Genomic DNA, 144,179 nt, shown 5'->3' with positions numbered 1-144,179 from the left:
TCGTTGTTTTGTGCTTCTTTCAGATTTGCAATCTGTCTAGGATGAGCAAAAAAACAAAGGGGAAACCAGAGATACTATTTAGATCAGTGGACTCCAACATAGGTGCCCGTGGGTACCAGGTTGCCCGCACAGAGTCTGTGAGTGGCCCACCAAAGCACATTCTATCAAAAGCTTAAATTTTTATATTTATTTTATTTTTTATATCATTTCTCAGATTCTTTTATGTTTGTTTGTATGTAAATTTTAAACAATGATAAAACATGTGGGGTGGTTTCCTGGACAGGGATTAGCTTAAGGCAGGACTAGGCCTTAATTTAATTAAAGGTCTGTTCTTTCTGTGTTTTTGAAGCTTTGTTGTGTTTACAGTGCGCAATATAACACGTGTTCATGTTTCATGTGTAAAAAACACTGTATTTTTCATACAATTTACTTATTTGTATAGCGCTGTTTTCACTGCCCTCAAAACGGGCTGATGTTTTTCTTGTTCTATGAAGTCCCTCCTTCAGAAATACGTATCGAGTTCTGATTGTTTAGTTTGTTTAGTGTGTTATGATTCGACAGCAGCTTAGCTTGCCGTTAGCTTACCTGGCGACTGACGTATTCCTGTGGGCGAAGTTTAGTCAAAAACTGTTTTATTGACGTCATTAAAGCAGGAAATAGAGGGCTGTAGTCCAAACCAGCCGTTCGCTGTAGGCTTTGAAAGACAGATTCTGTTAAAGAAAATGTATAGCCTGGCAGTGAACTTTCAGCTTTATCATTTTACAAGTATTATTTATGATATTATAGCAACATTACACTCTAACTAGGGTTTAAAAAATGGGATCAGAAAGAACGTGACCTTTAAGAAATATCACTAGTTTTAACAAACATGCCTTACTATAAACATTGCTTGTGTGCATTTTGAGGCAAAACAAAGGGCACTGATCTATTTTAAGATATGTCAGTGCAAGTTATTTTCAGTTTGGACAGCTCTTACATTTATTTTAATCTTGTCTGATCCCTGTCCAGGAAACCGCCCCTAAATATAATTAACAATTTTTGCTATATATTTAAAAGAGGCCCTTCAGACTATTTTATCCATTTTGGTTGCCCTCGCTCACAAATAGTTTGGAGACCCCTGATTTAGATGATGCTGTAGTGTAGCTATCCAAGATTGCTGGGTTGCTCACATTACAGGGCTCCAAACTAATTTTTCACTAGGAGCACAGTGGCCCCAACTGAACATTTTAGGGGCGCAACCAGAAAATTTTGGGGCACACACACTAAAAAAAATGATTCATTGTATTTAATCAATTTTTTTAAGGTAAGTGGTTGCAATCAATTTATTTAAGCTACATTTAAACAAAAGTTTTATATTTTATTTTACTTTACTAATCTTTTTTGTTTAAATGTAGCTTAAATAAATTGATTGCAACCACTTACCTTAAAAAATTGATTAAATTCAATGAATCATTTTTTCAGTGCACTGTAAATCAACATGCTATCCAAATATTTACATTTCTACTAATTTTCACTGTATTACCAATAAATACTTTAATGATAGATGCAGAAAGTACAATGTGCCGTTTTCACATCACAAAAAAAGGGTCAAATTTACTGGTCGCACATATGGGCAACTGGATGTAAAATTAAGTGGCACACTCTCAAATTTTGGTGGCAAAATGCCCCCCTTTGGTGGCAGTCTGGAGCCCTGCATTACATGCTTTTATTATTATTATTATTTTAAAGATGCTGAAAGGCTTTATATAAATATCTGTGATGATGTTGCTAAATGAACACGATTTTTATTCTACATTTAACACCAAGTTGGGAATAAGTGTGTTTATAACCGTTTTAAAAGTCGGGTAATGTGATCCAGACTTATAACCCATAATCCACCACATGTTCCTTAAGAGGAAAAAATCCTCATTTTATAGTGTAATATACTTTCCCAAGCGGTCTTGTAAAATGTGTTAATCGTTTTTACAGCTAACACTTAATAGCTGTTGATGAGTTGGAAAGGTCTGTTTAGCATAATGAATCAACAGTCTTTGTTGAAGAAAGAGCATCTTGCTCACATCTCTCTTTCTCTCTCTCTCTTTTTCTCTCTCTCTCTTTCTCACACACACACACTTATTTGGTCACTCTCTCTTTTAAATCCAGCTGGATGTGAGTGTTAGAGCGGTTCATCTCCGTTGGCTGTCAGACCAGTTTCTCACCAAGCAACATCTGGAAACCAGCCACAGCGCGTACATGTATGTGCTCAGGCACTAACACACAAATTCAGATACAATCCAGAATATTTGTGTACTATTACATGTACATACATTCATAACTTGCGTTTATGACGAACCTTTAATCAAAGTCTTCTGTGGCTAGTCTGGTTAGTTTGTGCAAAGTGAAATAAAGTGTAATTAGTCCATTAGTCTCCTGTGGGAACAAGCAATCCAGGTGCTGCTCACTCATATGAACGTGTGTGATTTGTGCATGTGTGGATACTTGTCATTTATTTGTTTGCTTGCCTTTGAATGTTCAAAGAGGTGTATGTATATGCGAGCGTGTTTGATCAGCTCATTGTGCAAACGATTGAGTTTATTTAGATTAACCGAGCAACTGTTAATCATAGGCATCATCAAGGCTAATGAACAGGGCTGGGAGGGTTACTGTAAAAGTGTACTTCATAAAAAATGAATCGAGTATTACAATAATAAAGTAATGTAGTCTGATTACTTTTGGACTCATTCAAGGTCTCATATGAAAAGTAAATTTGCATTTGTTCATTTGCATATATTTATTTAGCAGACGCTTTTATCCAAAGCGATTTACAAATGAGGAAGAATTCAAATAAAGTCAAAAGCAGCAATATGATCTTAAATACACTTCTTGTACTCTCTTTACTGTCTAGAATACAATAAAAATGTTTTTGCATGCCATATCCTTATAGTCTACACAAACAAATCAGTCTATGCATAATTTTATTGCTCTTTATGCATTGGTACATCAAGACATTTATTCTCTTTAGTAGTTTAGAAGTCATTGCATGTGTTACTGAGCACCATGCACGTGAAATAATCTGGCTGGTTCAATGGATGTGTAAATAATGATTGTGCATCATGTTTTGTTGAAACTACCAACATTAGGATAACTAGTGTTCTCTCTGGTTTTATTGAACGGTCGCCATCTATGAAATATAGCAGAATTGCAATGTAAGTTACAGTCATGTTTCCATGACTGTCTGTGTGTGTATGAGCAGAGAGCGATTACAGTACATGTATGTTAAGTGTGTATGGGCTTTGAGCCAGTGTAGTCTGTGGCTATAATGTCCTCACCATTGATTAATAGTGGTATGTGTGTCCCCAAGGCAGAGCTGCACCATGGGGCTCACCTGAGTGAACTGTGTGGGCTGGACACTGCTGAGGAAGGGAATGGTGAAGGCCTCAGGACAGAGCTCTGCGTCAGGGTTCATTAAGAGAGCTGGTAGACGGCCAAGTACTGTATAAGAAAAAAACGAGGCTGCAGACAACAGCCAATAAACGCAGTTCTTGGATAGAATAAGGCACAGTGGACCATCCACTTAGACAGAAAGAGACAGTCTGAGAGACCAGGGACAGATATACATATTTGTGACCCTGGATCATAATACCTGTCATAAGTCGTGCGGGTATGTTTGTAGCAATAGCCAACAACACTCTGTACAGGTCAAAATTATAATATTTTTTATGTCAAAAATAGGATATTAAGTTGAGATCATGTTCCATGAAGATTTTTTGTAAATATTCTAAAAATAATCAAAAATGTATTTATCATTAGTAGGGATGCACCGAATCCAGATTTTTGGGTTTGGCTGAATACCGAATCCACTGTTAAAGATTCAGCCGAATACCGAATCCTACTCGCATCCTTATTCCATGAACACAGTAAAACGCATTAATGAAGTACACAACGACCACAGCAGTGTATTTTTCATTTTATTGTAAAAAAAGGCAACATTATGCCAGGATGACAAGTGGGAAAAACTATTTTGGCAATTACCATAAGCCTATGCATAATGAAAGCGATGCGGTGTGATGCGCTAGTTTTTTCCAGGTGCGTCCACGAAATGTGAACCGCCCCTAAGGTTCACCGAAAAAAATGTTTTTTATCTCCGTCAGCACCCGATGTGTGTAATCAACGGCTGCGTGACGTCGACCAGCATAGCGCAAACCTAGGATTCGGTTCGGGGGGAAAAAAATCTAAGATTCGGCCAAACCCGAACCCCGTCAAAAAGCCCAGTATTCGGACGAATCCAAATCCTGGATTCGGTGCATCCCTAAATGTGTTGCTAAGGACTTCATTTGGACAACTTTAAAGGCGATATTCTTAATATTTAAATTTTTTGCACCCTCAGATTTCAGATTTTCAAATAGTTGTATCCTGGCGAATCTTATACCATCCTATCAAACCATACATAACTGAAAAGCTTATATATTTAGCTTTCAGGTGATGTATAAATCTCAATAAAAAATTACCCTTGTGACATGAAATTTCTAAAAAAAAATCTAAATAGATTAAAGGACTAGTCAATTTTCTTAAAAAAAAATCCAGATAATTTACTCACCGCCATGTCATCCAAAGTGTTGATGTCTTTGTTCAGTCGAGAGGAAGTTGTGTTTTTTGAGGAGGACATTCTAGGATTTTTCTCATTTTGATGGACTTTAGTGGGCCCCAGCACGTAACAGTTTTAATGCAGGTAAAAATTGCAGTTTCCATGGAGCTTCAAAGGACTATAAACGATCTCAAACGAGGCATAAGGGTCTTATCTAATGAAACGATTGTCATTTTTTGGCAAAAAAATCACTTTTAAACCCCAACTGCTCTTTTTCCTCGGCTGTGTGATGAGCCTAGCGCGACCTCACGTAATTGCGTAATGACGTTGAAAGGTCACGTGTTACATGTATGAAACACACATTTGCGGACCATTTTAAGAAATAAACTGACACAAACAACAACATCCGGTCCTCTTTCTCCACACTTGTAAACATTGGGGCGTAGTTTCGATACGTCATCCGTGACTTCTTGACGTGATGACGTATTACGTGAGGTCGCGCTGGAGGAAGGCGAGAAGCTGTGGTTTAAAAGTGCATATTTTTATTTTATTGCCAAAAATGACAATCGTTTCGCTAGATAAGACCCTTATGTCTCGTTTGAGATCATTTAGAGACCTTTGAAACTGCAATTTTAAACTGCATTAAAACTGTTAAGTTTTGAGGTCCATTAAAGTCCATTAAAATGAAAAAAAATCCTGGAATGTTTTCTTCAAAAAACATAGTTTCTTCTTGACTGAACAAAGAAAGACACCAACATTTTGGATGTCATGGTGGTAAGTAAATTATCTGGATTTTCTATAAAAAAATGGACTAATTCTTTAATGAAAAGTGAAATAAACAGTTTTGTTCCTAAAAATCCTGCTGCTTTGTGCTTGAAAGAAAAGTCTGAATATCTGTTAAAGATTTGAGGCCAGTAGCCTAAACAGCTTTGTCAAATTCAGTGATTAGGTCAAAATTCCTCATTGTGTCAACTCTGTAATTTCTAAAAATGACTTTTTAGACTGATAAGAAGTTGTACGAAGCCAGCCAATCATATCAGAGCTTGCCAAAACATGTTTCCTGTTTCCTGTTTTGTGTGCATTATGCACTAGACGTTCAGTGAACAGACCGTCTGGGCAGTCTGTGGTCATGTTATAAGCTAAAACTTAGTTTAAAGCTTTTCCTAAAACTTTCTAAAAATGCGAATATGAAAATTGATAAGGTTCGCTTATGTTATGCATTCAACACTGTGTAGATTATTCAGTGTTTTTACCATTTGAAATGTGTCAGACATGGCGATTGAGTGCTTTTTAGAGCATAGCCGTGAATGTTATAATGTCTGTACATTATAACCGGATAATGTCAAAGTGCAGTGAAGGAGAGAAGATGGCGTATGTGTGTATATATGTATGAGTAAGAGTTCAGACAGAGTTTAGCTGTCATTGAGATCCAGGCAGTGCACTCTGGGAGACGAAAGTAAATCTGAGCGTTCAACTGGAACCTCCCTAAGACCATATGAGCCCGTCCCAGAGTGACATTAACCTGGTTTCCCTCTGCTGCAGTGAAACCCAGACGCAGCAGGCCGGTGGCTAAAAACATCACAAGTGTATAAATAGATGCTCTGTTTTATGCGATGTAGGGACTATAAGAACAGTTATTTCTGTCTTTCTTCCATTCGTTCTGTAAATTTTTAATGCACTGATTATCACAATCTAAATTGGATTTCACGGTTAGCTCATCGAGAGAAAGGATGAATGTGTGGGTTGAAGAATTGCAATTCCTCACATCTCCAGCAGGGTTATTTCAGGCTGTTGAAAAAGGAAGAGAGTCTCAGAAAAAGTCATTAAGAGAGCGAACAGCATCAAGGCAACATTAAAAGAGACAGTGAAAACAGATTTCGGAAACATACGAGAAGAGATTCAAGCATAACAACCATTCTTATTTTTAAAAATAGTTGATTAGGTAGTAATTTCCATAAAACAGATTCCACCATATAATAAAGTTCATTAGCCTCTAACTGTAGGCTGCCGCTATGTGTGCATTACTATAAATATAATTAATTTTTTCTGTGTTTTATAGATAGATTCACATTTGTTGTGTCTACTGAAGCAATTTAAGTGCCAATATGTACAGTAAATGCATCTGGCTGTTCAAGCAACCTATACATTTCTCCCAAATGAAAGAACATACAGATTTTTGGGTGCCCTACAATTACCATATGAGGTGAAAAGAGCATTTATCAAAACTGCTTTTCTCCTCTACATATAGCAGAAAAATTTGTTGGTCAGATTTCTATCCATTTCTGTGAGGCACATTAAAAGATTAGTCCATTTTCTTAAAAAAAAAATCCAGATAATTTACCCACCACCATGTCATCCAAAATGCCGATGTCCCTCTCCGTTCAGTCGAGAAGAAACCACGCTTTTTCTGAGGAAAACACTCCAGGATTTTTCTCATTTTAATGGACTTCAATGGACCCCAACACTTAACAGTTTTAATGCAGTTCAAAATGGCAGCTCCAAAGGACTCCAAACGATCCCAAACAAGGCACAAGGGTCCCATCCAGCCAAAACGATTGACATTTTTGGCAAGAAAAACACAAAATGCACCTTTAAACCACAACTTTCCGTCTTTCGCCTGTTCTGTGACGCACCAGCTTGACCCCACGTAATATGCCATCACGTCAAGAGGTCAAGTGTGGAGAAAGAGTACCGTTTCGACATTGTTGTATGTCGAATGATACTAATTAATGTCTTCGTGTCCGTTTATTGTTTAAAATGGTCCGCAAATGTGCGTTTCAATATGTAACACGTGACCTTTCGACGTCTTTATGCAATTACGTTAGGTCGCACTGGCTAGTCACACAGCCGGAGGAAAAAGAGAAGTTGTGGTTAAAAAGTGCATTTTTTTTTCTTGCCAAAAATGACAATCGCTTCGCTAGATAAGACCTGAATGCCTTGTTTGGGATCATTTAGAGTCCTTTGAAACTGCAATTTTAAACTGTTAAGTGTTGGGGTCCATTAAAGTTCATTAAAATGAGAAAAATCCTGGAATGTTTTCCTCAAAAAACATAATTTCTTCTCGACTGAACAATGACAGACATCAACATTTTGGAAGACATGGTGGTGAGTAAATTATCTGGATTTTTTTTTTAAAACAGACTAATCCTTTAATGTGGGCAAGTGTGATGAATGTGCATGCCATATCTGATAGTTATTCAATCAGAAAAAAGTGACCAAATGTCTGCCCATATATTGATGAGATAAAATAAGAGTGAAGCAAAGGGCCAAAGACTGGTGACCTTTGCAGTCGCTTTTTTAGGTGCGAAGGTAACCCTAAATCTCTGATTACTTTCAACAGCGGGCTAGTTTTGAAATGGTTGTGCTAAAAACGTTGTGCATCTGGAGTGTTGTGAGTCAAATTTCAAGAGTAGTCTTTCTATAGAACATCACACCATAAGAATCGTGTGTTGGGTGTATGTGTCATTGTGCAAGGTCACAGGGTGATGGTGTGCCCCGGCTATGAACCTTTAGTGATGGACAGGTAATGATGTCTATACATTTGAGAGTGGAGGTGTGGATATGTATATTTATATACGGCTTCAGTTATTTTTCTATTCTTCAGATCGCTGCTATCTCATATACGCGTACACTCCTACAAGGAAAATGTCAGGGTGTCTGTAAATAAGAAGTTAACCCCTCCACCCACACACACACACACGCGCGCGCACACAAAACCTTTGTCATTAGTCTCTGGTTTGGCTTAAATGTTCCAGCTGTCCACACTGTCTTCACCATCTCATCTGGACCTCTGATCTCTAAAAACACACATGCACTTAGAAATTCTCTGCTGTCTTTTCACCTCCTGAAACTCCCTGCTCTGGTTTCTGACAGCTCGAAAGAGCCACACATATCTGAAATGAAAGAAAGGCCTCAGCACTGAGTTATGAAATCAAGGCTCACACGCCATCTCAACACACACAGTTTCGGTTGCTAGATATTTGTTAAGCCCTGAAATGATGGACACGATCAATAACTTTGAATGGCACAATTCTATTAGCAAGACCTTGATACCTAGATGTGGAGTGCCAGTGAGATTGTTTGGGGGAGGCTCTTCACTTTGTCTTCTGTAAAAGGACATTTTTCCAGCCTCTTCAACGAGACTAAGCCTTTGTAAATCTTTACACTGTAGCTAAAGAGACACATATTTATGACCAGGACCAATTCATTACCAAGCCTCATAATATCACGATGCACATTTGATCTTAAAGCTGCTTCATGACTGCTAAAGGGCAGCTTGCCGTGATGACAACTAGAGGGAGAGGGGGAAAAGAGTGACTATGAGGTGTGTGTGTTATTCTTGGAGAGAAACAGAAGAGAGAAAAGAGCAGAAGATTAGGATCCTGGATACCAACTTAACACACACTGTAGTTGAAAATGTGGTATTCAGTCAGTGTATGTGGGCACTGTATTTGGATTCCCCCTTCATCGTTTTCCAGAAGAAGTTTGGATCGGGGTAAAGTTCTCAGTGGAATTCCCCGACTTTATGCGTAACATCACGCGTGACTTAGTGTAGTCTTTCACCCACACACATACCCAACATGTATGCATTGCTTCATGAGCAAAAATGCACACATTTTAATACAAATGTCTATTAAATGTGTACATATTTTTAAAGCATGCAGGTTTTTAGAAATAACTACCAATTTGTTTAAATTGCCAGTACTTATTTATTAAATATGTTTTGCGTACTCATTTTAAATATGGTTGCATGCTTGCATTCATTCAAGGTTGAAATCAATGTAAACTTCAGTTTTTGTAACTTTATAAAATTATAAAGTTTTTCCTTTAAACGAAAATCACACTACTAAAGATTTAATTGAAATGCATTCTATAGGAACATTTCTATGACAGAGTGTTTTTCTCTGCTTTCATTCAGAAAGAGAGAGAATGTATATTTGTGCAACAAAAGTGTCTGTGAGAGTGATGCTCCCCGTTTCTAATCTTCATTTGAGATATAAAGGCCTTGTGACAACATGCTGTGTTTGTGTGAGGTCAACAAGTCTATTGTACAAGTCTCATTCGACACTCTATGTGTGTATGTAAAAAGAGACAGAGCACATGTAGGGATACTCTTTCAGTTTAGCTGGAATCAGATACCAAAAGAAAGAGAGGTAGGAAAATTGGAAATAGGAATCCTGAAAAATATCATCTCAGTTATTCACTTTAAAAATGCTGGTTTTCAACCCATGATTGAACCCACAGCAGCTTTATATCGATTGTTTGTTAGAATCTGAATGTAATATTAGAAGTAATAAATATGTTATAAAATTATAGTGCCATTGTTGTTGAGGTGGTAGTTTAGCATTGTATATCATATGATAAATTAAAAGATACCTCTAATTTTGTCTGGTGGCCTGCTGGCATTTTCTCTGGCCTTCTTCAAGCACGAGGGAGGAATTTTTTTCTCAGATAACCTCTTGCTCTGAATTCACCCAAGAATGTGAGAAGAAGCAGAATAGTTTTTCCCCTTCTTGTTCTCACCAGTTTTAAAATGAGCAAAACATGTATACATGAATTATACAATTTAAAATTATATATATTTGCAATTTATTGATAAACATCAGCTAGAAAATAATTTAAAACCACATCTTTAAAAAATAATAATTATTAATAATATCAACACATAGAAAATATGAGTATGAATTAATATTTTATATAATGGGCTGACTGTGGCCTTGCATGCTATTTATTGACATTTTAAACACACATATATTTAGCAATTTTTAATGTTTAATAATTATTCAGCCTTACTGGATATTTCGAATTAATCAATCATGTGCAGGTATGCTGCTAAATGACAAAATATCCCGTTTTCTTCGCGTTTTAGTCAGCGCAGGGTCACGTTAAGTTCACCGGCGTTTTTGTGTGAACCCTGAAGGCCTGCTGAGTGGGTTGCGCTCCTATCCACTTTTGATGGATTGTAAAGAAAATGGCTTTTTAAAGTTGGGCTTGTATCATTTTTAACTTAAGGACATTCTTTCAGGAAACTTTGTAGGTGAGTTTGATGTTATGTTATGAAGCAGTCCTATTTCCAGCATAATAATAATAATGATAATAATAATAATAATATAATAGCCATAAATAATATTTATTAATATTATAATTGTATATTATTATTATTATTATTAATGTGTTTTTATATATATATATATTATTATTCGTTATTGTTGTAAATAATTCAAAGGATAGTGATCTGTAACTTTTTGAAATGTCATTGTATTTTGACAATAACAAACACAATTACAGTGAAATATTTGGAATTCTTAAATTACAACATTGGATGTAACTTTACTGTTATATTTATTTCATATTGTTTAGAATATTATCACTAACAATTAATCTATATTATTTTCCAAATTTAATTTAAAAAATCAAGTCGAAATACAAACGACTAAAATGCACTTATTTAAAATACAATTTTATTATAAAATATAATTCAATCGTTTTTCATCAACACAAGAAACGCCTGTTTAAAAAACATAAATTAACATTTTTTTCAATGTAAATTAAAAGAAAATCTTGGGTTATCTCATGATTATAGTTTAAGTCATAAGTTGTGGACAGGTAAATTTGATCACATTATCATTAGCTCAGCTAACAAAATTCAAGAAAAAGTCGTAATGATAAGAGTACCAGCATGTGACTCTGTGTAGTTGGAATGGAGAAATAATTTTTTGCTACATTTAACCTGAACATTTTCAAAGGGTTTACCAAACTTGCAAAACGAATTACTTTTTATATACAGCGATGAACTTTGACCTGAAGGACATGGACGATACAAAAGCAAAACCCGGTAGGCCTTTCTAAGTGGAACTCGCTTTCTGCTGTATTTAATTTTTAAAGACGTGTATTTACAGTACAAACGAAATGAACTGTGAATAGAAGCAGCTTTCCAAGGAAGAGGACGATAAGGGTCAATCTCTTAAAAATTCTAGAGGGACAAAGTGAAACCCCTGAATGGTGCTTGCGGCGCAGGCAGAAGGGAAAGACCTGCGCGTGACCCCGGTGAGATGGAAGCCCGTTCGCAGATACTGACAGTCTGACCTGCGCATTTCAAGTATTAATTTGGCCTGAACTCTACATGAACCGAGGCCAGGGGAGAGGCAGGCCGGGATGTTTCAGGCAGGGCCCAGGGCAAACCTGTTCGCCTGAGCAAATATTGAGGCAGTCCGTCAGAGTTTCGGGGATGAAATGGACCTGTCAAGCCCGCGTAAACTTTAGAGAAGAGGTGAGGCCACAAGAGAGTGGACAAAGGGGAAAAAGTTTGGCAAACTCGTTTCCTTAAATGTTTGAAAAACGCCCCCCAAACCTTTTCCGACCCCCCTTCACTAGTTCTCGTCACCACTTGTCAGCACCCTCCAGATCAGAGTTCATTCCTTAGTTTTTTCACCGGAGTTTGCCCTCTCCCGCTCACCTGCATTGCGCCCCATGTGTTTTTGGGGTGGCATCAATTAATACGGAGACTTTAACATATGATGTCTAATTTAAACGAATCTGTCAACAAAAAGCAGATATATACGCCAGTGTGCAAGCTTGTTGTGTAGTGTTTGCACGTGCCAAATGTCATTATCTCGAAGTTGATTGAAATGACCTTATTTCACTTATTATTTATATAATTATTATTTATAAAACCTTGTGTTTGATCCATTTTTCAGGTTCGATTGCATGCAAGTCGTTCGTTTAACTTTACAGTTATGATACATTTTTAATAAGTTATAAAAAGCATTTTTTTTTCTTTTAAGTGAAGTTTTAAGAGTTTAAATTTTTGACAAAAAAGTAGGTTGCAATTCTACTACATACATTTATTTTAATGATTGCTTCCTGAAACATTGATTGCAAGTTAGAGACCAGTTTATTTTCAGCTTATTTAGTTTTTCAGAGTTCAACAAAAGTTAAGGGTGACCTCTATTTAAACCCCCCTACTGTAAGCATTACTTTACGTTTTAATGTTGACCAGGGAGGTTGACCACAGGGAATAGCAGTTGGATCAAAGGCCCGTTCAGGGGGTGCAGGACAAACGCTCAGGACAGCATGATCAAAATCTGCACCAACTGCACCAGCAGATGGTCAAGGGATACTCATAGAACTATTCGCCTTTTCTCCACACAATTTCGTTGTACCGTTTTGCAGATGTTTAAAGTTTTTTCTCAATATATATTTTGTAGGTAATCATTTTATAATTGATTATTGAATATATGGCAGTTTAATTCAGAACAATAGCAGTTTAATATTAGGTGGGCTAAAGTGAATCTAAGTGAATCAGTAGGCTATAGCGAGTCATAAATAAATTATATTAACAGTTCTATAATGTATAATGTTGAAGAAACTCCTCACTGGGTAGTACTATTCGCTAAACCTTCTGTCTTTAATCTTGCCGCAGAAACACTGGCATGGTGAGAGGCATATGTATCAGTAACAAAGCCACCCAGGGAGCTGGTGCGCGTGAATACCCAACCCCACTGCAGCAGCGCATTGTACCCCTATGTGTACTTAACGCTTAATGTGTACTAATATTTTTTTTCAACATTATTAATCATGGCACGTATTCTACAGATTTTTATGATTTTTTTTTGTTTGTTTTTCAATATGTAATATTTATGTTAAATCTATTCCAAACTAATATAGGCCTAGTTATAAAATATCCAATGCTATCCCCGTAGCAATTCGTACTTTACAAGATGGCTAATTCGTATTAATTTGTATATTTTGTACGTTTTCCTTTTGCTTTTGACTTTGGTGCCAGGCGTGTTTTATGATAATCGCCGTTTATCATAAATGTTTTATACGATTCACTTCGTACGAATTCATACGAATTAGCCAACTCGTTAAATAAACGAAATCTCCTGACATCCGGCTGAAATATCGTATATCGATTTGTGATTTTAAATAGGGTACATATTTGGTAAGTATTTTTTTTGCATCCTCCTCATCACCCAGTAGATTGATTCAGATCTACTCCAGTAACCTAGTTTGTAGTCAGCATGGTAGTTACATATTGCATAATGGCAGTTGCACTTGCGCACTGGTTTCCCCAACAAAGGAAGTGGCGAAGGCTCTTATTATAATCCACATCACGGCCACTCCTTTTAATTGTTTCCAACCAACGTAAAACCATGTCTTTCCCAAGCCAACATTATTTACTGAATTAAAATGTAATATTTAGTACTTTTACTTTTTTCACATTTGGCACTTTTTATTGCACCGTGGTGTTGTGTATGCAAAACACATCGGTTTTGACTTTAGTGAAGCACCTTTGCATCTGACAGCTCTTGTAACGACACTATGATGCTTTCCTCTATTATAAATTAATGTTTGACGCCACTTAAGATGATCCTGTGCCTGTGATAATGTTATCTGAAAACCAAGGTAATTACAAGTCATTATGTAAAGTGTCACTGTCTATTTTTCACCCGTTTTGGGTGCGTTATTTGAGTTGAGCACTCAAGAATCTTCATTTACGGCCTGTACTTCTCTAAAGATTTATGGGTTAAAAATGTTGGAAGTGTTTAACAAGTCAATAAGAAGTCCATTCATAACAACACTTAACCCAAATGCACCGCCCACATAACTAAGGGAAAGGATTTTTTTTCTTGAAAGCATATATTGCCTTGAATTTGCTCAGGGTTAGTGGTGTGTGTGCCATCCTTAAACGAATCGTCGAGAGAGTTTGTTTGTATGTTTAGATAGCTATCCCAGCGCACTGAGGTAAAAAGGTCATCGCGAGCCACCCTGACTGCTCAACAACATTCCGTTCTGTGCTTCGCATCCTATACAACTATCGACTGGTGTTCGCTTTCTCACCCTCGCCCAGTGAAGCCAGGACTATTATAATCCATGTGATTATTGACTTTTAACCGAGAAACATTTATACAGAAAACAAACCTATCCAACAATATAGTAGGCCAGTGTTTAGAGATTTTTAACGTATTTGAGAAAATCATCAATATTTAAAATTCTTTAAAGCTACTAAAACAATATTTTAAAAGTGACAGACATCGTTTCAGTAAAATATCGTTTATTTGAGGTAGATCAGAGGTGACAAAAATTTGATTGAGACATTTAGCCCATGGAATCAAATACAGACAGCAACTAATAAAACTCAGTTCGTCTGTGTATACAAAATACTAGGCTAAAAGTCAAACTATGTATATGTTTTAATAAGAAAGTACAATTTGCATTTTTTTTTCTACAAAAGAAATGAAACATCCCAAAGGCGCATGTGGTTTCTGAGTCAACATTGAAAAAATATGGGGTATAAAATTGGGTTAAATTAACAATACATTTTTAATTACTTACTTCTTGTTGCAATGTAAAGATGAAATGCAGTTGTGTTAGCCTTTAATAAAGGCCTACCCTGTATCCGCATAGTGCAAAGAAACCAAAAACCTTTATAGCTACAATCTGCAAACCTCAAACATAAATGAAATGTATACATCCAAATATCACGTTTTCAAAAAACACAAGACATAACACTAATCCACATTTTGACAAATATATAGGCTCCCTGTAAATTCATTTAGGTTCGATTTGTAAACATGGCGAAAGTGCATTACAATTATCGTCATTGTAGAAATATGCTACCCTGTTTAACACGTACAAATATCGTTGCTCGAGCTGGTGGTGCTAAAAAATGTCTTTCTTTTCGTTTATTTCCCTGAAGTGATTTTGGAGTTCATTACTTTTCCAAATACAATGATTTTGTAACAAAAGTATAATACGAGAGATTTCTTTCGAACACATTGTGGAATGTTTAAATTATTTTTTATATATTTTAGATATATTTCGAATTTGTTGTTAAATGGCCCGACTAGGTCTCCGGGCTTGGTGAAGCTTCTGGAGATGTAGAAGTTGAGTGGTCGGACTGATCTTCGAGGTCCTTTGACAAGGTGGACGAGGCAGGCGCGAGTCCCTCCTTCTCTCGCTTCTTCTGTTTCATTCGGCGGTTCTGAAACCAAATCTTAACCTGGGTCTCGTTTAGCTCGAGTGTGGCAGCAATTTCCACTCTGCGCGCTCGCGTGAGGTACTTGCTGAAGTGAAATTCTTTCTCGAGTTCTGTCAGCTGTTTGGTAGTGAAATTCGTCCGAATTGTGTTTTGTGGGCCCAGTCCGAATTCTGCCACTTTAGCTGCGGAAAAAAGTTATAAAATAGTTAAAAGGCTGTTTGTCAAATGATTAAACACTGCGTATACAAATTAATCATAGTTTATTAGCTATTTTTATGCAGCAACAGCATATCAGTGATGGTTGCCTCTCTAGGTTATTTATTAAATACACAATATTTAAAATTAATGTATAGCATGAAAGTGAATCAGACATGTCGTTCGGCACTGCAGTCCTTTGTTAACCTTACCACAATTCAAATGTTTGTAAATGCTCTCATTTGTATAAGAACGCATGGGAGGTATGTGCCTGTGCGCGATGCATGCAATTCAATATTCCCCAAAGATAGCTGCTGACCACACAGTTTGTACAGTAAGTTAAAAATGTTTGCCCTTATGCTTCTATATATGTGCATTAAATCGTTGTAAGACCAACACGGCAGGGACACGTTTAAAAACAATGAAGGCCCAAAAAAGAATGTTGCATGCCGAGAACAAGCTAAAGATAAGTGTTACCAGTGTTGCCAGTGTTGGGGTTATTTCCTAGTGCGAACGAAAGCATGTCTGTTCAATGCGTTAGCACAGGGGGAGACGAGTTGAAACTAAGGTAAAAGCTCACAGGCCAGTGCTTTCACTAATCCCTTGTGGATATCTACCCTTTAAAATGGGTTTTGGATATAATGTGCCTATAAAGAGTTGTAATTTGGTGATTAAAATAATTACATAGTGTTCAAAAGAAATGAACGAATTTGTAACCTATCTATGCACATTTTGCAAGAATTTTTACATGGGCAATTTAATCCACCTGTTTTAGGGGGATTCCTTTTGACTTTCATCCAATCGAATGTCTTTCCAGGTGACGACTGATCCGAGTCCCTCTCCCTTCCGTGGGAGGCCGATATGTCGCCGTAGGTGCCTTGAGAGTACCCTCTCTGGTGGTCCTGACCTTCGCAGCCATGATGTTGATAAGGTGCGGCTGGAACGGCTGCCTGTGCCCCGCAATATGCCCCAGCCATTGAGCCATAATGAGGGCCTACACTTGAAGTTGAAAAACCCGACGAGTGATAATACATTCCATCCTGCTCGGGATTGACGAAGTACTGGTGTTGAGCATAGTCCGTATTGGCACAGGCCTGGGTACCATAATTCGCATTCCCTGTCGCACAGTAATTGACCCCACTTTGATGCGTTTGGTGCTGGTGATGCGCGTAGACGCCGCTCTGGTGCTGATGTTGTGCTGCAACTGGCTGGTTGCTCCCCCCTACGTAAAGTCGTCCATCAGCGTTATAGCTGTCACTCGTGTGTCCGGTGTGGAAAGGGCCCGAGAACGCCTGGTCCAAGTTGTGATATCCAGCTTTGGGCGAGTAGGCGTTCGTCCCACGGTTACAAATTGTGTACTCCAAAAAAGAGTTCATTTTGGAATTGTCCATACGCAGTTGATGGCGAAGGGTCAACCTAAGAGTTAGGGAGAGCCTCCTGTCCTGCAAGCTTGCCACAGTATTTCATGCGAAAGTGGGAAATGCTTACCTCCTGAGTATTTGCTCGTGCTTCCCTATAACACATCTTTACCTCAGCTGCTGATCACGTGAGACGTCACGGCGCCAATGGTGAGGGGACCTCCAGAAGTTTGTCAGCGCACTGCGACCATCCATCACGCGCTTGACATTTGCATGACAAAGCCACTTCAATCAAACTAGCCCATCAATCTGATAACAGCTAGAATATGTCAAACCCTGCGTGAAAGGCTCTACGAAGGAGAGAAAGAGAAATAAAGAAAACGCGTTTCAGACATTGCATTGAGATTTAGCCCTTCATCTCCTATCATCTTTTACTCAACATATAGTTTCTAGTTTCTGATATATCTCGTTTAGAGAAAAAAAAATGTTTTTATTCTTACTGTAATGGACAGAGGTTAATGGTCTCCACTGTATTCTTTATAAACAGTAAGCTTCCAGTGTTGCCCTTAAGCATGGCCAAACGTAGAGTTCATTACATGTGTTTAAAACGGAAATCTGTTTAACACTCGAATTGGAAGTGACGCCATGGTTCACATATCGGTCCGGGTTGGCTTTGGACCCGTCTAATTGAATCATTGAACTGATCTGTTACCAAAACGAAATTAGACAGACAGCGAGCCTTCTGTTGAGTCCAAGAAAAGAAGGCCAACAAGTTCCTTTCTCTCACTGTAGATACGTTGCTGCCGGAAACGTGCACGTTTTCCCCACATAGAGGCTTTATTGAAGCGATTAACCCAGCTGCTGGTCAAAGTTGAAAAGCTGGTGTGCCTGTAAGTTAAAGACTTTCGTTTTTACTCTTTCCATCTTTCATAATCGCAAGACTATAAAACACTCATTTTAAACCTCAAGAATTTTTCAACCTCAGGGTTATACATCAAACTAACGAGTTCGTCTGCACTGCGACGGCTTGACAGGCGTTGGTGGACAGCAAGAGAAGGGAAAAGCTAATAATTAATTAAGATGACAATGCTGAGCAAGTCTTCCTCTTCATATAAAGCCCACGCTCAAAATAGGGGGGGCTGAAGAATTTCAAACATATTTCCTCATTAGTACACGGTAGTACAAGAGAAGGTAACAATGTAACACCCACAGTAATTTGTTATCTGTCGACTCACGTGCCAAGTGATTGTCTAGTGCAGCTAAAGATTCGAACTACTCTGAGCAGTTTTGTTACAGCTCTTGTGCAGGCCTGTCTTACATTCAATAGTCCTTGAGATTTCAAGTCACTTGTTTTTAAGTGTATCCATCAGCTGATGGAATGCAGTGCCTTTTATAGGCCAATATCAATTTCATGAATGCTCAGGGCACACAAACCACAAACACGGCTAGTCAGAGCTCAGTAAATGTCTCTAATTTTCATAAACGAATGATTAACGTCGTGTTAGATTCAGTTTTTCTTTTTAGTTTGGTTAAAGAAAAGCTTGCTTATTCACTTGCATTAAAAAAGGTGCATTACAGAGGAAAATTTTAGAAAATAATATACTATACAAAATAAGTGATATAGCCTACAGGTTTATTAACATTTAAAGAACATTGAATAAGAATATAACTATTTTGTTGTTGTTCATGCTGATTTTATTTTTATATTTTTCACTTGTTTTTAAATGTTTGATTAAGTTTTTCAAACGAGCGCGGGCAAAAAAACTTCACCGCTGCGCACCCACGTGGTTTGCTTTATATTGGAACGAAAACAGCGTTGGGAAAAACTCTGGTTGTTATGACTTTAGAAATGTAGTACTTCTTGCTTATTACACTCTAAAAGTTCGGGGTTGTTTTAATCTATGGTTGGGTCAATAATTCAAATTTTTTTATTAATTTTAAACCAGCGGTTGGGTTTGCCCAAAGCATGTGGTATGACGGCATTCTGCGCACGGCCGAATTTGCACGAAAAATATCAGATCCGGGATGGCCTAAAACACTGTTTTCAACACACATATATTTATTACACACACACGCACACAAAAAATACTGAACAAATAGGCTAGACAAACCCAGTGTTTTAGGTAAATTTATCCCAACGGTTGTGTTTGTCCATATTCGACCAAAACCGGGTTGAATTTTTAAAAGCGCATTAATGTGGGGTTTAATTTTAAAGATTATTAACAGCTTGAAATAAATTGTTGTATTACAGAAATATCTCTTGAATATGTTTTATAGCATTTATTTATCTTTGTTAATTTATATAACTATTCATTGTTTGTTTGTTAGCTATTTTAATAGATACAACGTTTGATTTTATTTTTAGTTTGAAAAATATATTTATATTAAAACTAAGATTAACAAGAATAATTAATGATGTAGAAATACTGTTCACTGTTAATTTTAAATAATATAGTAACTAATGTTAACAAATTATACCTTATTGTACTAGTTACTTAATCTTCAATTTACCATACATTTTAGATAGATAGATAGATAGATAGATAGATAGATAGATAGATAGATAGATAGATAGATAGATAGATAGATAGATAGATAGATGATAAGTAAGTTAGTGCTAATTTTATTGTTCATTTATATAAAACCTTAAAAATTAAAACAAATCTTTTAACACTTGACTTTTAAGAACTTGTTCTACTTTGTTAGGCAAACCAAACTTCAGTTGAATATAATGAGTTTTCCATCATCTACCATTGATTCTTTGCATAACCAAGTCATTAACTTGCATAATGAATGGCCCTTGAAGCCATTCAAATGTAGTTTTCTTTTTTTATTCTGCACCTTGTTCTCAACATTTAGCCCTCATACACTGGATTGCATACAGTATGTTCACCTAAATGCAATTTAACAGATAACATCTTGTTAGTATTTATTCCCTCCTACAGTTCATCAGTTGTACAGTTCCTCTATTCTCAGATATACAGCTAATTTCCTCGATCCATCAGCTTTGCTCTCTGTAGACATTGAGTAGCTGATGTGTGGTTAGCTGACTGTCAGACACAGGTTTATCAACAAGGTAAATCACACAGAGGTTGGGATTGAGGTCAGTTTATTTTACATGTAAAGCGCTTGGGGTATCAAGAATATCGCTACACAAATTAAACGATTTCCTCATGCACCCATCCTTTATGAAAGGTGATGTTTGTCAAACACACCTATACCCAAAGTCTGTCACCCTCATTTTCATATGCTGCTCAGAGGTTAAATGAACCTTCTACTTCGTCTTTTAAATTATCCAAATCATTATATAATAAGCAAACGCAGATGTAGATTCTCTGCATTTCACTTTCAAAGCGATCCAGATAATTTGTCTCAATCCAATAGTGCTAGCAAACAAACGGGTGACGGAGAAGTTGAAAACATAGCATCTGTTTGGCTGTCAGTGTTTTGTTTGCTCCTGTAGCGCATTTGGTAAAGCATGTTGCAAGCAATGCCAAAAACATGGATTCCACATAAAGCAAATGTAAAGGTTTTAAAAGACGCTTTGGCTCAAGTGTTTGCCAAATGCATACATGTAATGTAAATGCGCTCAAATGACTTCACTAGAATTCAACTTCCCTGAGTAAACAGTCTGGTTTTTGTCTTGACTGCTTTTCTTATGCACTTTTTTATGTAGCCTAAATGTGCGTGCCCTCCTAATTTTGCACTCAATCCATTCATTAAATCTACATTTTTAGCAAGTGCTGCTGTAGATTTTATCTTTAGGTAACAAACTAGGAAAATGTACCCAAATACCCAAATTAGTTTGGCCTAATCTCAGCACCTTCAGCATTATATTACAACAGTAAGCACTGCCAGATTTGTATAGAGCGCAAGCTGTAGGTTATTTTTGTGTTGTTGTTGTTTAGGTTGCTTAGTGTTTGTTCAGTTTATTTCAGGTTGGTGTCAAACGAGCGCCCCAGCCAAGTCACATTATGCCAAGTCTATCTGAATCTGTTGTTCCTTCACTCAGACTCTCTCTCTCTCTCTCTCTCTCTCTCTCTCTCTCTCTCTCTCTCTCTCTCTCTCTCTCTCTCTCTCTCTTTATTACCAACCAGTGCCAAGTGATCCAATGCCAACACCTCTCACCCATTTAAGATTTAGCCTACTAACAGACATTTTCACGTGCATTTGAAGTAGATTGCAACACAAACAAACACAATGTTTCCTTGCTAACTATTTTATCCATTATCTTTTGGCATAGATCACTACACGCAACGAGCCCAACCTAAAATTAACCCACCACTGTCAAATCTCTCCCACTGTACTCTCTCCTATTCAACTATTTGCAAATCAGATGTAAACATTATGGGCGGCAGGGCTGGCATTCCAGGTGGTTGAAGAGCAAAGTGGAGGTTACTCACGCGTAACTAAGGCTTAGGTACTTATGCTGGATATGAACACGCATTTTCATAAGGCAAAACCTTCCTCACCTAGCCAACATCATTAAGACGGTATACACGTTGTTTTGTTCGTACACTGTTTAACTGCTTTAAGCCCTTTCAAGGTGTCACAGTATATGAAATGTTTTTTATTGCTTGTGTGAAAATGAAATAACTGCATTAACATATATGAAGATTTTACATTTATAACATTGGAAAGATACTGGGAAAGACAAAAAAGTACCAATATTTATTTGCACAATTGCATATCATACGTACATACTGCAAGTATTATGGTAAGATTTCAAAACACTTTTGTCCAAAGCGATCAACAGTGCATTACAAGGTATACATTTTATCAGTATGTATGTGCATGCGTGATTTAAAAACTTTGACTGTTTTAACGCAGTGCTCTACTGAGTCTTGTAGGCCTATTAGGTTTAAGGAGTCAAGTATGAGGAATCAGTTTGGTTTTGTATCTTACAGTGACTAAAGCACTGCTTTGCCTTTTCGAATTATTAATACAGTCATACATTAGTTGGATTTATGAGACGGCTGTATTTTTGTGTAGCACCCTTAGCTCGTTGTTGTTTTTGTTGCAATGTTTTTGTCTAGGTTTACCAGAAAGATGGCACATAATTTGCTATTAATTTTTATTTTTATTATGTGGTAATAAAAGCAATACAGGACTCAAGGCTATATTGTGAGTATAGTATTGTCTGAAAGAGATTGCAACACACTGAAGCAAAACCAAAGGCATACGGTTTACATGTTGTAGGCAGCTAAATATGATAACTGAGAATACTATGAACTCACTGTGGGTTAAAGCACTCTGCTACCCTCCCAAGCTTTCAGGAGGTCACATGATATTCTGTATGTTGTTCATTACCTCTTTACCGTATATGTGGGCTGTCTGAGCGGAAAGCCATGGAATATGATAGGCTCTCTGAGGTGATATTCCATCTCCCACTTTTTACAAGAGACTGGCGATTGCATTAATGCCGTGCACTTTTTCGATCCCATCAAAAATTGAAGAAAGTTGCATTTCAAAAATCTAATTAGGTTGTTTTGAGTCAGAAACTTCAATTGAATAACTGCGTGTTTTCTAACAGTGGTTTTATTTGTTGGTTTCAAATACCTGGTCTCAATATTTGGGTCACTTCTAACATAGTTTTCAAGTAAATGGAATTCTTTTTTGTTGCTCTTGGGTAAACAAGAGAACACAATAAAAGCACAGTGGAAAACTATAAAATACTTTATATAAGCATAGTCTTTTTTTGTAGCAAACATTAAAGTCGCCATGAAACGGAAAAAATATTGGGTTGTTTTTAACCCAGGGCTGGGTAATTAGCCTATTGGACAGAACACATTTCTGGGTTAAAATGACCCAAATAATGGGTTGTCAACCCAACTGCTGGGTTGTTTTAACATGGTTGATTAATAATAACCCAGCAGTTGGGTAAAAACAACCCATTCATTGGGTCATTTTAACCCAGAAATGTGTTCTGTCCAATAGTTACCCAGCCCTGGGTTAAAAACAACCCAATATTTTTTTTAGAGTTTAGCGATTGCCTTATTTTCCCCGTGGCAACATATATCCGAGTGAAACCAGCTTCTGAAATGAAATAAGGCAGGACTGGATTTGAGTTTGTCCATTGAGATCTGATTGGATTGTTTGAAGTTGGGTCCTGTTGCTAATTGCTAATCGCAGTGATCTTCTCCCAGACCACGCCCACCTGCCATACCATATGACCAGAAATAAAGAGAGATCATTTTGAGGAGGGGAGGAGATATGCGTTTTTGATTAAAGATTATGAGTGCGCATGATTTTTTTTTAAATAAAGAAGCTCACAGATAAGTCATTTGTAAAGAAAACATTAAAAAATCCATAGAAATTTGCAACTGGGTTGCCGGTAAATTACCGTAGATTTAAATTTGTTATTTACTGGCAAGAGTTTGTTCAAAGTTGAATAAATTTTAAATATTAACAAGTCTTTATCTTTACAGAATAAAACTATACAATAACAGCCTCATGCAAAGCATTCTGGGAACCAGAAATCATCATCAAACTTTTTTCTGTTTTTGCTTCAGATTTTGTTTCCCAGAATGTTTTGCTTGATGCTGTTCTAGATTTTTTCTATAAAGACAAAGACTTGTAAATGTTTAATGTTCATTTAACTTTGAACAAAATGTTGCCAGTAATAACATAAATTTAAATCTACGGTAAGTTACCGGCAACCCAGCTGCAAATTTCTACAGAATTTTTTTTACAGTGCACGATATTCCAAAACAAATTACAGTTTTTCAATTTAATTCATGGCGACTTTAAATACATATAATATGTGCAGATTTTTTGGTCACTGTTAAAGGAATAGTTCACTTTTAAATGAAAATTCTGTCATCATTTACTCATCCTCATGTTGTTCTAAACCTGTATGAATTTCTTTTTTCTGATGAACACAAAAGATGATATTTTGAGAAATGATGGTTAACACACAGCAGATAGTGACCATAGACTTCCATAGTATTAAAAAAATATTTTGTAAGTATTGTGATAAATGATGAAGAAAATATTTTGATTAATGATGGTAAGCACATTGGTACCCATTAAATTCCATCATATTTTTATTCCTACTATGGAAGTCTATGGTCACTATCTGCTGTATGTTTACCATAATTTCTCAAAATATCTTTTGTGTTCATCAGAAAAAAGAAATTCATACAGGTTTAGAACAACATGAGGAAGAGTAAATCCCTTTAAAGGGATAGTTCCCCCAAAATTTTAAATTCTGTCATAATATACTCACCCTCCTTCTTGTTCCAAACCTGTATGAGTTTCTTTCTTTTCCTGAACACAAAAGAAGATATGTTGATATATGATGATAAAGCACACAGTTGATGGTACCCATTGACTTCCATAGTGAGAAAAACAATTAAGTCAGTAGGTACCGTCAACTGTCTGCTAACCATAATTTATTAAAATATCTTCTTTTGTGTTCAACAGAGTAAAGTAAATTCAATTTTGGGTGAACTATAAGAGGCAGAAATTCTTACACATGATGTCACCTCCCAAATGTTGCATAGTTCTATACATTTAATGTTAGGTTGACTTGACGCGGTCATCTTGTCTACTACGGCAAAATGACAGAAAATGATTGCTCCCAGGTATTGTCAGCACATTCCCTTGTTGGTAGGGTTAAAGGTAACAATTTGCTGCTGTACAAGTATAAGTCAATGCCTCCTCACCCTATGAGCTAATAAGGACAGCTGTAAAGGGTCCACGTCATTGTACAAGATCTACTTTGTGGATCAGTTTGCCATAGCCAGTTTGCCAATGTTTGCCATATTCTCCAAATGCTTTTGTATAATTTTTTTAGCCTGATCTCACAAAATACCTGAAATTGTCACGCATTATTTGCTCGGTTTTGCGTGGCATTGTCGCGTATTTCCGCCGTGTTGCGTGCCCCTGGCGCGACTTTCTTTTCCGTGGCGGTTTCGCGTGTTGGTTACTCAACAGTTTTTTCCTATTTTCTTACAATTGTCGTTTCGGTTTGGGGTTAGAACAACTTTCTGTTACATAAAATGACATCCTTACCCCCCAAACCCAACTCTAACCCTAACATTAGGTTAAAAAGCATACAAAAATAGGCTAGTATAAACCAATACTTTAAGTGACATCGTAACGCAAACAACAGATCTAACCCCAAACCGAAGCGACAATTTTTAAAAATATAGGAAAAACAATTGAGTAACCAATATGTGAAACTATCACAGAAAAGAAAGTCGTGGCAGGGGCACATAAAATGGTGGAAATACGTGACAATGTCACGCAAAACTGAGCAAAATAATGCGTGACTATTTCACGGAAATTTGTGAGATCAGGTTGCATTTTTTTTAATACAAATACAAAGTTTCTCCACTCCAATCATTTCACTACTACAAAACTTAACTGTAATTTTTATCTGGTTAATCATGTGAAATGTTTAAAGAAACAAATATTGACGGTTGGGCCTCTGGACTGCTGGAAAATCAGTTGGGTTTTAGAAATATTGTTGGAGGAGGTAAAGCTGGTTGAACTGTGTCAACCTTGAATAGCTTTTTCTTTGTTTGATTGTTAGAATAGAATAGCTAGTTTTAGGACATTAACGACTTTGAATTAACATACAAGACCCCATATTATGACCCAGCAAACATGCCAACTGGACAAATATTTATATCATACATACATGCATATATCTGTAACATAAGGTCATATCTTTGTTTCAGCTTTTAAAATGCAGTTTAAGGTATATCCACAAAGCTTGCAATGAACCATTAGGCTATGTAGACATTGAATAATGTGTAGGCAATGGTTTGTCTTTAGCAAACACAAATTTGCTTTTCATCTTTTCTGTAGATAAAGGCTGTTTCTTTTGCCATTTGTCTGCATTAACGTTTTACATAAGAGTCCAATAGTTATGTAAAATTCTGGCAACCATAATGGATAGCATACCGCTTTAAGGCATTATCTAAAATTAAATAATGCTTAACACCATTGCATATAGCTTGTACACTGACAATATGTATATATGTGAAAGTTTCTGTATTGCATGTTAAAGTTTCATACAAATCTGTTGCGTAAAATACTGTAATCTAATGGAGGTGTTATTGATATAGTGTTGTCAAACAGAATGCACTGTATAGGTATTGTTGTCTTGCGTATAGTAAATGTGGGCTGGTAGTCTAAACATAAGAGTGAAAATGATGCCGCTTGTTGGATATTACATTTCCTTACTACATTTAGGGGTTACTTTCGTTTTTAAATCAATTGGAGTTCTTCTACTGTGCCTTCATGTGAGCTGATGCCAACAGCAGTTGGATTTTTTTTTTAAATCTATATGCAACTGATCTGTCTTGTTTTTCACTGAAATGGACTAAGGCTGCATACTACAAATTTGGCAGCTCATGTTAAAACACCCTTTTTCGACACTATCAAATGTCACACGAGAGGTTAAGATTGACGGTTAGATTGGGTATGTCTATAGATTTTAAAGTGGTGCATCTGGGTGGTATTGTTATGTTTAAAAAAAGACTTTCTTTTCCACTCAACAGTGAATAGAGACTGAAGGTGCTTTTGCATTCTTTTTAAAGCTTCAAAGTATCATGAAAGTAGTCTTTACAACCTGTGTGTTGTATTCCAAGTCTTCTGGAACCATACAACAGCATTGACAGTTTTGTGAATAGATCTGACCAAGACGAGTCATTAATTTATACATTAGACATCACTGTTTAGTGAGACATCATTGTTTCCATTGACAAATTACTTTTATGTCTGCTGTTTCTCACAATTAAATAATGTTTGGCTTCAGAAGGCTTGGAATGTTATGCACATATAAACCCCTTTTATAATACTTTGTCTTTTTTAAGATTGAAAGCCGAACCCTATATGTACAATGTAATTGGATAAAAGGTTTTGAAAAACTTTCTTAGATTTTTTGAAATATTATGGATTTCATTCAACGTGAGGGTGAGTTATTGATGTCAGCATATTTATTTTGGGGCACATTATTTCTTTAACATCCGTTTCTTGTACATTACTATTCTGGTCCATCTTCATACTGTGGTGCATCATTTGATAAGCTTTTGACCTTACTAGTCCAGTAGCTGGATATTAATCAGCATTTGGTGAACAAAGTTTGCTAAACAAACGAATGCAAGAATTATTACAAAGACAGCTCTTTGCAAAGCTCATAAATCTAATACATTGTGTTTATACTGACAACCCTACATTCTAAAATAAGCCAAGATAATGTTTTGCCGTTACCATTGTTATTGTTGTTGTTCCATGACAAAGTACTTTGGTTTTCAAACCACTTCAGTGATTAAACAGAGCTTTCATGGTGGTTTGACTGAAATAGGGCAGGAGACTTTTCCACTTTAATCTTGGCCAGTCTCGCCACTGCTTTAGGCATTAGCATTACCCAGGATGCACCACTGTAAACACTGGCCCATTTTCTCATGCGAGAGAATCCCTGCACCACCACACCTCCTCTTATTTTAGATTGTACTGACCCAAGGAGGAAGCCTTGCCAGTGCTGTTACTCTGCAAAAAACATAAACAGTTCCCTAATTATAGTGGAGGAAGACAGAGAACGAGCCGCACTGATAAACGTGTAAGAGCTGGCAGACCACCAAGCAAAGCTTTAAAACAGAGATAAAACTCAACCCGGCAGCCACACCTCATATTATCGGGCAAATGGAAAAAATCACCACCGGAGGGTTTTGTTTTTAAATATTTACCAAACTTGTCTGGCCTCAGGGCAGAGTGGAAGTTGTTTGCCCTGTGCAGAGGTATGTCGATATGCAAAGTGCCTGTCTCACCTGTCTCACGTGAATTAAAAGTAGGGCAGACGCATTGAATGTAAGAGCGAACAAGCCATGTGCAAAAATGGCAATCTAGAACCTAAACAATAAAAACTGAGTACTTGGAATCAAAGTTAATGACTTGAAATAGACACCAAAATATTCTAAATTAATGCCAGTCACCAGATGGCCAAAACCAAGCTCCTTGTTTGATTGGCATAAGCATTCGTTTTTGGGCTCATTCATCCATCTGTGTGTCCATCTCTTTATTTCTGTGTCACCCATGACAGCAAATTGAAGTTTCTACATGTAATTGGATAGCATTTAATTATGTATATTTTCTCATGTTCAACAGATTCAGTTCCTATGTTTTCCCATAGTAGTCTATGGGTCATGATGCCTGTGAGTTGTGTATTGACTAATTGTTTGGCTTTTGCACATATAGAGTTAAACTCTCAGCTGACATAGTAGCATTTGCTCCTGCTGGGGTGAGATACTAGATCCCCCCACCAGTAATATGATCAGAGCACCTGTTCAAAACGCACACACCTCAGAAACTGCATTAGTTCTATACCTCTGTGTATCTATACATTTCATATGTTCAGTGGTTTTCATATCCACCCCCAAAAACTCCCGGTTATAGCACTATATTACCAGACAAGATAACTGAATAAAACGGGATTAAAAAATCTGAAAACTATTTGTGCAATTAATAGCGTCTTAATGTCTTCAGAATTTACTAATGTTAGTAGAAATAATAATCATCATAATAATAGTTTTAATTTTACTGTACTATAATGATGTAACCACCACATAGTTGTAGTCATCTCATGCTTAGAGGCTTATGATAGATTTAGCTGTTACATAATGTCTCTACTATTACATGTTATTCAAAAATAAATAAAATAACCCTTTATTTTAAGTCACATGAGACTGCCTGTGAATTAATGTTAATTTCTCTTTGTTAAATACATGATTTCAAGCTCGATACACCCTGGTCTCAGCTGCAGTCCAAACTATCCATAATGGCTGCCGCTTTATTGTTCATATCCTGCATTGTGTTTCGAGCGCCATTTTGCATCAGGGTGAATGCAGTCATAGGAGCCTACGGCCCAGTCAACCGCTTGACCCTCCCGCAGCTCCTCGCTTGTTCATAATCCACCTCTCCTTAGACAGTAAAATTAAATAAATAATGAATAGTCTTGCTATTGCTTTTAACGTCTGTCTGGCAAGCCTTGTGCCAGATCCCATTTTGCAAGGGATACATTTTTGTTTAGCATTTTTAAATTCCATTGCAGTAAATGTTCGTTCTGCATGTCGTTTTAAAAGGTTAGTCGGATTAATGTTATTATTTTTAGCGTAGGCTTTCCCAGTTTTAAATTTAGCGACTTTTTTCTTGAGGCTATGTAATTTGTCCGCATATACGAATACTTATTATACAAATACATATTTATTGTAGGTAAGTTTGGATGACCTGACCTGCAAATGAGAATTGTAATAAACAAAGAACTGAAATTAAACATTAAACCTATCATTTATATTGTCACACCCTCATCAGAATGTCAAAAACAATATAAATGCTAGTACTATTATTATCAGTTATAATACTAATAATTATAATATTTATTAAACATCAACAACAGTACATTTTGCATATTAATATTTACTAAATATTTTTCAAATGAATTTAAAATATAAAAATAGACTGATTTATAGTTTTCATCAGTGTGTTCCAATAAAGGCAAGGAGAAAGGACAAATTTGTAAAACCAAGTGCTTTATATAAAAATATTTAAAAATCTTAATAAAAGAATGAATTAAACCTTAGTGAATTACTCACACTCGCTCCAGCATATTATGTTTTGTTTTTTATTATTTCAACTATGAAAATAACGTACAATAAATAAATTTGAAATTTACTATTAAAGAATCTCAATAAATAAACTAGTTCTAAAATTATCCAACAGGGACAACGCCCGTTTCGGAAGAATTCCTAAAAGCAGTTCAACTACCCTTATGTCTGACACAATTCCTGAGATTCCAATGATTGAGTTTCACTGAAAAAAGTCCGCAGCCATTCATCTGTTAATCGACATAAACCAAAATCCGAGAATCAGAAGGCAATAAAATACCTGAAACTTCGACAGAAGCCATCCCGATCTGTATTCAAACGATTACATCATCGTGTTTTCAAAATAATGGGCAATTTGTCTCCGTTTAGGCTTTGTGTCACACCTATTTGTTAAGAAACCTTTAAAGTAGACGTTTCATTTTTGTTTTTATTTCTGTCTTATTTTAGGAATGTTGCGGTCGAAAAGGATTCATAACACTGGTGTAATGGAGATTGTTCTTGTATGCTTTTTGATATCAATACTTTTGTTCAGAACTGTAAATGTTGCAAGTCTATTGTACAAAGGGTGCTCGTAAACAAGTCAAAATCTTCCTCAGAAAAGTCAACAGGGCTGTCGAGTGAACTCTGCAAACTCGGTGATAAAGCGTCCGAAATCTGTAGGCAGGAGTCCGTGGAAAAGAAATTCAAATCTGGTAGTGATGTGGCGTCCTGCGATTCTGGGAACGAATGCTCCGGCCCAGCTGCGCGGCCCTCAGCCATTGTGGTGGGGTTATCTGCAGTAGGCGTTGGGTATTGGGGGGAGTGAACCGCTGTGTCAGGAGCAGATGCGGGCTCCGGCTCTTCAGGCGTAGGCTGGCTTTTGTCAGCACTGTTCGTGTAGGAGGCATTTGTCTCGCTCTCGGAAGCTGCTGCCGAGCCAGAACCAGAGCCTGATATTTCCAAAGATTGGCTCGAGTAAGGCGAAGCAGCATCGGGTCCGTCCAGGGTCTCGAAGCCGCTCAGCTCGCCTTCCTGTCCGTCCCGGTGATGCGTAGTTTGCCGTTTGTGCTTCATGCGTCGGTTTTGAAACCATACTTTGACCTGGCGCTCTGTAAGATCCAAAAGTGCTGCTATTTCAACGCGTCGGGGCCGACAGAGGTATTTGTTAAAGTGGAACTCCTTTTCCAGTTCAAGTAGCTGCGTGTTGGTGTATGCGGTCCTCAGCCTTCGTGAACCGCTACCATTATCCAGTCCACCTTGTGCCTCTGCAGGGAAAAAGCAAAAATAAGTCCCTTATAAATGACGAAGTCATCGAACTCCGTGTAAGAACTTGTCCAGTCTCTAAAATTCCTTTGTATAACAGCCCTGTGGTTTGGATCTGTCATGTAGCAATGACTGCAATGGTTAGGCATGTCTTGTGGCAATAGACCAGCCTAGTGTGCATGCGTTATTTCAGCAAGCCTGATAAATTTTTGCAGTATACTATGAAATTCAAAATGGCTACCACAAGCCATGAGATATGGTTATGAATAAATATCGAGTCATGACATGAATTGCGATTAAATCGTTATTGCAGTTCAAAATCTGAAGGACAGGAACTTATTCTCTCAGAATGTATACAGTTTTGTATGTATGCCAAGAAATGGGGGAGGGGTGCATGTTATCTTTTAAGACACTAAAGCAACGAGATTTAAAAATAATAATAATAATATGTATTATGCACAACAATCATGCATGCCTAATGGTGCTTGAAATGTAGACATCAAATGAAAGTACATTTTTTTAAATGTACAAAGAAATACTAGTCATGCAAAACAGACTATGCTTGCAGTATATCATTTACAAATACGACAAAAGAACATAATCGCGAAAGGGTAATTCCTAGTTTCGCAAAAAAAGAAGAAAGAAAGAAATTCAACTTAATATCATAATTGTTTGCATAATTGAAGCCAATGAAATAAAAGATTTCAGTGCAGTTAAAATGTAACAGAATCGATTTAAGGCATGAGTCATTTAGGGAAAAATGACCAAAATGATAAAATGTAGACCATAAATATGCTTTTTAAAAGGTACCTGTCGGGGACTCGAGTCCTGCGGTTGTGTAGCCGGAGGATGCCTGAGAGGGTGAGGCTGTCGCTGCAGAGGCTGCGGGCTTGGGGCACTTCTTCGCGGATTTCTTTTCTTTCATCCATGGAAACTCATGGGCCAGTGGCGCGCCACCCGACAGTGGGACCGGGCCTTGCTGGTGCTGCGTCGGCGGTGCCGTTTGTGTCCGAAGCTGGAGGCCATTAGAGGCTGTTCGCTTTTGGTTCCTCGGTCGCGCCTGGTTGCCTGTGCAGGGACTCAGACTAGGGATGGTGTGCTCGAAAGGAGGTGGAATTGCTGTCGAGTCCTTGATTGATGAAGTTTGAAATGACTCCAGGACAGCGGGGAAAGACGTCAGGCACTCTGCAAGGGAAGGCTGGCTGTTGATGAACCCAATCTCCCTCTCAAATTCAAAATTCATCGCTTCGCCTGGGCAAGAAGGGCGTCCAGCGACACCAACGTACGCAAAAAATAACATCCAAAAAGCTAGAGTTTTTGCGTTTCTGCTATGACTGCATTTGCGGGCTTTAATAATTGTGTATATTGGTGATATTACTAGCGTATGGGGACCAGGGTCTGCTAAACTGAAGACTATGGGCGAAATTGCAGCCAATTCCTGGTCATGTGACTAATCTCAGCCAATCGAAATTCGGGGCCTGATGGCAAAAGAAAGCAATATTTCTATGAATTGATAAAAACAACAGGATATTATAATTTAGAACTCAGCGAATAAAAAAGCTCCCGAATGCCATGTGCTCGAAAACAAGTGATTGTCTTGACAGGCTTAATGTCTTAATGTGAAGCTCTCTGATGATTGTCACTAACCATCCAAATGCAGAGCTACGGGTGATGTAATCCACAGGCCTTGTCTGATAAGCACATCCACAATATGGCTTCTTGCGTATTTAGAATCAATGGTCATTAATCTTAAAAGTTTTGACAAGAATAACAGACAAAACATGCAGCTATAGAATTTTTTTTTACATGAAGTACATAAATAAGGATGTACAAGAGTGATGTTGAGATTAACCGCCATACTTGTCGAATAGGAGATTCCCAACTATTACAGGACCAAATGTTTCTTTATTTACTTATTTTTTGTAGATGGGTTAATTCAATTAATTTTACTTAGTATCTGGAGGATTACTGAAACCACGGGACCTTAAATCGAGAACGTTTGCTGTAAAATCCAGGTTAGATTAAATCCAATTAAATTTGGTTTGGACAAATATGTATTTATTTTTCAGGCTTAAAAAATGAAGAGGGGAAGCATGCTATGGTGCACATAAGACTTTTTAGTGGTGTGTGTTTGTGTCTGTGTGCAAAAGGATTTAGTTTGTTGACAGTGTTGAACAACCAAAAGTTCATTCTGAGGTCGCGTTTACGAATGGCTATCCTCGCCAGTTGCGATTGTGCTAACGTGATAATGCACTTCTATTGCAGATTGGACGAAATAAAATATATAGTGTTAGTTTATGAAATAGCTAACAAAACTGGTTGCGTCAAAGTTGAAAACGAATAAGAAAAGGGGGTAGATATTTTTAGAGCACGAGTGGAGAGGCAGCAAGGGTGATCAATCTTTTGCCGGCAAAGCGCTTGACAGCAGCCACCCTCAAGAATTCGCCTTTTTCCTTCAAGATCACAACAAAGAAACCCCCCATTATTCCCCCGTAGATTTGTGGATTTTTTGCTCTCAGAATAAAGTATTTTTTTCTACATTGGATATTTTCTATCGACGCGTCGCATTAACAGGATTATACAAGACAGATGTTAATAGGCTACTAAATTCTGCTGCGGCTTTCTCTAACACACTCCACAGCGTTAGATTGGATTTGTAACACCAGCGTCGTTTCGTCTTTTCTCTCGCTGAAAGAACAGTGGAAACATATACAAGCTAACTGTGTGTGGGTGTATGGGTATTATAAGGCAAATACAAGGCAAGCTGTAGGCCGTGGGCATCCCGAAAAGAGCTCAGTCTAACAGGCCCTCGACTACAGAACGGAGCCGGTTGCGCGGGACTAGGACACATACGGTTTCGTTTCTATTTATTCAGCTGTTATTTTGGATTGTGCTAGCATTACAATTTTCCGGTTGTTTTAATTTTTTTCATGCTGGACGTTTTCACTGGAAAATTATAAAACAATTTTTGGACTAAATGCGTTACAACGCATAACAAAGGGATTTGTAATATTTGAGTACAGCGGTTCTTATTTTATCTGTCTGTCTATCTATCTATCTATCTATCTATCTATCTATCTATCTATCTATCTATCTATCTAAAAGATGTTACATTTGACTATCAAATCCTGTGATTGTATACGCCGGATGTGATTAAAATGTGTGTAGTTATTAATGCAAATCAATTTAGTGAGTTATTTGCTTGGTGTGTTTTTTTAACAGTTTTTTCATATTATTTATTTAAGCAAAACGTGGAAGTTAATCGTTAGTATAAACAAAACGACCGTGATTACATTGCCCTTTATATGTATAAGGTGTGTAGCCTATTATATTCGTGTGGTAGAATGCATTAAAATTGTTATGTTAACACATTTTTTTGTATTATGTTATTTTATCTGTTTGCAATTTTTACAATGTTTTTTAAATTGTTGTTCTACATTTTTTTCAACCCTATTACTAATAGTCAAGTCTGTTTTTAAATAAATACGCATAGAAAGCAATTGTTCAAACATTTTGAAAACACAAATATGTTTTTCATCTGCTGCATATATCTCGCAGCTCAAGAGTTGTAATTATTTGTAATAGTCTGTTTTAATTTCATAACCAGTATAGTAGGACAATTCTATTGGACTGACTTCACGTGACCATTGCAGGCACTGCCTCCAGGGCTTTTTCACAGACCTCGAGGAGCACCCCGCCCCCACCCCTCCTTGCATATGTGTTAGTAAGTCTGTTTGGTAAACTCATGAACTTCTAGAGTGGAAATGAATAACATAACATTTTATTAAAGAATTGTTCAACAACCAACTCTTAACAAGGAAATAAAAGTAGTTACAAAGGACAAATGAAGTTTTGAAAATGTTTTGCTATCTTCCGTCTAATTCTCGACTACGCAGGAACGTTTTGATTTCGTTCTTGCGCCCCCTGTACAAGTCAAGACATTATTTATACAAGGGTAACATAAACCTACATATCTCTAAAATACAAGAACTAAAAAATAACTTGTTACAATGACAAGAACACAACGTCTTTTATAACAGGTAGATACTAAAAAAGTACATTTTTGTCGATATAAATACATGGGGATAAATAATACAAAAAAGAAAGTATTTAAACTGGCTATAACAAATAAATATATATTTATGAATGTTCACTTGAACACACTTAGCGAAAGACGCTGATTGAAGGCCTTTCGATTCAAAATAAGATTTACTTTTCTTCCTCACCCATTAAATGTAAACTCTAAGTGCAACAATGATGCCCAGACGAGAGCGTATTAGGCGTAAACAGAGACGTCTGCGCCATAGCTTGGTATCCCGGACATGCATTTTTGTTCAAATATACCCTGTTTCCTAGTTTTCTAAGTCAAGACTTGAGAAAATGTGGGCCTTTCGTATTAGTGTAGACTAATGTAGGCAAACCCAATATTGGGAAAGAAAGAGAATTGGGAAAGGGAGGGAAAGAGGGAGGGGACAGTGAGTTGAGAACAAGGGGATGAGCTTTAATTTACTACAATTCTCAACTCTCCTTTTTACCCTGTGTCAAAGTCATAACAAATTTCTATTTTACTTCTCATTATTAGGGATAGGTAGCATAGTTTAAAATGGATTTCAACCCTTTAAAATAGATAAAGAGATGAAAATCTTGATCACCACGTCTTGCTAAAAACAATGTGCAGTTTGCTGTTGTTTTGGGAACAAGTTAATAAAAAACTGACTGTTCGTGAGAAATTTAAAAAAGAAGAGGTATGTAAAATAAGGGTAGTGGACAAAAAAACAATCCAGTGGTTTTCTTGCGCCAGTAAGTTTAAATGTAGGATTTGCCGTACCACCCTCCAAGTGTAAGGAATGCAGCGATAATGCTGGAGTACACAAACGTTTACGATGATGTAATGAGGTCATACAGCTAGGCAATCTATTCCGTGGCATAAACTAGCCATTTTTACACACTGTTCATGAAGTTTTCCACTTTAAAGGGGTTTTTAGACTTGTGAATATGAAATTCATGTAAAATTGGAGTGTTCACACACATGAATGGTAAGACAACATTGACACAAACCGGGTGTTCTACTCATGGCAAGAAACCACTGGATCATATTTTTCAACCCCATTGCATCGTCCCATGGGTTAGTCTGTTTCATTTGTCTTCCTTTCATTTCTTTCTGTTATCTCTTTTGTCCAAACCTGCTACAGATGAGTCAACTTGGGTGCTTCTTGGATTCTACCCTGAGAAGGATGGTGCGCAGACAGATCCGTGTATGTCGGATGTGGGTCACACGGTCCATGGTGCTGGTTCGCCGACATCTGTGTGGCACCATTGTAGTCCATGCTAGCCGTCTGGTGGTGCGGTAGGTGATTGAGGCCGTACATAGAAGGCCCAGTGGCAGGCATGGCATCGACATAGCTGCCTCCCACGTACACGGGGCTACCCTGCATGTTTGGTGTCCCGTAGGTGCCACTATTACCCTGTAGCCCGTGTGGGTCATAATCCGGAGCAGTGTTTCCATACTTCTGTTGTGGCGGGCAACCTTTCATTGGGTTCTGATAGGCTGTTGACATGGCATATGCGTTTTGATGGGGTTTGTTGAAAGATGGAGGGGAGGGAGCGTCATAACTTCCCATTGAGTGCATGGAGTTCATGAAACCGGCTGAAGACTGCATTGGGAGGGGTGGACTTCCTGTGGGTGATGGTCCTCCTGAGGATGACCCCATGCCTTTTGACTTTTGATCTTTCTTGTACTTCATCCGCCTGTTCTGAAACCAAATCTTGATCTGCCTCTCGCTGAGATTGAGCAGATTGGCCATCTCCACGCGCCGTGGCCGGCACAGGTATCTGTTGAAGTGAAACTCCTTCTCCAGCTCCACCAGCTGTGCGCTGGTGTAAGCGGTGCGTGCTCTCTTGGAAGCTGCAGAACCCGGAGGGCTTTTCTCACCACCGCTGCTCTCCGCTGGGGTGCGAATGAAATAAAACATAATTACTCCACACGGAAATTGAATGCATCATTCCCACTAATAAAGCCGGCCACGAAAAACTTATCCCCTGATATTGGTTGTCAACACTTCATAACTTTGGCATTTATTAAGAGACACATGCCCTAACATTGACCTTGTGTATGTAAATTACATTATGACTAAAGCCCAGGGCCAGATTCATACTGTGCACTAGGCAACGGTGTGTTTGTTACATGAGTTCTCTTTTAATGGTTTATAGGGTGGATAAAGAAGGTTTAAGACCGTATGTGCAAATTCAGAAGGCTGTTACATTATGTGGACACAGTAAACATTGGTAAACAGGTCATGGTGCGTTGCTCTCAGCTAAAATTTAATTATGATCTATGTATATATAATTTTTATTCATATATAATTTTCATCTTCTACCAATTTAATAGTTAGACATGATAATAGTGTGAAATTTCATGTAGTTATTACTATTCTAAGCTTTGAAATTTGTCACCTGCTAAACAAGCAAAGACTAAAACACTTCAAATGTGATAGATCTTATAAGTTTTAGCTAACAAATATCAAGAAGGGCAGGAAGAGAAGAAAAGGGGTTTGCCAAACACACCGTTAGCTGAGCTTGCACTGGGCGAGCTGTTTTTTTGCTTGGTGTTCTGACGTGATTCCTTCATCCAGGGAAAGATTTGTTTGGTGAGCGTTGGGTTTGAGGCCAGAGAGGATGACTTGGACGTTGATTTGGCCGTGCCTCCGGTGCCGGTCCCACCACCAGCACCACTGCTACCACCTGGCTGTTGGGTGGCATTAGAGGCAGCAACGTTTACAGGGTTCTGAGGAGGGGAAACCTGGGGGGGTGGGTGGTGTTCAGGTGGCAGGCTGGGCCGCATGCAGCTGCCATTAAGCTCTTTCGTCTTGGCATGCTGAGGCTGCGGGGGCGCGCTAGTGCCGAGCGACTGTAGGGAGCACGCAGACCTTTGGTAGTCGCCCTCAAGATGCGCTGAGTTCTGGAAGGCTGCAGCCGGGGCATCATAGCCAAAACCGTTTGCCCCCTGGTACGAGTAACCTCCAAAAAGTGTCGAGTTGTCGTAGTAGGTCGTTTTCTGCATTTCCAAATGTCGAGTTACCGGCTACCAGGGTCCTGACGACCTTCTGGAAGAACATTGGCACTAGATGTCACGTGACGGTCTCTTTCCAATGGCCTCTTGGAAGCTGACCTGAAAGGTTATAAGAGGCACATAATAAGAGGGGCTCGAGGTAAATCCATCTTACTGCACTGAAAGACGCCATGACATGAATAGCATGTTCCCACAACACAGCCTGCAGATGCTCTCTAGCTCTCTCTCTCTTTATCCCCCTTACTTTCTCTCCTTTGCACATCATAACACACCACACTATCAGCTCAGAACTTACAAGCTTTATTTGTCAACAAATATGTGTCTTTTATTATAATAATAAATACAATGATATAAATACTAGGTATAGTATTTATATTATACCTACTATAAGTGTTGTGGTTTTTATTTCAGACTCATTTTCATTAATGATTTACCCCATAGCAGTTAAGAAACAAGTAAAAATATATTAAATATTAAAGATGTTACAAATCATTGGCCAAGATGTGTTTTAAGTAATTGTTGACACCAGGACTCATGCTTAGTTTCTAACATTGTGAAGAATCATTTTATGTTTATTACATTAATAAAAAACAAACAGTTATTTGCTTAATGTGCAAAAATACAACAGAAATGAACAAAGGCTCTGGTGAAGTATGTATAGCTTGGACAAAGCGTTATTAATAAGAAATAGAGACATGGACACTAGCTCTGCGAACATATCTGTGCATTTGTCTTCGACACAAAAGCCTCCTCTAAATGGTTTTCTCCAGTTACAAACAAACGTATTTGGGCAACATTAAAAACCTGCAAAACCGGCAATGTGTTCTTTGAACTTTGTTGATGGCCTCTATGAACGCGGAGAGTAAAGGGGGTCCCCGGAAGCTTAGGTAGGTGTTATTCATAATGGTCGTTAGACCGAAATAGACAAATCCAGCCCTGGAAAAAGCTCGACCTCGCAGCTAGGCGCTGGGGTTGCTGAGAGAACCGGGCGAAAACGATCACTCAAACACTTACGGGCACCTGGCATTTATTCCCACTCACTCTGGGTAGTAAATGTTATTAAAAAGAAGAGGGAAGCCAAGAGATTGCGTAAGATGTTTTAGGAGGGCTACTGTGGCTTTTGTCATAGATATCACTTGACTTGCAGGTTCAATTATTAAATATATTTTGAACAATATCGTGTCCGTCTTTACTCGCTACAATTATATTTCTGGTTTGGGAATTATAAATAAACACTTGCCTATAATTATACTAAAATTTTCAAACGGATCCATATTAATATTTCATGCAGTCTCGGATCTCATGCAGGCAAAAAAACCAATGTTTTAACAAAGGCCTATTTTCATATTTCTATTTTTATTGTATTATTGACATCGATGAAAACATCATAAACAAAATGTTTTATTCGTTTTGATAGAGAAAGATAATGGCTAATATTATTTTAATAAAGCTCTCCATAAAACAGCATACATTATTTTGAACTAAATAAATATTATATTGTTGTATAAGAACAAAAGAAAAAATGAGAGCTCACGTAAAGAGGCCTAAATTTAAAAATGTATAAATAATGGGATAAAATCTCAGTTTAAAGGGTCAGAAATCAGCTAACTCGTATATATATTTTTCTTTGTTAAAACAGAATGTAACCAGTAAATTTATCTTTCTCGGACAGATTGAGATTGCTAATGATTCTAACATATTTTCTGGCATAAAATGGGAAATATTCCAATATTCTTTATTTTATAAATATATAAAATTTTAACGATAGAGAGATGGTTTTTGTTTGTTACATAAAGCGTGAATTGAATGCTACAGCTTTTGGACATCAACTCTCAACACGTCACAAATGTCGGTCATTTATCTTCGAAGAGGACGGCCGGAATCCTAATCATTTACTCCAAGGAATTGTTCAGGGGAGAGAATGGGGAGAGGAAGAGGGGGATATAAAAACGGGTATAATAGATATGAAATCATATCGCAGTTCCATTAAATGGAACACGTAATGTCTTGGCCCTCTTGTTACGGTAACACAATAACCAACTTTTCTTTAGATCAAACCCTAACACAATTACGAAGTCGAGAGCGGACGTAGCAGGAGTGGTACCAACCCAAACGTCAACAAAAACAACAGACACAACATTGCTTGGGCGCCCCTTAGCTATTAAAAATAAGTTAATTTAAATTTCTTTAAATACATACTTTAAACAACAACAACTAACGAATAAAAGCAGTAAACATATCGATTAGATATAACAACACGGGTAATTGCATAATAAAAGAATAGGCCTTGAACGTGCAAATTCAATATCATATGGAAAAACACCTTGGTGGAAATCGAAATGATTTGCTAAAATCGTTAAAATCATTTGAATATTTTATATTGACGTTTAACCACCCAATTTATTTGCTCGCGTAAAACAACCACTTTAGTCAGAAAAATAATCGCATACTTTCATATCATAGATGATGTGGAAAAACACTACAATTTTATTTCCTTTGTTACGTATGAAAGCAAAAATTGGAATAGATAACAAAATATTTGGTGCATGTATTCAAATGTAAAGAAAGAAAGCTCCAGCTTCGATGGACGCTTAAAGCGTTGTGAACTCTTCTTGAACCGCGTTCGGAGTCATACGGTCATAAATCACTAGGACACACATACCGCCATTCACAAACTGATAGCCTATTTCAAACCAGCTTACCTTAGCTTTTGACGAAAGACGCGCAGGCAGGCATCACATTTTCCACATTCGGCCACGGTGCAATCAACACAACACAAAACCAAAGCGCATACCGGTTTCGATATTCCAGCCAGACAGCGCGCATCAAACGCCGGGTATCTCGAGCACGGCTGCCCCGCGCCACAGTGCGGGCGCTGCTGGACGATTCCCCTCGGCTCGCGAAAGGGGGAGACGGTCTAGCATGAAAGATCTGAGGTATGCGAGGGGGGCTGCAAATGGACAGGCAGCGCTGCTCCTGGCAGCCCTGTCGACTGGTACGCCCTGCTCGCAGATAACAATGGCCTCAGATTTCGCCTTCAATCTCCCCTCGCCTCTTCCTCACGGCGCAAAATTGAACATCATAATCCGAGGTGGGCTCCCGACTCTCCGTAACACATCCTCGTCTCATGTCGGGGCCCGGGGTTTGTTTGTATTATTTGCTCTTGTTGGCTGGGTTAATAGTCAACACCAGGCCTTTCCAGCTATTGGAAATAACGGAGCTGGCTGGATATGAGAGGCGCAAGCGTTAATCCCCATCAAACAGCGTCACCAGTGAAAACTTATGCTAATTGCAGGCGCTCGGGACAAGGGTCTATAACGGAAGATGTTTTTTACCCTATTCACTTCTTGTATGGTTTAAGTATTATGCTCTGGCAACATTTAGTAGGCAACTGTAAGAGAGTAGACCCATTTCTTCCTGCCCTCTCTTACTCTACTAGTGTAGCCTATATTAAATTACCAGGAAGTACGTTCTCATTGCCGGCTTGCTTCTGCTCGAGGCAGAAACAACATTCTATCTGTATTGTTAATATTTCATCACATCCCTGCCAACACACCCAACTAGTATAATAACTTATGCGAAAAAATATATAAACCAATAAGGTGGGGGGGTGTAGGAACAAGAGAACAGACAACAGGCGGACTTGGAATCCTGAGGGAGGGGTGAGAAAACAAATCACCAAAAAGAAAAAAGAAAGATATTTTTTATATTTAGCAGCTCAGTCGAGTCCTGGTCACACAAATCCTGTGAGTATCATGGATGGCGAGTGCAAGTTAAAATGCACGAGTGTTTACTGGGTTTTACTGTAGGGTATATGGGATTTTTTTCACGCAGGAGAAAATATGGAAAATTGTTCAACATATCATTTAAGAATGATGGGGAGAATAAAATACAAGAAAGAAAAACGCGAAAAGGAAACGAGGAAGAAAGCCGGCGTGGGACCAAAATGCTGGGAATAACGAAAATGGTCGCTTTCTCTCTCTATAAGCCTAACACCACGTCTCCCTCTCTCTCCTTCTCTATTTTTATTATTCAGGACACTACCCCCGTCGTTTATGGCTACGTAAGATTTATGACTTCCACCATACCACAGGCAGCTGTAAACAGGCAACTTTAAAAAGATGCATTTCTTCTAGGTGCTTGAATAGAGAGCATCATCAACGGTGTGGGAGGAAGGCACAAGACAAAAATGTAGGTGTCTGCAACTTTTTACTAAACGGTATTGTTCTTTATTTTGCAACCTTTGCTAAAAGGATCCAATGGGGAGCCACTTAAAAGGGTACTAATTAACTAACACGTGGGTTGAAGCAATGAAATGCAGAAAACACAATTTCTACTCTTCTATTTTGCCATCTTTCAGCAGTGATGCAAACATCAACAAACTACTATTTTTAGCTGGTCACGGTGGGCTGGATTTTTTTATTTGGATTTTACATGCTAATTTTCATGAAATGGGAATCATATTGTTTATTTTCAAAAATGGAGGGCATGCCCGATGATGGATGCTGAATTTTTTCTATTTATTTCCCTGTGGACTACGGAAAAGATAACCACAGTCTCGATGCATTTCTTCCACGGATATACATCTTGAGAAATAAGAGGACTTTCTGGAATTCTGGACTTTCTGTCTTGCTTCAAGTGGACTATTGGATACTCGTTTAGAAACAAAATAAAAATTTGTATTAAATTGTTTAAAAGGAATTTAGGACTTTGAAGAATAATGTCTTTTAAATGTTAGGAAAATTAAGAAAAAAAATGTAAATTATACAAACCACTTAAGAGTATATGTTCAAAAATAAAAAATAGACCAAAAAAATTGCTTGGTCTTATTGTTAATCAATGGTGTAGAAAAAGCCATGACATGGGTATATAATAATGGGATATTTGCAGAAAATTTTGTTTTTAATTAATTACTATGCTCAGTATGACAACATATTTTGACAACAACAAATAGCTCCAGTAGCCTTTTGGATAAACAATTAATGAGCTGCTGTTAATGTTGTTGTTGTTGTTGTTGTTTGGATGTTTATGTACATGGAAGAAAACATGTAAATAAACATCCAAACAACTTAAGTGTTATTCTAACGTTGGACTGCCTTTGAATTGCAAGTCACCATTTGCTAAGTGATTATTTAAGGTGTCAAACAATTTCTCAAAGAAATGTTTCGCATCATCTATACTAAAGTAAATATTATTGTCAAACCATTTCAATCCGATTACTGTATCATTGCAATTTAGATTTCAAATACTGTCAGAATCAAATATGAACAGATGTTTTAAATATCAACATATTTTTTCACATTGAAATCTAACATGGATGCAGTATGCAAGCGATTTCGTTTAATAGTCGTCATAGGACAGGGGCCTGTAAAATGTCTTGAGAATATTTTCCCAATACGCAAACATTTCCCAGTATGCGGCATAATTGCCATTAAAACGGGGTTCATTAAATGCAATCAAACATGCATCTGAACGACATGCTATGTTAGCTACAATAATGCTGTTTTGTATAAAAAGCTGAGTATTTTTTTGTAATCCTACATTTCTACAAAGCATGCAAATTTTCTTTATGAATTAGTAAAATATTAACAGATTTCGTAATATATAAAATCGAAACAATAAAAATGGTCTCTTTCTTAAACGCATCACCAGAGTGTATAAATCACAGTCACACGCTACAGTTTAAAATATAGATTGGATCACTTACCGAGAGTTCCTTTATCACTTCTTGATTTTATGCAAGGATACAGCTTCTTGAGAGCGAGAAGGAACTGTAAATAGAGGAACAGGAAAAGGGAAAGATACAATCAAAATGCGGTAGCCAAAAATCCAATAGAGAGCATCACACCTCACGTAGAGAAATTGACATCGAAGACAATTTGATGGTTGGCCACTGTTGACCGACATGTTAACCTTAAGTTATGCTCGAAAATACAGAGTGAAATTTGAGGCCAACGAAAATATTTAGGTTGTATCCCAAAGTCCTTCACTTCTATTGATTTTTAACATGTATTGAATTAAGCATGATATTTCTAATCATTTAGAAGAGAACCTTTGGCCTTTGAATTAACAGACAGCAGAAAGAATATTTTGACAATTCAGTAATGTATATTTAAATTTCATAAGCGCAATTGATTTGAATTCTGAAAACATGGGAAAAAAATACAATTAAAAATAAATAAATTAAAACCTCCCCTTTTGTCAGTAATTTGTTTGTGGTTGTGGCCTTGTGTTAAAGAATGGTCTACATTACATGTCTGCAATAATAATAATGTCACCAGTGGAAAAAAATCTATAATAATAATAATGACATTCAAAACATTATAGGCTATAAAAAATGAAACATTAAAAATAACATAATATACCATGCAACAAAGAGCGACGACTACTAAGAAAGCCATGGTTCAAAAGCCCCACCATTCTAGTTTAAAATCCGCTTGAATAAAACTTGATAAACACAGCCCTTAATCCAAACAGGAGCCCTGGAGGACCGAAAATGGATATATACAGTAGGCGATGGCCTGAACAGAAATGAAATGAAACGGCCTTGCTGGTCTGCATAGCAGCGCTTATTAAAAGTGGAATAAAAACGTTGGACGGTTTCGTTCGCCGGCTCGTGACAGCTACCCCAAACACATAAATCAAAACGAGGATTCCCCCGACCTCCCCGACTCTGCGGCCTACAGCGCTATAAAGTTATTTATTGCATCTCCGCACTTACGCAAGCCGTTGGCTCGATTCCATTCCCAGCACCCGGGCCCGTTTCAACCGCTGTCCGGGTAGTTTTGGGTTGATTTTAATCCCCGGTAACACGCCAGCGACCCGCAGCCTTGCTGGACTAACCTAAAGTTACCTATAAAGTGAAGGGTGCTCGTGCCCCAGCAAGCAGGAACGCTGCTGCTCTCAGAACAAAGGGAGGAGGCAGCTCCCAGCCAGAAGAGCTGATGAGCCAATTTTAGTGAGGAAAATGGGAGAGAAAGCAACCAGAGAGCAACGACTTAGCCGAACCAGAACCAGCTTATATTTTAATGCGCGAAAAACGTATGCTAGATTTATTGTTCGGGCTATCTGGTAGGTAAACAACAACCGGATTCACATGCTTTCATTAATGCGGGCTTTGCAACAAAGGACTTCTGCATCATTTATATAAATTAATATTAAGTGGATGCAATGGCATTGAGCAAGTGTTCGCTTTGTTAGTCCGATAATTTAAATAGTTACTCTAACTGCATAGTTCACACCGCGGACACATTTATACTCAAGTCTATGTGTATTATCAAGTTTTTCCTGCGCCCTCCCTCTCACCCTTCAATATTGCATCAACCCTCAGCTGTATGGTCTTACGGCATCTGTAAAACAATTGTTCAACTGCAAAAAACGCTCACCGTCACAAAACTTTAACGCAACACGTAAATACGAACATAAATCCGCGAAACTAAAACGCGCACGGCGTGGCTTTGACAGATTGGCACAGGGTTTGCAGTTTGACCTTTCGGTGGAGGTGCGATAACTCACCAGATTAATGATTAATGAGAAGTAGTTTGGAATCCCCTTGTAATGTCTTACATTTATGTATTAATCTCTCGTCCTCTACGTTCACAGGCTCTCAAAAAGCCACTTTGGCACCTTCTGGAAGTTCGCGCAAAGCTGACCACATCCCATTTGTTGTGCAATTACCAGGCGGTTGTGAACAGTAGAGTTAGTGACTGGGCGATACCAGAGACCCTCTCTTCAAATCCAAAATAAAGCGCCCTTGAATCCTTCACTTAGCCTACTTGACACGCATACGTCAGACGAAACAATTCTTCTCATTGTCTAATAAATCCACTTTTATATAAGGTTTTATAATCCACAATTGATCGTAATTAATGTCTTCTGCCCCATTTTATCGTGTGTCAACCAGAAGAAAGATTTATATCGCCTCCCCATCACAGAAATGGCGTGCTTTCATCAAGTCCGTTCGTTGGATTCCAAAGCTTTCAAATGAAATGAGCTCGAACGCTTAGAATACCCAAATGCCGAGAGAGGAGGCTGTTTTAAACTGGGAGCGGCTAGATATGTCTTCTTTTCTCTTGCATTCTGGCGGATGACACGCAACTTTCAACACCACAAACTTCAGTGTGAGGCCGCTGGATATACGCTAGGCCTTCTGTGGCCAATCTTTTCTACTCTCACAGGCAAAATGAATGGGTAGGGGGCTTGGTTTTTGACACCCACGCACATAGCCTTAACTAAAGATTTCTGCATTACAAATGTCTCGTTCTGACCTGTGCATGATGCTCACAGCGATCCGCGAATATCATCTCTAACACGCTAATTAATTCATCAGTTATTGAGATATTTTGACGTGGCGTCATAAGGTTTTTTTAAATGAGCACTCCCACATGTTTTCATTAGCACTACAACCATTTAATACCCGTTCTGAATTATTTTGCCTTATAAAGTTTATCTGACGAATCTCTTTGAATAGTTTACAAAACTACAACGTGCGCAATGCCCAAAGCTTAAATAGTACACATGCAAATTATCTTTTCTTAAAAGTGGCACCTTCAGCCATTCGAACACAAAGTTAATTTTTAAGGACCATCTGTGCATGGGATGGATAATATTTAACTTTTTTCTGAATAAAGACACTGACTGAGGAAGAGTCAGGGTCTTTGGGTCAACCAAGGCCTATGCCCCTAGGGTCCTCAAAACTGCCAACCTCACCAATCTGACAAATGAGCAGAAAACATTCAACTCCATCCTGTTAGAGGCATTTGAAACTGATTTTAACTTAGAGTAATAGCAACCAGGTCTGCCCCTGTTTGTGTGGCATGTGGAAAGTTAAGCTTTGTAAAATTATGTAGCATATTACTTTTGTAGCATATTGACAGATTTAGGCAATAATTATAACAACATTAAATTATACTGCTCTACTACTAGGAAATAAATAATAAAATAAAAATAAATTTTATACATATACGTATTTGTAGCTTTATGACCTAGTTGACAGACTGCATTGTACTTTAAATTGCTCTTTCCTTCTGGTCTTCTCTCTGGACTGTCAGTGATTTATGATAAAATCAATTAAATTATAGCCACTTGGAGTTTTGTGGGTTTATTCCGACCTGCACGCCTGTTCGAAGAAACCGCTGGTTTACAGATTGTCTTTTTTCTGCATAAAGACAACTACAAAAGCAATACTTTGGATCGACTGAGAGGGTTGTTTTACTGTGCTTGGAAAACATTTAACATTTGGTGATTGTGCGCAATGTGTCTGCAAGACAACTTAGTTTTTACCTGTTTGATCTCACAACATTTGTTCCAGAGCATTTGCTTAGTGATTATAGACAGAAAGTTCCCTCATCCCAAGTAAACTAATGAGAAATGCCACCGGTAATTTCCATAAACTAAAGTTTTTTAAAACGTGGAAGAAAATTTATAAATAATTATTTGTCTCTAATAATTCATTCATGATTTTACACACAAATGCACACAAAAGTATTCCTGACAACAGACAAATTTCGACATGTTGCGTGGTAAATCTCCATATTAAATCTTGTCGATTCCAGAATTTCAACCTGATGTGTTAGATAAGGCAAAACGTCTATTGTTTATTTGATATGGTTTTCTATAAAGAGTCCACAATTAAACGCTCATGGATTATTGAATCTCAGAAGAGACATAATGTTTTTAAATAATCCACCTTCAGGCAACATTAAAATTATTAGCCGCTGATATGTTACCTTAGACAGCTTGGGCCTTCCACTTAAAAAAAGTTTGTCAGGTAAACTAAAATGTGTTTAATGTGGTGACATTTTATTAAAATATATTTTATTCACAATTAAATCAGCTTGACGACAATACCTCACACAAACTAGCAAGAGATATTTTTACATGACCCCAAAATTACCTAAGGTAACAACTGCATGTTTCCACCTCCTACACTGCAGTGCACGCTACAGGAACACTGTTCGTTTCACACACAGCAAAATTAAAAAATAACAACAAGCCGTAGTGGTCGTATGGTGTAAATTTTGGATACCTGTGGCGCAGATAGAGTGAAAACAAAATACAAGGGTCGAAATTAAGAGCAGATAGAGCAAGCATTCCCCTCTTTAGGACATAAATCTCCTGCGCCTTACTATTTTCATCTAACTTTTAAGATTAATTAATAGGCCTTTACGCTTTGTCTCGGAAGATTTGTATATATAGGCACATTTTTTTAGTTATAACGTCGGTTTAAAATTTAGCAGAGATTCTGAGCAAGGGACAATTTTAATGAATCGGCAAAATTTTGACAATTTGAAGGAAAGTGTCTCCGATTGTTTGGACACAAAAAAGTTTTGGAACTCGGGCACACCCAGAGATGACTCTAGGTCACACAACGGATAATTAATGACTTGTATTCAGAAGAGCACAAGGAAGAGTCCAGGCATGCGGCATCAGTTGAAGCTTGCAAACCTTACCTGACATCCAGCATTCCTCCCCGTCTCTTCGCCGAAGATAAGTTCTTGTTTTTGGAAATAACAAAAACCTCGGAAAATATTGACTGCCTCGAAAGGATTGTTTTATGTATGTAAATATACATATATAGCGATTCAATGCGAGAAGACACCGTGTATAGCTTCCTTTTCGTTTTGCAAGTCTACCTACAACAATGAAATCTGGCAACTTTGTGGATCAGAATGTTTACAGGCGCGTTCGGAAGTGCAAATGCTCCACTCAGGCGTCCAAAACCATACTCCGGAGCTCAACGTTTTTCTTCAGCCGAAACCCGGGTATTAAATCTTGTCGTATAAAGAAGCCGCAGACACCATCAGGCAAAAGATTCCCCCTTTACTCTCAGGCTTCCTTTCCGTCTTTCGCTGCTTGCGCGGAGCAGGGTGGATTGACACGGTGAACTGGTGAACCAGTGGACTGACAGGACACACTGGGTGGAGAAGCCAACGGGGTTCGTTTGTCCAATAGGGAACTGCACGGTTACGGGGCCAACACACGGGCCATATGGTTATTGCAACCTGCAGGCTTCTGCAAGGGCGAACACGGTCAACCTCATTCCGATAATTGTTGTTCTTCCTGTCTATATCCAACACGTTTATTATGTCCTTTTTTATTTTATGTAAAAAGTAAATCTGTGGACATTGCGTTAATAATAAGCTAGCTCAATCTTTCCAAAGGCAGGTTTGGATACATTCGGTAGCGGTTTTGTTTCGCTAGCTTTACACTAAATCCTGTTGCCTGCATAGCCTTATATTGCAAACCTGCAAGTTAAGCCACTGCACTTGGCTTTGGTTCTTAAAGGCTTTTGTGAGCTGGGTTGTACACTGCCCACGCAGAGATAGCAGAAAACAACACACGCGCACGTGGAAGTTCAATTATAACCATTTAAAAGTGTGATGATCTTATCCATGCTATTCTTAGCCACTGCATAAAAAGGCAGACGTTGGCTTGAACATTTCCGGCTGAATTCTCTTATCGCGCTTCCCCATGCACCTCAAATGGATGAAAATCCGCCGCGTCGCCTCTGGATAGCGTTTCACCGGTCATTTTTCATGTGCTTTCAATCGTTGCTCAGTGTGGACCGTTATGAATTAGCGAGAGGTTTGATATTGATTTATTTCCAAATGGGTAATTATTCCCGCATTACGAGACAGGGGAAACACCTCACCTAAGCTAACATAAAATAAATCGTTCGAACAATTGCTGCTACTGTCCTAATAAAATGGCGAAACCAATAGCTAAAACATAAAACTACATTTTGGGACCAAAACATTTGATCTAGTCAACGCAGAGAAACGATGGAGAATTAAACCGTTTTATAAACACCTTACCTGATTTACTGGTGGTTGATTATTTTCTAGCATGGCATTGCTATATGAAAATGTTTACGGTATATGGACTATGGAACGTCCATTATTTTTATATACTATTTTGCTGCATATGCTCCTACATGCTCCACCGAAGACGGTAGGGTTTACACGAATCTTATATAAAACAAACGCAAATTCTCTCATTTTACATTACTATTTCACTGTTTTTTAATTACTGAAGACTATGCATTTTCTCATTGCGCCTTTGTTTATCGTGTCTAGTACGGTTTGCTTTAAACGAGCCAAATTTCCAGAAGGTTTGGGACTTCAATAGCGAAAAAGTGACCTAGCGCATGCATTGCTCCATCTTGGTGTACATTTGGAAGCAATAAAAGAACAATATGGCCGACATCTAACCCAAGGGCTGGGGGCTAGTGTTGAACTATTGGAATATTGTCTGAAAATCCAGGAAAAAGTCCACCAAGCATAAACACCCCCGCACTATACAAAGGGCAATCATATAAGTACAATTATATAAACACATAATTAGTTGATGGGCCTCTGCATTTATTAGGATGAGTTTGTTTTGTCGTGGGATTTATGTTTTATTCCCTTATTTGCAGTGGTGAAAGGCGCTTATATTTTTTTTACCCTAGTTTTACTCCATGGATTCCTCAAGGGTGTTTTAAACCTAAGGACACTTGCTTGCATTAATTGTAATTTAAATGGTTGGGTGGTTTAAATGTATTAGTGTAATACGTCTATTAACAGGATACATATTTGATTACATAAATATTATTTATTCGTTATCCATGAGAACTTTGTGGTAGTCCTAGCTATTAATGAGCATAACCAAAATGTTTTCTTCTTTTGGCTGGAAGGAGACTTTTAATGTCTATTCAAACTGACTGGCATTTGAATCATTTATTCAACCTCAACTGTCACTGAACACATGAAATCAGATATGAGATACGCGCCTGGCAAGTCCCTGCACGAAAAATGTCCCATTTCTTCGCCCCCTGCGCATCCTCCAAAATGAGCTCGGATATTGTTTTTGACACGGCGCCCGGCAACAAGGAGCGCTGCTGGAATTATACATTTTGAAAGTGTTCGCCCATGCGGGTGTGCCCATTAATATTTGATAGGAGGCAATGAGTTATTCTAATTTTCCTACACAAAGGTTTATTCTACCCAGGTGGAGAAAAGACGAATAAAAAACAGTGGCAATTCTGAGACTGAAACCACCTCTTAACTATCCAGTGTATTGTTGTTGTTATTATTATTATTAATATTTTATTATTATTATTTTATACAAAATTATATAATTGCAATAAAAAAATCAGATATAACTTTTCTTTTACTATAAGAATAAACAATGCAGTGATTTATTTATTCTATTTTATTTCTAGGTATTTGTGTGAATAAAATAATAAAGAACAAAATTCTTTGTTTGTGGTTTTCTTCAGCGGCGCATGTGCACTGGTCAGTTATTATCATCTCTAAGAAACAACATTAACACGTCATAAACAAGATTTACTACAGGTAAAGCCGTTCACTTGACAAGCCTCCCCCTCGTGCGCAAACGGGTGGGGGGAATCCAGTTCAAATATCATACCAGCCAATGAGGCAGATTCCTCTGCTATTTTTTGCACACTTTTGAAATCACTTATAATTTATAGAGGAATTGAAACAATGAAAAGTGGCCATTGAAAGTCGCATTTAGTCAACCAAACCGGAAAGTCTAGTTTTAACCATAAACTTTTATTGTCTGTTTTATGTATTTTGCACATTACAAAGAATGTTTGAATAAAGAAACAATCATCTTTGTCTGAGAGGCTAGTCTTTGGCCCTAGTTCTGCTTAAGGACAATCAAACCTTATCGATGGTATATTTAAGAATAGGAATAAATGATGTAGCTGCCCTTTCATGCTCAGTATAAGTACTTAAATTAAGTTTTTATACCATGAAGAAAAACAGCTGCAGTCCAGGTATATGACCCCTAGCTATGATTTTCCTGGCGGGTGCGGACACTTATGAGTCTACGAGGCGTTCCCGTTTTGCCAAATTTAAACAAATCTCCCCTTAATTGGTAATTGCATATTCAGTACCTCAAGACCTGCAGCTACTTAGCCTTCATATTAGTCGCTGAACCATTGTCGTAAATCGTTCGAGATAATCAACTTGGGGGGCTTAAGGATGAGGGGAGAGGGCAAAAGCGAGGGGTTCACCGGCCGTTTTAGAATAAAAAAAGCCGGCGAGTTAAACGTTAATCCAGTGAGTTTGTTCCTCATTCCCGCGTATCGTCGCTCGCCCATCATTTTCTAAGAGAAATGATTTATCGCACAGACGGTCATAAACAACACAACTCCCTCACAAATACACAAAGGCAGCCCCGTTGCCACTGACACACATATCACTATAAATCAAGCGAAGTAGCTAGCTGAAAAGACGGTAGAGAGAGTGAGAGAGAGAGAAGGACATGCAAAGGAAGGGAGAAAGATGGGTTATGATGGACGAAGAGGAAGGAAGAGTAGCACGCTGCTTTTCAAAATATATATAAGTATGCATTCATATGAATGGAGTATAGTGTAGAGAAATTGCATGGCGCATCACTCCTGATGGCAGCTGAATTCAAACGATGGAATGGGCTTGTGAGACACACATACATGATGACAAGGGATGGCGAGAATGAGTATTTCTGGACGATATTTACCACAACACCACAAAACAGCAAATAAATGCAAGGACTCGGGCAAGCCAGGAACGGTGGCGGCGATAAAAGTGGCGTTCCCGTTTCCTCTATACTCACAAGATTCACACGGTGAGATGCTCCCTGGTCCAAATTTGTTTTATTGCAGCCTCCGCGAGGGTCTCTGCCTGCGCTTTTTTTCGCTCCGCTATAGGACTTGTTTTTAAAAGGACAGTTGAATTTCACGTCAGACACTAGGAGACCATGTCTGCGATATTCCTGACGAATACATATCTATTCTGCAACCACTGCATTAATTATTTAATGAATCACGTGACCAGGAGGGGGATGGGGGCACCACGGCTTGCACGCTCCCGGGATTACTATGACCCAACACTCCACAGCTACACACATGCAGTTCTGTCTTTTATGTTAAAATTTCTATATAGTAAGATAAAATACATACATTTATAAAACTTTCTTATGGTACACGCATGGGATATACATGGTAAACGGTGAGATGTGATACACAACATAATCATAATGTGCAGACCAGAAAGTAATAGAAATTGTTCTCTGTCTTTAAAACATTAAGTGTTTTTATTGTGTGATCTGTGTTTTGGAATTGTTTTAATTGTGCTATTAAAAACGATGTATTGAAACTTGTGAAATCTTGTAAGTTCATATTGAATATATTTTCTAACTGCATTCGAAATTGAATAGTTTTTTCACTGTGGAAGAAATTTTAAGTCAAACTTTTGTCTTGCATGTTAAATCCTGATGTCTTAGTTCAATGTCATCCGATTTCATTGTAACAATATTTTGAATATGCATTAGAATAATGATAAATAAGAGAGACTCGTTATCCTCTCTCTCTCTCTCTCTCTGAAGAAATACTTGCGATAACAAGCACTCTGATGAATGACTGCTGGCATTACAACTGATATCATATAACCAATTTTCATCACTGATTTTTTGCGAACATATTACAACTACAACCACGCGCTTGTCATAATTGTATATAAATTAAGTCGGTTTATACATTTTCGATGCAGTGAGCATCTCCGCAAGTTTGTAGATTTCTAAATGGTTGGTCAGATGTTTTACATTTATTTATTAGGCTATTATTATTTATATTTTTTTGGTTGATGCGGTTAGTGTGCAGTGCAAATTAAAGGCAGGTAGCAAGCGAATTTAAAAGGGAACATCTCGTGTGGAGATCCTGCCATGAGCCCTAACCAACAATGGTAAAGATAGCATTCTGTATGGCGCTGAAGCAAAACGGAAACAATAGACCTGGGACCGAGTCAAAAGAAAAAAGCAGTACTGAGACTTTGAAGGTCAAACAATAGCCCGACTTGCTGTGTGCCCAGAAGATGTCTAGCAAAGAGTCTGTACCACCTTTTTCTAGTTAACAGCAGTCAAAATAGCTCGAAGGAACGAATAAAATGCACATTTTTAGTTTAGCCAGCAACCCTGTATAAAATGTAGTTTTTAGCCAATTCGGTTAGATTATTCGTCAAAGCAAGCAAATGCAATAACAATTAGCGTTATGTGCATAGATTAGCTTTCAATTATGCGTTTTCTTGCAAAGCATGCGATTTAAATTATGCAATTTTCTTGCATGCAATATAACCGCGCTAGTATAAACGTATATAATATTCCACAAACGGCAACAAAACTACTACTCTCCATCAAGATTGAAGTGTGCATGTGGCTCTGTGATAGTTGCTTTGTTTACTACTAAAAGAATATTGTCCTAATTTCTGACTGGATAACTATTGCATTTGCAATTATTTTTAAATGCTATAAATATGAAATATGTATTATTATTATTTTCTGTATATAAGGCAACATTAAAAGCATATTAAGAGCAATAATTGTGTTTTTTTATTGTTATTATTAGGATAGAAAAGTGGAAAAACAAAACGGACTAGAAAAACATTACACATTAAATAATAAACATTACACATTAAATAAATACATTAAAATAATAAATAATAATATTACTAATAACGTCCCACACAAATTTTGTGAGATAATAGTTAGATTTTTTATTTAGCAAATAAAAAAACTGTTTAAAATATTTAAGTTCATGTAGAAATAACACTTTTTAAAATGTATATATGTGTGTGTATATATATATATATATATATATATATATATAACATACACACATTTATTGTATATTTTAAATGCTGTACTATTAATAATAATAGCAATATTATAATTATTGGTATTATTTGTAGTATTAAATTATTATTGTTTTATTATTTAATTTTTATTGTTAGTATTAGTAATAATAAAAAAAAAACATTTTCGAAACAGTCAATGAATATAACAGATCTTGAAAGGCGCCTAAGTAAACAGCACGTTTGGCTAAAGGCTAGGTTTATACAGAGCGGCGGAGATTGATTTACGGCGCGCAGTATACCCTCCTTTATTGGGGACTGTAAATCTGTCAAAAGCTGAAGAACGCACAGTGCCTTTTGGAGAATAAAAAATATTTCTTAAAAGCAAAACATCACTGGAGAGCTGCTTGTAAATATGAACATGTGCATTTTCCATGCGTTAAATTCGTTTTTAAAAAGACGACTAATTAAGATTAGGACAATTATGTACCGTATAACTGTAAATAAAATTATATTTCATAAACAATTGCATTATTAGTAAATGTATTATGTTATATAATATATTATGCTCGTATCATATTTATTTTTTGTTATCAGCAAACGTCATTAATAGGATAGTATAAAATGTGACAGTAATCGCTGCAGCCTGCATGTGCGATCTCCTAGTTTTCTATTGAAATGAGAAGTCACGTTTTCAGAAGACAAGAGTACAAAATAAAGAACCAGAATATTCCTCTTTAGTGAGCTCACTCATTACTCTTCGCTATCTCAGGATATAATGGAATCTGTATCGCAGCAACCATTCAGTTAGTTAAATATTAATATCGAACGAAGAGGGCCCAGTTGGAGAGATACGGAGAGTTAAAATATAAATGCAAACGTTAGTCTGCATTTTTAAAACAAAAAATAAATAAACATATTTGCCAAATAGTTGTAGTAAACCATGTGCATAGAGCTTAGTAATATTAGAGTAACATTGATATAATCTTAGATTAGTAATGAAGTAGAAAATGAAGGGGAGGCGTTTTGCTGGCACTGTTAACAATTGTAATAGTACTTTGCCTTGATATGTGTGTCTTTAAAACACACACACTCACACAAGAGATCTCAGGCCAGGCCCACAAAGCTGGCGCGCGCGGGCCATATATCTCTGTGACTATGCGGTGCTGACCTGCGCTCCGTGGCTTTTCACAATAATAATTCAGCAATGCGCGAGGGCTATTTGTTTCGCAATTAGCGGCGTGAGCTAAAACAGGCACCACACCATCACATCAGCGTTACAAGGCCAAGCGAGTGAGCTTTCCAACAAACCTTAAAGGGTTTAGAGGAGGGAGTGTAGAGTATAACAAGGAGGGGGGCATATGATACAATGCGAGGCGTTGTCACACAAAATAGCCGTCATATTTCTGTAGCGGAAGGCACTTTTGGCCTCCCTAACAGAGCTAAAGCTACTGGAATACGTATAAAGGAAATCGTAAGGTAAACTCATGTGTATTCTGCAAGTCTTAACACGTGCGATTACTTGGTCTTTCTCAAGTGCTTCAACCCAATAGAAGGGAGAGCTGTTTAAGAATGGGTCTTTGCAAGGCCATGACTGCTGTTGTTTTAAGGGCCCCGATGGTTTACTAGACTGTCTGAGGAAAAAAGATAGCATGGTGCCCTCGGGTTACAGTGCCCCGGCCGCGCTGTTATGACAAACTCGCCCTAGGGCTTTGTTGACCATGTAACACGTAGCGCAGTCCTGTCCGCGGCGGGTCAAGGGTTTCAGGAGGGTCAGTCTGAACCTTCGCAACAGACCTAATCGGTCAGAAAAACGTGTCCTCTAGTTGAACCCACTCCTGTCATTCTGCCTGCCTGCTCCTGGAATCGATTTTTTTCTGCCATCCCTCAACTTCCCTCAGTATTGGCTTCTATACTTTTATCGTTTTTTTCTCTCTTGCCACGCTTCATGCCACACAGGTCCACAGAGAGAGGCGAGCACAACCGTAAACCAGAACCACTGGCCTTTATCCCAATACGCACAAGAGATTGATTTACAGGGGTTAAATGGCGGTGAGCCTATATCAGAGCATTCGTGCTCATCTAAGCACACAACATGAAATTGAAACAATTTGCTACAAGTCGTTTGTTTTAGGCAAACACTTGCTCTTGAGACATTCTCGGTCGTATTTTTCATATTTGACCAACAGAGCATCAAATAATTTATTCTCAAAAACGATTTGCACCTGTGCCTCTCTCATATGCACTTACATTGTGTATAAACGTTTAGGTGAGAGGCACACACAGTGACTTGCGAAAAATTAAAGTGAAATTAACAACACTCATTAGGACAAAGTGTTACAAGCGCCATGTTGTATTTGCAGCTGAGTGGGAAAATAGAAATATGTTGCACGTTACATATCCAGATATTGCTTACATGTGTATATGGCTCGTGTAACTCATGCATATTCACAGTGTTGATGCAAGACACACACGCGTGCGCGTTCACGCGCGTAAGAACTGACAACAGACGTTGATACACATCTAGTAGATTTTCCCTCCTCCACACCACTTCAGCGCCATTTATATATAACTCATCAAACGTACAGAGTTGCTACTCTTGTAACATGTTACCGCTTAAACTGTGTACACATCAAGAAGCGATCACAAACACACAACAGCCGGTTTCCAAAAGCCAGCCTTCTGTTAAAGCAGCCATAAAACTCATCCTGTGGCACACCACGACAAATGTGCCTCTGCTATCCAACTGCGAGAACAAGGCCATAAACCAATAAAACTCAAAGCAATGAAAGTGATCCAAATGAAGCAAAAGTACTGTACCTTAAACGCCGCCATCACTCGTCCTGCTAACATTCTCACTTGTGTTAACATTTCAAGAGGATTCTCCTTCATGGGACATCCCTCGCCAAAAAAAAAAAAAGTTTTCTTGTGGCATGACTTGGTGAATAGAAGATGGTAGCAGAAGGAGGGGGGAACGTCTTCAAGGGCCCTTCAAGATCTCACTCCCCTCCTAGCAGAAGGTCCGAGCAGTTGTGCTGCCGAATGACAATAGGAGAAAGACTTGTTTAAAGAGAAGCGGTGATTAATGATTTTTCTGTATAATTCTCACATTTTTCTTAAGGTCCATGTCTGCAAATAATGGCGGTGAACTTTTGAGGCCCTCAAAAGAAATCTGTTCACTCCCATTCAAACCACTGGGGCACAAAGCTCTTTTTCTTAGAAATAAGTAATACAATAATAGAATTCCAAGGTGCATACAGATGCCACACGCAAATTCGCCTATTATAGTTCTAGAGTGGCTTTCAATGGGAGATAAATGCTTAAAACGTGTAACCGTTTGAACATAACATTTATACGTAAGTTTTAGATTTAAAGCACAAGGGATACCAAATGGGGTATGTGTTCACAAAGTTTATTTAGTGTTAAATTTATACAGCTGCTAGTTTTACAGTTAGTACCGGATCAGATTGCGGATGAACTTGTGCATTTTAATTCGAGTATAATCTTGATATAATTTCACTGTCTTGCAGTTTTGACTTTTGAACTGTTTGGTGGTATAGCATTTCATATATAACGGGAGAGAGCAGACAAATGACTTGAGCGGGCTGTGTGGCGAAAAAGGCCCCTCTGATATCAACTAGCAAGTAATAGAAAATCTTCTTGGTGCCACGGAATGTATCAGACCAATTTAAGGCCATACTTTTGTGTAAAGTTCAACGCCAGCAAACGGAATGTTATTTTCTCCGGCTCTATATTTTCAATACCTGCTCTGAGAAAAGAAAATGAAAATTAATACAAGGGCTGCGCCTTCCAAAAGAAGCCATTTGTCTTCTTGATTATCTATTTGGTTGTCAGGGTTTGAGCTATGGCACCGACCCGCTCCTTTGTAATATAAAAAACACACAGCTTGCGCTGGCAAACACTCGCGAAACTGTTGTGCAAGAATTACACTCATTAAAGCATTAAAAGCCCACGAGCCGAAAAACTATTTAACTTGTGTTTTTTCTAACAAGGATCCATATTTTAGGTGCATCCACAGCGTCGGTGAGCAGCGTGTTTGTGCACCGTTAAATTAAGGGAGAGGAGAGACAGAAAGCAAGGGTTTTGTGATTTAGAATAAGATTACAAGGCGTAATGTACCAGGATTACTCGCAGCACAGCGACATAAATCACCAGACAGATATGCAGTGATTTTTAAGACAGGCAAGTTCTACGATTTTAACGAAAATACGCAATGGCAAGCCAAATTTAATTAAATTGCGCTTTACGCAATGGACGCTGGTATCCCACAATATAGGAAATGTGCATTTTAAAAGCATATTTGATTTTAAAATCCACAAGAAGACATGACACAAAGAAAGATTATACTTTAATGCCATTTATTAAATTTCTAGAGCTATGTACATGTAACAAAAGTAAACAGTGAAAGATTTAAGCAAAAAGGCGACAACGTACAAACATTTAAGAGGGCAGATTTTACAATTCATCAGTGAAAAAACTGATCTTTGGAATGTAAAAAAAATGTAAACTTACTCAGCATAGCACAGGAGAGACAATAAAAGAATAAGAAAAACAGAAAAAGAAAGCGAAATATGGTATGTGTGCATGTCTATTTACCATAACACAAAAAGAGGTGATAGTAACATAATAAAAATAAACAAAAATATAGTGTATGCATTCATGCAATATACGCACCTTTTCTCTATACAACCTTAGCCATATTTAAATTACATTTCAACTTACAAACAAATGCTGTTTACTTATTGCAGATATTTGCTATTAAGTCAAATGCATTTAAATTTATTACTTCATAAAACTAGACAAACAAAATACAATTGAGGTAATTTAAATAGTACTTAGCAGTGCTCTCATTATATGCTTTGCGTTGTACCGATTTTGGTTATGCATTTCAAGCCGTCCAGCTTCATTCAGCTTTTATATTATATTTAATCTGAATAACGATCAAGTCATTTGCTGCACTAAAATTGAAATGCGGTAAATAGGCAGACAGTGGCGAGTGAAACGAGTCCCTGTATTTTTAATGAGCGACAAATGGACCACACACACAATAGCTCTTAGTCCCATATGCACTGCATTCGAAATGCAAATAGTAAACGCAAGATAATGTAATGGATACAAAATACAAAACTTCATATCAGTTGAAAAACATTCGGCTAGTTATGTTTAATCCAGGGAAATAAAGGGACTTAGAAAAGGCTTCTTGACAAAACAGAGCGACTCATTTATTAAGCACATCGCTGGACGTCGAGGTAATGGGCAGGCCTACGGTTCATCCTTTGTACCACAGAGTAAACATGACAAATGGGGCCGAGTTTGGCGTGATTAAAGATGAACCGCGGATCCATCTTCTCCAGAACTATCTGCCGCCTTCTGTTTTTATTAGAAGGGTCGAGTGAGCAGGAGAGGTGTACGGGATAAAAATGGGAACCAGACTGGGAGGGCAACCCTTCTACAGTAGCATTTGAGTTCGAGTCTTCACCCAGTTTAGTATTTAAAGATGGACATTTTCTTGCACCTTTTTCCCACAACTTCGTATTTCATCCCTGTAATTAAAGAGAGTGCAGGGGAGAGTAGGGAAACATAACGCGGCGAAATCCACGCTCTACACTCCAGAAACTGAGATTTCATAATTGTGCATATTTTGGGCCACAAAGCAAGGCTATAGACTAGGCGGGGGTCCGCTTGCTCGGTTCTGATTGCTGCCCAGTGTCGGGCCGCTGCTTGCATTAGTGCTGGTAGAGTTGCTTCTTATTTTGGTGTTGGGAAGCTTATGGTCCTTCTTCCACTTCATTCTCCGGTTCTGAAACCAAATCTTAATCTGCCGTTCGGATAGGCATAGTGTATGGGCAATCTCCACTCTCCGTCTGCGGGTGAGATAGCGATTATAATGGAACTCTTTCTCCAACTCCAGGACTTGCTGTCGCGTGTAGGCTGTGCGTGAGCGCTTGGGTTCACCCCCTGAATAGTTCGGGCTCACTGTTGAGATACAGAGAGCGACACATTACAAAATGTATAGCACCCGCACACACTCAATGCCACACGCACACATATACATATAAGCACGCCAATTCATGAACACTCACACGCAGACGCACAGATCACAAAGCAAGCTATCTACTCGACTACCTAAGCGTTCAGTGATTCAATTATGCAAAACTGTTAAAATCGAACAAATAAAAAAATGTGGTAAATTTTCAAAATATGTAGGATATGATTGCATGAGCAGGGTTTTTTTATAAGACGTAAACGAAACATCAATGATAAATCATGTCCACTTTAGAATTAATAACAACTTCACATTTAATATTAACACGGCGAAGTAACAACATAAACTCTATTTGGGCAGCAAATGGTATCTGGTGACTTTGCAAACGCCGCGTTTGCCCCCTTTCTCCATGGCAGCTGTACGAGTACACGCTCTAATTATTGCAGAATAATAGCGAGGGTTCATAAAAGAGTCCGACTGTTTGTATTATCATTAATGTTATATTATCGTCCTCATAAATATGAATATTTTAGCTGCCATAAACTTTTTCACTAACAATAGTGATGTGGCAGTGGAAAGTACACATTAATCCATCCAGCCACTTAAAATCAAATTACTGAAACATAAAACGTAACTTATGGATTACACGAAGACTCATAAACCCTTCGCAGGGAGAAATTAGCGCGAGAAAGTTGCATAGATGCCGAAAGAGCTTAAAGAAGGAGTGTAGTAAAAATTTATGGAGGATGTAATTATATTGCCCTGCAAACAGACGATCATAAATCTCTACCAAGGGCAACTTCATAAAGAGAGCAGTAGATTTACCGCCGGACATTAGAATTTCTAAAGTAGGTGAGCTGTCTGCGCACAGATATACAATAGTATTAGAAGTTTAGCTTAACTTACCGATGTTTACATGGACTTTTTTCATCCAGGGGTATACCACGGGATCTTTTCTTGAGATGGCCGAAGAAGTGTTTTGGCTAGGAGTCTGACCGCACGCAGGCGGAGGACTTGGAGTTACCGAATCGCAATGATGGCTTGGTTCGGGGAGAGGGGTCGAGAGTGCGGCTGTGGGTAAAACGTGACCTCGCGGTGAGATTACAGCAGCGGGCTGTCCCGGACCCTGGCACGATGAGTAGGCTGGGTCGACGCAGCCCGACCGCTGGTGGTAGATCGACTCATGCTGGAACGAGGGGTCTTGCCTCTGGGCGCTGTAGTAGTCCGGAGAGTGACTTGGTAGGTAGTCGCTCTGGGAGTATTCCTCGCATGGTGGAAATTTTGGGTCCACATAGTTGGAGTTGATCAAATAGGAACTCATGGCCATTAATTTCTTTGAATTGCACACAAAATATACTAAAATTTATATGTATCCCTTTAGTCGTTTTCCTGTTTCGTAGAACCCTCCTACTTTCTGTCAAGTGAACAAAGTTAAGAGCCCATGTGACATCGTCAGCCAATGAGAGTCCCCGCGAGTCTTCGTGATTCCCGGATAAGGAAATGGGATTAGGCAGTTTGGACCGCGCTCATCAAATCACAATTCAGAACAGTCCAATATTCCATACTTTCTCATACATTGGTATGCGCTTGATAACATGGTGAGAGAATCAAAACAATAACAAACGAAAGCAGACATGAAGAAAAAGCATGCTGGAATCTACCAAATGTAAGCAAGCACACGGAAAGTCACGCCCCCAGTTCCCTTCAGTTTATCAGCACATCGAGAACATGACTGCCCTTCCACTGTTCAGATTTGGTTAACTGAAATACTCCTAAATTTTGGCTAGCGCTCATGAAAAGCGGTACCAGGGGAAAGTGATGCAAGGAGCTCGCCTCGGCCAAGCTCTTAAATGCATTCGCTAATATCGGTGAGAGAATGGTCGTGGCTTGGGCAGCGTGTCAGAGATGAATCTGGGCTTATTTAGGATCGATAGAAAATTCATCAACTAATTCAGGTTACAAAGCCCCCTAAATCACAAAGGAGAACTTCTGCATTTAAACGAAGTCTGCAGTCATCCCCGTCTAAACAGCGCGTTTATCCTGCACGCCAAATCTACACACCTTGAATAGTAATTTAAATGCACAATTGTCTTTTATCACCAACAGAAAATCCTTGCAATTTTTACTGAAAGTAGCATTCACTAATAATTACTAATAAATGCGTTTATGTCTGTAGAAATCCAGCAGTTCATTTTAAATTCGTTAGATGCTCACATGTGCCTGACACCAGTAACGTAGCTATTTAACAAAAATCCTACTAGGATGTTGCAATGCTAAACATTCGTAACATTAATTACAGTTAAAAACCAAACGAAACTGACATCTTCTTTGCCGGTTGAAGTTGAAATGTAGCCTATATATCAACTACATACTCCCCTAGATACGAATTTGTGACTGTGCGTCTGTTTACACAAATCCGGATCTACAGGGTATATATAGATGACAGGTATCCTCTTGACAGGTATTGAAAGAGGTTGCTCACCTTGACAGCGCCCCTTCTCAGTGTCAAGTTGTTGCACCTGGAAAAGTCTGCCTCCAAGAATATTAGCAATCTGTTTCCACACTTAATGCATCTTTCTTTATAAACTTTGCTAATGGTTTGAAGCAAACAACGAACTTTTTCTTGTACATTTCTCCCCTAGATAGCAACTACACACAACCCAAAGGAGAAAAGTTTCTTTTTCTGAGAAACAGAAACAGAAACGACAGAATAATATGCTGAACTTAGCTTGCCGCTTCAAGATGCACTATATGCTCAAATATTCTTTTTTTCGTTTACGGTGAACAGACAATTTCTTAAAAAAAGATTAAAGAAAAGCAGAGTTATACTAAAAAAACGAATAAAGCACCCATTTACATACTATGACTGGTACAATTATATTTCATATTTCCTCGACTGTCATACATTTTATAATAAGTCCTCACGATAGAAATCACACGCAAAAACACGCAAAGCGCATCCAGGCCAGAAAGTATATGCGAGCGAGACAGATCCCTACAAAGGTCAAAGAAAGCTGAAGCAACTGCTGAAATAAAACAACCGGGTTTTATGGCAGGTCAGCTCTGTTTGATGCCGACAAACACCAGTCAAACGGCGAATGAATCGCGAGGTGAGAGGGTATAAAGCAATAAAATATGCACACAGGAAAATACCAATAGTACTTTTAACCCCCTGACACCAAGCAAGCATTTTATGACTCTCTAAATAAGGTTTCTCACACCAAACACTCGGTCCATCATTTCACAAAACGTTCTGACATTAAGAACATCAAATTCTTTCTGCTGAGTTTCTCTTTGTCTTAGGAAGACATCGAAATGTCCTTTTTTTTAGATGTGCAGGCAAGGTAAGGTTTTCTTAATTAAGTACACAATAGTGTGGTGACGGGAGAGTAAAATATTATAAAATACCTGATTAACGGATTGTTATTTCGATACTACAGTTAATCTGCTTGCTATGTAAAGTACTCAGCCTTATTTAGTTAATTTCAGCACAGACAATCATTTCAGCACAATCAATATGCCACGCTAAAAATACAGAAAATGAAAGAAGCAGTTTTATAAAAATGTCTAACACCAACAATATTTTGAATTAAAATATCTTAAAATATTATCATTTTTAAAGCTACAATTTGAACAAGAAAATTTAATTTCGTCTAGAATAAAAACTTCACAATTTTACTAGATCTTAAGAGATTGCTATTATAGGGCTATGCTTTGAAATCCCTATAGCATTGTATTAGCCAAAAAATAAAAAATGAAATTGAACATGCGTCATTACACAATAGATACTGACAAACACAAAACAACTGCTAAAACACACAGGAAAATATGCCTAAGACGTTTAATTTGAAACTGTTAATTTTAAATTTTAAATTATAAAACGCTACGTTTACCAAACATCAAACAATATAAATATGTTATATGTGTTTTATTATTAGCCTATCATTGTCGCTTTGTAAATTATATATTTAATTTCAAATATTAATATGAAAGAAATCTTAAACTACAACTTATTTTCGTTAAATGAATAGTTTAACAATTTACTTTTACTCATTTACTTCAAACACACTATAGCTGGATTTGGTCAATTTATCGCAACGAAGGACAAAGAAATATGTAACCCAGCAGCCTTTGTCTATTCCCAAATCTTATTTGAGTCTTTGTTCTGTGTAAATGCTCAATGCTAATGTTTACTTGACGATTGCTAAAATAAGACTAAAATTGAGTTTATAATAAGCAATTCAATAGAAAAAGATAGACTATCGAAATATTTCCTAACGGAACAAAAAATGTAACATTCATTGATAAATTGCATATGTGTATCATATCAAAGAAATCTGTAGCACCCCTAGCGTTTGGCAGTCAAAGCTCAAGCATTATTTTTAAACGGGCCTCTTTGCCATTTTCAGCATTTTTTGCGTTGGCTGTTTTTTCGTCGTACTTATTTAAATTTAATTGCTTCTCTGTCCTATTTGTGGTTAAGCTGCTGTGAATAAAATTAGCGTCCAGCTGAAAATATACAAACGGCGAACAATTAAATTGAACTTTAGTAACTAAAATTTTCATTTTATATTTTAGCAATGCAAAGCCATTGTAGAAAGGGAGAAAGTTCAGCCTTGGTGTCCACTCTAACCCTTTCACCCCCCGAAGTCCCCGACCTCGCCTTCACCCCCGTGAGCCATCTCCTTGTAAAAACCATAGGGACCTCGAGCCATCTGCCTCATTATGGGGTTAATGTGTACACCGACAGGCATTCAAAGCCGCGGCTCAGAGACTATAGCCAAGGTAAATATTCACCATATAAAACCCACACACGCAACAGTGCAACTCCGTGGGGCTCGAATTCAAAGTCATAACTCCGTTATGAAAGGAGGGGGGACCCGTACTCTCTCCACAGTGTAAGCGAGCACGTGGTCCGCCCAGGCAAAGCACCTGCCGAAAAGAGCGCGGCTATATGTAAATGAAGCGCTCAATTCTTTACTTACTTTTTCGACTCTGAGCGTCGCATCTCGCCTCTCGGTGTTCTCCCATACATATCTCCTCTCTCTTGCCGTACGCAGTCTTTGCACCGGATTGTCGCTACTCCAAAAGCTTTCTTTCCGTTTCAACCGTTCTGCGACCGTCTAAACCCCCCTCCCTTTTCCCTTCTCTCTTCTCCAAAGCCACAGGTTTAGCCCGTGACCTCGCCGTGATACCTTTGTGTGCTAAACTCCCTCTCATTTCCGTGAGTCCCTCGAGCTTCTCTTCAAAAGCATCCAGCGATAACAGACAAGCGGACATTAAAACAATCCAAGGCATCTTCAACAAACCAATGAGCGCAATTTAAAAGAGGAAAAGCAACAATAGGACAAAAAGCCGGACTACTAGCTTCAGCAGGAGCCATCGTGCAGTTTTTTCCGTATCGACGGTATAACTTGCTGGTAACAAAAAGGGGTTTTCCCCACACAACGCTGCCTTCCCTGTTCTAAAACAACTTAAAATAAAATGCACGTAAGCTTCACGCCGTTGTGAGCTCTACAATACCATTGGGCGCTATAAGGCATTTTGTTGTGGACTCTCAAGTTTTCATATTAATCTCGCACTTTGGCAGTCTTTGTTAAACAGCGAGGCGTGTCACGAGTCCCAGTACATTTTAATATTTGTTAGACGCGCTGACCTCCGGTTCACCCCTTCTCTGGGTCTCTCCCACTCGCAAGTTCTATAGTAATGTATGCAGTTTGCTCGCTCATATTGAATTGTGCCCAGGTCATTACTTTGAAGAAAAATGGTTCGAGAAAGGGGGTCGTTCAAAAAGCCTTTGCAACCCACAAATCATTTCAACCATACAACAATTCTTTATTTCCCTAGTTGTATTCAGAACACTAAAGGAGAGATGCGTAAATCTTAACAGTCCAGTCAAAAAGAAAAAAACACAGCCGTATATTTAAGAAATTTAAAAAATGTTAATATTAAGTTTGTTATGTTGGTTTTATCAAATAAATTAATGATACAATAGCTGATCGCAATGCGGTTTTAAATGTGCAAAACTTGTCAATCTATATTTAGGGTAACGACGAATACAACAACAAAACTGAAATGCCAAAACCTGATCCACATTATTTTATTAAATTAATTATTTTTTTAAAACATGAAAATAACACAATACGTTATTTGTGATCCATTAATTACTGTTTACCCACTTCGGCAAAAAAAAATGTAAATTGCATGAATTCGTTATTAAAACCGTAATCTAGATGAATATAAAGGTAAATAAAAAATAAAATACTAAATGCGCCCTGTGAAACGCCATGTGAGACCCTTAAAAAATTAAAATTCAGGGCACAACACTGCCCAGCAACGGCCCATGTTTGGATGGAATGGAAATTAATTCAGTGAACTCCAGCTGAACTCCAAAGGGGACGAGTTTTCTAATATAATTATTCACCACTTACGCACGTAGTTTTTCAAAATACGTATCGTTAAGCATCATTCGAACGCAACCCCATTAGTCCAAATGTTCAAACCAACAAATTAATATTCATGACCAATTATCTAAATTATCTGCACTTGCATTCACATATTACAAACACGCATTTTAAACCTAAAATCAATATTTAATTCATCACACAAACATGAACAATAAATAAAATCTCAAATCATCGTCTTAGTATGTTTGTTGGTCGAATGTAAAATTTATATTATAGCAGATATAATTTTAGGCTATTTTTGATGATTTGACCATTATACTGTTATTTTTATCATGTTGCGTTTTTATGTTGCACAGCGTGGACTGGTGTGATCGCACTGTTGTTTCTTTGAGAAAAGGAAATGGGTCTTATGCAAATCAGTTTTGTTGATTGTGGGTAGGAACAACAACTTGTCTACATTTTAAACGTGTAAACAAAATACCACAGGTGGTCTTCCGATTCGAACGTGGTCAATATGATACTAAAGAACAAGACACGCTCTAGCAAAATTAAAGTGCTTGTCTAATTTAGTTTTTAATTTTAGGAAAGGTTTATAGCCATATTTTATCTCTCTCTTAAGTGTAAGTATCTTTTTGTTCAATTTACACCTACAGTATGGCAACCTACAGTCGAATAAGAAAAAGTAGAAGGTAAAAAAAATTTAATATTAGCAAATCTCGTTGAATAAATTACAAAAAAGTACTTTGAAGGTTTAAAAATGAAGAAAAAAGTAACATAATTGCCTATTAAAAATGGTTATTGTGGTTTAGATGGATTAGCAACGTTGACACGCCAGATGCTAGAAAACAATAGAAAAAATAAAAGTATTCAAAATATACTACTAATAGAAATAACATTAAGTTTTGTGTGTGATTGTCAAGTAATTGCCAATTGGTTCCAATCATTTAGGTACGAATTGGGATTTTATTATAAAGTAGGCTTTAATCGGCCCTAAACCATTTATTGTAATAAACTAGATGCAACATGCGTGAATGTGACTCGTCTTATAGGGCACAGTAAAGTAGAATTTCTTAAGCTAAATGCACAATTTAAATTTAACAAGTTAATTTAACAAGTTAAATTTAACGCAAACTTTAAAATGTGCTTTTTACGATGTTTACATGCGCAACATATCAAGAATAACACATTATTTTTTTCTGCTTAGCACCTCCTTTTTATGGGAACGTGATTTGTTACAAGATCACTTTCTGCAGCTTTGCTCTTTCTATCATTTCTCCCATCTTTTCAAAAGAGACAGTCTGAATCTACTCACTTCCCTATGGGTGCTCCCTCTCGTGTTTCTCCCCCTCCTTTTCTTCTCCCACTTTGCCATTGACATCTAGCGATTGGTCAAGCGCAGCGAGTCGACAGCCAACGGCCATGTCACGCACTACGTAAACTTTTAACCTTTCAACTTTATGACCTCGCCAGATCTCGCGCCATTCTAACGAGACTAAGTTTACGTTCACTCGCGCCCCTGAATTACATTTTAAAGGGGAAATAGAGAACTACCGTTTTTGTATTTATGCAATAGCTTTATTCTTCTTAAATTACAACAAAAGCGTGGAACTACATTGGCGTAGGCTACAATGTACACTATCACGGACAAAATAACACGAATAAAATAAAATTAAATAACCACGTTTACTCTACTGAATTAAATTATAAATTTAATGGATGTAATAGTGAAAACTGATTAAAATTTGTATTTCTAGGCTTTTCTAAACACCACAAGAGAAGAAAAAACCAACATCCTCAGCCATCGTGATCTTGGTCTAAAGCGGGCTCTGCTGGCGACTGAGGAGAGTTACATCTGAGACAATTTAAAGCAAGCAAAGTCGAAATGTACATTTTCATTTCAGCTAGGCACTTCCTTTCCATAATCTACAATAGAAACAAATAATTTTACTTATCAACTATAATTTAAATTTATTCGTGATCGATATTATTGTTTTATTGTTTGAAACTGAAAAGGTTTTCTGATTTAGTAATAGGCTATTTAAGCATAAATCACACAGGTGTTGACACTGATGAAAATAACAGCATCTTGTTGGTTAATCTGTTAATTTAATCTTTAATTGATGCCAGGTATAGATAGTATAGTTTTTAGAAGTAATAATCTTATTTGACTTAATAAGAATTGTTGTTTATGCTCTTCTATTTTGCAAACGATTATTTATGTTCTATAATTGTACGTATATAATATTTATGATTAATGTACATTAAAATTCACAAATTAGGCAAGTTCTATCTTTCTAAAAATGAATCACATAAAGTTGCAAGAAATGTGTGTCCAAATAATTAAAACAAAATTTGAACAGAATTGCTTTATCTAATTAGTATTTAATTTTATTTAAAAACAAAATAATGCGAATAATCCTAAATCTGCAGCCCAGCTATTCTGATGTGACTCTATATTTTTAGGAGGCAAAAAATATAAACACAGTACTGAAATTCCGTGGTCTAGCACAGATAATTTGCAACTCCAATCATCTGGGCTCGTGTCATTTATCTATCGCGTCCCCCTCTTCACCCTGTATTTCCTCTCCTATTTCTAACTTTATGTATAAAATTGGAAGAAAGTAAACACTACTTTTAAACTTGTGAAATTGTCGTGAGTTGTCCTGTTTTTTTCCCCATTACATAATTTATATAGAGGAATCACTGATATAAAAATGTGTGCATAAGCGCGCAATTTTGCATGATGGACTCGTTGTATTGTTTCGCGCTTGCGCCTTCGCAGCAGTGCCAGTCTGTTGACCCCTGGATGATCCCGTCCCTATGCATTATGGATGAGATATGCTAGCAGATTGGCCCTATCAATATGCAAAAGGCATTAGTCTTAAAATTGCTATTTAAACGTTTGAAATTGCTGTGTCTACATGGCAGAGGTCCCATAGATATCGTAAAAATAGATTTTTAGTGTCAGATGATTACAGAATGCTGGAGATTTTATATTTAAATACTATACAAAATAGTTTGCCCCGATGCAAAAGATTTGAATAAAACAGGAAATCAGTAGCAAGTGTTCGTACATTTTTGCTTTATTTTGGGCAAACCATTAATGCCACATTTATAGACTGTAGTTTCTGAGTTTGTGTCAAAACGTCTCGCACACACACCCTGCAAATATTTCCCTGACGTATACAAACACACCTAGAATTAATGCCCAGTCGCCTTAGCGACTCACAACACACACAAACACAAGTGATATAGCAGTACCTCTCTTCCCATTATATTATACTCGTATGTAATGTATATACTGTATGATTTCAGTTGGGTTATATTGTGGTTGCATACAGGTTTGTCTTTGTGAGGTTTTAAAGGAATGCATGCATTTTCTATAGTGAGTTGGAGTCCTTCCCGCTCGTATCATTAAAAAAAGGAAGTCGATGGAAAATGAAACGGTAGCCCTTGACTAAAGCTCGCGACCAGAGTTTTGCCTTCCTGTTTACGGCCTGAGACTTCCTAACTCTGTTGCACGGACATAACCAAACACACATACACACACAAAACTCCCATTAACTCTCCCTTGCACTTTTCTCCCTGCTTATCTTTCTCTTTCTCACACACACACAGAGAAATGCCAAATGGAGGGCTATAAAACCTGTAGCACTCTTGAAAAGAGGCTATAAAGCACACTTGAAAGCATAACATTCGTTAATGTTGATGCTTAATGTAGTAAAGCGAAATATTATATTTATAGGCACGCAAACAAGTATTTTTAAATTGCAAAAAATAAACATTAAGTATTAAATTTACATGAAACCTTTTGTCAGTGGAATTTAAATATAAAATTGCCCATGGGAATTTTTTATTTTTTATTTAATTTTTAACAGCAGTAAACAAAAGTATTTGTACCATATTTAATCCCAAGCGTCGGACCATAATGCCTTTTGTGAATGTGTGTGCTTGTCCTCGTAACTTGGTAAAGTTAGAGGCTCTTGGTGTTGTTATTTCAAACCGGTGGGATGTACTAGTTATGGTAGTCTTAATTTGACGGTTGCTGATAAAATAAAAACAATTTGTTTTCAAAGAAACCATTCTCCCTATACTCAGTATATATGCAGACTCAAACCGTATAGCGTACTTGAGTTGAACTCGAGCTGACCAGAGAAAAATTTGCTATAGCAGAACAATAAAAATTATTTTTTCAAAATCTTTATTATACTGTATGATTATTCTATATTCTTCTAATTATTTGTATATGGTAAATATATAGTCAGACCATAGTACTATCCAAACACTTATTCCAGCTGTATGTTTAATAAAGTACAGCAACTCTGTGTTCCCTACACGCTTCCTCTCTGGAAAATACAGGGGCGGGGAAGGAACAAAGCTTTGCTTGTAGAACCTTAGGGAGGCATATTGTCATATTGTTGTGTGTGTGTGTGTGTGTGTGTGTGTGTGTGTGTGTGTGTGTGTGTGTGTGCGTGTGCGTGTGTGTGTGAGCGAGAGAGAGAGAGAGCGAGTAATCTAATTCATGGAGATTAATAAAAACAGCACTAACACAAAAGGTATAACTAATTACAGAAATGCACATAAAATTTAGTAAAAATGTAATTTAAGGACAACAAAGAAATTTTCCAAGACACATCAAAAAAATCCACATCATAGTAAGTGTCAAATATGTTGTTTGATTAAAAGTAACATACTGGGCAATGACTACAATCCGATTACATTCGTATTACACTTGAAAGTGTGAACATGCATCGAAACGTTTTTACCGAAAACAAAATAAACGCTTTTTCAGTTCTACCTTTTTTCATATGTTTAAAAACAATTACCATAACAATTACGCAACAACCAATGTTAAGTTTATCATTCTTCTACAAGTAATGTACTTTTGTACCAGACACTAGGACCTCTCTTCAACGTCAGAGAAACAAAATGATTGACACGACTACTTGAGACATACCCCTCCTTCCCACATCTTCCTAGATCAAATCACCGGCCAATGCAGGCTTAAATTCAACTTACTTTGAGTGCACACGGTCTGCTATCCATTTTTCCGCCTCCAAAAGGGTAGAACCGGAGAGAGAAATTGAACTGACTAGACACGGGCACTGCAGTGGCCTACTGGTACGCTAGTCCTCTCACAACTGACCCTTTAGAATCCCCTCAAAGCAGTTAAACCGTCACTTGCATTCTAGAATGTGAAATATATAGTACATTGTCAACTCCCCAAAACCATAAAACTAACTTTATGGACCCCACGTGACTTTTGAGAGCCAGTAAGGGGTATCTGTCTGTGGCCTGGGCGATTTTTACGATCTAACTTCAAGATAAAACGCTCATCCGTTTGACATGTAAATGTCATAGCTACTTTTTGTATAGTTTGGGCAAAGGAAAAGCAAAATTGCAAAAGGCAAGTGGCCGTTGGCACACTGCGGGGACCTCGACTCGGCTCTCAAAACTCGTCTTAGAGGTAGAGAAGAGTTTGGCACGAATGGTAAGTTTAAAGGTTCAGTGCTTGTTTACTAAGGCGAAAAATAATACACAATGTATAGGTTGTTATATATGAAATCATTATAGAAAAATTGTATAAAAATGTTAGATTTTTTTTATTAGTAGGACTTCATAAACTTCTAAACAATTATTATGTTCTGTATACTTCTAAACAATTTAGAATATTTTGGTAAATATTTTCGCATTGTTTAAGGGTGGCATTAAGTTTTGTGATTTGAGAGTAAACGTCAATATACAAACGTACTGTTTACGGTTCTCCATTGAGGCGTAGTGAGCGAATCTCAGAAATTGAAGGACAGGACTCGACATTTTGAGTTTTAGAGTTTTTTGTGTAATCCATAACTGTCAAACATGGACAACATTTAGAAATCTCGCTTCTGCGTCAAATAAAAAGCAAAATGAAAAAAAAAGAGCAAACCGAACGAGGACAGACGTATTCAGAAATCTCAGTGTATTACATTTGAATATGATGAACTTTATTTTTTACTCCAAGTTAAACTACAAACAAATACAAAAGCTTTTTGGCAAAATGCTAACAGGCAGTTCGACATGACATAGCTTTTTTTCTGTTTTACACACGTTTGCCGTTCATTCTGCCTACTACAAATAGCCAACTGGTCACAATAAAAATGTTCAATATGTACATCCTTTTGGAACATAAACATGATCCAGTAATATACAATTACATATTTGGAATACAACTATACACACGTATGAACGGGTACAAGAATCTAGTTAAGACTATTTACACATTTCCCTTTTTTCTCATAAAATAACAGAGGAGTTTGAACACGTGACAAATCGAATGTGATTAATAAGACAATGATAAAACAGAGGAACATGAAACATACAGAGGCTTCTGCTAAATTTTTTGCAGTTACCACTTAACTAGAGCTTCACTTCATACTAGGGCAGATGCGTTCCTAAGCTGTAAACTTAAAAGGTATACACGTGTATAGGTAGTGTAAATAAGTTATAACATTTAAGAGCTTACATGCTAACTCTCAAGAAAGCATTAACATAGCACTTGACACATAAACAATATTCATCATAAAGAACAACAGGCGGTATATTGATAGCTTCTATCCCCTTCAGTTTTATTTACTTGTCAAAATTATAATCACCATAGCATTAAAAAAACAACATATGAACACTAACTTTCGTTTCATTATAGCAGTACCACAGTAGAATTTTAAAATGCCTAAAACATCCATAACATGCCGAAAGGTGCCGCAATGTACAGTACTCTGTAAATAATGTTTTGAAACCTATTTTTCATCCTCTTGATTTTCTTTTGCACACCACATCGTGTGGACTTGGGATATAACTATGGCTGGAAAGCGCTACCTGCGGTAGCCAAACTCATGCTCTTCAGTTTATTGTCCTTTTTCCATTTCATCCTCCGGTTTTGAAACCAAATTTTAATTTGGCGCTCTGAGAGGCATAGAGCATGGGCTATCTCTATCCTCCTCCTCCGGGTGAGGTATCTATTGAAATGGAACTCTTTTTCCAGCTCTAGCGTCTGATAGCGGGTATATGCAGTTCGGGCCCTTTTGCCATCTGGTCCAGTCATATCTGAATATTGTGGACAAAACGCAAAGGGGAATAAAGATTAGCGAGAATGGACCTACACAGCATTTCAACAGTAGTTTTTTATTTTATTTTACTACTATTATTATGTTTGAAAAAATATGGACATTCACATTTAGACACACATGGTTGACTCACGAGTTTAAACTACATGCGTACAGGGAAATCACCAAATGGTACAGTGCAAAATGCCTCACTCGACACAGAAGGTTTATGGCGTCTGCTTTGTTTTTATTTCATTTTACTTTTTTAAAAACAACTATATGACAACGTAACATATGTTAAAAAAATTATCTATGAGCATTTTTAATTATCACACAAATTCTATTTTTTTTAACAGCACGTTTATAAATCTCAACATCCTCACCTCACCTTCCACCCCATGTTTTTCCTCTCCATTTTATTGCTAGCTCTTCAACACTAAACTAATCGCATTCCCACACACCATAAAGCTGAACTTTTCAAAGAAACAACAACTTCTAAGCCCCGCTGCCCTCTCTTCCACCCCATTCTCTGCTCTACAGTTTGCGAGGCTCCACACTTGATAGATTTATGGCACTTTCACGGAAATCTAAAATAAAGGCTGTTACTGACGCCACGCTTTGAGTAAATTCTGAAATAAACAAAATGCTCGTTCGCTAACAAACAAAGAGGCGTAAACATAATACGTGTATACCATGGCTAATATGTAGTTTCCTCATCCAAGGGAATATTTGGGGAGCTTGGCCATCGGACGTCGCCGAGGTAGTGGAGGTTGCCGTGGTATCTTGCTTCTGCTGTGTCCGGGGTGCTGAGTTGTTCGCTCTGTGAGACGCTTCCTCGGTCTCAGAAGAAGCGCTAGCCTCGTCGATTTCTGTGAAATGTGTGTTGTTGGATAGATTATTACCCGCAGTGGTGGTGTTTTGGTCGGAAGGGGGCGAAGAGCATTTGGGTCCAAGGCTTTCGCTGTTTGAACAAGGCAGCGGCTCCGGAGACGCGAGCGAGCAGCTTGATGGCTGACGGAATCGCGTCTCCGGGGCTGGAGACTGGAAGACCCGGGAGTTGTCCCCAACCGATCCAAAGTGGCCAGTGGTGGTTGAACGATTAACGCTTAGGTCCATCCCATTGTAGTTGTAGCCGTAAGAGCCTGAATGCATGGTGCCGGAGTCCCTGTACGAGGCGTTCATAGCGCTGCTGCTAGTTCCATAATTTAGTAACTGATAGTCAGGGCCATTTGGGTAGCGCCCTGAGAACGAGTTTACAAAGTAAGAGCTCATTTAGGTTGTTTTAGAGGGCTTGATTTGTAGATCTTGGTCGTTATAACGCTGTGCTTCACGATTTATGATGTATTAATGAATTATAGCAATGCACTGTACTTCGTTTTTGCTATGTATGCGGCCAAATATGGGGGTGGGGGTGCGTTTGAGAATCACGTGCTTTTGTTGACCAGTCGTAAATTCTCACTGATGACTTCAAGAGGTAATTCATGCTCTATGGTTACAAATGATGACGAGACTGGGAGTCGTTAGACTGGAGTCAACGTGTTCTATCCTGTGCAGGGATTTGCTGCCTGTGAGCAGACAGCGTCACCTACTGGGAATTTAATTTATTGCACGCTGGAAGGAGCACTCCACCCTATTTAATTCACTTTTACGTGAAGTAAAAAATATTTGTTTAGTTTACAGTGTTCTTTATGTCTCGTTTTCTTAACGTTTATTGTATTTACTGGCTGACTTGTTCATAAAATGTAGGCTATGCGTCCTGGACATACACGAATTAATAAGGAAGTTAAATATAACATGCTTCTGAAAAACATTCAAAAAGCAATATTCAAAACATGTCCAAAAATATTATAAGGTTTTAATTCCGGACACTGTGACATTAATCTGTAACACATTTATTAGTATTATCTACGATCACGCTGCCAGTAAAATAAAATTACATCTCATGTCAATTTAATGATAAAATATGTTAATAACAAATAAAACATTAATGAGGACATTAACTGCTTTAAATCTATGCCAAATCAACTCAATTTTTAATTATACAAAACGCTGAATTCAAATGTATCGAATCACAGACGACATACAGTATTATTTGTTTGTTTTTCATTTTTAAATATGACTCTAACAGGTTTAATAATTTTCTAAGAATGTGACCTTTTAGTAGAGATTTAGTAATGTGTAATTATTTAAGACCTGCTTTTGGTCGCACACTGTAAGGGTGCAATATAAAGAATGTCAGGACTGTGATATATGATCTAAGATATATGGTTTGTTGACAAAAGACCAATTGCTATTTCATGTATGTGCATAATGTAAATCGGTTCCAAACATGTAATCACTTTTGCTTATGTGAAAACTGGAATTGGACAATAAAAATACCCTATAATATGTATGTATTCATATTGACAATGTATTTGTATTTAATAAATAAAACGCAGATACTTACTAAAAGTAACAGATTTACAACATCTAACCGCCCAGAAGCGTGAAATCAATCTCCTGTGCTCAGTGAACACGTGTAAATTTAAGGATGCAGTTTTATGTTTATGATGTAAATAAAATTAAATATGTGTACAAGACGTTGGCTGTTAGAAAAATACATAATTTATATTATTTTATGTTAAACTGAGGTACCTGTTTTTGAAAGGTTGAACTGTAAAATACACAGTTGGGAACCTTTACCTGAGAAATGCGAGATTTGTAATCGCTAGGCCCTCCGGCGTTTAAAGTCTCTCAGGGTAAGTGACCAGTGCGGACAGGTCAGCTTTCTCCTTTGGTTATCTATTAAAGCTTGCTCAACCTTCTCGCCCCTCACTTTGTAAGTCGTATTTTGGTACCAAGTGGGCAACTTTCGGCCTCTCAATATAAAAAGCGAAACCAAATCCCTTACTCATGGTTTAACTCACAACTTTTTGTAGAATAAATTATATGCATATTAAATGTTAGCATTTAAATATTTACCTGCATGTATTAAAATTTCATACAGGTTGCAAAGCGGTCTGCATGTTAATTGGATTGTATTACAGACTAAAACTCACTGTATTTCTTAATACCTGTTAATCCTAAATTAGTTATTACTACCTTTCTTGGTGCAGAAAAGCATACAGGTGTTATACCACAATAAAAATTAATCATTTTATCTCATATGGCCGTCATCAGACACAGCATGACAGGCGAAATGATTTGTTAGTTTTATTGGAGGATTGTATAACAAACAAAAAACACGTACAAAAAGTATAGACTAGACTATTATTGTAGACTACTGTGACCATACATTGTTTTTCTGGAATATCTAAGTGCTCCAGCCATTTTTACACACATTCTATAAATTACCTTAAAATGTCTAAAGGTCTATAAAGTATACAGTTTAACTTACAAAAAAAATAGAAAAGCGTTTTCCGTACAATGGGAATTTATTTTATTTTTACATAGCTTAAATATAAACACGAATATGACACAGATTCCAAATATCTTCGTTCAACGTGGACATTTCTTTTATGAGAGCAAATCTAAAGAACGCACAAAACCACGTGCTTTTAATGTCATGTAAAAAAATAACAAACAGAAATCACAATAAAAAATGGAATAGAGTTTACAGGAATGATACAGTTGTTAACATGATGAAAAGTCTTCATTTGTGTTATTAGAGGTGGTGTCTGATGCCCTCTATGCCATAGTTTTCTGTTTCTTGGGATTTATCGTTCATAGTTTCATTCTGTCCTCTTCTCCTCCTCCTCTTCGCCACTGGTTTGTGAACAGTTGATCAATTTGTTTTCTTTTTTCCATTTCATTCGTCGATTTTGGAACCAGATCTTTATTTGACGTTCTGTCAGGCACAGTGCGTGCGCAATTTCAATTCGGCGCCTTCGGGTCAGATACCTGTTAAAGTGGAACTCTTTCTCCAATTCTAACGTCTGGTAGCGAGTGTACGTCTGACGACCCCTTCGCCCAGCATTACCGAAGGTTCCTGTCCACAAAATTAGAGAGATAAAAGAGATGAGTCAAACATTAACACCGAGAGCGTGTTTTTACTTTGATAAATGTGTCCGGAAAAAAACAGCTTGAGGGTGACATCCTGACATGAAACATTCAAATTAAAAATGCATGCACCTAAAACACAGTCCACAACCGAGTTCAGTTTGTATTTTAAACGTATGCTGCTTATTATAATTTTACCTAGGTTGTCCTCATGTAAATTGAAGGCCAGGCATATGTTGGGGAAATTTATTTTATGTAATGCTTTATATCAAACTTCATATATGAACATAGACGCACTGCCTTCAGTTACAGTTTAAGTTGAATTACACAATTATCTTGTGAAGCAAATATATGTAAACTTTAACTAGGTGCGAATGATCTTTTTTACTTTAATAAATGCGTTTGTTAAACAACTTGACAACTAAATGGCAGCAAATAACAGACAAAACTTCATAACAGAATTCAAGAATATGATCTCTTCGAGTTTTCTTCAGTTATATTTAATAGACAGTGCATGCTCAAATCATAATATCTATGGCGTTTTCATACCGCCCTTTGCTTGTCATTGTTCGTATTTCCGTGGTACAGTACGCTGTTGTCTGCACTGACAACAGCACACTGTACCACGGAGATACGAACAAGTACGATTGTCCTTACACCTATTTATTTGCTTTGTGATTATACCATTTACTTATATTGAAAAATAAGGCATAAACAACGGGACACATGCAGAAAACACTTCTGGTCGTTTTGTGATATGACATAAGACGAATCAGTAGCTCATCTACTTATCATTAAAGAAGGCTTATGTATCTTCTAGTTTAAATAATACGATCCTTGCGGCAATCATATCTCTATATTCCTGTATTAAAAGAACATATGATAGATTTCTCAAAACATTACAGGAGTGGCTTAAGCTTTCAGTATGACACTATAGTGAAGACGAACGTATTTGCACTTTATGTGCTTCCGGCATTGTACAGTGCCGCCGTAAGTCATGTAGTACGCTGTAGCTCTGTGTATATTAGCAATGGCCAAAAATGAAACAACACGAACTCACCGTTACAAGAATTCATTCGCTGCATCCAAGGATAAACAGGCGTTGGCGATTTCTCTTCGTCGGCCTCAGGGTAGATACTTTTCCCCGTCGTCCCCGTGCAGTCTGTCTTGCGATGATCCTGACTGAGAACGAACGAGTGTTCCTCTATGCTGGCGAGGGTGCACGCAGGGTCCTTTTCCCTGTAGAAGCCTGCTGTCGCGTAATCGCAAGGACCAGCGGCGGTTGCTCTTCCGTAGGCACCATTCGCTTGCTGGTAAAAGGAGGATGGGTACGCTTTCTCTTGGACGCTGGTAGCTCCATAAGCAGCACCGGGATAGTGTCGTAAAGGATCTGTGTATCCGGAGGAATATAACGGTATCTGTCCCAAGAACGACTCCTGTCCTCCAGGCAGAGTCACTGGGAAAGTTGAGTTTACAAAATAGGAACTCATTGGGAGGGTACGGCTCTTTTGCTTGGTTTATGATTTGTTGTGTTTTATAGTCCAAGTGGTTTAGCTATTAGTAGTTTATCGGAGATTGGGTTTTAGTTGGGGGGGTTGAGGGGTGGGGGGGCTGGGTGGCTATATGCCAGTGCGGGACAGAGGGAAACCGTACCATCTGACCAGCCACTGACCAATAGCAAGCGGACGTGACTGCAAAAGAGCTCCCTTTAGGGGGGCTGTGATTGCACGCGCCGGGGGACCCAGGAGCAGAGAGCTTGCTTTTTAAATCCCTTTCCTTCCAATGAAATTGCCCAATATGAATTACATAGGAATTTTTAAACGCTAGATTAAATGCATCGACAGTCCACATATACACATACAGTCGGGTTTGAACCTAGCATAGCAGTGGAGACATAGCCGTCAACGTACAAGCCCCAGAGTACATTTTCAGAGAACATATTACTCCGTATTGCATTTGATTAATTTTTCATCCGTGCATCAGCGGGTGAAATATATTTATATGTCGGATATGTAATTTCTTGGGCCATATCCCATAAGAAGGCCACAACTGAAAAAAATGAAATATTAATGACAGCTGATTTGACGCCTTTTCATCACTTTAATTTAATTGTTATGTTTAATGGAAAACGACGTGTTAAAGAAAAACAAATTCTATGTATACACACTAAAAAAGTAAATATGCCTAAATAAAATATTTATTTTGAATAAAATAGCTAACACGTGCTTTTCAAGAGTCTTCTTGAATTTGTTGCATATATTGTTTATAAGCATGACAACACACTCACATTTTTGACAGCGTATCACACAGGTTATTTCCTCGTCTGAAAGTGAACGTTTGGAACTACCAGCATAAAGGTTCAGCGGTGTGGTTCTGGTTTTTATCGACTTTCCACTGCAGTGGTCAAACGTGCGTGTGTTTTTCATTAACCAAAGTACAGTTATGGTGACCGGGTATCCTGTCGCTATACCAGCAATGAACCATTTGCGGCACAACAAGTGGATATTTTTAAAGGTGGCGCACGGGGGGTTGCGTGCGGTTTACTTTCATTTTGGTTTCCTTTGACTAGGATGCTTCGTTTCCTTTCGCATTGCATAGTTTTCTGCGAACGGAAGGCATCTATTGTGTTTCCATTTGAATTAGTGAGTAGTGGGGAGAATGGTCAACGTTTGTTCATTTTTAATAAGTAATTATTAATTATACATTAACGAAGAAGTCACAAGTTTGTGATTGTTCATTAGCACAATTTTTTTAACAGATAATTTATTATTAACTTCATTGTTTGTATTCTTTTTCTACAGGTTTTATTTTCTTCGTCGGGAAGAGACAGGAGCCATTTAGAGAAAACTAATGCAGTCGCCTTACAGGAATCACAACTTTTCTGACTATATCGCCGGACCACTGAAAAAGAGAAAAAGTTGACAATTTCACACAAATTGGGATATGGAGTGGCATGTGTTGTAGTCTTTTGGCAAGTGTGCTATAACGTTCTGTTAATTCCCTCGAGTGTGCAGCATTGCATTGAGTCTATGTAAGTATGACAAATATGCATTATTGAAAATCCAATGTGTCTTTCTGTAGTCTGTTTCTTAAAAAAGTGTTAGTTTTTCAATGTTGTAGCGTATACCTGTGTACTGTTTTTTTTTTAATAAAATGATATTTTTGAATCTAATTCGTTGTTATTAAAGTTATTCAAATATATAAAATTATCACTTCACTGTTTACTGGTGTCAGTCATTTTGTTAGCAAAGGTGTTATCAAATGTTCAAAAAAAGTTTAAGAAGTGACAATTTCGTAATCCATAATGACAACAATTAATCTCAAGGTCTACAGTGGTAACGGCCTTGGTTCAATTGTGCTTATTTTGTCTTTCACGAAACCCTTAAAACTGAACAGTTAAATAGCGCACATTCCCTGCCCCGAATGCCGTGTCCATAGCAGACATGTTTTTACATTACTGTAATAATCACGCTCTTAGTAAATGTGCTTTAAGGCTTCTTTTTTATTAAATTTAAATATACTGTAAGTCGTCTGATTTGCCAGCACAGACGTCATTCAGACACTTACAAATTCATTACTTACAAATTCATTACAAATTCAAGTAATATATACTTAAATATGTTTTCCTAAATTGTATTGTCATTTGTAATATGTCAGACTTCTATATATATCCTATATTTATGGTGAATCAAATTTAATTAAATGAGAATGTATTTTGCCCACACAAATGGGGGTGACGTAAATACAGACTTTTCAAATGTGTTTTTAATAATATAAGCAAATGCTTTCCTTACAAGTTAAAGTCAAATTAAAGTGAGAAAAATGCATCAGATTGGGGTTAAATGCGCTACAGATAGGCCTATGTAAAATATGCGTCACAAACGGACTCTCAAGCTATGTTTTCCCAAGTATTTAAAACATGTTTAGCCTTAAAAAAAAACTATATCCGATATCTTCAATATCCGATTTTATCATAGACCTAACGGATAAATATGAAGCATTGAGTTCATAAGTTTTGCCGGTCTTCCACGCCAAGTAATTTCTATAGCCTATTTGTAGTTGCAAATCCTGTGGTTATAAATGCTAAACAAAAATGTTTTGATTTATTTTTGGTCAACGTATTAAAACATATAAATCAATTTAACCCACTTGCTTATGATTTAATGGTAACAAAAATTCTTATGTTAAGATATCACTTATAAGTAAGCTTTAATTATCTGTTTGCAGGCTACTGTCGTAAATCACTGACGTTAGACGGGTGCTATGCAAAGTAAAGAACAGTTGGTGTACTTTTTTGATATTATGGCAACTCTGGGTGGAACTACGGACAAATTATAGCAATACATGTGCAATTCAAAACACAAAGTATATACAAAGACCAAGAGACGAGCCACATCACATGTACGCTCTTATACGATATGAAACAGGAGTGAAACATTCTCGAAGCCGTCCCTCCTCCCTTTCCTTATTTCTCTCTCCTTCCGGTTACTATGTCCACTACCAGTCTAAAAAACTCTTACTCCTCAGAATATGCACTTCCCTAGTAACGCTACTTTTTAAAATATTGAGGGTCGTGTAGACGGCGCCCACAGGTCGACTTGAATTTAGGCCTCACTGCCAGTACAATAGAATATCAATGGAGCGGTCAAATGTTCATATTCTGGTTAGATTTCAAAAGGCAAGCGAGAGAGTGGGAATGAAGGAATATAAGCCCTTAAGGTCTGATTTTTTTCTGTGTGTGTGCCACAAATCTCTCCTAAACGCAGACACTTCAAAGAGCAGCAACAACAGCTCTGAGAATTTACAACCCCTGCATTCTTTTACGTTTCACTGCCACCGGGCCGAGAACCCCTCCCTGTCTGTTCTGTTATCTGCGGCTGCAGTGTGTGTGTTTTACCTCATACTACATACATAACGATTTTATTAATTTTGAAAACCCAAAGCACACAACTGTTTGTGAGTGGTCAATGTTGTTGTGTGCTGATTAAAAAGAAATAAAAGATGTTATATTTTATTCATATTACAATAAGATGTACTTTTAAAGAACGCTAAAACATTTTCACACTGTCATAAAACGTCAAGTCGCGCGCTAGTGCGGACGAGCACACAGGCCTACACACTCACACAAACAATACAGCGAACAAATAAGCACTGTAATAAATGCTCTACTAGCGCGCGCGCGCGCGCACACACACACCTAGTGCAATAAACACACCCTCTCTTTGTGAACTGTTGGGAGAAAATCAGCTTGTGTTCCCCTAAAAAAAGACTGGCCACTAGATGGCAGCAGATATCGAGACATTGCTTTACTTGCGGGACCTGCATCAAAAGCTACCATCAACAAGGCTGACCACATTAGCACAACTCGGAAGAAGGTGGAGTTAGCTAAATATTGATAATTATGCCACACTTTGATATGGTCATAATGTCAAAAATAAAAATAAGATTACTAAGAAAACCTACAAAAAAATAGATTATAACCTATTAAACCATGAAATAAATAATGTACAAATACCTACATCGAAGCTAATATTTTTGTTAGTTATAGTCTATGTGATTGGTATTCTTGTGTGTGTGTGTGTGTGTGTGTGTGTGTGTGTGTGTGTGTGTGTGTGTGTGTGTGTGTGTGTGTGTGTGTGTGTGTGTGTGTGTGAGAGAGAGAATATGCAAGGAATTGATTAAATCTAACATTTTTTTTAAATAATTGTTTGTATGCCTTTATTCAGTGCTTGACGTTATTGTGTTTCATAGTTAAATGAGTTTATGAGCTAATATAAATCGATAAGAAGATGCAACGTTATAAACAGCCTGGATCGGATGAAAGTGATAAGAACCGTCAGAGGTAATATCTTATGCAGGCACGCCAGAAATCAGTCTTATCTGGGTAGCCTTAAACATATAATCAGCAGTTGGTAGAATAACCTGGAATTTTTGTAAATTTGATCTGGAAGTGAAATATAGCCGGTCCAGAATAGAACATCCTTGGGTAGGCTTTGTTGCTTTTTACATATAACAAATGTCTACAAAAGTCTAAACATTCTACGGAAACCTTTAATTAATGTATTTTAGCAACATAATGTCACTTTTAGCGCAGCAATGTGGCAGCAAAATATCTCTTGACTAAGCACTTTACATAATAAGTGACCGGATTGCAAATACTGCATCTTAATCAAACCTCGCCCTCTCGTTGCAATTCTGGCTGCGCTTTCCCCATAACAAATAGGCTACTGTAATAAAGAAAAAAATAGCGATATCGGAGGAAAAACTAATATCTGTAAATGAACACTATTCATTTGGTCTAAATATCACAGCAATGATCCCAAGAAACACATGGCAAGACACCAAAACGCGTAAGCCCGCTCCACCCAAGATGGAAATGAATAATTGGATTTAGACAAGGTGTTTACTAATAAGCCGCGCGTGCACAATAGCGTAGAAGTCAAATAGATAGACTCTCTGTCCAGAGCGCATGATTAGGCTTGGTCGAGCTCTGACTTTAAAAAAAAGATGCTGCTGGAAAACAATGACAGTCTTACCTTTGTTGATAATTCGTCAACCAGCACCAGGATAGAGAGGCGAGGCTTTCGCCGTAGCTTGCGCTCGGTAAGTCCTGTTGCTCGTCTCGGTCCCTCCATTAGCGTGAAGCAGTGACAATAACACCGGCACCTCTGCATCATTCGTTTTCACCGCTTTAGTCAACGGGAGTCAGACCCCTGCATAAAAAATTAGGTGTGATCCTACTACGTGTCCAGATCTCTGAGTAAAACTCCATCGCAGTGGATATCCCAATCGTAGGCGGCCACATTAGCATAGCAGAGCGGAGAGGGTCTCTCCCTTTTCAATGTGTGAACATCAGTCCAAACAATGGTCTCAGGCTGCATGGGTTTTCGGTATTTGCCCAAATATACTATTAAATAGAGAAAGAACCTATAAGGAGCACAGAGAAGCTACATTAAGTGCGGCGGCCAAAAGAATGCTGCAATATAACCACTTGGGAAATCATAAAAAGTTCATGTTCACGGCTACCCGTCCACATGACCATCCTCGGCCAATCCCAGGACCCAGGCACTCATAAAGTTCTATCACAAAGTTGTAAATTTTCATAAAACAACAAGGAATTTATTGCATTTCTTCATGACTGTTTTAACAGCAGTACCTCTGCAGTCGCCATCTTTTTTCTATTTAAACCCAAGGAAAATCTCAGTATTTTTTAGTGTCATGTGCGGCTATACCTAACAACAAAGCTTATTACTTGAATGTATAATTGCACTTAAAATGTTTGATTGTGCGCGTTGTGCGTAAAAAGCTTAGCACATTTGACATTTTTGTCATGGTTTAAGGCTATTCAAAGTGGGCGTCAAAACCTTTCATAAAATGAAGCTATCCAGTCAATTGTCATGAAACAAGAGAAATAAAAGTTACTACAGTAATGCAGTAAATTTACGGCGCTATAAACGCCCGTGGTGTGACTTTATAAGGCAAAAACTCCTTTGGATGGGATTCTCATGGAAGTGTCTACTTCAAGGGAGTATATTCGGCCTTTATTTCTAAAATGTTTATTTCTAAAATGAGCTGAAGTTAATGTGAAAATTATAGGCAGTAAATAATATTAACGCAATGGCACATACATTGGTTTAACCATTTTGTATTTAAATCTTATTAATATCCAAAATTAAAAGCTTAACTTTCTGAATTATTTTGTTTTCGCTAATACACGCCACATTATATTTTTTTTAATAATTGATAAAGAAAATTCGATTATGGAAAATCTTCCATAAATGTTTCATGGAAATGCTGCAATGTTTGTTCTTTTCAGCTGAAAAAAACACATTTTCGCAATGCGACAACATTACGGGGAAAACATTGGTAAAAACCATAGTGCAGCAGATAGCATGATGGCATTTAGTAGATGGTTTTTCGACCTAATTTTGTATAGTAATACAGTTTAATCTAGGTCGGAAAGGGTATTGTCACCAAATGCACGCTATAAGGCCTACAGACTAAAAAGACAGACCACATCCCCATTCTGCTGATTTTTTTGTCCCTTTTATGGCGTTTCCGGCTTTTTATTGATGCACTAAACACATTAGTTTACAACCCATAATATAAACGCCTTCTTTTGGTCTCACACGATACAGAACCTGTCACTTCCCGTCCATTCGGCTTGACCTGGGGAGAAAAAATTCAAAAGCCTTTCAAAAACACCTATAGGCAAACGATGATGCAGATTTCCTTACAATAATACTATATTAATATTAGATTAAATGAAAACGAATATACCTTTCGCTTTAAGATGCGAGGAAGTGTCCTCAAAAAAATCTGTAACCGTTTCGTTTAACTTCTTTCAAAGCAGGTACTTTCGTGACATGGTCATTTTAAAATAATTTTGAGACTGCATATGCGCATATTCTGACACAACGTGTTTTTACAAATAAGGAAGAATTTAACATTTTGTTTAAGGCGCCAAGCATGGATGTTTCGAGTGTGTAATCAAAACGTACTTATATTCTCTTAAAATTAGTTTATTAGTTTAAGTATTTTAGGATTTTATGTAATTTAATTGACAAACAAATGCATTATGAAAATCCAAGAATTCAAGCGCATGGTTTGTTTATTTATTAACAGCATTATAATACTTGTGGCATGACGTGATACGATAACTAAAAATAAAAATAAATAAAACAAAGCAAGAGGAGGCAAACTTTCCAGGAATATTCTTACGCCTCGTTTATTTTAACTGAAACATTTAACAAAAATTGACATATATTTAAAGAAAAAAGAACATGGGTACAAAACTCCTTAGCTAAAAATACATTGCTCCCTTTTGTGTTTGACCACATCTAATAGGCCAAATATTTGAGCATGCACATTTTTGCAACTAATGTTTTCGTTTATTATATAAACGTGCCCAGTCTGTGAAAACCCAGCTAAATAATGTTTTTTTGTGTGTGATTTACTGTTATAAATAAAATACTCATGTAAAGAGGATGCTGTTTAAATATAACATGATATTATAAATATTGGCCATGTCAACAATTTTAATAAATAATTACAAACCAAACTTTAATGCTCTTAATCTACAAAATTAGATTATGCGACTTGGATTTCACAGACAGGTTTAAATATATATATATATCGCTATGTACTTCTCTTATTAACTGAAGTATATAATTTCTATTTAGTCACATTACTACAAACATTAACACAAGTTGTATAAGTAGTTAGACGACATTTTTGCCTGCAGTAACCTTCTTGCATTGCATCTTCAGTGTATTATGAATTTTATAAGGTCATGTTGCTCCTCAAATTAGCACAAGCTGAAATTTCAGTCCTGCTAATCATCTTCTTCATCGCCCCTGGTTTGGTCGACAGTTGGAGAGCAGGGACTCGCAGATTTGTTCTCTTTCTTCCATTTCATCCTTCTGTTTTGAAACCAAATTTTTATCTGACGTTCAGTCAGACAAAGGGCGTGTGCAATCTCGATACGCCGCCGTCGTGTAAGGTAACGGTTGAAGTGAAACTCCTTCTCCAACTCTAGTGTTTGATAGCGCGAATATGTCTGGCGACCTCGTTTCCGGTCCGCACCTGTGGTAAATGTAGTAAAAAGTGAGCTCAAATTAGACAGCGGAAGAAAGGATCAAAAAACAAAGCGAAAAGAAAAACACCACTGTGAATAAAAAAATACTTATTTAATACTTTTGATTAATAACGTTTAAAAATGTACGATTATATTTTTGTGCATCCGACAAAACAAGTAAAATCAGAAAGTATAAAGCATAAGCAGTAACAAACTGTTTTGGATAGCTGAAAGAAAAATGATTTCGTGATGCGTATCAGCACATCAATTGGTCTGAGTAAAAACGAGGGTTTGGGGAAAAAACATTTCATTAAAAAATAATACAGACATTATTTTATAATACAGATCCCAGTTTAAGCAAAACATCTTTAAAATTACGAAGATACCTGCATGTCAATACAAAGAACGACTATAGCAGAGCGGTTATCCTTAAAAAACGGGCTATAAAAGATTGCAATTCTGAATTATTGTTAAATAATTTTTTTATTAAAACTGCCGAGTTTTTACAATGATATTTTGTTTATCCTTGCATTATTTCTGCTTGAAAAACTAAGGAAAAAAACATTACACATGTAAAATAACTATTTGGCCTACATTTGCATTTTTTTAGCCTACAAATGCATCTTTCAGACCTACACACATTTAGATTAAGAAAAACAACACATAACAATTACAAGTCCAGCTAAGCTAAAAATTATTAGATATCAAAGTGGAATGCAATTCAGAAACACAACGAATGTCCACAACACCCTTGTAAGTTTTTTCTTTTGCTGCAAATTTGCCGTGAGTGGGACGCTGGGCGTTGAGACTTCCTCCAAAACATGACCAAAGTCAACAACAGGATCTAATTTCCTCAGATGCGCCGACGTATTCACTTTTCTAAATAAGAACCGTTTTCGTAGTATCCATATTTTACCAGCACATATTAATATATACAGCACATTTTGGGATCCACACTACACTTTTATAGCCTTGCCCACAGTCTGTGACTTGCAACTTGTGTCGTCCTTGTATTTCCAGCAGACTGTCGACAAATGGGGACTGGTTTGAGTTTATGTGCTTTTGAACTGTTTATTGCACTCTTTAGTCGTAATCTTACTTCCGACTCTGACGCCGTGACTTCTTGTTGACACTGGTCTACAAACTGTGTAAAGTATAAGGAAGAAAACGATCATTAATATCTTTAATAAGATATTAAAGAGAAAGATTTAAATTCAAAAGTCAATCAAATGCAACAGTTATACCATATCCTAAACGATGGTGTTTAAATGATGTGTATTGTTCTCGCAGAAGAAATGATTTAACAAGATTAAAAACAAGGCCGAGCATTGTATTCTAGAACTATGCAGGGTCTTTGACGTCCACAGCTTTCCAAGTGTTAAAAATGGAAACAGAATTCCATCCTGTCAGTCTGTGTGTGAATAATGAAAGAGCAAGTAAGAGAGTCAATATAAATGACATATCAAATTAAAACGTAAATTCGCCTGAAAAGGCAACTGCCCGTACTAAAACATGTAAAGCTATCTGTGTGCATTGATTGTATTTTTAATATGTTAACAATTATTAAACCACCAAAGAATTAGCTTTATAGTTATGTTTGTAGGACTTTGCTAGACTTTCATTTTATTGTAATGTAAATGTACTTTGTTTTTTATTTTATTTTTTGTACTTCATGAACGTTAAGGAATTCTATTTTTTACACTAGCAATATGCGTCCTCTATGTGCTGGTTATGTGCCTGTGACTATAAAGACTACGCACTATCTGAACTACAAGATTTTAAAAATGTGAACAGTTCCCCTTTAAATGTAAGAGGTCTAAGATGCCTAATTTCTAAATTCGAAAGTAATTTGTGACTGCCAGAATTATCATAGCTACTTCATGCCATTTCTGTAGTGCATAGCAAAATACGGGAAATGAGTAGGCCTATGTTTCTTTTCAATGAATTACTGGCATTCCACAAGGAGATTCCTCACCAGCACTATCTGCCAGTAAATTGCTAATGAGCTTTCTGTTTTTCAAACTATTTATGTTGTTGTATTTTTACATTGGAAGCTAACAAGAAAGAAGCGACCTATGTTGACAGCTGACTGATAGGAACGTCGTTGCTTGTGGGGAGTGTCTTGAGCCTCCTCCTTTACAATAACCATTACCGGGATGTGTGGTAGCTACTTGTGTAAAGTGCGATTATTCAGATTAAAAGTATAATTTGCTAGAAAACAATATTATGGTGTTGTGAATTTCTTTTAATTAAAAAAATAAACTTTGTTTTATTTTGCATACTGCATTGATGAAGACGCAATAAGATTGAATATTTGTTAATAAAAAAAAAATAATATATTTTAAAATGCAGTAATAATGTATTAGAATCGATGCATATACAACAGTTGGGACAATATAAATCTCACACATGTGCACTGGCAGTTATTCTTACACGTAGAAAACATTCATACAAACACATGCCTATAAGACACTACAATCTGTATGTACAATTAATGACTGTAATTTTTTATATAGATCGAACTAAGTGTAATATAATCTTAAAATACAAGGCCCTGCCCTCTATCAAGAAAATATAGGCTAACGTTTGGTAAAAGCCCATTATTAGGGATAACACTGTTATAGATGTCTTTGAAACCATAGATGTCTTCTGAAACCATTTGTACATGTAGCAACATGAAATGCAAAACAACCATGACGCACGGAACCTTGACAAAAGCGCTGTAGTCGTAATATTGTAATATATAAAATTAGTTCGATAAAATGAATTTCAGTTTCCCTTCATTTTTCACAAAGTACTAGCCTACATACTATGATGCGCTGAATTGTGGGTTTATGGTGGCCAATAGCCATAAAAGATCTAAGGAAAGAGCTGCCCAAGTTAACCATGGTGCCTTTAAGCACAGTTAAAAGAACTCCCATTTAATTTTTCTGGTTGCCCCCTAAACCCGTTTCCCTCCCCCTCAGACATTGGACATACACAGACTCACAACCCCGTTGTCACGAAAAATTCATTTTTCACAGACCTGTGCTCCTCATCCATGGATAGATCCGGAGGTTGTCTTCGTTGTTTTGATTGTAGCCTCCCTGCTCTGCCTTACCACTTTGCGTTCTAGAGAGATCGCCAGCGCACACCATGCGTAGACTCGGATGCTCAAACAGAGAGCTGTGCTTGTTCAGAGAGACAGCCCCCAGCTCATACGCAGTGGGGTACATACCTAAGCTTTGGCTGGAAGCACTTGCACCGTTAGTATACATGCTTGACAGGGAGACGGAAGATGAGGAGACGGGTGTACCGGTGGAGGCCAAGTCGTAGCCGCTGGACCGCTGAGAACTACTCGCAAAGGCACTAGAAGTTTGCTCGGGATGAACGCCAGAAGAAAAGACAGAATTCGCCAGTTGATATTTGGAATACAGCGCGTTCGCATAATACAATGAACTCATAATTTGAGAAATGATTTATAGACCAAATGGTTTTAGTGTCGGTTTTACGATGCCAAATGATATATTACAGAATTACAGTCTAGATTTACACAAAAAATCACCCGTTTTCCTCAGGGGCCACGTGATGAGCAGCACGTGATGAAAAATCCTCCAATGAGTATGCCATCACAGAGCCCTGTCTAATGTGGAAAGGGATACGCAACTGACCGTCCACATATTTTTAAATAATTCACTTACAGCCAAAGGTACAGACAACAGAAAAGCACTATAGAACACACAAATCGATAGGCTATTGGGAAGGTTTCTGTAATCACCTGACTTCCTTTCCAACATTAAATATATTGTGAGCTGTATATATTTATAAATAAGTTTTAGGCTGTCTAGATTTAGTAACGCGCTGATTGTTTCAGAATCCAATACATAAAATGAAATTCTTGTTTTTATTTTATACAGTATTTACTTTATTTATCGACTCCACTGCGTTCTTTCATTGGCGTACGTACCGTAGACATAAGGGAAATGCACCTTCTCCTAGAATACTGAAAATGGTCATCAGTATGAGGTTATCGATCAGTAATGTCCCTCCAACACACACACACACGAAAATTTAAGCCATTGTGCACAGTGACGGATTCACTCAGCGCATCCAGGATAAATCATATATTTTCTTAAACTTGCCCATACTCAACATGCACACACTTGCAGCACTGGCAGCAAATATCTCGTTGCAGTACATACACTGTTTGAATGTTTGAGATACCCACATATCCTTACTACAATAATTCACCTGACATGAGCTTAGATGTTCTCCCATAACTCAAATGCCCACATTTAACAGAGTTTGAAACGATGAAATTTCATGTTATGAGAAATGTGATGTAGTGCTCCTATAACACATAGTCTATCTGTTTCTGTTTAGTGGCGTATCGTGTCGTGTTACAATGTTGGTATGACAAAATAGTTAAGAGGGATTTCAATTGTGGTTTCAAATGCCTCTCTCTCTCTATTCACGTAACTCATAAGTGAAGCTATAAAACAAGAACAAGACCACACTACATGCTTATCCGTGAAATATAGGCCTATTTGATACATTAGCCTATTCATTATTTGTAATTCTAGTGAGCTTAAAGATATTTAACCATTTTTAAACACATTTTTTAGGCGATACAGTTGGTCACTCTTTCTATGATCCCCACAATAGATGGAAATGAGGTAAACGACACATAATGTCACGGATTCTCGCTTGTAAACTTTATTGTGTCAATTTTCTTCCCGTTCTTCCAGTTTCAGACACTAGAACACAGTTACGAATGTCAACAAAATCATATAGTCATCGCCATGAAGTACTTATGTACACCAATAAACGACAAAAAAAAATGCATTTCTAGTAAACAATGGGTCACATGACATTTTAAAATTTTTATTTTATTATGTTTTTATTCATTTTTATAATCCACTGTGCGCATGCTTACCCCAGGAAAGGAAGACAACAAAAATGCCATCGATTTGAGAAGAACCAAAGACGTGTAAAAAGAGTTTCTACGGCATAAATAGGCAGTTTCATGTTGTTGGAAGTCATTAATCACTACGTAATCATCATAACATATAAGAGAGAACAGTTAAAAGTGCACCATTTAACTTAAAAACTATACAGCTGCCAATGTAATTGTTAATGACAATATCCTAACAATAGAAACATAAGTTTCACGATAATTATTTCACAAAGAAAGGAGATTAGTTTTAATACTATCACACTCTCCGAACATCAGGTAAAAAGTAGAAATTCTTCTTGTCCTTCGTCTTCCTGAAGTTCCTTTATCATCATTTTAGGTTTATAGTCATTTATCTAGCCCAAGTCATTTTTATGTTCCTTCATGAAGTTACAAAGATGTAACAACTCAAGTTGACTAAGTTGTCTCTGTGAGACAAACCTCTCATGCAAACACTCGTATTCTCTTCATCATTGTCTGTTTAATTTTCTCTATTTATTCTTCGCCCTTTTGATTGCTCCCCCACCACACACACAAACTTGCTCACACACAGACACACACATCCGTTCTACATTTGTTTTGCCTTGTCGCAGTCTTCACCGGCTGACTGTGCCCCGGACGCCTGTTCTTTCTCCCGTTTTTCTTTTTCGATCTGCTCTTGTTCAGACTTGCTGCTTGGAAATTTGTCTTTGTTGTTTTCTTTTTTCCATTTCATACGGCGGTTTTGAAACCAGATTTTCACTTGTCGTTCGGTCAGTCCCAAAGCGTGTGATACTTCAATCCGTCGCTTTCGTGTCAGGTAGGGATTGAAGAGGAACTCTTTCTCGAGTTCGAGCGTCTGATAGCGGCTGTATGTCTGGCGACCTCGCCTTCGTCCGGCAGCTACTGGCAATAAAAAAAGTTTACAGATGTTAAAGTCAAATTTACCCCAAACTATCACTTTAGAGCCAAGTTGAATAAACATTTCCCTTAACCCGCTCTCTATAACGGCATCTTACACGTATAAAAATGGTTTCGTGCTAAATTCATATCTGCAATATGCAAAAGTATGTTCTATATAAATGAGTATGTTCTATAAGATTCTATATAAATATTTTGTGTTGCCTGGATTCACCAGATTGGATAATATGTAATGTGTCGGTCCGTCTACAAACACATACGTTACGTAGCTCAACATAAGGACATTTTTCTCAGTAAGGAGCACCACCAACACCACAATAGAGTTATCAAAAGCAGTCATTACGCATCCACATGTTCAAAAGTTTAGACAAAGTCATAAATGACATAAGGATTGTGAAACAGCCAAGCCTCACTGTAAGTCGTTAAAGGCTGCAGTAAAACTTTGACCTGGGTGAGAACTGAGATCAGCCGTGGGAGAAAACCTCACACATGTAAACAGAAAGAAAGGATTTGGGCTTTTCTCTTGTCTTCCTCTTCCTCTCTCCCACTACCCTCTATGGCAGGGTCATTAAACTATAAAGTGATTCACAAGTTTTGAACACCATAAAACAATAAACCCGCTATTGCCCCCCGCCCCCCTTGTGCACACAGGAAATGCAGCTCTAAAACTAAATTGCACTGAGATTTTTAGTGGAGCTAACTCAACTTGATGTCACTTACTTACACGAACACACAAAAAGCAAGTTGGCAGTCTTATCCGTCTACCGAGGCTCACCTTGAGGTCGCATCCACGGGAACAGCTGTGTGGGCGACGGACTCTGTTCTGTGTTGTCCGTCTCGTCGCCGATGCCCCCCGTGGCGAGCTTACAGTCGCTATACTGCACAAGGTCGGCGTCTTGAGCACCAAAAAGTGTTTGCCTTTGGAGAGCATCATATCCATAGAAGTTACCCGGCTCGCCGTGACAAGTTACTGCGCATGGACTCTGCTGGTAAGGGGCTGCGGATAGCGTCGATGCGCCATGGTGGTAAAACTCCTGAATCTGAGGGGCATGCTGGAAAGTGGCCCCGGTGCCTGGACCGTACACGACGGTGGGTCTTGTCCCCAGGTCCTGCGCAAAACCACACTCGTAATAGTTCGGCCGTAGAGTGTCTCCACTTTTATATTTAGTGAAGAGAGAGTTGACGAAGTATGAGCTCATCTTTTGACGTTTGTCGATGCTGATTTTGTTTTGTCTCAGAGTTTGCTTTTGTATGTGCTTGTATCAGCGCAGTAGTTGCAGAAAGTGGTCCGATTCACAGTTATAAAACAGCAACAAGCGATGATTTCCAATAGGCGAATGGCTTGCGTTTATGTACCTTTGTTAAAACAACTTCTCTAAAGCCAAGTTATTTAGCTTCCATAGGTACGTTCCCACTGTAGAGTTCCAGCATCACAATTCCGGTGAAGGGTGCCAACTCCCAAGCCTCACATTCTGTGATGTTCTCTTCTGCAAATGAGTAGTTTCATATTTTGCAGTGTTTTCACAATAATTTGCATCTACTATCGGATCCTCATCCCATTGGCTTCTTGCATCCCCACACGGACACAGCTCTGTGCGATTCTGATATGGAGAGAGTAAGAGAATGAAAAAGAGAGAAAAAGAGAAAGCAAGCGAACAGAGAGAGAGAGCGGGAGGGAGAGCGAGGAAGCGGGGAGGGGGGTTAGTCAAAGGAGAAAGGAGGGGAGAATATGCACATTAATATGTTCAAGCGAGTAAGTTAATGAGAAATCTGGCGCTTTGCATCAGATCAAGTGCACAGCTTCTGTCCCTCCCCCCCTCAACTTATCAACTCCAACCCAATTTATTTATTTATTTTAAAAGATTGTTTTTTATTTTGATCACGGGCAACCTATGTAACGGATTGGCCTATTTAGTTGTTACTTTCCAAATCTCTTAACAAGGCAGAGTCTTGGCTTTTAATAAATATGCAGGGTCGAGATGGTCAATTTTAAAAGGTACGTTATTTAATTGTTTTCAGTTATAACGTATCACACACATCTTATATTTACGTTTAAAGTTGTCAAAAGCAACATCTGAGGCAACTAATGCACGCATCGAAAATTTGTGATGCAGCAATATTTAAAATTTTGATAACCCTCCTTAAAAATATTATATGAAGTTATTAGAGACATGAGAGGCATGGATGTCAGGCATAAGGGAAATGTGGTTGTAAATTGTTTAACAAACTATAAAATGCAATAAACGCCCTCACTGTTTGTTGTTGACGTAGTACATCAGAAAAAAGCTGTTAGGTTTTTATGAGGTTCCACTACCAAGGCTGTAAATGATTCACTCCGGATTTTATCCGTGCAGAAATAAGACGTCTTTTAATTGTCATTTAGTTTTGTATTTCATACGATCTCCAATTACATATTGCATGAGAAATTTGATTTACATTTATCCCGACGGGATATGTATAAAAGAATTACCCAATGGTTAAAAAAAATCAAACGATTAAAAAAATGTTTGTTTGTACGTCCAAATAGAAATGGGGAAATACTTGCACATTTTTTGATTATTTTAAAGTAAATAAAATACTGGTAAGGTTTAGAAAAAATATATATCCCCAAATCCTTAGCATCTCATTGCCAGAAATCGTATTTAAGCATTCAAGATTAACGCTGACTAGAGAGTGATATATTTATATTTCATTACATATTTAATGTATATGAAGTATAATGTTTAAGATTAATATGCGTTTTGTAGTCAATCAGATTATTCTTATCATTCACTTATGTTTTTTCTTTTATTAAGAAAAAGGGGTTAAAAATCCAGAAAAAATAATTTATGTAAAACCTAGCAGTTTTTATGAGGTCTTATGTTAAAACAACAGTAAAACTGTATGCATGATAAATATTATATTTTAAATCCTTTCTGTAATTTTGACTTTGAATTGATCTTATGAATCCTATGAATATGTGAAAGATCACTAAATCCAGTGAATATTAATTAATGTTCTAATTTAAGGTATGGTATTGTCTTGCATAAGTTGTTTAAATTTTTCACCCATTTCACGCCATTATAAGCTTGTACTTGCTTTGTTTTTCTCTCAATAAAAATCATTTTCTAACCTATGTTTTGTCTAGTAATTTAATATTTTATTTTAAAATGTATCCACATTCAAGTTAATAAAAACAAATATATTATATTTTAAAATTTACTTTAGCCTATATTAAACGATTTGGTGAAGGTAGTACTAAAAATGATTCACATGACTCCTTAAATTCATAATGAGACAAATAAAATGATAGAAGAGAAATGAAGAAAAATTATAATACATTTTGATTAATACATTACAGGTTTGTGTATTCCAAAATATTGGGAAAATTCCATAGAAAATAAATTGTATTTTATTTAGAGACTAATTTGGATAGGCTATTTGTCAAATAGCCTAGATTAAATAATCTTTTGAAGGTAATCTTCTTCGTCCCCTTCAAACGTTTCTGCTTGTCAAACCTAAATTGTGCGAGCTTTCCTTTAGTCAAGTGTAACACATGTCCGCATATGTTTTGGCTCCAATGATTTCCGGTTCGAGGGGGGAAATGTGACCGGCGAGTCTCTTTTTGGTGGAGCAACATTGCCATCAAGTGGCAGCTGTGTGTTAGGCCAACAACAAATTCAACTATAATAAGCGGAAGTTCAAAAGCTAATGGTTCTATAAACAACGGACATAAAAACAGAATGAGGGAATTAACAGCTCAGTAAGTGCAAATTCAATGATGTAAAGTACTTATTTTAATTCGCTATAATAAGGAATCCATTTAAAACGATCCTTAAAGGACCTGGTCTTGGGTGTTTTTTACAAATATTTAGAAAAGTAATCGTTGTCATTGACGATGAAGAACAGTTATACTAAAAATGCCATAAGCAAAATAGAAAACGTTATCTTTTCTGTATTATTTTGTTTCCATCCATGAACAAGATTAAAGATTTACAATGAGGCTTAAGAAATTCCGTCTGTGTGCACGAGGTGTCACTTATTTGGTGAGCACCCTTATTTCTTTAATACCCACATCTACTAGCCTATTGTCTTTACATCTGTCTATATGTCACAAAGGCCTCCCTCGTTTTAAATTTTGAATGTGGTGCCTTAGACCAATATAAGAAATGTATTTGTAAGAGAAAGTAAAAAAAACGAATGCTAGTTATATTATAGGTCACAATAACAAGGGACAAACAAATATATCAATAGCATTTAGCCAATAATAATAATAATGCATTTTCAGTGTTTATTAAAAATGCACTGTTTTCGGGAATATAACATATAGGCTAATTTAAATTTTGGGGTGAATGAAATATTGTTCTATAGCAACCAGCCTTTGTATCCCATCTTACCAAGACACAATCGGATGTATGGCCACTGAATGGCGAAGCCGAGCTGGTCGCAAAGGTTGTAAACAAATTAAAGTTGGTCATCCCAGACGTCTCGCCAGAAATCCTTTTTTGTGGCATTTTATTGCCGCTATAAGGGTTGTAGTGCGTTCGGAAATAGAACAAAGGGTGGGCGTCGAGAGAATCGGGCTCAGAGCTCTTATGTGGAAGTCCAGATCTCACCAGTCTCGACCCCCTACTCTGTGAGGAATCTGGACGGCTAAAGAACAAACGTTGTGCACAATAAAACGACAAATGCGAGAGAAGGGGCGAAAACACACTAATATACTGAACCCGATGTGAACACTGCGTAGAGTAAATCACTATCTTACATTTATTAAGAATTAAAATGTTTTTTTTTCACATTTCCACTTTTTTCGCGGAGTGTTTGCTTTACAGCCATTTAGTTCTTAACCTTCAGAAATTTATACCCTATAAAATTTTATTACAGTCATATTATTTTATTGCGGGACACCACATTGAATTTCTTTCTCTCTTTTATGACAGTCGACTTCCCATTTCCTCCGAACGTCGAGCGTGCATTCTTTCTGCAGTTTGTTTCCTTTCAAAACACCAAAATAAAGGGCGTCAACGAGTGATGTGGCAGGGCTGAAAATATCTCTGTACTAGAATGATCAGTACTGACTTACACTGAATTAATAAATGATAATCCATCATGAACACATCTGTAAGCCAGGGCAACTGGCAATGTCTTCAAAAAAATAATTGTAACAGTCTGCTGTATGCAGAATTTTTTCATCCTCTTTGTAGCAACTCTGACATGCACATGAGGACTGATCTTGGCTGACTAAATCAACCAGTAAACTCAGTTTATTTGTTTTATATTGTAAAAAATATGTTATTGTGAAAGAAGAGCGTGCATTATAGTAAAAACACATAACTGTTCTTGAAATAGCATTTATTCATTGTTTTTCTTCTACAGCCCATTTTCAAGTAGCGTAGAAGGCGTTTTGGTGATGTTTGATAATGTCAGTGGGCCTCACAGTGTCTATACCCTCAATTCGCAGTGCCCCACCATATCCCTTTTATTTTGCATCCTACTGTAGCTTCGGCTGGAAAAAAACTGTTTGATTCTTGAAACGTACCGTCAATTGGGATGATACAGTGAAGCCAAATGTAGCACAATTAATATCAAGGGATGTTAATAATGCGTTAAGGAGAGAGCCAAAGCAAAAACAAGTCATAATTATTCGTAGTATTACTTTTCTTCACATATGATCTGCACGTTCCTCCATTTTAATTTAGGATGAATGTTTCACAGCGCACGATAGCATTTTTACAACATATGCCTCTCTTTATAACACGTAATATAGCCTACACGAAACTAGTAATTAGTAGCGATAATACCAAAAATCAGAAATGTTTAAGAAGGCAAGATGACCTTTGAGTTTGTGAACATCATAGGCGATATAAACATTGTCAATTGATAAGAATGTCATTGTGACAAAATTGTTTGACCGTCACTTGCTTGCTAATATCTGTAAAAAAAAAACCTTAGAAATAGGCCTACATGTATCTTGATGAGCAAGGTGCATATATCCTGCTACAAACTAAAATCATTGAATTCGTTTAGGTTTTAGAGTTTGCATTTTATGCAATGACACATTATTTAAAAAATGACTACCTGGCTTTAAATTGTATTTTTTTACATCTTGCCTATTAGATTTATGTATATAAAAATGACAAGATCTGAGGGTGTGGTCCGTGTAAACTTTTAATATGAGTCCAGCATCAGCCGTGCAATAGCACAGATTAACAACACAACAAACAGTAACACAAAATAAAAAGAGCTAGTATACATAAACGATATGTCGACGTGAGTGAATATCTACAAAATTGCTTTTAAATCTATCTGTGCTATTTTTGTCTTAAATGAAATGTAAGACAAGAGTCCACCAGAGAATAAACGTGTTAGTGCACTATAAAACAGCACAAGAAAAATCCGTATGTGTGTGGGCGCGTGTGCGCGCGCGTATGTGTGTCATGGAAGGGTTGGGAAGGTGAGTTTGGTTAGTGAGCACTAACTATAAACACTGTGTGCAATTTGAGGATAGACCCGCTTAATTTTAGAGTAAAATCAAACAGCAAAATAGTTTTTCGACCCAAACAAGAAATCTGCTAGGAAACAACGCAACATGGAAGAAGTAAAAAATACAAAAACACGCTAACAATGCAAACAAGAGGCACAACGGAAGCTGGTCATATGGAAAATGTAAACAAAATAAAATTGGAAGATTATGTTTATCTGCTCATTCAAGTAGTTTTTAAAAAAATCTTTTTACAACAAATAAATCACATTTCATTCAAAAGAAACGAACTATTAATGTATTTACAATAAATTAAAAATAAAAACAATCCTAAGACAGCACATAAAACAGCTTTGAATTAATACTAGTTTTTCTTCAATATCACGCACATAAAAACTACACTATTCGAGGCATGCGCAAATTTATGTAAACAAGAGAAAGCATAACGGCGACCGAATCTGTATTAAAGGTTGTTAAACATTTAAGTACGAGTGAACTCTAGAATTACTGGCATACTACAACATACACTCGGAAGCTTCACTCTAACACATGGTGTTTCTTTCCCTTATTCATTTCACCATAAAAAAGTGGAACCCTATTTTAAACAAGGATAATTCGACAGCTGAAATAAAAAATGACCAGGAAATACACCACCAATTGAATTCAATTAAATTATTAATCTGCTTAATGTTAAACGATGAAATTTTTTTTGGCTATAGTTAAAAAAAGGAAAAAGATCTGAGAGCAGATTTGGATATTAGGCCTTATTATTATTATTATTATTTACAATCTAAGAGATGCTTTGTGTATAAGAGATGTAAGAGACTTTTACTATAAATGTACAACTACCCTAAATTTCTTGAACACAAAACGTGAAAAGAAATGTATATATAATGTAGTAAACTTCAAATTATCTTTGAAAACCTAAAAAAGCATACTTCATCACAAATGTAACCGACCCTAGAAAACAAAAAAAGCTGTTTCATTAGCTCTTGTTACAATAATAATACGTATAATAATAAATCTATTTTTACTTATATAAGCATGAATGAGGCGTATATTTTGTTAAATACATGTTCATTTAGCACACGTCCATAACAAAAGGAATGATTACAAATGCAAAACTTAACCTTAAAAAACAACCTTACAAAGCATAATATTTTCAGTATCTTAACACCTGTGTTTTCCTGATGAAGTGTCCGTTTCTTTCATACAACATATAAAGGTAGCTTTCATTGGAAAGATGTTAGGATGTTTATTCTTCCTTTGCGTCATTCACCTCGTCCTTATACTTTAATACAGTTCATTTATACGGGAAGTGTGTGTTTGCATCATCTTCCAGATTTAAAAGACTCTTTTGTAAAAGGGAAGTCAGGCACCAGTCCGCGTTATCATTCTTTGGCCTGGTCCTTATTCATTTTCTTCATTTTCATCCTCCGGTTTTGGAACCAGATTTTAACTTGTCGCTCTGTCAAGTTCAGCAGGCGAGCTACCTCGTGCCTCCGGTCCCGGGTGAGGTACATATTGAACAGAAATTCCTTTTCAAGCTCTAAGGTCTGATATTTAGTGTATGGACATCGCTTCTTCCGGGATGATCGGGCGTGCAACCAGTTGGCCGATGGGTCATCTGCAAAACAAGCAATACAGATACAAAAATGTTACAAGATTACAACATTTTAACACGAAACACATGCTTAAACTTCCGGCATTTACAAATGCCACAAAAATATTAAAAGGTCTAAGGGCGCATCCATTTTATCACGATAATGACACATAAAAATATCTAAAAATACAAAAAGACAATACAATCTCAAAATATTGTGTTTTAATAAGTTAAAAAAATTCTACCCATACACTGTACCACAACGCATCAGTTAGCAACGCTTTCTGTTCCAGCATTTGGCTAACTCTACTACTCCCACTCTCTAAAAATACGGGTGTTATTGATTTAATTCAGCATCAGACTTCGGAGGCGACCTTTATCGCTGCCTTAGATGTGATGGCAGCCAATGATTTAAAAAAACAACCAGATTGTGTATAACATTGAACAAGTGACCATATATGAAGTGCATCCATATGTCTTTAACCTAGCAGAAACCAGAACTGTGATGCTGCTGAACAGTGGGTCAACGGGTTTATATGATATGAATTTTGGATAAACAGATTGCATATTCGCACTGTAAGTGCGCAAAGAGTTTAACCCTACTGGAATGTACTGTAAAATGCGGTCACATGTGACTTTTGATTATCTCCCTTTTAGAGAGAAATGTGGGGTGAATTATAGAGGAAAAGCATCTCCAACGAGGCGTCTTCTCTCTTAGCGGTTTGGTCGGGAATGCAGATGCTGTCTAAAAAAAATTCCATTGTGTTGCATTTGGGATTATGCACACTGACAGATTGAATCTCCAACACATCGAGACTCCAGGATAAGGAAATTGATGTCACCTGCACTCTTAAAGAAATAAATGTTATACTGTTCTTTGTCCATGATGAGGAAACTGATGTCACTTAGACTCTTAAAACTTAAGGTTCCTAAATGTTCTTTGGCTGTATGGCGCCATAGAAAACCTTTAACATCTACAAAACTTTTCTGTTGCATAAAATGTTCTTTGTAGTGGAAAATAGTTCTACAGACTATAAATGTAAAATAGAAATGATTTTTAGGAACATTTCACTAAAGGGATCATGTGGTGAACCAAAAAATAGTTCTTCTATGGCATCGCCTTTAAAACCTTATCTGATACCTTTATTTTGAAGTGTGTGCTTTAGAATCATTTAAAAACAGACTTATATAAAAAATTGTAGACAACTTGGTCTATTTAAATGGGACTTATATTACAAACGGTTTAAATATGAACCCCGGGAGGTTGAAATAAGCCACAAATTTCGTAATGCGACCATTTCTCATAAGTGGATATTCAATCGCTTCATGCACCAAAACATGCGCTTTAGTCGCACATTAACTGTATCTCAATTTGTGTTATAGATGAAGTTTGATATTTTTATCTAAAATGATTACTGTGCCCGTCATGCCATCTGTAGGCCTTGCAAACTCATCTAAGATGGATATCTACCTTGCTACTCACAAGACGGGTCGAAGGCAATATGCTTAATAATGAAACAGTCATTGAGGTTGAGGCTGTATGATGAGAAGTGACGTGTATCATAACCACAACAAGAACCGAAATCTATACAAACGACTTCTGGCCATTTGATGCAAATGCTTATAAAAATTAGGCATCTTACATAAGAAAGCATTTAGAGTAGATTTTATTTTACCTTTAGAGACAACACTAGATTCTCGCATTTGAATGACATGCACATCTTTAAATAACTTAATAAACTTGGTCTATAACTTCTGTCTCCTCGTAGGCAGCCATGAACAGAAACAAGGATGTGTAATACCAAGCCATCAAACATCATTGCCTTTGCCTACAGTTTATTGGGGAATACGCCCGGGTAGCACACTGGTATTTCTATTGTGCAGTTCGTATTGATGGGACATAATAAGCGAATTAAAATAAATCATTATTCAAAATTAATTTCCACAAAATCGAAAGAAATGCAAAACAAAAAAGACTTGTCGATTAAAAATTCATTTTGGACTTATAATTAAGCAATACACATGCAGACGTTAGCCTCTGGCTCTCGTGCGTGAGCACCAATGTATAAGTATTCAATTTAATGAATCATTCAGGGCCCATAGTGCATTGTAGTCTCTATTGGTTATGGGCTATGCACCAGCTCACATCCACTCTCTCGACAGTGCACCTAAAGGGTCTAAAAAACAAGCCACGTGAAAAAATCTGAAAAAATAGACACAAATCCATGTAGTACTATACAAGCTAGTTATTATTATTATTATTATTATTATTATTATTATTATTATTATTAACTATATACTAGAATACTATTACATATTCATTAATTTAATATTTGTTTCCCCGCCCATTTATGTGATTGGAATTTTATTTATCAATGGAAAAATCCGATTAAACATTTAAATTTTATAACTAACAAATAAAGCTCAAATAAGACTTTTATATTTAAAAATATAACTGAAGGACGATTTAGGGAGACTTTGACAAAAACCTATTTACTGCCTACTTAAAGCTGACTGGTGCACTAAAGTGAACTGACGCGCAAATAACCGACTCTATAACAGACTTACAGCGTGAGAGAGGGAGAAATATAAATAAAAGTTGCTTAACAACTAAATAAATGCTAATTTAGTGACAATATAGAGTTTTACTTATTTTATAAATCGCTGAATGACTCCATAACTGGCCAAAACAAAACAAGTCTCAACAACAGCATGGCTGTACGAAGTTTCATGCATAACCAATATCTGAAAATATAAACAGACTCACTGAAAAAGCAAAGGAAAACCTGAATAAAACACACTTTGGAACGCTACATGATCATAATTGGCTCTGCGAGGTGTCTGTGGCTTTCCACTGCTTTGTTCTAGTTTTATGACAGCATTAAAAGCTTTACAGAGTGTTCACTTCCTAGGTTTATAACTTACTTTGATCCGGTCCCTCTTTGTCCTCGCTACCTTCGCATATGTCCTTATTGTCTTCAAATCCGGCGCCGTGAGCAGAATTCATCTCTCTTGCTGTTGAGGACTCCAAGATATACTCATGCTGCCCAGCGAGTTTTTGTGGCTCTCCAAGATGTCCAAGGAGCGGCTCCATTTTGACCTGTCCCTGCCCAGGCAGTGGCTCTGCTCTCGGGGCACAGTCGAGCCATGTGCGGAGGTATCGAGTATCCGTGGAAGGCACGGGTTGCGTCGGTATGTATGGATGGTAGACTGCTGGTAAGCCATTGGACGCGTGGGAACTGAATGGACTCCATGAAGAACTAAACACTGGAGGTTTGGGCTGAAAACTACAAGAGGGGAACTCGGGATGGTCGCCGGGTCCCGGTTGTCTAGCGCTGGAGAACTGTACATTGGAAAAGCGGGACGCGTTCGGATCTTCTCCCTCATGACTTATGATAGAATCGACATAGTAGTTGCTTAAAGCTCCAGAAATGGACATTCTCGGACATTATATAACGTACTGTTCATTGAAGGGAAAGCATGTACAATAGAAACACACTCCCCTATTTACGGTACTCCTCTTTACTCTCTCGCCAACAAAGTAGAGCCGGGCAGCTGTGGTGTGCGCTCAGAGCGAAGTGATTGGTCAGACTTTTTTCGCGAGCCTGATAAAGCGTCAATGGGGTGTAAATCAATCCGCCAAGAGGCTGTACAGAGCGCTCCTCCACTGGCGCTCTGTATATTTCCCCTCTAAATAAATTCACGTGTTTATGCAATATGCAAAATGGGAGTGTGTCTATATATCTGCAGATGTCTACTTAAATTATGAAACGTTTTGACATTATGTATAAAAATGTATATGCGGGGCAACGGGCTACAAATAAGTGACAACAATTTTTTCTTTATATTGATGCATTATTCCGAGTTCGAGAGGATAAGTGCTTAAGGGAATAATCATAATATTTGCTTGATAGAATACATGACAACAATTGTTTCATATGGACAATTTATCGAAATAATAAACAGAAGTTCAAAAGGCATCACAAAAAGTGACTGTTACGTGTGCTAAGTTCACTAAACCATATTTTTTTTAAGTTTTCATTATTATTATTAATGATAATAATTTTAATAATACTATTAATGGTATGTATGTACATTTATATGTGTATAAAATGTTTATACTTTAAAAATGTTACACTTTTAAACCTCCAGGGAGTCAAACCTCTTCTCTCCTGGAGTTCGCTGAGATAATGAGCAGGTTTATTGGAAAATTAACAGTCATTTTTTTCTTAACGAGGATATTAAACACCACAGTGCGACAATCCCCTTGTATTTATGGAAGAAACTACTTGAACTTTTTAGTCGTTTAATACTATAATAAAATAGTACATCAGGCACCTTTGATTTTTATAGGCCTGATATACTGCCTGTGGCGAGGGCCGTGAACGACTGTGCTGTAGCATTCCACTCAAGCGCGCACTACTTTGCACACATACATACACATATACACACAAAAATAAACACGATTTGTTTAATCAGTCTGTTGCTTTATTAAAACACACATTAGTCTTATCTAATCCGTGTTAATGCGAAATAGAAATTGTCAATTCGACACTGAATTAAATATTTCAGAGAGAAGTTCACTATCTTTTGTGAATGACGCGCAATCTTGGCAGTTCCCAAGAAATATTTTATTCCTACAAACCTGAAACTGAATCAGGCTGTTGTGCCTCTACAAAAAGACTAACAAAATGTATGTTCCTGATTTGAACCATGCAGATACTGTTCAGGATATCTGCAAAACAAAATTAAATGACTTTCTCACATAACGGTTTTCTATATTTCTCCGTAACTTTAGCCACATGCATTTGGCTTCGTGCTAATTTTACGAACCACACCGTAAAACGTGTAGACAGGACTGGTAACATAACAAGACGTTTGTGTATTAAGTAAATTTAATCAGGGAAACTACAAAAATGTGATTACATCAGGAAAATGCTCTTTTTAAACCAAATCATACAATTGAAAAGGCAATAAAACCCTACATAAAACGTGTACTGAATGCTAGGCTGTAATGTTTTTATTATATTATCTTAGATAAACATGACTGTATTCTATGTATTATAATCATGCTCATTCAAGTAATTAAAGATGTGTGCCTATTTTGCTTTTACATACAACAGTTTCACTACAGTTATCATTTATTTTTGTAATGTATGTGTCCAACTATGTGCCCACACCTGAAACAAAATAAAAAAATATTGAGCTAAGAAACAAATCCCCCAAACAACCAATGTATGTTATTTTATAGCCTTCTATAAACAAAATATGCTGTCAGCATTTTGGCCCTGATCAAATATACCCATATACATGCATTTATAAATATACTTTAGCCATATATTCATAATATATGTTCATAATAGAATGGAGTACTTATTACATTATTTAAATAAAAAATACATTTGAATAACTCCATGTAACTTCACTCTAAACTATATGTAAAAATTTCCATGCCTTTGTGGTTATTTGCTTATAATATAAAATTAAATTAAATATATTTTTTTTACTTTGTACCTTGATTTCAAACGAGAACGATTTAAAAATTCCACAATGCAGGGTACAATTGCATGTGTCATTAAGTTAATTACAAAAATGAACACACACACACTTCGTATCCATACTCATCAATTTATAAAGGCATCAAATCCAGAAATTAGTTCATTCATTTATTTCATTTTATTGCATTTGTTTGTGTGACCACTGTTATGTAAGAAAGATAATAATGTTGTGCTTCTTTGAATTAAACAGTCATATGTGACAGCATTTTAATTACCACTAAATATAGCCTAAGGTATGTGGATATTTATAGAGTAGGCTAATATGTTATTGAAATGTGCAATAAAATGTACAATGGTGCAGGATGTTTGCGATGGCGTCGAGTAAAAACAGCCCAGTGTGAAAAAAGCTGTCCAGGAAATGCAGTGTTTTGGATGGATAGTAGCCTACAAGCTGCTGCTGGTGGTCAAGAATTCATTAAAACATCGGTAAACTTAATGGTTAAAAATGAATTCATATAGCAGACATTGCGTAAATCTTATGTAAAGCTCCGTGCAACAGGTTGTAGAAGAAAGGTACAACAAACGATCACGGCTAAAGTAATAAACTGAAACTGTATCTGTAAAGACTGTAGATTTAACAAGATTTATCAAATCAATACTTTGAGTGACGTTGTAACAGTATCTTCAGTACAGCTGGAACGGCCAATGGTGCATTATACTGGAGCAATTCAGGCAGTTTCAGGTTCCTGTGATATTAAACGTCCAGCCCAACAACTTGAAACTACCTAAATCACACACCAGCTTGGTCTTCGCCGTGTTCAAAGGCAAGACATTGAATAGGCTAGCTGCCAGTATCTAGCGTCCAAAAGTGCTGAACCGGATGAGCACTCATATTTCAGTGCTATAGTACGTTCAAAGACCACCGTTCAACATAACAGGAATCTTGTTAAAGGCCACTAGGGGTAAAATATCAAGAAATAAAGTGCAATATTTCTGACTTGTACAGGAAAAACATAGAATACAGAGAAGTCGTCGGCGCTGTCTACAGAATTGGCCTGAAATAAACTAATTTAAGTTCACAAGCATGTCCGGTTGTCTCCAGACTGGGGGTAATAAAAGCGTCTATTGCCCCTGTTAAAAGAAGAGGCCCCTGCCTAGCCAATGGCGTTGGGGATTGCCTGATTTCAACATGGCGGTTCACCAAAGCAAAGACTCGTCTTTCACTCAAAGGAAAGAACTGTACCAAGTGAAGCAATATCAACATGTGTTCTGTATTATTTCTTTTCTCCGAAATCTTCCAGTCACTGTGGATTAAGCGTAAACAACGGATACATATTTTCCCAAAGTTTGTGATGTTCACATCATATCATGTCCAGTTAGCTTTTAATTTCACATAGGCAAAATGCTTTTAAGTGTAGTTCTGCAAAATTGTAATATTTATAAAAAGTTTCTTAACCTAAGTTTCAAAATAATATATTGAATTTATTGAAATGAGCTCAGACCTGCAGCGTTGTATATTTTAATTCATTTCTTCATTTCTTCATTGTTTTAATTTCTTCAGCGTTACTTACAACTGACCTGCACTTCATGCCATTTTTTCATTGGTTAAAATGTACATTGTAATTAATAAATATGAAATACCATATATTGCTACAACAATAGCGTTAAGACTTTTTAGAGTATCATTTCTTATTGTTATGGTAAAACAACCTTATCTTTTCCCATTATCCTGTCTATCAGATTATATTTAAAATTTTCCCAAAATTATGATACCTGTATAAACTCATTTCGTACAACATGCTTCATAGTAATTATTAGTAAACAGAGAGAAAAGCTTGGCAAATGTTCTTTGCAATTTCTAAATGTGTTTTTCACAAAAAGTGCGTGCTGTTTTTTTCTGCTGCATTTCTTTCATGTGCAGAGCAATATTGGAAAAATAAGTAGGGCTATGATCCAATTCAAAACATATTCGTGCAAAGTCATATGACAAACACGCTTCGCATACAATTAAAACTTTTCAGATATAGAACATAATATATGAAATTCGTATTCTCATTGGCTTTGGATATTGGAATTGTTATTATTTAGAAAGCATGGTTTGTTAAGCAACACATATTTAAAAGTTTCTCAATCGGCTAAGTAGCCTACATCGGCATAGACTCTAAAAATGATTATTGACTTTACTTAAAAAATGAGGAAGCCCATTGCGTTTAAGCAAGCAATTTTCATACTGTTATGTACCAGAATTTTTAAACGCAACGGGTTTCCTACATTTTAAAGTAAAGTCAACTAATAATTCCTAGACTGTACCTTTCTAATAAATTTGTGCATTTGCGCTAATCCAGTGCAAATTCTGACAAAATAACAGTACCGAGGCCTGATGAAAATGTCTTGCTTTATTTAAATAATGTCCCTCTCATAAACTATATTTATATATATTTGTTAATTTTGGATATCTATTGTACCCTAATATGTGACATGCTCCATAATTTTGAGTTATTTTGACCCAGAAACATGATTTGAGTTGTATGCACTGAAGGTACAAGAAAGTCCAAGCAAACATTTTAATAATAAAAATAATACTATATCAGTAAATGCATAAACCCTTAGTAAGAACAGATATTCATTTTCTGTTTAAGCGTACAACTCAAAACATGTTTCTTGGTAAACGTGCCTTAAAATGAAAAAGACGGTCACACTATATGTAGCCTAAATATAAAAATATGCCAATGTTAAAAATGAAAACCGCTGAATAATGCTTAGATCCTGCAAACAATCAGCTTTAAATATGAGTTAGATATCGAAATATATAAAACGGCAAGTCTTTAAAAGAATCGGAGAATCGGACAAAACCTAAAAGCCATCAATAAATAAACAAACACTACAGGGCCGGCCTGTGTCAACACGATAAGCCACTGTACAGTTAGCTTTTTTTACATCGTCTTACAGATCATTTCAGAGAGTGAAACTGGTGTCAAGGTCCCTTGTCCTGTGCTCTGGACATTTCTCATTTTCATCCTACGATTCTGAAACCAGATTTTAACCTGGCGTCCGTGAGTTTTACGCTCCATCTTATCTCCAGGCGGCGCTCGCGAGTCAGGTACATGTTGAATAGAAATTCCTTTTCCAGCTATTTTGTGTTTTGGTGTTTGTGGTAAGGACATCGCTTCTTCCTCCCCGCTTTTGCCGAAAGCCAGACACTCGCAGCGTTTTCTAAAGTCACAGAGAGAGAGAGAGAGAGAGAGTGAGAAGTCTGTTAAAGTCGCCCTTCACAGTGAGCGAATATCCACTGAGCTTGCGGCCATTACCTGGCTGTGTCCGACATTTTATGACAGGAAATAATGTAATTACTGACAACGCACTGCAGCGTGTCTGGGTTGGTGAGAGGGGGAGAAAAGAAAAACACAAATCAGGATAAAAAATTGAAAATGAGCGATATGCTTACCATGCACATTTTAGTTCAGTTGCTATTATAAAGCCACAGTGACGTAAATCGGTTTCATTTAACAAACTGCTGACTTAAAATACATCTAAATATGTTCTTGATATTTAAAAATGATCTCAATATTTTAGTGAACACGCCGTTGAATAGCCTATAAACCGTTAAGATTCAGTCACTAAAAGTGGACAACAAAATGCACATTGGAGTTTAAAAATAGGATTAACATAAACGTTTTAAAAGACCATATAGGTAGCAAGGAAATCAAATATTAAAAATGCAAAACGTATTTGGTGAAATTTTAAGAATTAATGACAGTAAACAATTTGTAAACAAGAACACTAAATGACTGGGGCAGTATCCCGGACAGGGTTTAGATTAATCCAAGACCAGGCCTTTGTTATATTATGACATTTAAGAAGTTTTTACGAACATACCTTACAAGAAACCATACTGGTGTGCATCTTGAAACAAAACAATGGCACTGATGTTAAGATATGTCAGTGCAAGATGTTCTTAAATTAAAGCAGCTCAATTAAGCCATGTCAGGGAAACCGTCCCTATAAGTCAGAACACACACTTTAGTTAAGGCTTAAGGCCTCTGTCACGGTTACCAAAATCCTTAAAATGACTGATACAGAAATTGTTAATTAACAATTACAAATAAAAATGTTGTTTAAATGATTATTTTAGGCTGCAAACTTTTGTCTATTTACAGCTATCCTTGTTAAATATAGACAACACTCTTTTGACACTAAACTTGGACTGCTGGCTATCCCATGTTATCTTAGCCCATGCTAAAACCAGAATTTGACTGCCCTCTGTTTTCTCCGCAGTAAAATTGAGCCCTAAAGCAATAGCACACCTGGCCCACTCTACGCCTTCCAGTTGACAATGGATCCTTCCGCTTTTTTGATGTTCTGAGAAAAGACGTGCAATTTAGTCTGTCTAGGGCAATTCCGTGCAATAAATTCAATTTTAACCATGGCTCCCTTTGTGTCTTCGTGGCTACACCCTACAATGGCCTTCGGAACGAAAAAAAAACTCATCTTGGTCTTTAAGTAGTTTGCTTTATCTTTATCCCCGATATTTAACGTTGTTACCCACCTTGCGAGTTTCCTTTATGTGTTTTCTCTGATTGGAAATTATTGGGCTTTGTGTCGTCTCTGTTTGCGTGAGCGATGTTCGGTGTGGTCCTGTCGGTGCAGCTGCCATGTCGTGTAGTTCCATGAAGCGTTAAATAATGGCTAACAGGCTTGTTGTCATTTTCGAAACAGGACGGCGCGGAGAAAGAAAAACTGTGCAAATGTTGGCAGGCTGAGTGATAGGAATGCGGCGATTATCGTCCGTGTCTTTGTTGAATAAGAAGAGTTTGAGTCCAGGGAAAAAGGATAGTTCTGGAGAATGACTATTTGTAAAAACCTGTAAGTTTCAGAGAGCCCAGATCCGTCACGAGTCTGCTAAAGGCGGAGAAATCGAAAGGCTGGCTTGCTTGCACTGCCGCTTCCAGTGTAAAATAGGTGGTGTTCTGCTTTCCACCTGAAGTGCCAAAGCGGCACGTGCTGACCTGCGGAACCTGGACGGGACTCCATCATAGTTCACAGGTCCATAAAGAAACTGGTGATGCGATGGACCCATTGCTTCTTGGACCGGATGTGTCTGGTTTATTGTCTGGAACGCGCCCGAATCTGAAGGGGTGGTCGAGCTATTTTGGACTTGACAGTCCAGGTTGGAACGTGAGCTTCTGTATGCCCCACCCATAGGATCTTTTGAACCGTGGCTATCATAAGAGTTAATCGGAAACGGTGTGAAAACGAATGTGTCAGAGTATGTCATTATTGGAGCACATTTTGGACCAAAGCAACACACCCTTACAAATTTCTTTTCAACCAGTAATGCGCACTTACGTATCCTTGTATCCTTCAACAGAGACTGGGGTTCACGGACAAGCTCCACCCCTTGCAGAACGGTTTTTAAACGCCTTATCAGGCATCCAATTCTTCCAATTCCAATCATTACTTTTCAAAAATACAATGCGTAATTGATAATGTTAAAAATAAATAAAAAAAATAATTCAAAAGGTATAGCAATAGAATAAGGGCGAATATTAAAATTTCGTTCACCACCAAAGTAACTTGATCGGGTACATAATACATGAGTCTCATGATCCATTATCCGGGGAATTTTAATAAATATTTGTCCAAAATATAAACTTAAATTGGCTGACATCAGATGTTAATACAAAAATAAAATAATAATAACTCCTTGAAGAACAATAGGGTCCTCGCACCTCGGAGATCGTGTGCTCCTGCCCTAATGCCTAATTACATTAAAACTTTGAGCACTGACGCTAAGACTAAAAAGAGCAACAGTTATACATGACTTTTATATATATATATATTATATATATTAGTAATTCCATTAGCTGCAGGTAGTAGAAGTAGCAAACATTCTGTAGACTATACTATACTGTAGGCTATTTATTAAGATAGCAGTGGCAGGTTTTTTGGTATGTTGTTATAACATAGTAATAGAATTATTTTAGATTTACATTTGTTGAAGTAGCCTACTTCTTGTGTAAAAAACTGAACGTTCTTTGGAATAAGTGAATATCTCAAAAATAGTTTATGAAGCGTGTCCTGTATTATGCCGATCTTCACAGTATCTAGTTTTTACTGTTAAACCCGAACACAGACTTGGATTTTAAACCAAACAAAAATTAGATTTTTAATGATCGATATGTATTTACAGTCAGTATCTAGAATTATGGCTACGATTTTAAAATACCAATTTTAGTTTCCTGTCAAATCTAACAAATTATATCGATTCTCCTTTTTTACATTTGTCTGTCGAATGTATTATTATTATTATTATTATTATTATTATTTTAAATATTTAAATAATATATTATACTTTCATTTAGACCTTTTATCCAAATTCACTTGAGGAAAACAGTTATTCATATAAAGACAATAATGAAAAATGCTAAAATGCTATACAAAGTTACAAAAATGTATACATGTATAAAGAATAGGTATAAAACATATATGTATAAAATTGTACAATAGGAATATATATATATATATATATATATATATATATATATATATATATATATATATATATATATATATATATATATATATATATATATATATATATATATATATAAACCAATAAATATATTAATAACATAATTATAGAGTTAAAGAAAGAACTTACACAAATATATACACACATACATACATACATACATACATACATACATACATACATACATATATAAATAAAATTCTGTTATTTAATAACTCTATATTTATGTTATGAATATATTTATGGGTTTCTAAATGCGATGAGTAGCTTTCTAACATTGCAAGGCAAAAAATACAATGACTTCATATTGTGAAATACTTGACTTGACATTATCTAATGTAATAATGTTTGCCAAAAAAGCACATTTTAGTCTTACCGAACCAAATATTCTGTTATCCCGTGTGGACAAAACGTTGTTAAGGTGACAAATTAATGCGTACAGTGTTGCATTGTGTAATTGCATAGTAGCCTAAGTGCAAAAATATGTTGCCTAGACTTAAATTTAATTCGTATAAAATGGCTGCTAAAAATCAGCCTGTTTTTCCACAGATTAGAACAAAAAGATATAATAAAATTACCCCGTATTTTAAGGTCTAACGTTGCTAGGTTTTTTGTTGTTGTTTAACAAATTTGTTCATGTTTGAACAGTGTCGTAGCCTGTCTGATTTGCAATCCAAAGCAAGAAATAGACTAAACAAACTAACAGTGGAGATAAACAATTTTAAAATAATACATGTTTAAATGCAGTGTTCACTTACTTTTGCTTTCCGGTCAACTTCCTCTCACAAATAAAAAAAATATCAGATGAATGCTACGTTTTCTGTGACTGCTTCTCTAAATCCAAATAGCTTCGCGGCTAAAGGCCTTTGGCCTTCGATGTACCACGAGCGAATTCTTGAAAGGTTGACGTTGACATCGCCAATCTCGGGCATTTGTTTACTTTCTGTCTGGCGTGCTGTAAAGCCATTAAACATTTTCTGACAGACATGTCATATATATATATCAAATCCCAGCCACCGTGTGCTTTGCCATTGTGTTTCCTTCTGATACTAACAAATAGCGTAAAAGAAAATGAAACGTTGTCGATTTTTTACATTCCAGTTTTATAATCACAACCAGAAAAGCTGGCCCCTTCCAAATGGTGAGATGATCTTCGGTCAAACTCGTATAACTGTAGCCATGACAACCGAGCCACCCCATTTGTTGTAAAGTTTTACTGCCAGGCCGTCTTTAAATAACATGTGTCTGCTGTGGAGAGGAGAGGGGACTAATCTAATTACTAGCTTCTCTTAAAAGTTCAAGATTGTGGTTATTTCCATAGTTTGGTATGACGACATTTATGCATAAATTATCGCAAGGTGTAGCAGGAATTTGGACAATCAATAATAGCTACGGAAAACATTAATTTTTAATAAAAACACGTTCTGTAGGCTATGTTGAGTTGGAGGGCCAGATGTTGTTCACAGGCATATACCATAGGTTTTTGAGGCTGTAGTGCAATTTTAGAAATAGTCATGGCTTGAGGTAAATTAGTTCAAGATGAATGCTTTACAGCTGTTTATAGAACATGTACACTGCTATAATAATAATAATAACAATAATAATAATAATAATTAAATAAATAAATAAACAAAAACGTACAATCCAGCATGTATGACGGATTATGTAACGTCGTCCATCTTATTTGATTCAATGAGGCAAAAGGTTAATCCTGTTTTGCAACTCAGACAACAATAAACTGGTTTTATTACAAAACGTGTTTGTTAATGTGCAAAAATGACCCCCATCTGTGCAAAGATTTTAGTAACACAAGGTCAAGTACAATACGTCCAATTTGAGGGAATTTTTGAACATTTGCTCATTTTCAAATAAAAGTTAATAGAAATATGGGTTAACCCATATAATATAATATATATAGCCTAATAATAAAAATGTCCGGAACCAGACAGAACCTGAAAAAAAGTGTTTCTCATGCAAATCTTTTATCATTTTTGGAATCTGGAACTCGGTCACCTTAAGGCACGTGATTCATTTCATACACATGCGTCTGTTGGAACTGACTTATGTTCTGTTCCCTCTAGGAGGCAGTACCAGCAAACAGTAGCAACACGATTCATCTTATGGATCACAGAATAGCTGTAAAACTAGATAGGAGACCATTTTTAGGGAAATCAAGATTATAAGTGGTTGACTGTCAAGCACAGAAAAGAATCCGGTTAATCTCTGCGCTGTTTTATGTGAACTTCACGTTGGGCTGTTGCTGTCAGTTATCTCGCTAAAGAGCTGCAAAGTGACAAAATAAACCTATACAATTATATATATAATTATCTAGTTACCCAGCTGATGAAGAATAGTGCGAAAACACACATTCAGTCAAGCTGACACAAGTCGGGGAAAATCCATAGCGAGCCTCTCTCTCTGTGCTGGATATGAACTTGCATAATTTAGGTCAGGATAGTGCAGACCATATACACATGCCACGGGTAACTAGACCCTGCTTCACATTAGCACCACCTGTAACTAATGCAGACATGCCCCAGCCTCATGTACGGTGCTTTAGGCTCTTTTAGTCTCTTTTAGGCTCCTTCAAAGGGACCTAACAGATCTGTTTTGTCTTATTATTAAATATTAAAGAGGCTAACACAGTATACTTTAAAGGAGTACTTAACACAAAAATTCTCCGCATTGACTTGACCATATTCATTTTTATTTCTATGAAAAGTCAATGGGTGAACAATTCCTTTATTTAACAAAATGATTTTCACATCCGAGAGACTACTGTATGTGATAGCCTAAATTTAAAAGTTGTAGCTGACACATACACATTATCAACAAACGAGGGAGCCAAAAGATCTAAACCAGTAATGTCGTTGCATATAATGACCACAAGGTGGAGATATTGTATTACTTAAAAAAACCGACGTAAACTGCGTGCGCGCGCGCGCGCGAGAGAGAGAGAGAGAGAAAGAGAGAGAGAGAGAGAGAGAGAGAGAGAGAGAGAGAGAGAGAGAGAGACCTCGCTAAAAATGGCTGCCAGAGAAAGAAAGGTCCGCATTGTTGTAAAAAAAATTAAGTAAGAACTTCCACAAAATACATTAGGCAAACCACACCACAAGTTCAAACATTTACAAACTTTATCTCTTCTTGTACTTTAACCGATACATTTAAGAGCACCTTCAAATATTTGTTCTTGAACTCCCTGAGCACCCTGGACATTATTTTTCTTTATTAGCCTACTGTATATGTATTTCGTGTCTATGTGCATTTTACATTATGTAGGCTTTTTTTAAATGTACAGTTTTTGTCATGACAATAAAGCAATGACATATTGAAATTATCTGGAGAGGTGGGCAGGGTGCATTTCCTGTAAGCATGTGTTCGCGCGAGAGCGAATGTACGTAAAAACCTTGATAATCATGTCCTCATGAAGGTCCATAACATCCTAAAACCAACTAAACTGATGAGTTTTAAAAAATTAAAAATGCATTTCTAATAAAGGCTCAGATTTAATATTTCATTTATATGCGAACCGGACAGACAATCTTCGTCACTGGATATGGCTGATGTCCTTTATAGTTGTGTATTTCCGCGACGCTTATAGCCGCCAACAGACAATTAGGTCAAAGAACACACGCCCAATATTCTGGATGCCTATCAGAGCGAGAACAGTTCAATAAAGAGGCTTCCTGTAAAACCCGCAGTGGGTGTCGTCACCGAGAGACAGACCGCCTTTTCAGAATCGTAAAAAAGACGTGTTCAAATCAGAGCCTCCACAATGAAATATGGTGTGACCTTGCTTGTCTGTGAAGGGTAATCATTCAGGAAACCAGAACTTGTTTTTATCATACCAGAATCGCCGTGTGCTTTTAAGGAGTTACTCACAAAGGTAACTGATGAATTCGTATAGCATTCCACAACAACATCAATAGGTTGAGGCTGGTAGTTCATCTAAAAGCCTAATGCTGCTGTAACAGTTACTCGTCTGAGCTGTGCAAGTTGCAGTAACAACCTGTCGCCAGTAGATGTCAGGAATAATCAAGCAGACGACAAGCCCTTCAAGTCAGGGTCTATTTATAAAGTCATTTACGGTGTTGATTTGACTTGCATTTGCATTCATAGTGTAATCTCTCTATTTACGTAATATAAAAGGCGCACAGCATGAGGATGTACCAGAAACTCATTTACACACACGCTTTAGATATGAGCACAACGTCATTTGAATATTATATAGGATTTTAAAGTTTGAAAGACCAAAATCTGAAAGGCATGTCTAAACATTTAAGTTATAGCAAACTGTCCCTGCTGGACAAATTCAAAATCTCTTGTGAATTTATTATTAAAGAAAACGGAAACGTTAAAAATCACTTGTTAAACTATTTATGTTTTTAATATTCCAAAGAAAAAATCTTGTTATAGTTAAAATTATTTATAAATAGTGTACAATTAATCATAACATTTTATAATGCCTGAAATGTATTACTTCGAAAATAGTGTAGTGATGTTTTCTGATAGCCTTTTAACACGAAAATGCCTGTTTTTAAAAACAAGAGGGTCGCTCGTCGTTAGCTTCAAATAGACGTAAGTAAGCCTGAAAGTGCTCAACTATAGTCATAATTCCTAAAAAAAGCACGGCATTACGCAACATAGTAAAATAATAATTGGTTTCAGAAAAACTGCACAATATATGCAGGTCTGTTTGCTTGAGAGGTAACTTGTAAATTTGTATTTTCTCTTTTTAAGAAAAGTCTTTACTGTATTAAATTTAGATACACGGTATTATCAAAGTATCCTGGACATAAAACTTTGTTTCCCAAGCAAATTTGTGGCTATCGAGTGGCATGTTGAGATCTATTTTAGCCATTTTAATTAAAAAAACAGTTAACATTCAGTTTTGCAATACTAACTAATGTCGCCCTGATATAGTTGTTGTATTCCCGACTACTACATTTATTTCGTTTATGCATATTGAACTCTCAGTGGCAAGAGTTTTATTTACAAGGTGTCTTTCTAATTTAATTTTTTTCGGGAAACTTTAGAGAATTTAGACAAAAAAATGTCTGCAGGTTCTCCGGAAACCCGGGTCAGCTATGACACTGGTCATGTTTGTATCTTGTTGGTTATAAAGAGGATGGGTATTTTAAATGTGTGTTATAGTTATTTCTAAATACGTCGTCTACACTTTTACGTAGTTTAACCTAAAATAGAAGCATAAGATTTTATTTCCATTCTCATTTAAACAGTATTGTTTTTTTCTTCAAAACTTAAACTTTATATTACCTTACAATTTCACAAACCCTGATTGCCAGTTGTTGTCACCAATATTAAGAGTCTCATGGCGATTTGCCATCTTTTTAAATCATGACAAAGATGGCAAAAGCTATTGTAAATAGTTATTTTTGTACCAGTAAAAGTTAACTTGGTGAAAAAATGGAATTGAAATTTGCTTTGTGCCACAAATTCAGAGTGATAGAGTGTCTACAAAAACAAACTGTACATACTGTACATAACTGTATATATTACTGTACTGTAATTTTTTAAGTTAAATTGGCATTTTAAGAGCTAAAATAGAAACAAAGTAAAGAGCAGATAAGGTAAAACAGAAAAACTAAACACTATTTACAAGTCTTACAACTTTGTTAATAGTGCAAGTATGGCCCTAAGATAAAAAAAATACAATTTCACATTAGCAAACCGAAAAGGCACAGTAGTGGGAGAGCAGCATGTGCGCACAGGGCACCTTCACATCTGGATCGTAGAGTGACTTGCTCGTGCAGCTGAACAACACGTAGGCTTATGCCGAGCTAATTACAAAAGTTTCTTACAATCCATATGTTAGTCTAAAGCCCGAGTTAGAAGCAAATATTTCTAAGATATGTATATATGTGTGTAGCTTATCATACATCAAGTCATCAGGCCTATTAGCAAAGCATTGATGAAACAAAATTAGTAAACAATTTTTTTGAAAACATCAGGAAAGGAAAATAAACCGAAATCGTCACAGAATTAAAGCTTTCAGTAGGCTAAATGATCTCAGTGATACACATAACGGAGCATCAGAGAAACTCACTTCTTTCCAAAATTTAGAGTTATAAGGTCACCATAATTGTAGTGGCCTTTAAAAAAACGATTTGCATGCCAATATATTTGGTTATTTTATTGAAAAACGGCTATGTTTATTTGTATTTAGGCGGTTTGGCATTTAATAACAAGAAAGCTGCTACAACGCAACTTGGTCGTGTGATTGCAGATGCTCATTAGTGCAGGCATGAGCCCAAATCTTTTTAAAACCGCTTGCTTACTTGCATAAGAAAAGGAATAAAATGTTGTAAGTGTTTGAACAATCTAACAAAAACTTGACTTGACAAATAGGTATGTTTCGTGACCATGTCTGGAATAAGATTTACTTACATAAACTTTTGATGCCCAGATGTATGTATACATAGGCTATATAAAAATCTATTTGAGTGGAATTATGAATTCTTTCAATAACATCCAAAACTGCCTGGTCAAATGACTTGTCCCCCCTTCTACGTTTTTATAATAATAATTGTACATGTATTCACTACGAATTCATACGAATTAGCCAACTGGTAAAATACTTACGAATTCACGTGAGATCTGGCGCGCAATAAATATAAATAGGGCTATTTAAAACCCCAAACGAATCTGAAACGAAACCTAGTTTACAAAAAATATTCACTATTTTAAAAAGTAGACTATTTCTCGTGACTTTGATTAGCAACAAAAGTAAACAAGACTAACACTACCAAACCCAATGCATGTTTAAACAGATATCAATTCGGAGAAACAAACTATAGACAATTTTAGTTACTTCCGATTTGTTCAGTTATGTAGAAAATATGTTAATCATTTAATAAGGGATAGGTTTATATTGAGGAAGGAATGAATGAATGAATAAGTGAAATTTAAAGAAGTCAGGGGGTTAAATAGTGCCAGTCTCTAACATTTGCAAAAAATATGCGAGATAATTTAGCTTTTAAGCATTTGAGTGCTGTGTCACGAAAACACTTTAAATGCACCAATCATTTTGCAGAATGTCAACTTTTCAACATTTCTTCTCCGCCTTTCTTGTGAAGTCGTTTCCTCTTCTCTTTCTTATGAGACCTCACTTTGCTCTAATCTACGAGCCTATTGACAACCTCTGCCCAGACAAGGGCCAGACTACTTATTGTTTACAAGATGTCTCAAGTTCAACTGTGAAGTCCGCGGCTTAACAAAAGCCTGTCCGAAATGCGGAGTGGGGGTTCAGTGTTAAAGACTACAGTTAACATGGGGGAGGGGATATGGACGTGAACTTGAGGAGATAAGACTTACATTGAAGTCAAATATCTCGCCTGGAAGCAAAACAAATGCATCATCTTAAAGGAGAAGGAAAACATCGATTACATTATGTATTGATTTGTGTTAGACGATATAAAGTGCTGTATAGTCCGCGTGAGTGAATAAGCGGACGGACCTTTTAAGTTTTTAGAGAAAACACAAAATAGGATCGAACTACTTATCAAATATGTGCCTAACACTATGTGCAAATGCATTACCTTTGTACTTTACAATGCAATATCAATCACATTAATAAATAAAATTATAATAAATTATAGGACAATATTAAATGACTGTGGGTCAGTTGCTGCTGGGTTTCCCGGTTTGACATCTAAGGCCTTGGGTATATTATAGGACATAAACACACCTTACAAAAAAACTGGTGTGCATCTTGAGAGAAAACAATGGCACTGATAGGCCTATATGTTTAGATACATCAGTGAAAGACGTTTTTATATTAAAGCAGTTCAAACATGCATTATAGTCTGGGACTAGGATAAGCCTCGTCCGGGAAACCGCCCCATACTGATTCTGTGTTAATCGATGCTTTATCGATTCTTTCTTAATACCTTGAGGTCTTTAAGAACACCTAGCTTACTTAGATAATCAACAAAACCCAAATTTTAATCAAATATGGAAGCTTTATTGTTGGAGTTAAAACGGGTCGAGCTCTGAATACTTGGTTTGTCTGTGGTTTATGCATTTTCAAACAAGAGGAATTGGTTGCTGAATCACATGTAAACTCAAAGCAAGAGCTACATTGTCAAGTTCAATGTTAACTGGAGGTTGACGGAAGAGCCTAAACATTTATTACCCCCTGTGTTGTCTGCGAAAGGTAGGCTACACGTTTTATTTACATAGCCTATTACTATTCTGTTTAGAGCTGGTTCGTTTGTCTTTTGGCAATAGTTGTAAACATAACAAACAGTAATTGTTTACGCCCTATACTGATTCAGGTTTTTTTAATAATACTAAATCCGTTGTATACGTATATTCTGCAGATTAAAATAATTAAATATTTTGTATTCAGATGACAAATAATAACATAACATATAGGCCTGCCTTTTATTTTTTTAAACAGACTATATACATCGATTTGGCCATATGCTGTGCAGTTTGAGAGAAGTTTGGAGCAGAATGTATTCTTTATTCTTATTTTTTTCTTACAAAAAGGTGTTTTTTGCCAGCTGAAGGTGACAACGTGAAACAAGTAGCCTAGCGGACCATTTTCACCCTTACAAATCTACACCGACATTAAGTGTAGGTTGCAAAGGCAGTAGGCTGTGGATCTGTTTACTGTCCAACAATTAAACTGTTCAAACCCGGACAGAAACGTAAATTACGCTTGCTGGTGACTATAAACGGCATCATCGTACGTAAATCAATGCGCGAACGGTGAAGTAACATTTAAAATACAAAGAGATAAACGGAGCCCAGAATAGTTGATGGTGTGGACATCTGCAGCTTTAAAACCAAACAGCCTAAATAACATATTGTTTGGTTCAAAAATTGAAATTGCGCAAAAAAACAAGAGAATTCCAGTAATCTATAAGGGGCTAAGAGCAGTGTTTTAGTTTGAATGGTCTACTCAATGTGTCGGGAAGGACAGTTTATTTCTTATCTTGAAACATGTAACGTTCAAGGTCAAGGTTAAGAGTTGATTTAGTAGATCTTCAGTAAGTCAAGCGCCCCCTCACTCACAGCCAACATCAAAACACTCCCGCTCCTGCTCTGTCCTATACCGTGAGGAGGAAATTCCAGATCGTTAAGTTTAAGAATCAGTAGTCTTTCTTTATGAAGGTATATAAGCATTTAGGATTGTTGATAGCTCCAATATGTTATAAAAAATATTATTTTAAAAATGGTAAAAAAAAATCCATAAATGCAATCAATGATACTTTCATATTTCAACAGTAAGACAAACAGCCGTCTACTTAGTATTTAAAAAATGTTTAAAGGAAGCCGTTTAAAAATGAGAAAAAAATATTAGCTGATTTTGTAATTTCTTTGACATTATTTGACGTCAGGTGATGTTGTTATCAAGGACTGAAAAGGTTAAAAATGTATTACCTCTAATAATTATGGTAACTGAAGTGAATACATATGCTATTTACAAAACACTGAATGGAAGTAACACTTTTATTAATAGTTGAGATGTATAATATATTGTTTTACAAGCGATATAAACATAGAATACAAGTACTGACAAGAGTAAAGAGCGATACGGATACTTGACATATAACATTGACATATAATATTTAAATGCAAACTCGAAGCTAAAGCACGACTAAAACGAACACAATTACATATATGCAGGCACGTGCGATATGTACAAGTTACGTAGTCCATTCTCTTTTATTTAGATTATTCATTTGAATATGTTTATTCACATGAAGTCCGTCAGTTTATGTGTTTTCGATGTAAACAACATACAAGCCCAGGCCAAGAAATTTCCACGCGAAGATCTTTTGAGAAAAAAAAGATTCAGCTCTCAAGCCTGCATTATGGCGCGGGGTTCTTTACTTTGGCAATAAATTTCTTTTCCTTTACCCGTCTGTTTTGAAACCAAATAGTGATCTGCCGCTCGGATAGGTTGGTTACCGCTGAAATCTTTCGTCTCTTGTCCTTTGTGATGAATTTATTGGCTGCATATTCTTTCTCCAGTTCCTTTAGTTGCACTTTTGTGTAGGGTATCCGCTTCTTTCGACCTCGACGGAATGAGCCTCCGTCATGTTGGTGGGCAACAACATCTGGAAAAACAAAATCTTTATTATTGATATTCTAATTAATTGTCTACCTTAATTGACTTTCAGATCCAATCTAAGATTAATTTAGACCTCAGTCTAAATGTAAATTTTAAGTCTTTCGTTATTATTCATTATTAGCTAAACCTTCATTATTATCAGTACTTGTAAATGTTTGCGACTTGTCCTACAGTAGAAAATGTCCAAATGTTACTCTTTATACTGCAATTTTGAATCGCATTTTTAAATTGATTAAAATAAGATCCGTAATTTCTCATATATTTTTGGATTCCGCACCATTAACGCGTTAAACAATGGGTAAAACGACTTGAAATGTACCTGCTAGTGCTGACTTCCAGATGTGACCTGCCTGGGTCTGGTCCTTGGAGCAATACATCTGACCACCCCATCCGTTAGCTAGAGCCCAAGGCTGGTAGCTGTCCATGGGCAGGAGACTGTCGTGTCGCGGCTCGCCGGTTCCAAGCGTCTGCACCACTGACACGTCCAAATAACTGGCCATGGACTGATAGGGACTGGGGTAGCTGTGGTAAAAGGCGAACTCTTTAGCCCTGCTAGGATATTCTTCAGATGTGACTGGGGTATCCATGTATTTCTCTGCAGAGTAGCTTAGTGCACTCGGCTGCGTGCAAGACTTAAGTGAACCCCGCCCCATTCTGCAAGGATAATAGCTGTTGCCGAAGTAGCCGTAAGGTATAGGACCGGTCGACGAGGCCTGGGGAACCGTTGGGCAAGGTGTGCATTGTTTGCCCGACTCTGCAGAACTTGAAGTCGGTACGTCCACAGAGGAAAAGCTGGAGCCATGGACGAGACTAGAGGGGTGGCCACTCAAAGCCGAGTGAGTCATCAGATTCCTGCACTGGTTGGCTGCAAAATTCCCGCTCCCAACCAGACTCTCCATGTTCTTCAGCTCATCTAAGTTGTTTTCATACACAAACATAACCGTGTCCGCCCAACGAGGATTCAGAACCAGGGAGGTTGTCATAGCACGCTCACCATTCAGATGGAGAATTATTTTGCAAAGACTCCAGTCTAAAGCAGAACACTCAGTTACATTGGCACAGCTGCATTGACGCAACAGACTACAGTCTGCACTGTCCTGTCTTCATTGGATAAGAGGTGTACCACGTGATGTATTAAATAAACTTTGACGTAGGAATGTCAAAGACTTTTTTTAAGCTTCTGTAAAGTGTGCTCCAAATGCTGTCTTCTAGCACGATTTTTAAAGATCAAAATATATTGTATATTTTTGTTTTAGTCTATAACCCACCGATCGATCTATTGCCTCTTAGTTTTCAGGTAGAATCTTGCTATTTGTTCACTGTAAAATCTTAATATAGAGAATTTTGTAAAGAATATCATTTTCGTTTATTAGCTGCTTAATTTGCAGTAGATCTAAATGTTCGTATATTCATCCGTTCAGAATTCGTTTCAAAAGTTGTGTACACATATTCTTAGCTTTTTGCACTTATGTTGTCAGACCGAAATCTGGGCGTTTTAACAACTAATAGCATACTGATAGGCCATTTATTAGTTGTTTTGGTAATTTTCAAAGTGGTAAGCATATAACTACCACATTACACATCTATGCCACCAGCTAGATTTTTATCAATTATCAGTTTAACCTAAATTATACATTCTTCGACAGGTTCATTTGTTACGGCTATACCAACATAAGGTGAAAATAAATGGCTGATATATTTTTCTTTCATACAACAATTTCTATAGTGACAATGTGTACATTTAAACTGTAGTTTAAAGTAGTATTTAGAGTGTCTGAATTACACCCTGAATTTCAAATTACAAAAATCAAAAGCGTTAATACGTGTAAACTGCTTCACACAAATAAAGATTAAATACACGTTGCTTCCTATTACAATATAGCCTACTTATCTTATGGCGCTATAATATAAAGCGTTAATTATTTATCATTAGTTTATTCATATTTCAGATAGGCCAAATTAATCAGTTTAAATTTTACATGCAATGAGAGAGAAAATGGGATATGTTGGCAACACTGGAGAAAATAAACATGTTCATGTATCGTTAGATTTTAAATACAAATTTCCACAGTACCAAACATCAATTACAGTATATAGAATATTATATAGGTCATAATTTTTATTTAAGAATTTAATTGCACATTTGCCCAGCACACGTTGCTACATTATAGACATTTAAAGGCCTATAATGACCAGTGCCAAATGTACAAATGATTTATCATGACCATATTTTTTAAATCATAACTTATTTAATACATGACTTTGAACGCCTCGTGCCCTTTTATAAAATGCCCTACTGCAGCAATCCTTGTATAAAGGTTCCCCATCCAATAGTCAGAACATTTCTTAAGTTATCTCATATTTATGATGTCCGTCTTAACTTTGAAGCGGAAAAACATAGATTGAAAATGTATGTACCAGATATTTTTGCAAGTATTTTAAAAAGATTTCCTTGTGTTGGTTCCTTATTAAATTGTCGGTGTTGCTGTGATGCAGAGAAATTCAATTAAACGCAATTCAAAGCATTATTAAAATGCTTATGTAGATTTGTTTGTAAGCAAAATGTACCAATTTTAAGACTCCAAGATGTCCCCTTCTCAACAGTTTTTATCAATTTAGCCTATATGGAATATTTTTGAAAACGTACATATACAATACGTAACAAGTGTAAATGCATTTTAGAAATAAACTTTGTTTATTGTTTACCAATTAGGATTTTATTAATTAAAATATAAATATAACGCCTTTCTAGGAGCCATTTTCTTAATACTGTTAGATCCAATCTCCATTCTCCAATCGGTTAGATTACCTTGACGATTGTTATATTTTATATACATTGTGTGTTTTGTATGAAAATGGATAATGGAAGACGTGTACATGGAAAAGAAGAAGCTTCCCCATTACATCCGCCTTCCCACACACATCCCCAGACGGTCGTTTTTACAAACAGGTCAGGCAAAGCCCTCAAGGTCAAGGCCAAGTTTAAAGGGACGAGTATAGCCCTCCCTGAAGGGCCTATTTAGGCGGCAGCAATAGACGCAGTCCCTCCTTAGACAAACTATTCAAGTTCAAGGTCTCTGGATCGAGCTTGTCATCAAAGGGTAACACATTTGAAGAATGAAGGATAACAAACTGCCGCGATTTATGACAAATGACTAACGCCGTCTTGAATAGTACTAAAATGCTAAAATGTATTGAACAAAATTTAGCCGATCCGCCTAACTAAAAACCTGCAAAATATGCAATCCTTGATTCGTGTTATTTAAACACTGTGAACTATCAACAGCAACGCCACTGAACAGCTGGTACTCTGGATTCAAGACAACACCAGCCTCATAACAAATGCAGTGCCTATGCAAGACAGACACTGTCTCCAAGAAATGCCCCAATGAACAAATTGTAGGATGTCCTGCCCACGCGCAATGTACCATGAAGCGCCCATAAGAGTGTGCACAGTCCTTCCAGAATAAAAAATAAAGATCTATAAGGTACGTTTGATAGTTGTATGAAGCATAGGCTACAATAAAAAGAGTTTCTTCGTAAGCCAAGGTGTAAAGTTTACACAAAAGTCAACGAATAAATACATACAGACGCAGGCTCAACAGGAGACTTAAGTGTACTGATAGTTAAGAATATTACAATTGAGAATATCACAATCAAAAAATCTCTAAATCGTACAACTGAAGATTTAAATTGTCCAGTGATTTCAAACCAAGTAATTTAATTTTACATAGGTAAATATGTGGGTGAGCAGTTTATATATATATATATATTTTTTTTTCATGCATAACAAGATTGTAACGATTTTTATTCAAATATAAAATTAACATTTCTGTGACGTTTTTAAATGCGAAGACACCTGATTTCCAAAATAAAGTTTTAACAAAATTCTTTGCACATGATCGTCTTAAAAAGTGACCTTTTAAAGCACTTGATGTTCCGCCTCCGATATGTCTGAAAATAACAAACAATACCCTATGTCTATTGTCAATACAAGGATTTTAATCGAGCCTCAAGAAACCCGATTCTGACATATACTGTATCGTCTGCTTTCTAAAATGACTTCCAAATAAAAAATATCTACCTAAAACAATTTGTCTGTTTTTCTAAATGTCTGTGCGATATAAAACTAATTTAAATAAAAAAAATAATAATCCATCTTTCTTTGAAACAGGAGTAAAGTGATATCGTGCTTATCATTATAAAGTTATTGCAGCTTTTGCAGGCACATAACGGTGCGCAAAACGGACCTGTGCTTGCCAAGAGAATAACGGTGAAATATGTGCTGCTGTGGCGGAGCAACCGTGGCTGACAAATAGGGAAGAAAATATGATTTTAGAATACAACATATATACAGGGTTAAAGTGGGTGCAGTATACACCCGGTTTACATGCACGACAGTTTATGTTTTTCATATTTAGTCAAGCATGTAAGTCCACTTTTCAGCTCCACAACAACCACCAATTTTTATTAGCAACGTTGTCGTCCACACATATATATTTACTTTTTTATTAATTAATCTTTGACTTATTTGATGAATATTTAATATTTTGGAGAAAGGGTCTACCTCCAAAGGGTGTAAGTATACAAAGTACAACAATTATTGCATAATAACTTGTTTTTAACATTTTGATAACACGTAATGGGGACAATTAAGGTTATAAATGACATGAAATGAAAGATACCAATAACAGTTTCTAATAACATACCATTAATAATTCAAGTATGACGGCTAACAAATAAAAATACTAAACACCATGAATGTATAGTCTTTAGCCTAATATTACAGTGAGTGCGCATCTTATTTGGTTGATAAATTTCACAAAGAAAGAGAGGAGGAAAGTGGGAGGGAGAGAGAAAATGTCTTTGAAAAAATTTGTATTCACAGACCAATTATCGGAAATGTCATTCGTAAACATTGACAGGGCAAGTGAGTAGATGTTAAGGGTATTCATATGACTGTAGATTATGTTGAAATTAAGTTGAAATGAGACTATATCTATCGGAATAAATAGGCGTATAGGTAAACAGGTGTAGGTCTTATCAAATTATTTGCATGCAATCTAGCTACTGATGTTCAGTGAACTTCCCAAACTTCTGGGAAACTACTGTGGAGAATGCTTGACGCAATATATAGTCTATAATATAGAAAAACATTTGATTTTGTGCAACATGACACAAAATGCGTCAAACATCCATCTCCTAGACGAAAGTGAAGAGAAAAATGTGAATAAAGTTAAGTGAGGGCTAATTCACATTGAACTAACAAACGCCAACAAACTAATTAATTCAGATTCATAGCCACACACAGTTCATTTATTATTTTGTTGACTAGTGATGTATTATGTTACACGTTCTTTGCTTGGTTCACCTTGAGCATTTACAATGGTTCTGACACCTGAAATTATACTAATTTGTCCAAGATGACAAAGCGCAGGAAGAAGAGCAGGTAGGGGTATGGGGAAGGTGGTGTAGAAGTAGCAATCTTTGGGTGGTTTTAACACGACATCAGATTATTAGTTAACCATATTTGTTTAATATATGTCTTAATTGTGTTTGGCATAAAAATCAAAGTTGCCAATTTAGTACCTTAACATTTTTGGAGAGTGGTGATGCTGTATTTGTCATCACCTATTATGCACCACATACTTGGTCCCAAACACAAATTAGTGCCGAGATTGACTAGGGGAACCTAGTCAACGTGGATTTTTTACGTGGATAAAAGATAAAAATCCTCTATATTTTAAACTGCAGTTCTTATTAATATGCAGAACCATAATTTATTTAAAATAGTTAAAATGTGAATCACATTTCCGAACCCAGGGAATAAAAAAAATATTGGGGATATCTGGTGCTGATATATGCAGCAGTCATAATCTAAACTCATAAATAAAAACTGGTGTTAATGGTTATCAATGGTAGCAAGAATATAGATCTGAGAAACACATTTTTTACACGGGCACCTGAAAAAATGTACTCGCATCGGGTAAGGAACTCAAGGCAACTCGTCGTGCTGAACAATAATTTAATTTAATAGTTTCTATTGAGGATATGCAATCGCATTTATACATAAAATAATATATAAAATGTTTTTGACACAACTTTAATCATCGAATCAAAAATAAATTATAAAAGAGACATACAATAAGGACTAAGCTTTCATTAGTGGCTAGGTTCTTTTGAAGGTTCTCAAATGAAATTTTTATCATTTGCTTACCCTTAAACTTCTTTCCAAACGTTTTTGATTCCCATTCACGTACCTGGGTTGCAGTAAAATACTTCTTCTGCAGAAAAAAATTTGGCATATATAATGTAAAACAATATAAAGGCAAATACATGTTTTGCTTAAATGTTTAATCCACTAAAGATATTCTAAGGCAAATAGGGTGCATATAAAATAAGAATAAAAAGGGAGCTTGTTGACCTACTCAACATCCCCAAGTGACACAATTCCAGTGGAAATTAAGAACAATCTCTAACAAATTTTTTTTTTAAACTTTAATTCACTAACATTTTACATTAATAAATGTATTGCTTTTGGCAGATGGTTTTATCTAAGCAACTTACAGATATACATTTTATCAGTATATTTGTTCCCTTTAAATATAAATCACAGAAACTTCCTGATGTGCCCTGTTCTACTCTCTGAGATCCAGATCTACTTTCAGAAACACAACTGAACAAGCAAATAAAGGCCTTTACTTGAAAATTACAGCCAGGTGTGTTTGAGCAGATTTTGAGATAATCTCTGCAGGAAGATCTCCAGAATTGTGTTTCCTTGTTGTACATACGTGTATTGTGGATCACTTTATCCTTTATCCTGTATAATTGTAACAAAATGTCATGGGATAGACCTCCACTTCAGTCAATTAAGAAAATGCTCCCATTTTCCCAAAAAAACAATGTTGAATGTCCTGCATTATCCTTACTACTAGTCTTTATAATTCTGTTGTGTACTGTAAGCAAACCTGCTGGATTTTTCAAACACTATACATACATAGTGCATGTTGGTCACACATGTGCTGTATTATGTAGTCCAGGAGATGCATCGCATTTTGACGAAATGCTCGTTGATATCTGTGTACACGTGTGAGTCAAATAAACTATACTATGCAAGGCTATGTGTTTGACCATCCGCATACGTTTGCGTACATGTAAAAAAATCAGACTATACTCTGGGCTTTAGAGCCTGTCCACACAGAGATGCGTTTAGCTGTATAGGCAAAAAAATTCGTCCAGACGGATCCAGCATTTTGGGAGCCTTAAACCTCTTTTTTTTTAACCGCGTCCCAGAGTGGATAAATCTCAACACAACACCCTTGCAGTTTCGTGTGTACAACCAATCCGTATATTTTTGATACAGTGATGTCATCATCCAAAGTCTGGACCCCAGAAAGACAATGATAGGTCACATAACAGCAAAAACAATAACAATGGCAGACTACATGTTTGTGTTCTTTCTGCAGAACGTAGTAAGCCTATTAGCGTTACTAAAGCAAAATCTTGAGATCCTTTGCTACTACGATGAGCAACAAATGATTAGACAACAATTCGTTTTATGTGCATGCTCCAAGTCTTCTTCTCCATTTTTAGTTTATCACTCGGGCAGAACTACAGCACCACATACTGGTATGTTTCAGTGGTTTGGTATGTACATATTTCTTGAAATGACGGCATGTTTACAGACTTTTTTAGGGCATGCTCACACTACCCAAACCAAACCGTGGTCAACTAAAACCTCATTCACACAGCACTTTGGTCCCAGAAAATACCCATAAAACAGGCTTCTGTGTGAACGCAAACACGCCCCATAAATGTTCTGGGATCGCTCTGGGAGAATGGCCCTGGGCCGGGTTTCCCAAAAGCATCGTAAGGCTAAGTAGATCGTAAAAACGATCGTACGAATCATCTTAGAATTACGGGCCGTTTCCCAAAAGCTTCGTAACTTAAGTTGCGCTTGAAAATCATCGTAGATCTATAAGTGCTCTAGAGTAATCGTTATTTCATAAGTGCATCGTACGACAACAGAGATACAAGGTCACCTGCAGGACAACCAGCAAATTGCACTCCTGCAAATGACCATAATGTAATGTTTTAAATGTATATTTATTTATTGGGTTCTTCTTTGTTTAAATTACGTAAATATTTATATATTTAAAATTCAAATGAGAAATCAAATGTAAATGACTAAACATAAATTAATAAAGAAGGAAAACGTATTTGTACAATTTTGGTAAAAGTTGGTACTAGCAAATTGATAAATGGTTCCTAACTGCTGTTTTCAGCAAATCATTGGCAGTGTGAATGAACCAAAAATCAAAGGATCCCGGACAAATCCCAGATGCATTTTCCGTGTATTTTCTGTAATGTCTGTGTGAAAAGGGCTTTAGCAATATGTGAGAGGGCTGTGTGACATTACGCACCAAACAAAGCATGCCTGGGCTCAGATTGGTTAAAGTACAGTGTGAGTGCATGCTTCTGTGTGAGTAGTGAGGGGGACATTTGCGCTGGGGCATGGTTTGGTTGGGTTAGGTAGGATATGGGTGTGCCCTTAGAACGAGGAAAACTGATCGGATAGGGAAAGCTCTGGCTTCGTGCATGCACAACCCCAGTGACTTTTAGTCTTTTTCAATGAGGTCGTTAGGAGGCGTTCCTAATTTTGGGTGTCCAAGTAATAACTACTAACAAATGAGGAACTGTCCTCTCATTGAATAATGAAAGACGGATGATGTGAACTCCACTACTTCACTCTCTTTGGTTGTCGCTCCTGAAAGTCGTTAGTCATTTGCATAAAGTTGAACTGTTCTCAACTTTGACACATAGCTAAACACACCCACTTTCTTTCATCAACTGTATTTTATTCATAACATTGTCAAGCTTTCATTCAGATGAATGAGATTGCTTCGCTCCACTGTTGCTAGTCGCTGGTGGTGTGCATGCAGCTTTAGATTCAGGTGGATTCAGAAATGATCTGGATGATTAATGACTGCATTATCCAAGTATAAAGTTGACGAAAATTACACAACCCTTTTTCTGGAGAGCTGTCATCCTGCAGAGTTTAGTTCTAGCACTGATCACACACCTTCCTAATTGTCAAGTTGTCCTGAACAGTTTGATAAGCTAGTTCAGGTGTACATCACAGCTAACACTACATTGGGGTACACACTGATGTACTGTTGGCTTGTGATGCAGTGATGTGTCCTGCCCTGTTTGACTGACTTTCATGATTAATTCTTTACAATAATAGTCAGTTTATTGATTTAAATGTAAGCATTTGGCTGTAGCTTTTACAGTGCATTCAGTGTATGTTTATAAATTATTTTAACAGTACATGTGTTCCCTGAGAATCGAACCCTTGATGTTTCACGCTGCCTACTCAATCCTTTACCAACTGAGCTATATAAGGCTAAATAATTACAGGCTAAATAATCTTGAAACATCAAATGATAACAAATAGAGATTATGGAGATTATCTAAATTCCTGCAGCTTTGTGCCAACGTGGTTTAAGTTAGTTATATCTGTGCCCATACCAAATACCCAACACAGTCTCACACCCTATTCGTCACATACTGCCGTTTGGTCATGACCCCCTCACGTCCATAGCGGACGTTGAGGGTACCCCCTATTCGTCGCTTGAAAACGTAGAGGGTCGTCCTATAGATTTGAATGCAAACCCCTCATCTTTGAATTTTGACGAAATGGGTTTATCGGTTTGCCTGCGCAATATGGTTTTAGGCGATTGATTTTATGCTGCAAATGTGCATTTTGCACAAGCGTGCGGCGCATAAACGGTTACTATTGATGCGGTGACCAAACATTTTCGTGGAGCGGAAACCCTTGTCTGAATCGGTGTATCACGACTTTTCTCTCTCTCTTTTTTATATAGATATATTTGGTATACAATAAAATGACATATTTACAGGGCTGTATTTGCTGTGTGTTTAAAACATGCCTTAATTAACGTAGGATATTTTAATATTTTCGATCACGCACAGTTGGTCATTCCCCCTCACGTCCATAAGCTGACGTTGAGGGTACCCCCCAATTCGTCGCATGACAACGTAGAAGGGTCGTCCGCGATATTTGAATCCAAATCCCTCATCTTTGGATTTTGGCGAAATGGGGGTATTCATGCCTGCGCTGCAAAGTATGTTTTAGGCGATTGATTTTATGGTTCAACTATATTTTGCAGTAGCGTGCGGCTGTTACATTCATTGGTGCAGTGACTACATTTTCGTGGGGCAGAATCCCTTGTCTAAAGCGGTATCACGACTTTCTCTCTCTTTAAGTTATATGCTCTACATTAAAATGACTGTATATTTGCTGTATGCTTAATTAAGATAGGACCCAGTCTCAAGGCAGTTCGTGTAATTTAATCTATTGATTCGTGTCCATGGACACGATTTTCCCCTTTTTTCGTGCCAGTCAGAACGACTTTCAATCTAATGTATTTCAATAGGAAGTATTTTTCGTGCCTGCATCACGGTTTTTTTCCTATTATTTTTTTCGTGTTTATAAGCACGAATTTAATCTAATGTATTGCAATAGTATATACCAGGGAGCTGTGTTGTTTTACTTTATTTGTCATTAATTGATTACACTTTAAGCGCTACTTTACTCAACATTTAATCAGGAGATGTTTATCCTTTTTTATTTGTTTAATATTCTGCGTGATTGTTGTAAACCATTGTAAACCATCGTCAGCGGTACAAAATTGTTAATTTACGAGAATGCAGAGTTTTGCTACTGCCATCGTTTACAAATGTTGCCGTTTTTTCTGAGAAATATTGATTTTTCGATCGGTTTCGTGTGTCAAATTCAAGAGTAAATACTACAGTACCCATGAGCCTTATCGACATCTACTATGGTGAAGGCACCAGCTAAAACTACATGTGGGCCCGCTGCAGATCACAATATTTTCTCAACACATGAACACTAACGTGTGCTTGATAATTCAACAATACGATGTTATGGCCATCAATTTTGATTGTTTCTACTTTGATTGTAAAAAAAAATAAGTCAGTTTCGGACGCCTGCATTTCCCAGAATCCTCTCTGCCTCCGTTGCTATGGAATCTGAGCCAGTCCTCTTTGCTATTGGGTGATTTCTTCTTCGGTACTCGTGACAGGGATTCTCTCATTACGCGAAAATCACTGCCAGGTGAGTCACGATGCTTTCGTTTAAAGTTCACTATTTGTTTAAATGTTATAATTCACGCCTTTCTTTTGGCATTAGGCTGACATTGCCATGCCCGTACGAAAATGAACCATGTTTTTTGTGGTAAAAGTGTAGTAACTACGGTTTGTGTATCGATTATTTGCTAAATGGTTTTAGTAAACCAAACATGGTTTAACTTTTTTTTTTTCAAATTCATGGTTCTTTCTTAACTGTAGTAAAACAATGGTTAATTTTTGCAAGGGAAATCTAATTAAAGTCCCATTAATAGGCTAACGTTAACCTAGTTTAAGTTATCAACCTTTAGGGTAACTTAAAGTGGTCATTGCTTTATTGTGTGAGCTTAATATAGTCTAAAGTTTAAATATTTGTCTTATAATATTTGTAAGAAAATAGGAATCCCCACTATTGGGGTACACTATTTAAGCCTTATATTAGAGCTAATTTACACTACATAATAAACATTTTCTGTTCTCCCTGCAGATCCTGTCATTCGAATCACCTGTTACAACTTAGATTTAACGTTGCTTATTTTATAAACCCAAAGGCACTTTTAAGAGCCATCATTTACTTGCTGCACAAAGCCATGGTTCACTGACAAGCTGGGCCATATCGCAGGCGATAATTAATGCGAGGTTGCCCTGGTTGTCAGTGAACTATGGCTTTGTGTAGTAAATGCTGATCCATCTGAAAGCAGGTGATGTTGGTGTACTACTAATCAAAGAACCGGCTTTACTGACGAGATGCGCATGAAAATCACATGTGATTTATCGTGCAGCCCTAGTAAGTAGAATTTCTTACATATTCTTATATATCTCTTTTAATATATTGTTTTTTTTTAGTGGCAATTCTCTTCAGTAACCACATTTTCACTTTAACACATCACAGTCCTAAATTATCTACCACAACAAAATATAAGTGACACTCGGGAATTCTGTGAATGACAATTAACAAATAGACTGCATTCATACTACTATTGTAGACTCTGTAGTTCATCCAAAGCAACCCATGTAAAGGCTCTCTAAGCGAATTCACGCGTTTTAGACCATAAAACATTTTTTGTTACATATAGCAAACATCTCCTCACTATCTGCTTGCTGCCTGTCCGCTGATCAAACTGAAAAAAAGCGATCTCTGTAGACAGCCCCTCTACAAACTTCAATGTAAGCACAGTGGCCAAACCTGCACCACAAAACAAAAAGTGTTCCAGCCAATAAACACCAAGAAGGATTTGGGGGTTGAGTTTGGGCGCGTTCATGAAAGCACAGAAGGGAGGGGAAGGGGGAGGAGTTAACTACGCTCAGTTTGTTTGAAAACACATTTCAAAAATCAACACAGCGATTCGCTTGGAGAGCCTTTAATGATTAACGTTTGGCCTTTATTTTGAATAAATCTATACAGTAGATTGTCACTGTCCAATTGCACAATAGTTACCATAGTACCAGCCAAACCTACTAATGTTACAGAAAGTTCTATTATAACCTTATGATGTCATTTATGTTTTTGCTGTTTTCTTTTAATGTATGACTCTTTCCTGTTTTCACATACTTGGTTATGCAAAAGCTAAACTCACCATGAAGTAAAAAATATCCTGAATGACATTAACCAATATTCCATTCAGTAAATACACAATGTTGTCATTGCAGCTTGAAAAACTCCATGCTACTGGATACAAGCCAGTTCTTCTTCGTGAAAAGGAGACCAAGAAGCAAAATATTAAATGTGAGAGATTATCGCCTATGCCCAGGACTACCTTCAGAACATCGGTTCTTTTTATGAATACCTTTGTGAAGGTGAGATGCATGCACTGTATTTTTAAAGTCACAGTTCACAGCTTGTGTTGAGTAGGCAAAAGATTTGATCAATATTAAAATCTTAAAGGGGACATATCATGAAAATCTGACTTTTTCCATGTATAAGTGCTATAATTGGGTCCCCCGTGCTTCTATCAACCTAGAAAATGTAAAAAAAAAAAACGGTAACTTATTTTGAGTGAAATCTAAACAGACATTTACAACAAAGTAGTTTATTGATTTAATGCATTTAAGCTAAGCTTTTATAAAATCACACTGTGCACTACATTCTCCAGGCTAGCAGCACTACCATTGCAATGACTGAACGATCATCTGGGATGTCCACATAGAGAGAGAGGTTAGAATTGTGATTGTATATCAGTATTTTTGTTGTTTCCTCAGCATCTGATGAGCTTTTGGACCCGGAAGCGGTGCTATGTGATGTCAGACAAACAAGCGGATGGGATTTGGTACCCATAGTTAACTTGGTTCAAGCATATACCTGAATTCATACTATGTTAACTTTGGAATTATTATGTTTGAAATGTTTTATTTTTTGTAGAAGCCATATTTTATTTGTTTTCTGCCCACATACAACACTATTTTTAATGTTTAGGCACACTGACTTAAACACTTTTTTGTAGGGACACACATCAATTAGACCCATGAAATTTGTAAAGTCCTTTTTTAGGTCACTCAGTTACTGAATCAAATGAAAATGAATATCATTATACTCTTGTATATGAAATGTAGAGCTTACAATGCAGATGGACCATTAGCAGAAATAACACAAAAAAGGAAACCATCAAATGTTGGCTGGAGACATCATACACTTGCGCTGCTGCTAACTTGAAAGCGTAAAGTATACATTTTTCTTTAAACAAACATCACACTTGGTGTTATTCTTAGAATTGATAATATAAGCACTCTGTTTTTTCCTGATCAAAATATATATTGTATTTGTTATAGTCCTATAGAATCAATCAAATATAGATTTGCACATATCTAATACATCCAATAGTCTATCATTACCTCAGCTCTAATCTAAAGTGGCAATAAATCTGGTTTGGAAAAATTAGACCATATGATTCAAACACTTAAGAGGTACAGCCCAATCCCAGGGTTAAAGGATTCTTTTTTTTCAAATGAACACAAAGAAAATATTTTGTCAAAATATCAAATTCATACAGGTTTAGAACAACGTGAGGATCAAAAATTATACATTTTTTGGTCAACTATCCCTTTAAAGTCTTATGTTTTAAAACATCCATATGATTTAACCTGCACAGGTTGGACCCAGGATTCCAGTGGCATTATGATCAGCTGGTTACACTGCACCTCACACCCTGTGACCCACTGGAGAATGCAAACAACTGGAAGAGATGACAAACATGGTGGAGCAGGCGACCACTACAGAGGGACATGTGGAGGCAGCGAACACTATGGAAGGGCAGCTGGAGCAGGCAACCACTACAAAGGGCCAAGGTAATTAAGTAATTAAGATATTAAGAGTTGCCATTTATATCTGGGTTTCAAGTATTTAACCTATGGGTTACCTTAACGCTACCTGTTGTCCAGTGTTTTTCCCATAGAGCTTTATTCAGGTTAAGGCTGATATATTTTCAGCACCAACATTGCATTGTGTGCATGTGAAATGGTCACATTGCAGGACGCATGAAATCATGTTGCAAAAATGAACTCAAACATGTCATGTTATAGGGTTTTCTGACATTAAAATAGGTGTCTTTGTCATGTGTCATCAAGACATCAAAAAACACACAATGTGGATTGTCATTTGTAAGTGCAAAAAATCTTAAGTGCAAAATTACTATTCCTATGCGTTTTACGTTAAAAATAATTGATGACGGGCAGTTGAATATTAAAAAATAATGCACATTCAAGGTGGTTATGTGGCATGATGCTTTGAATGGGATAACAGAGGAAGATTGACAGCACTAATCTGTATTTACAAGATGACATGTAACGTTGTATAAATCTGTTCAGCCGCACCAGAATATTTTGCCACTCAGATCAACCATTAAGTAGATTTGATTTTGGTCATGCTTCATTTTTTGTGCATGCAATACACTATAGACATTTTTAAAAGTAAAGCAAACTCTTGGCACCAGCTGAAACACAGTTACATTGCTTATAGATCACCCATAACAAAAGGCTATTTTTTTTTTAAATCCAGTAACAGAAGATATTAAGTATCATATATACAGTATATCCTTAATGTCCTTGTTTATAAACACTTAACTTAAAACTTTAAATCACAATAACTATACATGTACTTCACACTTATACATGTACTGCTGCACAGTGATGTTGTGATTGTCCAGTATTTGAAATAAGAAGTTAAAGGTTTATTTGGTTAATGAGTAATTTTCTTTCTTCAAACCCACAGGTGTCTACACATGGTCAGCCACAGTCACAAATCTTGCACTCTGTCGCAAAAAGAAAAAGCCAGGTATGTAAATAATGTTTGTAGAGTTATTATTGTTGGTATTTAAATTGATCTGTTTTACAGATGGATTAACACACTACACTTGTGTTAAATCTGACTTGACTTGATCTGTTTTGTCCACTTTCGACCACTTCATCCTAATTACTGTGAGAAACTGAGCGAGTCCCTCTGCTTTCGTTTAAAAGTGAGCGGGAGAATTGGCGGGTTTAAATTGACGCAAACTAATATTATGTCAAAGTCTTTTGGTGTTAGTAAACATGCTGCACAGTGTTTTGTACATGTTTATGTAAGAGCTTTCTCTGATATTTCAGAGCCATTGATGAAATAAGTTTGCACAACTTTTACATGCTCACAAAATAAAAGCCTACCTCTGAATGTGGTCGAAAGTGGATGAGCCCAAAACGTTTTGAACACTGTTTAAACCTGTGTTTAGTGTAGTCCACTTGTAATCCGATCGACTAGAATGCATCTTAATCTTAGTGCATATAGCTGCATTCAGACTAGCAGTGACTAGCGCAGAGAGACGCGATCTCATTAATTTCAATGCCAGCTCGATGACACGAGTGACAGTGACCTTTGGCGACCAGATTGGGCATGTCCAGCCGAACGACAAATTTAAGAAAAGTTTAAAGCCTCATACATATTACGTGTGACTTTGTTACTGTGCCGCTCGTCTCTTTCAAATAGGTCGTTAGGGGAGTATCTAAATCTAGTTGTCATAAACAAATGATTAACGTCCACTCCAGTAACTGATTACAGATGGATGACAGGAACTCAACTGCTTTGCTCTCATTGGTAGTCACTTCAGAAAGTAGCTCATCATTTGTATAAAGTTAAACTTTTCTCAACCTTGTCTCAAATTTGACACACCCATTCAGAAGCCAACGGTCATTGTCAGTCGTGTCGCCAGAAGTCACCAAGCTTCCATTGAAATAAATGAAATCGCGTCGCACTGCTACTGCTAGTCTGAATGCAGCTTAACTTTGTGCAAATGATGAGTGATTTTCTGGAGCAACTACCAGTGAGAGCGAAGCAGTGGAGTTCATGTCATCCGTCTCTTATCAGTTACTGGAGTGGATGTTACTCATTTGTTTATGACAACCAGATTTAGAAACACCCCCAAACGACCTCTTGAAGAGACGAGCGACAAAATCGCTTATGTGAATGTACCTTTAGTCTTTTCACTTGTCAGGGCACCGGCAATCAAGTCTATTCCACTAGAGCAGTGTTCTTCAACCCTGCTCCTGGAGGACCCCCTTCCAGAAAGTTTTAGATGTCTCCATATTTAAAACACCTGAACCAACTCATCAGCCTCCTTCCAGAATGTCTTCCTAACAAGCTGATAAGTTAAAACAGGTGTGTTGATTAAGGAGACATCTAAAACATTCTGGAAGGAGGTCCTCCAGGAGCAGGGTTGAAGAACACTGCACTAGAGTAATGCCTTAATAAATTCAACTCTGTTCCACATTTTAGTTGCTGCTTCCTCAAATCCGTTTCGCTTGTCTAATTTAGAGTCCCTATAAATTAAACTCCATTTTGTTTTTGTTTTTACTACTTTGCATGATGCACTTCCACAACACGCTAAACAAAGCTTTTAGGTTATAAAAGCATTTTTTTAATATTAAAATGCACCAGAATACAAGAAAATGGTATCTACCCCAGTAAATATTTTAGACCCACCCACATTTTTTTGTTTCTGATGCCCATGTTTAGTACCAGACACACATTACAACTAAGCATTTTGTCGTCTTTTTATTAATGAGTTTTTTCTTAGTGGATATATGACTGGACTGTAATCTTTTATCCTACAGGTGGACCAAAGCTTATGCCTGATAAGAAAAAGCTTAAAAGGAGTAAGTGTACGTAAACATTAAAGCTTTTATCAGTGTGTTGACATTGCTATTTTACCCCTGGTTATTTGTTATAGTTCTATTGCTTATTTTTCTAACTACTTACAACAGTCACAAAGGTTAGACAGTCATAAAAGAAATGCATAGTGTAGACCATATGCAGAGTCTAATATAGGATTCAAATACTTCCTTGTGGGTAATAAATAACATTGACATCATAATTGTTAGGTAGATACTTTCTGTTTTTAGTCTTTTTGAATTACAGGCTAAGAAGGAACAGAAAAATCCATGATCAGATGCTGTAAATATCAACAGTGACCCACTGTGTTAGTTAAACTTAATGCCTATAGCCAAACATAATCTAAACATCATGCTAAAAATGAAATTCATCTGTTTGCTTTTTTGTTTTGTTGTTTCCTTAATAGGGCAAAGCAGACATTTTGGTGGACTGGGAGCCCTGTCCAGTATGGTATGTAATCTTCTGTTTGCTTGCTTTATCAATTAATGCATGCATCATTTATTTATTTATTTATTCACTTTAACTTTGTTTGTTTTTTATTTGGCTACAATAATTTTCTTATCTGAACTGTTTCACAAATGACAAAAAAGAAACTTATATTTATAAAAGACATGTTATAATTTGTGCTCCACACTTTCTCTTCTGTTTTAGTGATGAGATTTGGACCCATCCCTGGCAGCCAAAGGATTCTCTCCAAATTAATTAAAATAATTAAATAAAAATTGTATTACACTAAAATTCCATTTTGGTTTCTGACTATTTATTACATTTTTCTGTGCTGCATTTGAAGTCATATTTTCCTTCTGTAGTGGTAAAAGGTGGAAATGTTCAAGAAATTCAAGAAATGTGACGCATGGAGTTTCTTTATTCTTTATTCACCAGGAGCTTGAGCATTGCTATTCACCTCTTCATCACCACCACCACCAGTGTTTAGACTCCAATTGAGGATTCCTTTATATATCATGCATTTCTCTGCACCTACATGTGGTCAATTTGCCAAAGGCTGCATCATTTAAATTTGTTGTGCATCTCAATAATGCATTTGTTTGATCACTCTTTAAGCTTCTAGTGAATAACTAAGCAATAAATAAGCGTTTGGTCTCTTTTACCTGTATCTTTGTGAAGAGCCACAAATATTGCAAAAGATAATCCTTTTTGTTTTTACTATTCCATACATCATATTAATTCCAAACACAATATGACGGTGACATGGTTATGAAAAAGTAGAACAAAGAAATAACTTTGCCTTAGGTTGTTTTAAGTGGATGGTTTTGAAATGCCAATTAGAGATAATACTTATAAATATAGGCCACTTATCTGAATCACTATTATATACTAGCATTAAACCGTTTTTGTCACTAGTTAACAACTATTGTGAACTGAAAGTCTTTGTCTGGAGAGTAGACATTGCAGCTTTTGAAAGTATTTACTGTTTAATATAAGATCGCTATTTGAAGTGTACAGTACACCCGCCGACATTGACCTTGAATTCAGTTCGTAGGCTACTAGCTAAACTACCCCGAATGAACTGACATACTGCCGTGTTTTTCAACATGAACATGTAAATACAAAATAATAATTTATGTTTCGGCTGTTCAAACTAAAATATCGATGATTTATAAATAGTAAATCTGTATAACCATATTCACGCTTTGAAAACCGGAAGAACTACAAGTATTATGGCTGCTTTGTACGAAGCTCTATGGCGCGTTACTCTGGATGTTGTAGTTTATAAGCACATTGGAGAAGGCTGAACGCTCTACAATATCACCAATAAACTGTCGTCCACGCTGTATAGTATATGTATGTTTTACCTGTAGTAGGTTATTGAAACGCATAGTATAAATACATTTTATAGCCCTAACCCTAATTCAAGTCTGAAGAACTTCAAATATGGACACCGAATTGCATGCTTAGTAAAAAGTTCAAGGGCGTGTCTCTGCTGGGAATTGTAGTCTTTAAATACATTGGTATATTCACCATATTTAGAAAGTGGTAATATAAAACTGATGGTACTCCTAGGGGTTTTAAGGGGTGGGGAAAACATTAGTGTTGTCAGATTTTAAAAGTCTAATTGTTAAATGGGTGAAAATTGCTTATGGGCTATTTGTACTGCACTTTTGGATGGTGTCCATTAGTGACTATACTCATGTGATAAGTGAGGTCCAGAACTGTGTATAACTATTGGTCTCACATCTGTAGACATTCTTGTTGCTGGATTATAAGCTTTCAACAATGGTAAAATGTTAAGGTTCAAGGGTCAGAATTTAGAAAGCATGAGCCATGTAGAATCTTTACACTCACATATGTTACTCCCCAGGTCAAGACCTTTCCAAGGATGCATTTGGTATAGTTCTATAATAAAATGTTTTTTTTTCCTCATTTCACTGATTCAAGCTGTCCCTGGCCTAGTTCAGAGAGCACTTCGAAGGCCTATTATATACACAAATAAACACAAAGCTTCATTTTTATTTAGTTATTTTATGTAGAAATAGTGCCCAAATTAGTTTGAGTTCTTCAATATGTTTAGTCGTGTGACAAAGTTTTAATTCTCATAATTTCTTGGACATGACTTTGCATGCATAGCTTCACAGAATCCTTTGAAAAGAAACTATTTGACATGGCCTGAATTATTACCTTATTTGGATAATGACATCCAAGATCTATGTTGTCTGCCTTAACCAGTGGTTTTCAATCTTGTCCCAGGTGACCCACGGCTATGCATAATTTCTAGGTCTATCTTAACTGACAAACCAATTTCTGTTTATGGATCTCTCCATAATCTCAGAGCTGATGATCTGAAACCCAGGTGATCCACTCCTCTGCACATTTTGCATGTCTCCCTTATCTGATTTAGATCATCATTAAGGGAGAGATCCATTTACAAATCTGGGTTCTGGGTGTGTCAGTTAAGGAAAACATACAAAATATGCAGAGCTGTGGGTCCTACTGATCTAGTTTGAGCTCTACCACTGCTAGAACACTTCTGCTAGAATCATTACATCATCAAATATAAGCAAAAGCAAGCGGTTTGAAGATAAGTAAAATATATGCCTTGGGGGGGGCGTCACCAGTCTTGCTCCTGGGGGGCTGGTGTCTTTGCAGAGTTTGGCTCCAGCCCTTCAGGTGTGTTTGATTGGGGTTGGGGCT

At 36.9% G+C, this 144,179-nt stretch overlaps 10 protein-coding genes and 1 long non-coding RNA gene across 12 annotated transcripts; all 11 read right to left on the bottom strand.

Annotated features, from left to right (window-relative positions):
- Window positions 1-14,624: 14,624 nt before the first annotated feature.
- hoxb1a (homeobox B1a) lies at window positions 14,625-17,437 on the bottom strand. The gene is made up of 2 exons (XM_055194565.2): window positions 16,510-17,437; window positions 14,625-15,730 (listed from the first exon to the last, which is right to left on the bottom strand). The coding sequence occupies exons 1-2, from the start codon at window positions 17,132-17,134 to the stop codon at window positions 15,414-15,416; spliced, it is 942 nt and encodes a 313-aa protein (XP_055050540.2). The 5' UTR covers window positions 17,135-17,437; the 3' UTR covers window positions 14,625-15,413.
- A 12,184-nt stretch (window positions 17,438-29,621) lies between these two features.
- On the bottom strand, window positions 29,622-33,827 carry hoxb2a (homeobox B2a). The gene is made up of 2 exons (XM_055194564.2): window positions 31,768-33,827; window positions 29,622-30,959 (listed from the first exon to the last, which is right to left on the bottom strand). Exons 1-2 carry the CDS (start codon window positions 32,255-32,257, stop codon window positions 30,244-30,246), a joined length of 1,206 nt encoding a protein of 401 aa, XP_055050539.1. The 5' UTR covers window positions 32,258-33,827; the 3' UTR covers window positions 29,622-30,243.
- Window positions 33,828-34,722: 895 nt separating this feature from the next.
- On the bottom strand, window positions 34,723-38,037 carry hoxb3a (homeobox B3a). Its single transcript, XM_073857529.1, has 2 exons — window positions 37,522-38,037; window positions 34,723-36,904 (listed from the first exon to the last, which is right to left on the bottom strand). Exons 1-2 carry the CDS (start codon window positions 38,015-38,017, stop codon window positions 36,144-36,146), a joined length of 1,257 nt encoding a protein of 418 aa, XP_073713630.1. The 5' UTR covers window positions 38,018-38,037; the 3' UTR covers window positions 34,723-36,143.
- A 22,285-nt stretch (window positions 38,038-60,322) lies between these two features.
- Window positions 60,323-62,922, bottom strand: hoxb4a (homeobox B4a). Its single transcript, XM_073857531.1, has 2 exons — window positions 61,556-62,922; window positions 60,323-60,639 (listed from the first exon to the last, which is right to left on the bottom strand). Exons 1-2 carry the CDS (start codon window positions 61,974-61,976, stop codon window positions 60,323-60,325), a joined length of 738 nt encoding a protein of 245 aa, XP_073713632.1. The 5' UTR covers window positions 61,977-62,922.
- A 10,096-nt stretch (window positions 62,923-73,018) lies between these two features.
- On the bottom strand, window positions 73,019-75,599 carry hoxb5a (homeobox B5a). The gene is made up of 2 exons (XM_073857530.1): window positions 74,831-75,599; window positions 73,019-74,139 (listed from the first exon to the last, which is right to left on the bottom strand). The coding sequence occupies exons 1-2, from the start codon at window positions 75,408-75,410 to the stop codon at window positions 73,892-73,894; spliced, it is 828 nt and encodes a 275-aa protein (XP_073713631.1). The 5' UTR covers window positions 75,411-75,599; the 3' UTR covers window positions 73,019-73,891.
- A 1,715-nt stretch (window positions 75,600-77,314) lies between these two features.
- hoxb6a (homeobox B6a) lies at window positions 77,315-79,637 on the bottom strand. Its single transcript, XM_073857532.1, has 2 exons — window positions 79,177-79,637; window positions 77,315-78,105 (listed from the first exon to the last, which is right to left on the bottom strand). Exons 1-2 carry the CDS (start codon window positions 79,604-79,606, stop codon window positions 77,849-77,851), a joined length of 687 nt encoding a protein of 228 aa, XP_073713633.1. The 5' UTR covers window positions 79,607-79,637; the 3' UTR covers window positions 77,315-77,848.
- Window positions 79,638-86,818: 7,181 nt separating this feature from the next.
- Window positions 86,819-91,255, bottom strand: hoxb7a (homeobox B7a). The gene is made up of 2 exons (XM_055194558.2): window positions 90,719-91,255; window positions 86,819-87,701 (listed from the first exon to the last, which is right to left on the bottom strand). Exons 1-2 carry the CDS (start codon window positions 91,134-91,136, stop codon window positions 87,451-87,453), a joined length of 669 nt encoding a protein of 222 aa, XP_055050533.1. The 5' UTR covers window positions 91,137-91,255; the 3' UTR covers window positions 86,819-87,450.
- A 1,110-nt stretch (window positions 91,256-92,365) lies between these two features.
- Window positions 92,366-95,530, bottom strand: hoxb8a (homeobox B8a). 2 transcript variants are annotated; one of them, XM_055194556.2, is made up of 2 exons: window positions 94,302-95,530; window positions 92,366-93,511 (listed from the first exon to the last, which is right to left on the bottom strand). In XM_055194556.2, exons 1-2 carry the CDS (start codon window positions 94,723-94,725, stop codon window positions 93,195-93,197), a joined length of 741 nt encoding a protein of 246 aa, XP_055050531.1. In that variant the 5' UTR covers window positions 94,726-95,530; the 3' UTR covers window positions 92,366-93,194. The 2 variants fall into 2 exon arrangements, with proteins under 2 accessions (XP_055050531.1, XP_055050532.1); XM_055194557.2 differs by having other exon boundaries at window positions 92,366-93,508; window positions 94,302-95,528.
- A 4,125-nt stretch (window positions 95,531-99,655) lies between these two features.
- Window positions 99,656-105,174, bottom strand: hoxb9a (homeobox B9a). The gene is made up of 2 exons (XM_055194555.2): window positions 104,515-105,174; window positions 99,656-101,613 (listed from the first exon to the last, which is right to left on the bottom strand). The coding sequence occupies exons 1-2, from the start codon at window positions 105,026-105,028 to the stop codon at window positions 101,378-101,380; spliced, it is 750 nt and encodes a 249-aa protein (XP_055050530.1). The 5' UTR covers window positions 105,029-105,174; the 3' UTR covers window positions 99,656-101,377.
- Window positions 105,175-108,592: 3,418 nt separating this feature from the next.
- On the bottom strand, window positions 108,593-112,843 carry LOC129436427 (uncharacterized). The gene is made up of 3 exons (XR_008641825.2): window positions 111,634-112,843; window positions 110,396-110,459; window positions 108,593-110,300 (listed from the first exon to the last, which is right to left on the bottom strand). It is a non-coding gene; the product is annotated as an uncharacterized lncRNA (long non-coding RNA).
- Window positions 112,844-123,069: 10,226 nt separating this feature from the next.
- Window positions 123,070-124,802, bottom strand: hoxb13a (homeobox B13a). The gene is made up of 2 exons (XM_055180435.2): window positions 124,044-124,802; window positions 123,070-123,710 (listed from the first exon to the last, which is right to left on the bottom strand). The coding sequence occupies exons 1-2, from the start codon at window positions 124,705-124,707 to the stop codon at window positions 123,463-123,465; spliced, it is 912 nt and encodes a 303-aa protein (XP_055036410.1). The 5' UTR covers window positions 124,708-124,802; the 3' UTR covers window positions 123,070-123,462.
- Window positions 124,803-144,179: the final 19,377 nt, after the last annotated feature.

This window comes from Misgurnus anguillicaudatus, chromosome 19 (genome assembly GCF_027580225.2).
Source record: "Misgurnus anguillicaudatus chromosome 19, ASM2758022v2, whole genome shotgun sequence".
Classification (NCBI taxonomy): domain Eukaryota; kingdom Metazoa; phylum Chordata; class Actinopteri; order Cypriniformes; family Cobitidae; genus Misgurnus; species Misgurnus anguillicaudatus.
The sequence above is the reverse complement of the archived record's forward strand: the minus strand, read 5'-3'. Positions and strand labels throughout refer to the sequence as shown.

Bases quoted from the DNA above. Each gene is read 5' to 3' on its own strand.
- hoxb1a (XM_055194565.2), bottom strand. From the start codon at position 17,134: ATGGACAATTCCAAAATGAACTCTTTTTTGGAGTACACAATTTGTAAC. The intron at 15,731-16,509 runs GTGGATTAAATT...TTTTTTCCGCAG, and splicing joins AAGGAATCCCCCTAAAACAG to CTAAAGTGGCAGAATTCGGA.
- hoxb2a (XM_055194564.2), bottom strand. From the start codon at position 32,257: ATGTTATTTTTTGCGTACGTTGGTGTCGCTGGACGCCCTTCTTGCCCA. The intron at 30,960-31,767 runs GTACCTTTTAAA...TTTTCCCTGCAG, and splicing joins AGGACTCGAGTCCCCGACAG to AGGCACAAGGTGGACTGGAT.
- hoxb3a (XM_073857529.1), bottom strand. From the start codon at position 38,017: ATGCAGAAAACGACCTACTACGACAACTCGACACTTTTTGGAGGTTAC. The intron at 36,905-37,521 runs GTGTGTTTGGCA...TTCGCACCCCAG, and splicing joins CAGTGCAAGCTCAGCTAACG to CGGAGAGCAGCGGTGGTGAG.
- hoxb4a (XM_073857531.1), bottom strand. From the start codon at position 61,976: ATGGCCATGAGTTCCTATTTGATCAACTCCAACTATGTGGACCCAAAA. The intron at 60,640-61,555 runs GTAAGTTAAGCT...GTATCTCAACAG, and splicing joins AAAAGTCCATGTAAACATCG to TGAGCCCGAACTATTCAGGG.
- hoxb5a (XM_073857530.1), bottom strand. From the start codon at position 75,410: ATGAGCTCTTACTTTGTAAACTCGTTCTCAGGGCGCTACCCAAATGGC. The intron at 74,140-74,830 runs GTATACACGTAT...CACAATATTCAG, and splicing joins GAAACTACATATTAGCCATG to ATATGACTGGACCAGATGGC.
- hoxb6a (XM_073857532.1), bottom strand. From the start codon at position 79,606: ATGAGTTCCTATTTTGTAAACTCAACTTTCCCAGTGACTCTGCCTGGA. The intron at 78,106-79,176 runs GTGAGTTCGTGT...TTTTGTGGACAG, and splicing joins GCGAATGAATTCTTGTAACG to GAACCTTCGGTAATGCTGGG.
- hoxb7a (XM_055194558.2), bottom strand. From the start codon at position 91,136: ATGAGTTCATTGTATTATGCGAACGCGCTGTATTCCAAATATCAACTG. The intron at 87,702-90,718 runs GTCTGTGAAAAA...CATTTACCACAG, and splicing joins TCCATGGATGAGGAGCACAG to GTGCGGACCGGAAACGAGGT.
- hoxb8a (XM_055194556.2), bottom strand. From the start codon at position 94,725: ATGAGCTCATACTTCGTCAACTCTCTCTTCACTAAATATAAAAGTGGA. The intron at 93,512-94,301 runs GTGAGCCTCGGT...TTTTATTGCCAG, and splicing joins CCCGTGGATGCGACCTCAAG to TAGCTGCCGGACGAAGGCGA.
- hoxb9a (XM_055194555.2), bottom strand. From the start codon at position 105,028: ATGTCCATTTCTGGAGCTTTAAGCAACTACTATGTCGATTCTATCATA. The intron at 101,614-104,514 runs GTAAGTTATAAA...CTTGTTTTGCAG, and splicing joins CAAAGAGGGACCGGATCAAA to ATGACCCATCGGCCAACTGG.
- hoxb13a (XM_055180435.2), bottom strand. From the start codon at position 124,707: ATGACAACCTCCCTGGTTCTGAATCCTCGTTGGGCGGACACGGTTATG. The intron at 123,711-124,043 runs GTACATTTCAAG...TTGTTTTTCCAG, and splicing joins CTGGAAGTCAGCACTAGCAG to ATGTTGTTGCCCACCAACAT.